The 135,487-nt window shown below is 41.5% G+C and overlaps 10 protein-coding genes and 1 long non-coding RNA gene across 32 annotated transcripts in view; 1 reads left to right on the forward strand and 10 right to left on the reverse strand.

Moving 5' to 3' along the window:
* Nucleotides 1-2,044: 2,044 nt before the first annotated feature.
* LOC138106897 (leukocyte elastase inhibitor-like) lies at nucleotides 2,045-11,023 on the reverse strand. 8 transcript variants are annotated; one of them, XM_069008239.1, is made up of 7 exons: nucleotides 10,742-11,023; nucleotides 9,017-9,192; nucleotides 6,773-6,910; nucleotides 5,846-5,963; nucleotides 5,102-5,244; nucleotides 4,239-4,406; nucleotides 2,045-3,578 (listed from the first exon to the last, which is right to left on the reverse strand). In XM_069008239.1, exons 2-7 carry the CDS (start codon nucleotides 9,182-9,184, stop codon nucleotides 3,177-3,179), a joined length of 1,137 nt encoding a protein of 378 aa, XP_068864340.1. In that variant the 5' UTR covers nucleotides 9,185-9,192; nucleotides 10,742-11,023; the 3' UTR covers nucleotides 2,045-3,176. The 8 variants fall into 8 exon arrangements, with proteins under 8 accessions (XP_068864340.1, XP_068864342.1, XP_068864341.1 ...); XM_069008241.1 differs by lacking the exon at nucleotides 10,742-11,023 and adding an exon at nucleotides 10,530-10,699; XM_069008240.1 differs by lacking the exon at nucleotides 10,742-11,023 and adding an exon at nucleotides 10,302-10,379.
* A 442-nt stretch (nucleotides 11,024-11,465) lies between these two features.
* On the reverse strand, nucleotides 11,466-19,219 carry LOC138106896 (serpin B6-like). 7 transcript variants are annotated; one of them, XM_069008238.1, is made up of 8 exons: nucleotides 19,119-19,219; nucleotides 18,233-18,323; nucleotides 17,646-17,823; nucleotides 16,631-16,768; nucleotides 15,894-16,011; nucleotides 15,515-15,657; nucleotides 13,303-13,470; nucleotides 11,466-12,621 (listed from the first exon to the last, which is right to left on the reverse strand). In XM_069008238.1, the coding sequence occupies exons 3-8, from the start codon at nucleotides 17,811-17,813 to the stop codon at nucleotides 12,217-12,219; spliced, it is 1,140 nt and encodes a 379-aa protein (XP_068864339.1). In that variant the 5' UTR covers nucleotides 17,814-17,823; nucleotides 18,233-18,323; nucleotides 19,119-19,219; the 3' UTR covers nucleotides 11,466-12,216. The 7 variants fall into 7 exon arrangements, with proteins under 7 accessions (XP_068864339.1, XP_068864332.1, XP_068864334.1 ...); XM_069008231.1 differs by having other exon boundaries at nucleotides 18,214-18,323; XM_069008233.1 differs by lacking the exon at nucleotides 19,119-19,219 and adding an exon at nucleotides 19,019-19,083 and having other exon boundaries at nucleotides 18,214-18,323.
* A 229-nt stretch (nucleotides 19,220-19,448) lies between these two features.
* Nucleotides 19,449-62,612, reverse strand: LOC138106898 (serpin B6-like). 5 transcript variants are annotated; one of them, XM_069008251.1, is made up of 8 exons: nucleotides 28,465-28,560; nucleotides 26,148-26,238; nucleotides 25,559-25,736; nucleotides 24,544-24,681; nucleotides 23,813-23,930; nucleotides 23,435-23,577; nucleotides 21,666-21,833; nucleotides 19,449-20,734 (listed from the first exon to the last, which is right to left on the reverse strand). In XM_069008251.1, exons 3-8 carry the CDS (start codon nucleotides 25,724-25,726, stop codon nucleotides 20,330-20,332), a joined length of 1,140 nt encoding a protein of 379 aa, XP_068864352.1. In that variant the 5' UTR covers nucleotides 25,727-25,736; nucleotides 26,148-26,238; nucleotides 28,465-28,560; the 3' UTR covers nucleotides 19,449-20,329. The 5 variants fall into 5 exon arrangements, with proteins under 5 accessions (XP_068864352.1, XP_068864351.1, XP_068864349.1 ...); XM_069008250.1 differs by having other exon boundaries at nucleotides 26,129-26,238; XM_069008248.1 differs by lacking the exons at nucleotides 19,449-20,734; nucleotides 21,666-21,833; nucleotides 23,435-23,577; ... (3 more) ...; nucleotides 26,148-26,238; nucleotides 28,465-28,560 and adding exons at nucleotides 54,985-55,902; nucleotides 56,726-56,881; nucleotides 57,464-57,606; ... (3 more) ...; nucleotides 61,312-61,483; nucleotides 62,573-62,612.
* Nucleotides 29,503-40,856, reverse strand: LOC138106900 (heterochromatin-associated protein MENT-like). Its single transcript, XM_069008256.1, has 8 exons — nucleotides 40,800-40,856; nucleotides 38,782-38,957; nucleotides 37,660-37,746; nucleotides 35,929-36,066; nucleotides 33,864-33,981; nucleotides 32,963-33,105; nucleotides 30,782-30,949; nucleotides 29,503-29,904 (listed from the first exon to the last, which is right to left on the reverse strand). The coding sequence occupies exons 2-8, from the start codon at nucleotides 38,947-38,949 to the stop codon at nucleotides 29,503-29,505; spliced, it is 1,224 nt and encodes a 407-aa protein (XP_068864357.1). The 5' UTR covers nucleotides 38,950-38,957; nucleotides 40,800-40,856.
* On the forward strand, nucleotides 42,162-44,128 carry LOC138106901 (uncharacterized). Its single transcript, XR_011149186.1, has 3 exons — nucleotides 42,162-42,241; nucleotides 43,159-43,232; nucleotides 44,019-44,128. It is a non-coding gene; the product is annotated as an uncharacterized lncRNA (long non-coding RNA).
* LOC138106899 (heterochromatin-associated protein MENT-like) lies at nucleotides 44,894-54,220 on the reverse strand. Of its 2 annotated transcripts, none has more exons than XM_069008255.1 (8): nucleotides 54,108-54,220; nucleotides 51,128-51,304; nucleotides 50,699-50,785; nucleotides 50,147-50,284; nucleotides 49,520-49,637; nucleotides 48,671-48,813; nucleotides 47,406-47,573; nucleotides 44,894-46,366 (listed from the first exon to the last, which is right to left on the reverse strand). In XM_069008255.1, the coding sequence occupies exons 2-8, from the start codon at nucleotides 51,293-51,295 to the stop codon at nucleotides 45,956-45,958; spliced, it is 1,233 nt and encodes a 410-aa protein (XP_068864356.1). In that variant the 5' UTR covers nucleotides 51,296-51,304; nucleotides 54,108-54,220; the 3' UTR covers nucleotides 44,894-45,955. The 2 variants fall into 2 exon arrangements, with proteins under 2 accessions (XP_068864356.1, XP_068864355.1); XM_069008254.1 differs by lacking the exon at nucleotides 54,108-54,220 and adding an exon at nucleotides 52,583-52,763.
* Nucleotides 62,613-72,213: 9,601 nt separating the features above from the next.
* On the reverse strand, nucleotides 72,214-79,279 carry LOC138106902 (ovalbumin-like). Its single transcript, XM_069008257.1, has 8 exons — nucleotides 79,249-79,279; nucleotides 77,630-77,813; nucleotides 76,977-77,027; nucleotides 76,279-76,407; nucleotides 75,505-75,622; nucleotides 74,699-74,841; nucleotides 74,366-74,521; nucleotides 72,214-73,267 (listed from the first exon to the last, which is right to left on the reverse strand). The coding sequence occupies exons 2-8, from the start codon at nucleotides 77,795-77,797 to the stop codon at nucleotides 72,872-72,874; spliced, it is 1,161 nt and encodes a 386-aa protein (XP_068864358.1). The 5' UTR covers nucleotides 77,798-77,813; nucleotides 79,249-79,279; the 3' UTR covers nucleotides 72,214-72,871.
* Nucleotides 79,280-90,094: 10,815 nt separating this feature from the next.
* On the reverse strand, nucleotides 90,095-94,620 carry LOC138106907 (ovalbumin-related protein Y-like). The gene is made up of 7 exons (XM_069008264.1): nucleotides 94,453-94,620; nucleotides 93,772-93,822; nucleotides 93,034-93,162; nucleotides 92,143-92,260; nucleotides 91,764-91,906; nucleotides 91,273-91,428; nucleotides 90,095-90,496 (listed from the first exon to the last, which is right to left on the reverse strand). Exons 1-7 carry the CDS (start codon nucleotides 94,618-94,620, stop codon nucleotides 90,095-90,097), a joined length of 1,167 nt encoding a protein of 388 aa, XP_068864365.1.
* Nucleotides 94,621-104,418: 9,798 nt separating this feature from the next.
* LOC138106908 (ovalbumin-related protein X-like) lies at nucleotides 104,419-110,373 on the reverse strand. Its single transcript, XM_069008265.1, has 7 exons — nucleotides 110,206-110,373; nucleotides 109,656-109,703; nucleotides 107,827-107,955; nucleotides 106,941-107,058; nucleotides 105,998-106,140; nucleotides 105,558-105,713; nucleotides 104,419-104,820 (listed from the first exon to the last, which is right to left on the reverse strand). Exons 1-7 carry the CDS (start codon nucleotides 110,371-110,373, stop codon nucleotides 104,419-104,421), a joined length of 1,164 nt encoding a protein of 387 aa, XP_068864366.1.
* A 6,760-nt stretch (nucleotides 110,374-117,133) lies between these two features.
* On the reverse strand, nucleotides 117,134-120,824 carry LOC138106905 (leukocyte elastase inhibitor A-like). 2 transcript variants are annotated; one of them, XM_069008262.1, is made up of 7 exons: nucleotides 120,657-120,824; nucleotides 120,088-120,150; nucleotides 119,349-119,477; nucleotides 119,022-119,139; nucleotides 118,565-118,707; nucleotides 117,677-117,844; nucleotides 117,134-117,538 (listed from the first exon to the last, which is right to left on the reverse strand). In XM_069008262.1, exons 1-7 carry the CDS (start codon nucleotides 120,822-120,824, stop codon nucleotides 117,134-117,136), a joined length of 1,194 nt encoding a protein of 397 aa, XP_068864363.1. The 2 variants fall into 2 exon arrangements, with proteins under 2 accessions (XP_068864363.1, XP_068864362.1); XM_069008261.1 differs by having other exon boundaries at nucleotides 119,349-119,537.
* Nucleotides 120,825-128,879: 8,055 nt separating this feature from the next.
* Nucleotides 128,880-135,487, reverse strand: part of LOC138106903 (serpin B11-like) — a 12,529-nt gene continuing 5,921 nt past the window's right edge. For 2 of the 3 annotated variants that reach the window (XM_069008259.1, XM_069008258.1), the window contains exons 3-8: nucleotides 134,345-134,458; nucleotides 133,890-134,021; nucleotides 132,899-133,016; nucleotides 132,185-132,327; nucleotides 131,814-131,984; nucleotides 128,880-131,689 (exon numbers count right to left, since the gene is read on the reverse strand). In XM_069008259.1, coding sequence (XP_068864360.1) covers nucleotides 131,285-131,689; nucleotides 131,814-131,984; nucleotides 132,185-132,327; nucleotides 132,899-133,016; nucleotides 133,890-134,021; nucleotides 134,345-134,458 — 1,083 coding nt within the window. In that variant the 3' untranslated portion in view covers nucleotides 128,880-131,284. The remainder of the gene's footprint in view (nucleotides 131,690-131,813; nucleotides 131,985-132,184; nucleotides 132,328-132,898; nucleotides 133,017-133,889; nucleotides 134,022-134,344; nucleotides 134,459-135,487) is intronic. The other variant, XM_069008260.1, reaches the window with a different exon arrangement.

Genomic DNA, 135,487 nt, shown 5'->3' on the forward strand with positions numbered 1-135,487 from the left:
AAAAAATCCAAACCAAAAGTGCGGTTCTCATTCCAATTGTACCTTTTTATCTCAATAGGTGCAAGGCAACGTACTGGTCTTATTTCTGTAATAAACCATAATGAACCATATCAAGACAAACATCCATCTCCAAGACTTGATCAGGTTTATGTACTTCACCAGGATTTTGGTCATATGTAGACACACACCAACATTTAACAGCAGAAGTATAACTAACATGCTCTGAGTTAACTCATCTAAGTTTAGTAAGGTGACATAAAACCCAGAGATAACTGTCTTCCTTATGCCCTCTATGGTATGTACTTCTTAGGATGAGCAATTTCAACTGCATGAATCAGACAAAAAGCAGACAATTGGTGGTGGGTGGTGGTGGTGATTTTTCTGTTTAAATTACCAAAACCAAAGGGCTTTCCTAGGAAGGTAGCAGTACAAAGTCTAGATTACTCATCACAGCACGGTGAGCAAATATTTCTGAGTCTTGTTGTAAAGCCTGGTTCTGCTTCAGAGAGGAGACCAAAATGGAGAAGGAAATCCAGCTACTGCTATCCTCTGTTCCTCCGGAAGAAACTTGCATGCTGTCTACTCAAACCAGCAGCCTGTAGCAAATTGGTTTTGAACAGAGTACTCAAGTACTCAAAGTGCTCAAGAACTTAGCATTTCCCTCCTAGGAAGTTTAACTGCAGTCAGGCTGACTTTTTAATGTTGCATTCCTCAGGGTTAACATAAACCAAAAATTTTGTAAGCAGTAGTTTTTTAATGCGGTGGGCGTGGACTTATGACTGCTACCTAGCTAAGACTAAGGGTAAGCTCCTGATTTTGTGTTGAGACTTTTGATGTGACATACTCTCATCTTATATATCTTTAACACATTAAAATTACATTTTCTACCTTTTTCCTCAGTTAAAGCATCTTGTACTCAAAATTACCCTGCTTTGAACTCAGCAAGGCCTGTGTTCATTCAGTAGTTCTACAAACAAAATCCTTCTCACAAGGTCATTGAAGCAGCATATTATTGTTTAGAAATGTGAATACAGATGACATGCCAGTTTTCTCTGCTGGAGTCAGCCCTCATCAGTCATTTTCTCTGACAAGAGCACAGGAAAAAAATAAGGAGTACTAAGGAAAAATACAACCATGTTATTGGGGACATAAAATATGGCAGGGGAATATTGGCCAGTAAGCTTGCTGGGTTTTTTTTAAATTGTTGGATGTGAAGCTGATTTTATTGAGATTTTTATTGCCAAGACTTTATTTTGTGCACCCTGTCTGTAGAAAACTAAACTTGTCTCAATGTAATGGTTCAGATACCAACACAATAGATACAGAGAGACATCAGTCTCCTCATAAGGCTACGCTGATTTGTACAATTATGCAAGGTTTTATCTTTCTTCTGATTTCCTGGTAATTACTGCTCTAACAGCCTTCAGTCATGTATCTTGCATGCATTGACTGAGTTTGTGCCAATAAAGATAAGGATGTAATTAAAATAGTTTTTGAGCCTTGCTTTGGCAAACCCCATCTGTGGCAGCAGCATCTTTTTTTGCTAAAATGCTGAAGACAAGGTCCAGAAACCCAGAACTAACCCAACATCAAAGTGTTCCAAATTTTTACATGGGTTTTTTGCTAGTACTTTTTGTTTGCAAGGTACTGGGTTTTCAGTGTCGTGTTTTTGAAGGGGTGCATTCACATCTGCAGGCTGCAATACGCTCTCTCTCCTTTGCAAACCTACCAGAGCCTTTGCAACTGGGTATTGCAGACCAAATGCTTGTGCCATTTCATAAATCCGTGACTGCCCCTGTTCCCTGTGGGGGTGAGCAGCTTGGCTCACACTTCCAGGGGAAGCTGCTGGTTCATGCAATCATCTCTTCTATTGAGCAATTTGGTTTTCAGTATTTTCACCTACTCTGAACGACTTCAGACAGCTGGTCGCACCTGCTGCACCAGTGGTTTTCTTTGGATCTGCTCTTCAGACTGTTATTTTGGTACTCTGAAATACTAAACTGCATGCAAAAAATCACTTTTTGGAACAAAAGTTTAAGTAGAAGACTTTTATTTCTTGCTTAAAGACAAGATTAAAATACAGTTTGCAATTATATAAATTATTGTGTCCCACTCTGAGCTGAGGTTGTACACATAAATGTTACAGTACCCAAGATAACAAGCAAATAACCTCCAAAAATAAACACAGAACACAACAGTATGTAATGACACTGGCTCCCAGGAATAAGGCTGTGGTACAGTACCAGAGATTTGAGCATAAAGAGGCAGTAGAAGTCAGCTCAGTAAATGTAGAATCCTTGTAAATAAAGAAGCACATCAGATAGTTCTTGCAGATCACACCCAGTCATCCTCTGGGAAGCTAAAATATCTTTTGGGAATGATATAGGTTCTGGTCAGAATCTAATGTCATACTGACAGTTTCTGAACTTTTGAAAAGGCACCCAAAACCTCTAATCCCTGAAAAATGTTCATGTTTTCAGTAACTAGAATGGCATCAGTCTGTAAGTTTTAAAAATCCTCTTTAAACATCTCACCTGAAGTTCTTACTCATTTTTTCCCTTCTCATTCAAAAGCTGTGTTGCAAGTTTTCTGGCTACTAACTTCAAGGGGTTACTTTTGTTTAAATAGCTTAATCCTTTCTCTATTAATAGATGTCTCTAAACAAATGTTATCTGACCTTCTATTTCATGACAGAACTGGGTAAACTCAGCTGTTCAAGACATGCCTTTTGGTGCCTAGAATGATTTCATTACAGTATTTTTGTAAAGCAAGATTTTAGGAGAGGAATAGTTTTGCAAGAACAACCTAGTATATGCATAAGGAGTGCCTGGATTATTAAGGAGTGACTGGTATTGCAACAGGGAGCTGTCGACACAGAATAACCCATGTGAGGATGCATAAAGGGTGATCCTGTGCTTTAAGAGACATGCATTCCTTCCAAGAAAATTTATTTCTGCTCCAATATTTCTTCTGCCTACAGTCAATATTTTCCTTGTTTAATTAAAAATTATGTCAATCTCAAGAAAAAAATATAAATTACTCCTATAAATTTTGCCAGGGTTGTTTTAATGGGAAAGGCAGAATCTCAGTCAAGTTACTAGGAACCCATGACAGGAGGATTAACTCAATCAGGAACAAAGCTTTCATTACCAATGCTGCAAATGCTAAGTTTTCTTTTATGGGGAAGCATATCTGCCCAAGAAAAGTATGTTTTGTGTTGGGTTGTGGCGAATAAAGAAAAGGAAAGGATGGTCAGCGTTGAAATCCTCTTCTATGACCATGCAGAGCATAGCAATGCCAGCAGTGGCAGCTGCAGCTTCCGTGCCTTCCTCGTTCACTTCCACAAAAGCCTTGTGGACAACTTCAGAGAGGAAGAGGTCACGTGCCCCTGACATTCCTGACAAGTCAGCCTTGCCACTGTCAAATACATCCAGCAAGCCCATAGCAGCTAAATCTGATTTAAGGTCATAGCTTTCTTCCAGCTTAAACTTTGGCAAACGCACGTGAACGTCAGCGGAATACAGATGCTCTGGACGTGTCCATTCCTGGAGCTTCTCTAAGGTAAGCTGCTTTTCCATCTAGAATTAAAAGGACAGAGATCATGACTTATCACCAGTGTAGTATTTCATTTTCAGTAACATTTATGAGGTTTTATTTATAGAACACTATTTTACAATGGTAAAGCAGCTATACAAAAGTGAACTACCCATATCTTTGATAGCTAAATAGAGATCAAAAAAATACTATTAAAATTAAGTGGAGTCAGTGCAGTTTTTACTTTACAAAGTAATGCAAAGTAATAGTTTACAAAGACATTTGCTTCTTGCTGCAGTGTACAGAAGGGAAAAACTTGCACCGACAGCAACCCAGTCTTCTTACTGTTTAATCTACTTGAATGGAGTTACCTAATTAAAAACAAGTAACAAAAATCATAATCAGAGAGCTCAAAGAAGCTGGCCCTTTAATGGAAAACAGTCTCACTACTTCACAGTTAAGAAAATAAAGACTTTCAAAGCTACTGAAAGACGAGACACATGAACACAAGCTAAAAAATCAGAACACAACTTCTCTTCCTGATGCAGTGCATCCATTTTTTCTTTATTGCTGTACTAGTAGAGAGTTGTCTAAAAATACACTTGATAGATCTGGTGCTCTGAGAACATGGGTTCATCAAGGCTTTAATTTTGAAAGGCTGAACTTAAGAACAGTGAACAACTGCATTAGCTTAGATGGGTCACCTTCTGCAGTCCAGTGGAGTCCTCTTCAGTGTCATCAGGTAAGAGGATGACCATACTAAGTTCTCTTCCATCGTAAGGCAGCTCTAAAACACGGATCTTCTCCTCAGGGATGTACCCAAAATTAAATTTTTTTTTCTGATACATCATTTTTACTGTCCTTCTTTCATTCTGGATGGATAAAAGGCACCAAAAGTAACAGTTAAGGAAATACTCATTTGAAGAGCTGATAGGAAACAAGTAAGTTAAAACTGCATTTTTGTAAACACTTTTCCTCCATTATATAACTGCTTTTTCCAGACTTCTGATTCCTTGTTTAATAAGAGTTTCTTCTGAAGAAATAACCTGTTTGTATTATTTGGCTCTCCTTGGGCTTATATAGCACAGTCCTCACAGAAACTGAAAGAGTTTCTTCAAATTGCTTTGCCCAAAAATGAAAATGTTAAGCCAACAAAGATCAACTCTGTTTAGCATAAAGCAGAAGACTGCATACAGTAACTTGTAAATCTAATAACACAAACATAATATAGAACAAGAAGATGGGGCTTAATCAAAAATGTCCTGTCATTTTAATACTGCTTACAGACATCACAGACACAGTTCTTAGCTGATGATCTACTGCAGACAGAAATATCACTAAGTCCTAATCTATAGGTGAGAATTGTCCCTGATACTATTCCAGTAAGTGAGACAACAAATAGCTTGCTGAATGCAGAAAAATACTAAAATCCATAAACAATAATTAAAATATTCATAAATGACTTTGTATTTCTTAATTATTTTATCTGTAAGCAAAGCTTCACATTACTACCCATATTATCTGACCTCTCCATTACATGCATCCTACCAAGACATATCTGTATTACCTTATTTAACCGAAATGGTGCATCAGTGGTGTCAGCTTCTTGAAATTTCTCTGCCCAGTTCGCTTTGAAATAAATAGCATTCACCAGTACCAGCTTGGTCATGCTATCAACTGAGCCTTCAGACAGCAGATCAGGGATTTTGCCTTCAGAGGCAACAGAAAAAAAAGTTATAACAAAATCATGAAGTAAGTTGATGGCATATAAAACATACATAGAGAAATGGATGCCACAGAAATACTAAAATATAAAACTAATCTATACCTGTAATAACATGTATTTCAATACCTGCCTCACTACTTCACCATGCTTTTTAATAGTACACACCACTATAACTGTTGATACACAGTGATTTGTTGGAAATGTAATATTGTTAGTTTAAACTTTCACGTGCGACTCATCTACTCATCATACAAGAACTACAGAACACCCACATTAAGGAATACTGAATTTAGAAATTTATATACAATATGGACCAGGACTGATTTAAACAAATTCTCCAGCTCATCAGCTCCATGTTAAGGCATCTCTCCTGCACTCATGGCCTGAACACAAAAACAAAATGGAAAACTCTCAGGACTCATGGAACTGTTTAAATGTCTTGCCTATGTAATTTCTGGTTCTGTCCATGCATCAAATGAACATCCCAGGGCAGAATTAAGCTGTTGTAAAGACAGAAGAGAATAAAGCCCATTCCTGCTCCCAAGATATGAAACACTGCTGGTTATTAACAAAAAGGTAGTTTACCTTCAGTTTTCTCCTCGACCCACTGGTTAATTTCTTTCCTGGCTTTATCACAAGCCTGAAGGAAATCAACTGTAGCCAAATCAGCTCCATATAATTTCTGTGTATTAGTCAGGAAATCCTAGATTTTGGAATGATAAGAAGAGCTTTCACTGTATGCAGGTAAGAAAACATCTAATTATGAGGTGGATAAAGTGTACGCAGATTGTCACCTGCTCCGAGGTGGGGCTCTAACAGTGTTGCCTGGGCATTTCTAAAGTTAACAGGTTTTTTCCCCACTCTTAGAGTAAGCCTCATAGTGCACCAGCCATGTCTGGAGCTGATGGGATGCTTACTGCAGGTGTTGCAATATTTACCTATCATTCTCCTGAAACAGGCTCAAGCACAGCTAGGATAAAAGAAAACTCTCCAAAATAGCTGAAGGGGGGACAAAAATATCAACTTATGTGCACACAAAGTTATAATTCACTGGTGAAGTGGCATGTTTTTAAAACATATTGAATATGCCCTCCCAAATATATAACGTTTTCCAAAATATTTAAGTGATGTGGTACTACTCCAATGAAAATCCTAAAAAGCTGATTGCAACAGGAACAGAACTGGCTGCAACCTAAAAAGCTGGTTGCAACAGAGTGGGATGTTATGATAGTCACTGTAAGTTAAGAACATAGACAAACAATTCTTCTTTTGAGGCCAAGCACAGCAGAAGTGAACAAGAAAAGAAAAGGGTTTGCTGTGTTACACCCCTTAGCTGAGAAGCACAGATGCCCACAGCTATGGAAATGCACATGGCAAGTATGAAATACTTTTGTCAACTGCCCAGTAATGTTTAGAAATATGCCTGGCAATAGTTCTACTTCATAAATACTCAAGTAGCTGCATTTTCCCCCCAGGTCCCACCACGTGCCATCCTGATGTGCACCACTGTACCGGCAGAAAGCTGTAGGACTTCTCTCCAAAGAGCCGGCTGGCCAGCCGCAAGAGATAGGGAGCATTGCTTCTGTTTATATCCATAGTCAGAGCCTGGAATCTTGAATGAACATCTTCAACTTTGTCAAGATGAAGTGTCTGAAATAAAAGAAATGAACTAGCTGCTGTTAATATTGCCTTAAAAGAACATAGGGTGTCTCTGCAGGGTAGGTCTGATGCAGCAGGGCAGGATCCAGTAGGTAGGCTGAAGAAAGAGAAAGGAAAAGGCTGGAAGCTGCTTAGAGACTTCTGTAACTCTCAAAGAATGAATCAAACTGTCCCTGGGTGCTACGCTGCCCCTGTCAGCCACCTGTATTGTGCTCCTGGTTTGTACACAGTCACAGATGAAGCTCCTGATCACAACCCTTCTTGATCACAACTCTTCGGGGATGTACCCAAAATTTAATTTCTGATACATAATTTTCACTGTCTTTCATTCTGGAGAGATAAAAGGTACCAAAAGTAACAGTCCTGTCTGTATTTCTGTGGGCCTCTCCTCTGTGGGCCACTGGGCCCAAGAACTCATTCCCAGGTGAGGAATCAAAAAGAGATGATGCCATGGAGACTCCTTTGCTTTCTTGGTTCCCCCTTTGGCCCAAGGGAACCTGGGCTTGTATATTTTCAGAATATACAATCTACTAACACAGGTGAGGTATTAAGAAAACTTAGAGCAAGAATCTTCTATAATTTTATGAAAATATAATTCCATAAATACATATATACTCCACAGATACTTTTTTTACATATAAATATATATATATTAAGAAAGTATTAGCTTTAAATCAAATGCATTTCTACAATTTCTCTTTACCAGTACCTGCTTTTCCAGAGGCAAGCTGGCTGGCCAAGGCTTATAGATATGACAGCAGAAGCTGCCAGACCTCATAGACAGGGAAGGCTACACCAAAGAAGGAACATTCACATTCCAACTTAACCCATGCATTTCCCAGTAGGGGAGACTGCTGTGAAGCAGTCATTGGATTCAAAGGAAAGCCTTCCCTTTGTCTCATTGGGTTTTTGCTCAGGCCTTGCTGACCATCTCAGTGCAAGCTGTGCTGTACAGATGAATGGCTGAGCAGGAACATCACAGAGGCAACCTTACAATAGCGTCATGATCCCGGAAACAAATTTCTCTGTGCTTGCAAATAGCTCTCGACAGTTACTAATTGCTGCCTCTTTAATTAGCATTGTGTTCATAAGTGAAGTATTATGGTACAGGAACATGTCCTGCTGAGGGTGACTGTGTTGAAAGACATTTATTTTCCCCCCCAAGTTGATTTTGCATGATTTCTGCTGTCAGTAGGTTTGTCCTAGGTGGGGCTGTCAGTCTGATTACATGAAATATGTTCAAAGTCTGTTTGAACAAGTAGTGGGAAAGTAATTTTATTGAGTAAGCACAGCAACACTCAACAGTATAAAAGAGTTCCTCCTAAAGTCCAGAATACAAAGGTGAAATTGTTCATAGGCAAGCTCACAATGATGACTGCACTGAGCAGACTCATACGCCCTTTTACAGGCGGTAGCCTGGTGAGGGTGCAAAAATAACAGTGACTGAGTCCCTTCCATGACAGAGGTTTCAGGGGAAAATGGCACACTCCTATGTGCACCATTTTTGCAATTTATAAGGAGGCTTTTTTTTTAACTATCCTGCTCAACCTAAGGCTATGATAAGGATAACCATGCAGGCTGAGATACCTGAGTGCCTGGCTGATAGTAAGACATTGATATTCAGGTAGCATCACCATGTATCATCATAATTGTTACACTTAATACCTATAACACCATCGATTGCTACTGTGTTTTTTACAAAACACACAGAGTTACTAACAATGAGCACACCACTGGTGATCTTGTATTATGAAGTAATAGTTTGTCAAAATGTCTCATGAAAACTCACAAAGCCTCGCTGCTGGAAATTATGATCAATTTGAAAGGAGACTGACTAATGCAGTTAGTTTCCTCCTTTAAGAATTAACAAGGGAAATTAAATGAGCAACAAGGGCCATAAAAAATACAGGCAGAGGGCTCTGGAGCAGGGTAGGCAGAGAGTGATTAACTGCAGAGTGTGAGGAAGACTCAGTGTGCATGACAGAAATCTTGTCCTGATCACATAAAAATACCCTCATTTCATCTTTCCTCTTCTAAAACACAACCATTTTAAATGTAAATAAAATATTAAATTAATGACCCTTTTATTTTACTAACCTTCAACACCTGGGCTTCTGTGTTACCTTTGGCCCCTAAAAGGACCATGGCCAGAGCAGCAGAGATACTGACAGGAGAAAAGAAGACATTTCCTGTTGGGTTGGCCTCACTAAACCTTCTGAGCAGATCAAGTGCAAATCTGCTGTTGGCAGTAGGCAGGTTCTCCATGGTTATAGCTGAAAAATAAAACATTTGATAAGGACCTGGGAAACAATCTTCAAACATCTTGTCTAACCTTGTGTGACCCACACAGTAAAGACTGGATTAAACTGGATGCAGCTGCTTACAGAAACAGCAAGACTATCATTATCGGTGCACCTTATTCTTTAAAAAAACAAAATCAGTCACATTGAAAACGCAGGGGATTTTCTCCATGGTAATTGTATATTCCAACCTTCTTTATCATACTAACTTTAAAGACATTATTTTTAAAAAAATTTCCTGCCTGCAGGTCTGAAATTGGAACTATATGTGCTGGTAAGACGGCAAAAGTCCCTCAGCCTCACAGACCCAGGACACATCAGGGTTCTCCTTCCTGCAGCATTCCCTCTGCTCCTCTACCTGCATCCTGCACAGAGGACATTCAAAATATCTGCTCAGGGACACTCAGACGCCTCTCAACAACCTGCCCGTCTTCATGGCACAAACCCCATGTCCCCGAGCTGTGTCAATCCCCACTCTCTGACTTTCAGCAGCAGAGGGTACGGCTGTCCCCGGCCTGCGCTGCCGAGAGCACTGGAGCTGCCTGCCTGCCGCATCCAGGACCATCGGGACACGGGCGGGAGCCCGGGGCTCCGGGACCTGCGGGTGACCCACTGACCGGCGAGGACACAAGCGAAGCGCAGAACAGACAAAGCCTCAGGGCTGACACTGAGCAGCGATGCATTTTGGGGAGATGCTCAAGAGCAGGCCCTTGGAGAAGGGTGAAAGGTGCAAGGGCCGGCTCAGGCACAAAACCCCACCCAAGGGCAGTGGCGGTACCGCAGGATGCTGTGCAACCTTCCTGCTCGCCCAGCTCAGATTCCGGCTACTCTGTGCTTGCTTGCAGCCGGACTCTTGTTTTTTTCTTCTCCGGAGCCAGCTGAGTGGAGGAGTTTACACCAAAATTTGGGTATTTCCTGCACTTTCTACAGCAATTGCAAAATACCGCTATGGGCTCCCTCCGTGCCAGACAGATAAACACCCGGCAGCTTTGCGACGTTCTTATCGAGCTATAGGCTAAAGAAAGCCCACCAACATCCCTAAAAATATCCAAGCCCCAAGGCGTGCTTTCACTTTCGCTTACCTACACGTCACTGCGCAAGCCTTTCACCCAAAGCAGCTGCTGGACAGTGCCCACCCCCGGTGCCCGAGAAGCGCCTCCCACCCCGCACAGACCCCGCCGCTGAGGGGGCGAGGAAGAATTTCCCCTTCTCGTCCCGTTACCGCCCCTTTCCCGTAGGATGTCCCGGGGGCAGGGGCTGGGACAGCCCCGCGGAGCCCCAGCGCAGCCAAGGGCCGCTTGGCCGCCTACCTGCCAGGCAGCGGGGAGCGGAGCGGGATGGGATGGATCGGAAGGAGCCGAGCTGCGCAGTGACACCGCGCTGTCACCCGCGGGGACCCCGCCGGGGCGGGACGGGGGCGGGACGGCAGGTGTTACCTGCGGCCACTCCCGTCCGGGTGTCCCCGGTTTCCCGGCTGAGAGACGAGGGAGCTTAGGGAGTGGAATTAACCAACAACCCCCACCTTCAGCCAGCGGTAAGAGATCCAGGTGTTTTAGACCCCGGGACAAGGACACGCCGGCTGCCTAGGGAGGCTTGTCTCTGCCTTCCGACCCTGTGTCTCTATTTACACTCATCTTTTATAAAGTTATTTCGCTTGGTTTTTCATTCCAAAGAAAGTAACTGCATGGAGAGTTTTCTTTGGTGTATCGCGATCTTTGCTCTCCATCAGCCCTCGGTCTCGCTCCCAGGACGTCCCCACCCATACTACCCATATTGGTTTCAGGTGTATAGCATCAGCCCTTTAACGGGACTGTATGGAATGCGTCCTGGTGACAGACATGTCGGCTCTCACTCCTCTCCCCTGCAAATAATGCTTTTATTTGCTTCCCCTGAGACAGCTGGGTTACTGTGCGCTGAATGAAGGATGTGCCCATCTACCACCTTTTGGGTAATGTCTATCAAGCCTTGATTTGAACCTGTGCAAGATCCAAGAGGAAGCATTGCAGTCCTGCCCAGAAAAAAACCCTATTATCTAGGGACCCCCTTGCTATAAATCCTTTCAGGGCCAACCACTAATGTATGGCAACCCAAGTAAGCACCTTGGGTTTCACTACCCAGAAAAATCTTGTGTTTAGTGATGAATTCCAAACAACCTACATAGAAGCTGGTATTACAAGAAATAATTGGGGGTTTCAGAAACTGGTTAAAAAATGTACTATTTATTGTGGAAAAAAGAAACAGACCACTACAGCAATTAGTTATTTATTATTCAAAAAACAGAAAGGGCAAAAAACATCCCTGTGTTGGGAAAGCTGTTTCAGCTTTGTCTTTGGTATTCTACAGTTAAACTACATTCTTTGTTAAGGGACCAGAACCAGGTGACAGGTAAGGAACTAAGGATCTTCTGTGGTGATGGTTCTCACCCCATAAATACCCTGTAAGGACATAGGCTGCAAAAACATTTTTGCCTAAGTGCTTCTCCAGTTATTAGCCAAAAAAACACAGCTAGGCAGGATGCTCAGCAATACCTGGAACAGGCTGCCAAACACTCCTTTCAGCTCCAGGGAATGTATCAAGGCACTCAATGGATGAGTCTGGAAGGTAAAAGGGGAGGGCAGCTGCAAATGTGCTCCAGCCTTGTCACAAGCAAAAGTAACTTCTTCTCTCCCATGGGCTCTCACTGCCTGACTCTGCCTGCTGCACACCAAAAGTGAAGTCAAGCACAGAGGAAGCACTCAGAGAACAAGGGGGATGGTTCTTGTGTCAGCAAGAACCTGGAGACCTCTGCACCCAGGTGCAGGGGCAGGAGGGGTAGGACATGGCAGGTGCTGTGCTTGTCTAAGCAGCTCTGTCATTCCTGCCAAGCCCAAGATCAAGAGCACAGAAGAGGGTTCAGGCACGGCTGAAAGAGACAATTAGTGCAAAAGGAGTCACCCTGTGCCAGGGAAATGTAAATTTATTGTGTGATGGCACCTATGCTGCCAAGACATCTCCTCCTTAGGGACAGCAAAATCTGCCACAGAACAGAATGCTGGAAGTTTTGTTGTGCCGGATGAAGAAGAGGAAGGGATGATCAGCAGTAAATTCTGGAACAATCATTGCACAGCACAAATTAATGACCAGCCCAGTGGCAGCAGCTGCTTCAGTGCCTTCTTCATTGACTTCAACAAAGGACTTGTGAACCACTTCAGAGAGCACCAGTTCGTTGCCAGATGAGATTCCTGAGAAGTCTGCCTTCCCCAAGTCAAATGCATCAAGCATTCCCATGCTGCTCAGAAGGGGTTTCAGATCATAACTTTCTTCCAGTTTAAATCTCGGTAAAGACACCCTCACCTCTATAGTCTTCATCATTTCAGGACTGATCCAAGCCATCAGCTTCTCACATGTAAGTTCTCTTTCCAGCTGAAGAAAAATTCCAATTTCATTAATTACTTAATTACAAAGAAAATTGAGTCAATATTACAGAGCCAAAGTAGTGATTACTGTGTGTTTGTGCACACAAAACATGACATGCATCTTTTTCTTCCCAGCATTAAGCACGAGGACTGGGGTTTTTTTTAATTTTCATTTTTAATATGGGAATAAAAGGCACAGAAAACCTTAGTAATAGACTCCTTGTCCAGAGTGCCAAAGAGCCCACACTTGTATCCTATCCTCACCACAAAAGAGATCCTGACCTTTCCTGTGAGCATCAATCCAGGCACTGAGCCACACACCACCTGCCAGCTGCTCAGCACAGAAGATCTATAGGATGAGCCACCGGACTTCCAAAGAGCCCACCCAAAATCCCCCTCCCCACAATCCATCATCACCAGACTGTGCCTTCACCACAACCACAGCTGACCTCTGCTCCTGAGCAGCACCAGCTCTTCTTCCAGAGCCTCTGGCTAAGGGAGCAGCACACAGCCTGAGCAGCACTGACACCGAGAGGGGCAGTCGCTTTGGGGACAGGGAGGAGAGGGACATTTCTGCTGGCACCAGGGACACAATCGCTCTGGAACTGAACTGCAGGTCTCTGTGCAATAGCAGACTTTCTTCCCTGGAAGGATTCAGGCTGTCTTTGCACTCAGCTCAACAACTTACTCTTTCCAAGCCTGTGGATCCATCCTGGATTGCATCAGGGAGCAGGATGATCATGCTCAATTCATTACCCACATAAGGGAGCTCAAGGATTTTGGTCTGGAAGTCCCCAATATAGGTCATGTTAAATGTGTCCTTCTTGAACATCATCTGCACAGGTCTGGTTTCATTCTAGAAATACAGAGATGTCAACAGTTAGTGCTGAGCTACTCTGCTGGTCTCACACTACAAAGCAGGCAGCCTGTTACTCCAGGCTTTTTAGGATTTGACCAAAGACAACTGATCACACACCACAGAGTGCAGCCCCACCACTGCCTTTTGTAAATAAATAAAAATCCCTGAGATTTCATTTTTAATTACTAATGTAGAAATGTCTTTGAAGATTCCTTTAAAGCAAATACGTGTCCTTGCCCTTTTGTTCACTTAACAACTAGTGACAAACACTAAACTGAGCTGGTAGTAAGTAGGAGCTATGTTCTTTGCTGTAAATGAATAAGTCACTTCAATGCATGGATCTTCATTTTTAGCCCATGCGGTTCCAAGCGCTACAACAACGACTTAAAATATTTTTAAATGTATCTACTAAAACTACCAAGAAAGTGAGAGTATTGTTTTGAATTCTTAAAATTTATAAGGATACTAAGAAGGGGGGAGAATTTATTCTCATTTGCATTCTCTACTATCTTACTCCATTTCCACATGGAGCATCAGCTACTATTGTTTGCATCATTATTTTCCTTCTTTCAGTTTCACTGCTTTCTCCCTTACCTTCATGAGATTATCACACAAGTAGATTTTTGTTATTGAAGTAATGCTCATTGGAATAATGCCCAGAGAGAATATGGCAGACATTATTTTGCAGCAGCAATGACACATAAAAAGAATCGATATGCAAAAGAAAAGCTACACAGAAAGAGAAAATCATCCAGCGAGTCATAAGAAGTGCAAGAGTCACAGAAATAATTTCACAGGATATTGGAAAGGTTCCTGGGATGTCAAAGTAACTCCTTGTTATAGAACAGGATGTAAATAACTAGCTTAAGACTTTTCAGCTTACACTTCGGATTTCCAATTGTTCATTGAGGACAGAGCATCAGGAACCGAGTCAATCCAGCAGTCTCTGAACTGCTCTTGTAAGAGAGTATGGGGTGACCAGAAACACTCCCTTATTTAAAAAGTGCTAGTGGCACTTTAAAGCAGTCTTGGATTTATTTCACCACTGGGGAGGGACAGTTTCAAGACAGGCATGAGGGCTTCCATTTTCCACAGTGGTTGCTTCAAGCAGCCGAGTTAAGGAAGGCACATTCCCAGTTCTTGTTAATGACACCTGGAGGCCAACCCAGGGCCACAGGGGATCCTGAGGGGCAGCCATGGCCTGCCCATGCCAGTGGCCAAGTCTTCCTCAAGAGCACTGATCTACTTCTAAAACCAAGACTGCAGAGCACAGACATGTTAAAAGGACTTTTCTTTTTCCCCATCTATTTTGGATTGGCTCAGGGGCAGAAATGCAGCAAGAAAGCTCTGACTGAAGAAGACTTCAATTCACAAGCTTTCACACCTGTCGTTGTCCTAGCTTAAAGGTTCTAGTAATGATGTGAAAGTTCAGAGAAACTCAGCAAAGAGGGTGTTCATAGGAAAGGAAGGGGGCATAAGGGATCTCTTACAGCCAACCCAAGCTAACCCTGCTGGGAAGATTCAGTTTCTTCTTAAAGGTGTTCATTTCAGACTGCTTGAGGGGAACAGACTTTGCTTGTTGTTGCAAAATGATTAAAGGATCAGGGGCATGGGTCATTGATAGAATTATGGGATCAATAAAAGAACTGTACAAAGCAAAGGCCTGCAAGCAAAAACCTCCATGAGAAAATCCCTGTGTGAGAAACAGGCCTGAGAAACAAAAAAGGAGTTTTGAAGAGATGCAGCTGTGCAGATAAGATGTGCTTACCAGGAGAAGGGAGGGTGAACTCTGAATTCTTTTAATCATACCATAACTAGTAGAAGCTTGCCAATGTAGTCTAATTATGTAGAAGCAGAAATGCACTTTGATAGGTTTTAAGCCACTTAAGAGTTAACAAGCTGGTATACTATATAAGTGCCTCTGGATTGCTAATAAACTGAGCTTGCTTTTATCAACCATATTGGCTGGTCTGCAATTCCTCCCCCCGCCAGAGTCCACGGACCTTTTCCAACAGCTCGTCAGCATTTCTGCACATCATACCTTATTAATTCGGAATGGCCTTTCTGTGGTTCTCTCTTTGTCAAACTGCTTTTCCCAGTTGCCTTTGAAATAGATGGCATTCACCAGCACAAGCCTGGTCAGGGAATCCACAATCCCCTCTGCCAACAGGTTCTGGATTTTACCTTTATGATACAAAGGAAAAAACCACACTTTTAATAGGTTGAAATGGATCTAATCCAAGATCCAAGACAGCATCTACTCTGCAAGACATATGAAATAGAGAACAGAATTCTGTACCAGACACAGCAACAGCTCTGCCTTTGGGTGCTTTGAATTCACAATCCTATATCCTGAAAGGGGCGTTCACCCAAGAGGTGGCTGCCATTAAACACAACTGGGCACTTGGCAAAGCACTCACCTTCAGTCCTTTCCTCTACCCAGCCATTGATTTGTTTCCTGGAATCCTCCCAAGCATGCATGAAGTCGGTCTGCTCTAGGCCAGCATGGTAGGATTTCTCACTCGACTCTATAAATGACTAACAGGGACATTCACAACAGATTTTCAGCAAGAAGATTTACTCTCATTCAGACACAGATGATTCTTACATTCCCCAAGGAAATCTGCCTCCTTTCTTTCCCCAGCTTCATATTGAGCCTTGTAAGTTCTGGCTAACAAGTTCTTTCTAGGATTTATAACTCTTCTTTGAACCAGGAATTGTTACTAAATCAATTGGCTTTAACACTCTACTACAATCTTCTACTGAAACTTCAATGAAAATAATGTGGCTATTTCTTTCTTGTTTTTCTTTTAGGCTTCAGGAACATGACATAGGATTTTTTAAGTTTCTTTGTAAGACTTTTGCTAAGAGATACATCAGCCATTTGTCCCTGAGCCAATTATATGAATGGAACACAGAACCCTCAAGTGTAGAAATTCATGGATTTTACCCTGCTTTGCCATATTCAGATCACAGGTTATCTAAAAGGAGATTCTCCACCAAGTTCTGACACCAGGCTCTGGCAGAATCTATTGCACTCCTGGCTCTCAGCACAGAAAACTTGGAAGGCAAACCCCAAGGCTGCCTTTCTCCTCTAGAGGAAAGAGGTAGCAAGTACATTATCCTAAGAAAGGCCACAAATTTAATGGCTACTTACTGGAAGGAACTCAAATGTCTTTTCTCCATAGAGCCGGTTTGCAGTTCTCAGGATGTATTTGGTGTTTGGATCATTAATTTCAGAGAGAAGGGATTGATACCCACTGTGAGCATCCTGGGCATTGTTCAGAGAAAGCACCTGCACAAAGACAAACATCCACAGTGCTTGTACAAGTAATGAAGTTGGGAGCAGCAGAGTCAGCAGTCCTCATCTTCCTTCCCTCAAGGAAGCACTAGAGGATCACAGAATGGCTGAGGTGGGAAGGGACCTGTGGGGACAAGCTGGTCCAAAGCCCTGCCCAAGCAGGGACACCTAGAACTGGGAGCCCAGGACTGTGTCCCGATGGATTTTGAGTCTCTCCAATTATGCAAACAGTATAAGTTTTTGAGAAACTTCCATAAATATAAATGGAAACAAACCGGGGCTTATACTCCTCTCCCAGTTTGCAAAGGAAGCAAACATCAGCACCAAAACGACTGATTTTGCACTTAATATTGTCAGTTCCTACATAGAACACAGGCCAAGTCATGTTTCCTACCTGAGCAATTTCTTAAAAAGGAGGTAAACAGGTTGCAGTTACCAGTTTGAAATTTGTACTGTGGGATTTTTTTAGTATTTTTTGAGTGCCCAGCTTCATTTTCAGAACATGTATCATGTGATATTAACCCCAAGCAAGGAAGCAAAAGAAAATACTTTATGCAGCCACTAATTGATCAAACCAATAAATAAATCCCAGGTACCTCCCAAATACACATTAAAGAAGATCTGTCTCAAAAAACACAAAAACCTCCACACAACAAAACCCAGGAACCTCTTCATTTCATAATGAACAAAGCTCACGCTAGAAAACAATGGAGACAGGTTCTGCTTACACACCCACCAGAGGAATGGCTCTGCTCTCTCAGACTACAATGACAATCACAGTTTAGCACAAGGGCACGGCACAGACTGTAAGGCACATCTGTTCCTCATACACTCCCATCAAATGCCATCCAACAACTTTTTTTGGACCTACCTTTGTTATTTGGGCTTCAGTGCTACCTCTTGAACCCAGCAAAACCATGGACAAAGCAGAAGAAATACTCAGTGGCGAAAAGAACACATTCTGCCCACTTTTCTTCTCACACAGCTTTCTTAAGAGCTCCAGAGAAAAAGTGGTGTTTGCTGCACAGAGGCTTTCCATGCTCCCGAGCCTGGGACATAAAACACAGAACAAGAACGGATCAAACTTTTTGGAATACAAAAAGTTGTTTCTCTCTTTTACACTTCCCTGCAGAAACTAGGCAACAAATGTCATGACTGGCTTGGAAAATTATCAGCTCACTGGAGACTGATTTGGTGGCACAAGCACCTGAAATCCCATACTACATATTTGAGTTATTTTACCAGTTTAGAGTCTGCTTCTGGATTTCAATCCCATATTCACACAGTGGGATATCTTTTGAGGTGGTCAGGCACAACAGCATTTTGTTCAAGACTTACTGAAAGAAGTCTCTCTTGACTTCACACAGAAAATAATTTGCTTTTATAGGACAACCTGAGCCAAAGTTAGACAGCAGAATGATAGAATTACCAACTCTTACCTTCTGTAAGTCTACAGACCTTCAGAGGTGCCTGCAGCTTGCTTCTATGTGTGCACACTGGGTTTTAAACCTATCAGCCAGGCTGGCAGATGTCAGCAGAGCTACTTTGGCTATGAAAAGCAAGAATTTCATTGTAACTGCAACATTCTCTGGGAAAAAAAAAAACAAAAACAAAAACAAAAAAACCCCAACCAAAAAAACCAAACCAACAAAAACAACAACAAAAAAAATCAACAAAAAACCCACAAACAAACAAAAACCCCCAAACCTGATACCCTGCAACCTAGCAAAAGAAAAAACCAACAATACCCCAAACTAAAAACCCCAACCAAACAAATATCACTCACATTTGTAATACCATATTTCTTCCCCACATAACTCATATATCCCAACATTACTTATCACTCCAAGTTCATAGCATTATTAAAAAAAAAAAAATTCCTTGCCATCTAACTGGAAATTGGAAGCATTTGTGCTGGCAAGAATGGAGGTTAAAATTCTTCATCCTCACAGACCCTGCACACCCACACATCTGACTCACACAGCAGCTTTCCCCCGCTTCTTAAGGCAGAACTGCCAGATTCGCTGCTTCCTTTCAGATTCAATTACGAAGTTTGCATCAGAATCTCCGTCTTTCCTGCACTGCCCTCCCACAGGAATTGTCTCTGTTAGCTCTCTCCTGAAGACACACAATCGCACGGCAACTTTGCAATGCTCTCTTAGCAAACTCTGTGCTAAAAAACCCCAACAACAACAGCCCCCCGACCCAATCTAAACCACTACCCCAAGGCGCGCCTTGCCTTGCCTTGCCTTGCCTTTCCTTTCCCTTTCCCTTCTCCTTTCCTTTCTCCTTTCCTTTCCGCACCCGTGCAAGCCTTGCTCCCAAACCCCCTCACAGCCCGCACCCTACGCCGCCCGAGAAGCGCTCCGATTTGGCGGAGAGAGAAAGAATTTCTGCATTCCTTCCCGATACCGCCCCGTTCCCGTTGGATGCCCCGCGGGCGGGGCCAGGGGCGGAGGCTGCCCCGCTCCCCTCCCGCCCCGCGCAGCCCCAGCGCAGCCGAGGCCGCTTGGCCGCTTCCCTGCCCGGCCGGCGACAACCGCGGCGGCAGCGCCCGCTGGGGCCGGGCAGCCACGCCGAACCCGCTGGGCTCTGCCGAGAAGCCTTCTCCTCATGCGACACACTGAAAAATACGTGTATAACTTAGGGTAGAAAAAGGAGAAACAGACCCACGCAGCGCTTGCACTTCTTTTATTATTCCAGGAACAGGACCCACAAAACACATCCCTCGTGTAAGGACAGCCCTTGCAGCTGTGTCTTTGGAATTATACAGGTAAGCTATGGTGTCCAAGAAAGTATTAACAGGATAAATATATAACAGTAGCAAAAGAAAAACCAACTCAAGGTTTTGTCATTCAAATATTCCATAGGCACCACGTGCCCTTTTGTTACATTCTTTAATAAAGGACTAGAAGCAGGTGACAGGGAATAAACCCAGGTGTCCTGGGGTGATTAAACAAAGGTACTCAGACCGCAAATACCTCACGGGACATCTGGTACAAAAGCATACTTCCATTCCCATTCTTGCCTAAGTGCTTCTCCAGTTATTAGCCAAAAAAAACACAGCTAGGCAGGATGCTCAGCAATACCTGGAACAGGCTGCCAAACACTCCTTTCAGCTCCAGGGAATGTATCAAGGCACTCAATGGATGAGTCTGGAAGGTAAAAGGGGAGGGCAGCTGCAAATGTGCTCCAGCCTTGTCACAAGCAAAAGTAACTTCTCTCCCATGGGCTCTCACTGCCTGACTCTGCCGGCTGCACACCAAAAGTGAAGTCAAGCACAGAGGAAGCACTCAGAGAACAAGGGGGATGGTTCTTGTGTCAGCAAGAACCTGGAGACCTCTGCACCCAGGTGCAGGGGCAGGAGGGGTAGGACATGGCAGGTGCTGTGCTTGTCTAAGCAGCTCTGTCATTCCTGCCAAGCCCAAGATCAAGAGCACAGAAGAGGGTTCAGGCACGGCTGAAAGAGACAATTAGTGCAAAAGGAGTCACCCTGTGCCAGGGAAATGTAAATTTATTGTGTGATGGCACCTATGCTGCCAAGACATCTCCTCCTTAGGGACAGCAAAATCTGCCACAGAACAGAATGCTGGAAGTTTTGTTGTGCCGGATGAAGAAGAGGAAGGGATGATCAGCAGTAAATTCTGGAACAATCATCGCACAGCGCATCATCATCACTGCAGCTGTCGCAGCAGCTGCTTCAGTGCCTTCTTCATTGACTTCCACAAAGGACTTGTGAACCACTTCAGAGAGCACCAGCTCGTTGCCAGATGAGATTCCTGAGAAGTCTGCCTTCCCCAAGTCAAATGCATCAAGCATTCCCATGCTGCTCAGAAGGGGTTTCAGATCATAACTTTCTTCCAGTTTAAATCTGGGTAAAGACACCCTCACCTCTGTAGAGTCCATCATTTCAGGATTGATCCAATCTGTTAGCTTCTCATATGTAAGTTCTCTTTCCAGCTGAAGAAAAATCCCAAATTTACTTAATTACAATGGGAATTGAGTCAGTCTTACACAAGCAAAAGAAGTGCTTATGGGTTTGCTTACACAGTCCATAAAATGCATCTTTTTTAGCAGGCTTAGTGTGTCTCAAGCCAAAATTGCAAGTTATACTTTTCACTTGAGAATATGGGCCCCACCAAGATCATTACCAAACATTTTTTTGGTAGGTACAATAAGGATCAATCTCCTCCATGTCAGGTCTACTTCTACAGAACATGTTAGATTGTTTGGGGTTTTTTTTAATTTTTACTTATGGTAAAGAAAGGCACAGAGGAACAGCTAACAAGGACCCAAAGAAACAAAACCTAGTTGTTCTATCTCTTTACCAAAGATTCATTCTTCAGGTCAATCAGCAGCATCATGAAAACAGTCTGCTCACAAGGCCCACTGCAGTCAGTGCTAGAAAACTTTAATAAACTCCTTGTCCAGAGTGCCAAAGAGCCCACACTTGTATCCTATCCTCACCACAAAAGAGATCCTGACCTTTCCTGTGAGCATCAATCCAGGCACTGAGCCACACACCACCTGCCAGCTGCTCAGCACAGAAGATCTATAGGATGAGCCACCGGACTTCCAAAGAGCCCACCCAAAATCCCCCTCCCCACAATCCATCATCACCAGACTGTGCCTTCATCACAACCACAGCTGACCTCTGCTCCTGAGCAGCACCAGCTCTTCTTCCAGAGCCTCTGGCTAAGGGAGCAGCACACAGCCTGAGCAGCACTGACACCAAGAGGGGCAGTCGCTTTGGGGACAGGGAGGAGAGGGACATTTCTGCTGGCACCAGGGACACAATCGCTCTGGAACTGAACTGCAGGTCTCTGTGCAATAGCAGACTTTCTTCCCTGGAAGGATTCAGGCTGTCTTTGCACTCAGCTCAACAACTTACTCTTTCCAAGCCTGTGGATCCATCCTGGATTGCATCAGGGAGCAGGATGATCATGCTCAATTCATTACCCACATAAGGGAGCTCAAGGATTTTGGTCTGGAAGTCCCCAATATAGGTCATGTTAAATTTGTCCTTCTTGAACATCATCTGCACAGGTCTGGTTTCATTCTAGAAATACAGAGATGTCAACAGTTAGTGCTGAGCTACTCTGCTGGTCTCACACTACAAAGCAGGCAGCCTGTTACTCCAGGCTTTTTAGGATTTGACCAAAGACAACTGATCACACACCACAGAGTGCAGCCCCACCACTGCCTTTTGTAAATAAATAAAAATCCCTGAGATTTCATTTTTAATTACTAATGTAGAAATGTCTTTGAAGATTCCTTTAAAGCAAATACGTGTCCTTGCCCTTTTGTTCACTTAACAACTAGTGACAAACACTAAACTGAGCTGGTAGTAAGTAGGAGCTATGTTCTTTGCTGTAAATGAATAAGTCACTTCAATGCATGGATTTTCATTTTTAGCCCATGCGGTTCCAAGCGCTACAACAACGACTTAAAATATTTTTAAATGTATCTACTAAAACTACCAAGAAAGTGAGAGTATTGTTTTGAATTCTTAAAATTTATAAGGATACTAAGAAGGGGAGAGAATTTATTCTCATTTGCATTCTCTATCTTACTCCATTTCCACATGGAGCATCAGCTACTATTGTTTGCATCATTATTTTCCTTCTTTCAGTTTCACTGCTTTCTCCCTTACCTTCATGAGATTATCACACAAGTAGATTTTTGTTATTGAAGTAATGCTCATTGGAATAATGCCCAGAGAGAATATGGCAGAAATTATTTTGCAGCAGCAATGACACATAAAAAGAATCGATATGCAAAAGAAAAGCTACACAGAAAGAGAAAATCATCCAGCGAGTCATAAGAAGTGCAAGAGTCACAGAAATAATTTCACAGGATATTGGAAAGGTTCCTGGGATGTCAAAGTAACTCCTTGTTATAGAACAGGATGTAAATAACTAGCTTAAGACTTTTCAGCTTACACTTCGGATTTCCAATTGTTCATTGAGGACAGAGCATCAGGAACCGAGTCAATCCAGCAGTCTCTGAACTGCTCTTGTAAGAGAGTATGGGGTGACCAGAAACACTCCCTTATTTAAAAAGTGCTAGTGGCACTTTAAAGCAGTCTTGGATTTATTTCACCACTGGGGAGGGACAGTTTCAAGACAGGCATGAGGGCTTCCATTTTCCACAGTGGTTGCTTCAAGCAGCCGAGTTAAGGAAGGCACATTCCCAGTTCTTGTTAATGACACCTGGAGGCCAAGCCAGGGCCACAGGGGATCCTGAGGGGCAGCCAAGGCCGGCCCATGCCAGTGGCCAAGTCTTCCTCAAGAGCACTGATCTACTTCTAAAACCAAGACTGCAGAGCACAGACATGTTAAAAGGACTTTTCTTTTTCCCCATCTATTTTGGATTGGCTCAGGGGCAGAAATGCAGCAAGAAAGCTCTGACTGAAGAAGACTTCAATTCACAAGCTTTCACACCTGTCGTTGTCCTAGCTTAAAGGTTCTAGTAATGATGTGAAAGTTCAGAGAAACTCAGCAAAGAGGGTGTTCATAGGAAAGGAAGGGGGCATAAGGGATCTCTTACAGCCAACCCAAGCTAACCCTGCTGGGAAGATTCAGTTTCTTCTTAAAGGTGTTCATTTCAGACTGCTTGAGGGGAACAGACTTTGCTAGTCAGCATTTCTGCACATCATACCTTATTAATTCGGAATGGCCTTTCTGTGGTTCTCTCTTTGTCAAACTGCTTTTCCCAGTTGCCTTTGAAATAGATGGCATTCACCAGCACAAGCCTGGTCAGGGAATCCACAATCCCCTCTGCCAACAGGTTCTGGATTTTACCTTTATGATACAAAGGAAAAACCCACACTTTTAATAGGTTGAAATGGATCTAATTATTATCCAAGACAGCATCTACTCTGCAAGACATACACAATAGAGAAGAGAATTATGTACCAGACTCAGCAACAGCTCTGCCTTTGGGTGCTTTGAATTCACAATCCTATATCCTGAAAGGGGCGTTCACCCAAGAGGTGGCTGCCATTAAACACAACTGGGCACTTGGCAAAGCACTCACCTTCAGTCCTTTCCTCTACCCAGCCATTGATTTGTTTCCTGGAATCCTCCCAAGCATGCATGAAGTCGGTCTGCTCTAGGCCAGCATGGTAGGATTTCTCACTCGACTCTATAAATGACTAACAGGGACATTCACAACAGATTTTCAGCAAGAAGATTTACTCTCATTCAGACACAGATGATTCTTACATTCCCCAAGGAAATCTGCCTCCTTTCTTTCCCCAGCTTCATATTGAGCCTTGTAAGTTCTGGCTAAGTTCTTCTTTGAACTCTTCTTTGAACCAGGAATTGTTACTAAATCAATTGGCTTTAACACTCTACTGCAATCTTCTACTGAAACTTCAATGAAAATAATAATGTGGCTATTTCTTTCTTGTTTTTCTTTTCAGCTTCAGGGACATGACATAGGGTTTTTTAAGTTTCTTTGTAAGACTTTTGCTAAGAGATACATCAGCCATTTGTCCCTGAGCCAATTACATGAATGGAACACAGAACCCTCAAGTGTAGAAATTCATGGATTTTACCCTGCTTTGCCATATTCAGATCACAGGTTATCTAAAAGGAGATTCTCCACCAAGTTCTGACACCAGGCTCTGGCAGAATCTATTGCACTCCTGGCTCTCAGCACAGAAAACTTGGAAGGCAAACCCCAAAGGCTGCCCTCCTCCTCTAGAGGAAGGAGGTAGCAAGTACATTATCCTAAGAAAGGCCACAAATTTAATGGCTACTTACTGGAAGGAACTCAAATGTCTTTTCTCCATAGAGCCGGTTTGCAGTTCTCAGGATGTATTTGGTGTTTGGATCATTAATTTCAGAGAGAAGGGATTGATACCCACTGTGAGCATCCTGGGCATTGTTCAGAGAAAGCACCTGCACAAAGACAAACATCCACAGTGCTTGTACAAGTAATGAAGTTGGGAGCAGCAGAGTCAGCAGTCCTCATCTTCCTTCCCTCAAGGAAGCACTAGAGGATCACAGAATGGCTGAGGTGGGAAGGGACCTGTGGGGACAAGCTGGTCCAAAGCCCTGCCCAAGCAGGGACACCTAGAACTGGGAGCCCAGGACTGTGTCCCGATGGATTTTGAGTCTCTCCAATTATGCAAACAGTATAAGTTTTTGAGAAACTTCCATAAATATAAATGGAAACAAACCGGGGCTTATACTCCTCTCCCAGTTTGCAAAGGAAGCAAACATCAGCACCAAAACGACTGATTTTGCACTTAATATTGTCAGTTCCTACATAGAACACAGGCCAAGTCGTGTTTCCTACCTGAGCAATTTCTTAAAAAGGAGGTAATCAGGTTGCAGTTACCAGTTTGAAATTTGTACTGTGGGATTTTTTTAGTATTTTTTGAGTGCCCAGCTTCATTTTCAGAACATGTATCATGTGATATTAACCCCAAGCAAGGAAGCAAAAGAAAATACTTTATGCAGCCACTAATTGATCAAACCAATAAATAAATCCCAGGTACCTCCCAAATACACATTAAAGAAGATCTGTCTCAAAAAACACAAAAACCTCCACACAACAAAACCCAGGAACCTCTTCATTTCATAATGAACAAAGCTCACGCTAGAAAACAATGGAGACAGGTTCTGCTTACACACCCACCAGAGGAATGGCTCTGCTCTCTCAGACTACAATGACAATCACAGTTTAGCACAAGGGCACGGCACAGACTGTAAGGCACATCTGTTCCTCATACACTCCCATCAAATGCCATCCAACAACTTTTTTTGGACCTACCTTTGTTATTTGGGCTTCAGTGCTACCTCTTGAACCCAGCAAAACCATGGACAAAGCAGAAGAAATACTCAGTGGCGAAAAGAACACATTCTGCCCACTTTTCTTCTCACACAGCTTTCTTAAGAGCTCCAGAGAAAAAGTGGTGTTTGCTGCACAGAGGCTTTCCATGCTCCCGAGCCTGGGACATAAAACACAGAACAAGAACGGATCAAACTTTTTTTGGAATACAAAAAGTTGTTTCTCTCTTTTACACTTCCCTGCAGAAACTAGGCAACAAATGTCATGACTGGCTTGGAAAATTATCAGCTCACTGGAGACTGATTTGGTGGCACAAGCACCTGAAATCCCATACTACATATTTGAGTTATTTTACCAGTTTAGAGTCTGCTTCTGGATTTCAATCCCATATCCACACAGTGGGATATCTTTTGAGGTGGTCAGGCACAACAGCATTTTATTCAGGACTTACTGAAAGAAGTCTCTCTTGACTTCACACGGAAAATAATTTGCTTTTATAGGACAACCTGAGCCAAAGTTAGACAGCAGAATGATAGAATTACCAACTCTTACCTTCTGTAAGTCTACAGACCTTCAGTGGTACCTGCAGCTTGCTTCTATGTGTGCACACTGGGTTTTAAACCTATCAGCCAGGCTGGCAGAAGTCAGCAGAGTTATATGGCCTACAATATAAAAGAAAGAAAGAAAAAAAAAAATATGTCGCCAGCATGACATGTTACTGCAATTTCCTGCTGTATTACAAAGAAAAAAGATCAAAGTTCATTTTAGCTCCGTTTTATTGCCTGCAAAGCAGCAATGCACATAATCATAAGCTCAGTGCCTGTCATACTCTCCATACATCTGCTATAAGTAGTGAATTTGATTCAACAGCACACCTATTAAATGAGGAATACGTACTAGAACACTGAGTTAATCACAGGTAAGTATCATAAGTCATCATAAGATACCTACTGATAGTTTTTACTATCAGTATCAGTTTTATTCTTCCCTTTATTTAGGCAGGGCCTAGTGTTGACATGTTGCTACCAAATACAAAACCAACACCTTATTCATAATACTAATTCATTATCGTAGCCAGAGAGTTGAAAAGAGCAAGTTTCCACATGCATGCTCTTCCACCCAAGAAAATTTCTTGCTAATAGCTTTACTATAAGCAGTAGGCATTTTCTCCTATTTCTCTTCTCCCATAGCTAAAAAAAAATACAAGCAAAAAACAAGCAAGCTTTGATGGAAACAATCCTCCAATTGTGTCTGAATGAGTACTTTATGCACAGCATAAAAAGGAGACACATAGCGTTCACATTGGTTACAATGAAGACCAGAATTTTCCTACTGTCCCAATACCTGCAGATTGCTAGCAATAAGGTTTTTTTGGCCTCTGGGTCAAAACACACAGGATTAGTGACACGAGCAGGCAGTTATTTCCTAGAAAGCGTCTGTACAGTTTCCACAACAGGCAAGAATTTACAGACAAAAGGATGCAACTGACACTATCTGCCTGCCTGAAAATCAGAGGCATTCAACCAAATCAAAAACAATGTTCAACAGCTGGGACACAAGACTAAGAGTTACATCTGCACAGTCAACTATGCTTTCTCTGCAGCTCAGGAGGAGCAACCTAAGTACAGACACCTTTCTCATCAGAGACAATACATAGTTTGGAATCCACAGTTTTGGAGACAATCCACAATGACCACACTTTAAGGAACCAACAACCTCATGATACAAGTACATATTTATTGGTCAATTGCATACTGCTGCAAAGCCCTCAGTGGTCAGAGGGTTTGCTGACAGGAACTCCTTCCTCACTCTGCTCTCCCTATGCTCTGCAAGTCAGCGGTGAGACACTCATACAGAGGTTTTGGCATGCCCACACACTGTGTGTCCCTACCACTCTGAATTGGATGCGTATATTCTCAGCGGTCAACACCTGCGCTTCAGGACAGTCTTTATGGACCAAAAGGCCATGTGCCATATGTAGATCAATCAGCAGACAACCACTACAGGGGTTCCCATGGGGAAACCAGAGCAGGGTGCAGCTCTCCTCCAGCCTGCGGCCCAAGAGATACTTCCCACCAAAACTACAGTGTGGATCAGTGTCAAACTGATCCAAACAAGAACACTTCCCGACGTTGTGTCAGCTGCATCAGAGGAGTCTCAACTCTTTCAAACGCAGCCCCAGAGGGAACTCAGGGCAATGGCCACCAGGCCGTGTCCATCTCCACAAAGAAAGCTCTGTCTGTGGCACGGACACCCCTTTTCCCACCTGCTGAACCAAAGCAGACTTCGTTGAGAGAAAATGCTTCATTTAGGATTTGGAGAGTTGGGAGCGGTATTAGAACACCTGCAGGGCGAGGTCGCAGACAGCTCCTGGTGATGGCCCTTGGCATCGCAGCTGTCCAGGGGGGCAGACCGTGGGACACGGCCCCGCTGCTGCCCGCCTCCTGACCCCTGTGCCTCCGCAGGGATGGGGAGATAGGGAGCAGCCTGACACTGTTCCAGCAAGCTGAGGCACAAGAAGCCAAAGGTTTGGCCCGCCCTGGAGCGAAGAGTTCCTTCTCCGCCCCCGCCGCGGCCTTGGCCCGATGGCAGACGTCCCAGTCGTGCATCCCCGCGGTGCTCCCGGCGCTCCCTAAGAAGCTTTCCCGGCGCACCGCCGCGACTCCAGCTGGCTAGAAGCGGCGGTATTTAGGGAATGTCACGAAAGAGGGAAGAAAAAAAAGAAAACACGAAACACAATAAAAGCAACACCATACAGATCTACTTCTTAAAAAAAAAAAAAAAAAAAAAACCGCAAAACAAGAAAACCCAAAAAAACCACAGGCACAGGCTTCCCGTAGAAAACCTTCAGGACAACGCAGCAACAGCAACGCGGGCGCCGCACTCACCCCGCCGGCCCCCACGCTCCCTGTTCCCGGAAGCGCAGCCAAGCAGAGGGAAAGAACGGGAAGCCGGCCCCCCGGGACCCAGCCAGAGCCTGAGGCGCTTCCCCCTTGCCCGCCGGGAACGGGGAAGTGCCGCCGCCCCTCCCCGTAAAATGGCGGCCCCGCTGCCTCAGTCAGTCCTGGTAGCTGCCGCTCCCCTCCCCTTGCAGCTCCGCCGGCCTCGGCCCGTGTTTTTTTCACCTCTGCCTCCCTCTCGTGGCAGAGTTGTCAGAAAACACCCCCGGTCTGCGAGTGGTTATTAATTACGATTACTTATTTCTGAAGGTAGGATTGCTTTGAGCAAAATTGAGCTGTTGCTGTAGCAAGACACCGTACGGGCTTAACCCTCCTTCGTACTCCTGAGGATCTGGGTGAAGCAAATAGCCCTTAGAGAGATGCATTGTATTGTGTTTTATTGTGTTGTTTTTTATTGTATCTGTAGAGCAATATGAGGGTAATTGGGAGCTGATGAAGACTTGGAACTGGGATGTGGAAGGAAAGCAAGGGGACAGCCACAGGGTGAAGGTTGGGAGAATCTGCCTCCAGTAGTAACTCAAGAGCTTAATCTAGGGCTAAAAAGCAGGAGCTGGGTCTAATTGCTGAAGGCTGGGAGTACGTGCTAGGGCCACATCAGGATAAGCAGCCCTCATCATGAGGGTGAGGAGAAAGACTGAGGCAAAATATATTTGTGCATAGTGCTGTGAGTGGGAGAGACAGAAGCACCGTAGCTTATAGTGATACCCATGATGGCCTGATCTGAATGACAGCCAGGACTGTTCTGTGGATGTGAGGCATCACACTCTCCTCATGGCCCTACCATGGTTGTTCCATCAGGGCAGGAGGGAGGCATTGGAGGAGCTACGCCTCAGGCACCAGGGTGTGTGGTCTGATGAAGAAAGAGTTCAAGTCCCACTCCCTGAGTTGTAGAGAGCTCCAGGTTTGGGGTTTGCCTCTCTGCTAGCAAGCAAGCATCTCCTGCTCTGCAGGGCACGGGCTCACTGACTAAGGCGAGCAAAGTCTGCCAAAGAAGAGGATGGTTTGTGATTTGTTGTGTCTGATGAAGAAGATGAAAGGGTGATCAGCTTTGAAAGTCATTGTTGGGACTTTTGATCTCATCATCAAGACACCTGTGGCAGCTGCTGCCTCAGTACCTTCTTCATTGACCTCCACAAAAGCTTTGTGAATAACTTCTGAGATGAAAAGATCCTTCTTCACTGACATCCCTGTGAAATCAGCCTGACCTGGGTCAAAAGCATTTCGTATTCCCATGCTGCTCAGAGGGGATTTAAGGTCATAATTCTCTTCCAGCTTCAACTTGGGCAGGTACAGATCGACTTCAGCTTTCATCATATTATCTGATTTGGTCCATTCAGACAGTTTCTCATAGGTCAGCTCTCTTTCCACCTGCAATGAGTTGAGGAGGAAAACAGTTGGAATGCAAAGGACAGAGACAAGACATGCACAGACCAGTGTCTCAATGCTCATCAGGAACATGTAAAAAAGGCCCAACTACCTGCAGTGACGAAAGTTGGAACATGCATCATATTTACAGGGCATAATCCTACAAAGTGCTGAGTGATTTATACTGCTATTTATTTTCTTAAAGGTGGAGAGGTGTAGCCCTGAACCCTCAGAGTAGTTTATTATTTTTTCTCTGCTGTGAAGAACATTGCTTTTTTTGTAATGTATGACTTATAACAATAATAATAGGTGCTTGATGTGTGTGTATATGGATGAATTTTCTCTGAGTAGTGGTAAATAAATGGGATGGATGGGAACTGAGATACAAATAAAAATATTTTCTCTGCTCTGTTTAGAATCTGAAACTGATCCTGGCATGGTCATGAGTGGCTGTTGACACCTTCTGGGTCAGGATAGTCAGCACCTAGTTTGAGAAACCTCACCACAAACTATCAGCTGGAAATCCAGACTGCAAATGACATGAACATGAATTAATACAGCCCTCAGGAGAAGATAATTCTAGGGCATGGTGATTGAGATGTGATCCTTGCTTTCCCTATGCTATACTGGCAAAAGGAAAGAGGACACAAAATAGGCTAAGGCAGTCGTGTGGACAAAGGTTTTAGATGTACTATGTTTGCAATGTTATCATGTGCCCTGAATCCTAAGGTGAAAATCATGGTGTAACAGTTTATGAAATTAAGTATGAGCATGTCTGAGCTATTCTACTGTGATTTTGGAGCTTGTTGTTCCCCACTCTTTTCATCTGTTTCTGTTACTGTTTCATAGTGTATGTGATGCAACAGTAGGTCAGCCTTACCAGCTCCAGGCCAGTAGTGTTATCACTGATGTCATCGGGTAGGAGAACGAACATGCTGAGTTCATTTTCCACATATGGCAGCTCAATGATTCTGAATTTCATGGTTGCTTCATGGAATATGAAAAATTTATCTTTCAGAAACATCATCTGTACTGGTTTAATCTTGGTCTGTGAAAAAATGCAGACATTAAAAAATTACCTCATGCATTAAAAGGATGATAAAATTTACTTGCTTCATTGAACTGAAAACAAGTACAAGACTCAGCAGTGTTTGGATACCCAGGACTCTTTCCTTTAGACAGTATCACGTACACCCCCTTTTCAAAGTCTTTGAGATCTTTATAAAAATTAGCATAAACACACAAGCTAAATACCTACTAACTGAATCCCATGTAATCTATTTCTAAATTTAAAATAAAGGAGTTAGCTTTGATAATCAAGTAACTCTCTTTGCAGGCCATGCTATTCACCCTGTGAATTAAACCCTCTCTGGTACCAATGCATTGGGTTTGCATGGTAGTGGAGAAGCTGCAGGGATGAGTTCTGCGAGGAGACATCAGAAGATGCCTTTTTGTCAAGCAGAGCCAATTTCAGCTGGCTCCAAGGCAGACCCACTGCTATCCAAATCTGAGCCAGTCAGTGACACTGGTAGGGCCTCTGTGATTGCATATTTAAGAAAGGGTAAGAACTGCTGCACAAAAGCAGCTGGGAGAGCTAAGGGAGATGATGTGGGAGAAACTGCCCTGAAGACACTTAAATCAGCGAGGAAGGAGGGGGAGAAGGTGCTCCAGGCCCTGGAGCTGGGATTCCCCTGCAGCCCACGGTGAAGACAATGGTGGTGCAAATAGCCACCCTACAGCCCGTGGAGAACCCATGCTGGAACAGGCTCCTGGCAGGGCCTGTAATGCTGTGGAGAGCAGCCCTCTCAGGAACAGGTTTTCTGGCATCACCTATGACCCTGCAGTGGACCCACACTGGGGCAGTTCTTGGAAAACTGAAGACCGTGGGAAGGACCCACATTAGATTTGAAGGACTGTATCCCATGGATAAGATCCCACAGTTGAGCAGGAGAAAAGTGTGAGGAGGAGGGATTGGGAGAGACAATATGATGAGCTGACTACAAGCCCCCCTCCCAGTCCCCCTACACAGCTTTGGGGCACAGGTGGGTGAGTCACAAGTGAAGCTGTGCCTGGGAGGAAGGAAGGGGTGAGGGTAAGACACTTTATATTTGGTTTTATTTCTCACTAACCTACTCTGACTAATTAGCAATAAGTTAAATTATTTTCTTGAAGTTGAGCCTGTTCTGCCCATGATGACAATTGGTAAATGACCTCCCTGTCCTTTTCCTGACCCATGACCTTCTCATCCTGTCCTGTTGAGAAGGGGCAAGTGATAGGGAGTTTTGGTGGGCACCCACCACAACTAACTGCTGTGATGGATCCTAAAACTGCACATGTAGGTTTCGGGTATGCAGTCACGTCAATTACTTCACATTGCCTGGCATACAAAAGGTATTTGCACCCTTAATCTATGTCAAACAAAATGTTTGCTTCCATTGACAAATAATTTTGCTTGCTTTTGACACAGTCCAAAAATATGCATGCAGTCAGCCACTGGGAACTGTCAGTGCATGATTGTTTAAATACTGTTAGCTCAATGAATAGATCATCTGAATAGACCATCCTCACACAGTCAGCTAAAGTGACCAACCCCGTGAAAACTCCCTGTGAGGTTTGATGCAACACCCAGGGTGGGTGTGGGAAGAACAGCTGAATCAGATCCCATGAACTCAGGGTCCCAAGAGCAGGAGAGAGCCCTAGGTGTGTAAACATTGCTCTCAAAAGCAACCTGGTCCCATTTGAAAATGGTACTTAGAGAAATTTCTTCTTGTTCTTAAGCTACTTTACTTAATCTGCTTAGCTTACTTTTTTTTAATCTTAACATTAACTGTTCTCAAGTATTTTGATACTGTGGAGTTATAAATTAAAAATCCCGTTTTCATGAATATGCATGAATAAGACAATGCTGACTTATTCTCACAGTTGCTATGCTCACTGAGTTTGTACCACTTTCTCAGCTCTAACTACTGTTGCAGTGACATATGAAATATAGGTGAAATATTTTCTCCTCAGTAATAGACATATTGCCATAGGACAACAGGCATATAGACAAGGAATTTACCTTGCTTAGTCTGAAGGGCATCTCAGAAGTATTTTTCTCCAGAAATTTCTTTTCCCATTTTCCTTTGAAATAAATGGCATTTACTAAGACCAACACAGTGCGAGAATGGAGAGATCCTGCAGGCAGCAGACTCTGTATTTTCCCTGGAAAATCCGACAAAGAGACTGTTATTCCAGTGTGACTGCATAACTTGACAATTTTGTTTGTTGTCTTTGCCTACCTCTCAAAAATGTTTGCATTTGGGTTTTTTTTTTATTGTACATTTTTATGATGTGCCTATGGTAAAAATGGTTTTTGAAGTATCTCTGTATCCTTTGTCTAGAGAAGTTGTGGATGCTCTGTCCCTGGAAGTGTTCAAGGCCAGGCTGGATGTGAGCAGCCTGGTCTAGTGGAAGGTGTCCCTGTCCATGGCAGGGGAGTTGGAACAAGATGATCTTTAAGGTCCCTTCCAACCTAAACCATTCTATGAATTCAGTGATATTTATTTATTTATTTATTTATTTATTTATTTATTTATTGGAGTTTTGGTAGTAAGTTGTGTTGGAAAGTGGGTAAAGCGGCATAGCTTGCATGTTGTGTGAAGTTGGTTGCAAAGTGCTGAAGAATGCAGAAGTAAAACCCTCACTAATCATTGTGAAGCCACATAGTATTTACCTGTGCTCCCTCTGAACAGCAATGATTCAGAGGAGGCTACAGCATAAAGAATCCAGGGAAGGACCTTGTAAGGAGCAGCAGTTAGGCTGGGGAGAGGCATTCTTCAAACTATTCAGCTGTACTTTGCTCATCACCTCCATCCCCTGAGTTTCACCTTTTATGGATCCTTGGCTACAAGAGCATTAAATGTGGAAATAAAAAATATTTGAAAGTGAGACAAGAAAAAAGCCATCAGAGTGATACTTACTCTCAGTTTGATTTTCTACCCATGAATTGATCTGTGCTCTGACTTGTTCTGCAGCTCTCTTAAAGTTGACAGCTTGTGGTTTTGCATTGTAATAGCTTGTAATGAGCTGTAAGAACTTCTGAAAGACAGGATTTTTAAAAGTGTGCTTATTTAGTTAAACTTGAGTTATAAAAACGTTAGTAATAATCACTTTAACAGATTATACTATCTGATAATACATAATTTAAGAAAATTTGTTTTATATGCAGTAACCTTTATAATAAGGTCTGGTACATTCTATTCTAAATATTAAGTAAGGATTGATCAAACTTCAGTATCAAGGAAACTGATACATCACATTTTTGGTTTTGAAATCAAAAGTGGAAATTCTTAATTTTGAAATATTTATGAAACCTTTGCTTTTTTTTAATATCTCAAAATGACATTTTAACATAATTTAAATAATTTTTTTTCCTGCTTTGTGAAGTAGTGTTCAGTACAAGGTGGAGGAATAGTCTCATATAAAGTTGATCAAAGGCTTTCAGTTTGCTTCAGAGGTGAGGAACCTGCCAAAAATTTGTGAGGACAATAAAAGGAATGTTCTGGTAGAATAAAGAAATGGCAGAAAAGCCAAATTAACGTTTGCATTGCTGTCTGCTGTGAAATCATTCATGGAGATTCCCTGCAGGAAATTCGCTCAATTCTCTGTAAAGTAAATGTGCATGAGATTATGGAGAAAATGAGCAACACATATTCAGAAGGACAAATTGCTAATTACTCAGGAAACCAAACAAACTCCAAAATCAAAGAACAGTAACCTCATTTAAAAGCACCTTCCAAGGACCTGGAAGATGATTAATGCAACATCAGTTTTTAAAGGACTTCAAGGATACAGACAATTACAAACTCATGAGTCGGTGTGGGGCAAATTAATAGAATAGGTGTAGTGAGTGTGTGGGTTAACATGACTTATTGGAGGAGTGTCAACAACATTTTGTAATAGGAAACATGAAATCACTTCTGAAATCTGTTGGAGTTTTCTGAAGGTGTTAGGAAGTATGTGGGTAACAAGGCTGAGCCATTACAGTCTTTTTGGATTACCAAAAGGCATTTTATAGGACTTCTCACCAAAGGCTGAGCATCCATGGGACTACAGAGACAGATCTCATTTGTTTAAAAGACTGGAAACCAAGAGTAGGAGGAAATATGTTCACGATGAAGGGTTATTACTACTGGAGTACCACAGGGGTGTGCTGGGGTCTGTGCTACAGTGTTTTTTCCATAAAACCAGAGTCTAAGTGTTTACATTAAAATATATATGCTAACATCTTTATAGCTGATCCAGTAAAGTATAAGATATAGGAAGTCATTGTTACTGTTTAGGAATGAGGTATTGAAGCTGTAATGGACAGGTGCATGAAAAAAATCTGCCTGCTCATGGCCAAAAACACAAATAAAAATTTAAGAACTATGAAGAAAGGAGTAGGCAACAGAAGAGAAACTTCTGTAATGTCACTGTATGGTGTTCCCACTGCCTGAATTCTCAATGCAGCTGTGGCCTCCCCAGTCTCAAAAATGCTACAGTATAAAAGATACAGACACAGGGAGTGAGGGTGACCAGAGATGTGGGGAAGTGTCCTTTAGAACAGAAACGAACCCACAGCGATGCCAACAGGCAGCAAGCTCAAAAGGCACAGGCACTTCCTGCAGTGTGTACCTCAGCAGGGGAAATCCTGGTGCTGAGAGTTGAAGTAGATTCAAAATACAAGTCTGCAAAGTCCTGAAACAACAGCTCATCAGGGTCTGTTAAGTAGACATGCTGTCTGGTTCAAGAAGTCCCTGAGCTGCAGATCACTTGGTGGCCACGACAGGTTCTGGAGAAGAATCACTGCACCGTTTTCTCATGCGCTTCCCAAACTATTGCCCACTGCTGAAAACAGATGGGCCTCTTGTCTGTCCAAGGCTAGCCCCATATGGCTGTCCTCGTGTTCTCACTCCATCCCCAGTGCTATCATCTGGAATTTTTTTATTGTCTCTATTGATAATCACTCTTAATGTCAACATATTCCCAAGATGTTCAACTCACAGGCAGTAATGGGTAGGTCTTTTCCTCATACAGTCGGTTGGCACTCTTCAGCAAGTAAGTGCTTCTGCGTTTGTTGATGGCAGACAGGAGCTTTTTTAAGCCAGAGTGGATGTTTTCTGCTCCCTCATGCTCAGGATCCTTGGAAAGAGACACCAATTAATATGGCAAGTTTTTTTCTGTTGCGGGCTGTTATGTTTATTTAAATTGTTCATGTTGTTTTAATTAAAAAGTTTCAGGAAATGAAAGTATTTTTTGAGTATGTTGCATGTTTGCAGCACCGTGTATAACTAGATACATGTGTTTCTACCTGTAGGGTAATGATTTATTTCTGCAGTGCTTTGTAGGCATTTGGGAGCATCATCTGACGGTGCTCCAAGGAAGCTGAGTCTCCTCAATTTTGTCATTGTCAGGCCTGATTTTCAGTTTCACAAGACCTTTCAGTTTCCCAAGGATCCATCAATGCAGCCTGGCAGCTTTTAAGAAGGTGTTCTATTCTCACGGACACCGGTGTCAAGGCACAGACTTACCAACTATTCAAATTTTCCCTGTTTCACATGTTTTTTTTCTGTTGCTGTTTGGATTTTGGAGAGAACGTGTTTTGGATGTCAGTGTTGATGGGTTTAGGGAGGATGAGCTTGTTGTTGCCAGCTGTTGCTTTGCTACTGGAGGAATGAGCTGGTCCCTACTAGCTGCCTGGATGCAGTGTCCTCCCCCATGTCATTTACTGTACCCTGCGCATGAGACACTGAGAGTCTCTGCCACTGACTCAGCGTGACTTGTCTGTCATTCCTTGCTAAGATATTTGCTCACTCATGCTGAGACATGGGCTGCCAGGAAGGACCCCTAGGAAAGAATTTGGTAGCCAGAGGACGCAGGATAGCAGAGGCTGAGTTTTTTAATGGGATAGGAACAGAATGGAGAGGTGATAGAGGGAAATATCTGAAGGACAAGATTAGATTCACTTTGCTACAACTTAGGAAGTCAGTGAGTGGCTAAAATGAATGTGAGTGCAATGATTCATCTTGAAGAGTCATCTCACATCATCAAAGGAGAGAATGGTATAATCCTCTTCCCCTTTTTATTTGCAGTTAATCTAATTTAATTCCTTTCAGCTATCTTTTGGGTTCTATGCTGAAAAAAAACATGGCTTGCTTGAGTTAACAAGCTTTTCAGTGCTTAGAAAGTTCATTTGATGAAAAAGATGTGAGAAGTCTCTCTTGCTGGCAAGTCTCTGGGGAGCTGATGAGCAAGGATGAGTCAATATGCATTACCTTAAAGGGGAATTTTGTCTGCCTGATGTGTCCATGCATAAGAAAGGTGGAAGGGACTTTACTGGGAGTCAGGTGTGAATGCAGTAGCTGTTTTTCACTACAGGAAAAAAAAAAAAACAACCCAACCAACCTGAAGGGGATAAGAAATGGAATTGTCCAAAGCATATTAGGACCAATGATTGCTTGGTATTTCCACAGCCCAGCTAAAACCAAGCGAGACAGTATTAGGGCCAGTCAAAATGCTCTTAGTGTCTCAGTTCTGCTTTTGAAAGACTGAATTCACAAGTTTTACAGTAATATTACCTACTTGCTCACTTTTTCTAGATATAGTTCTTACTGAACCGAGACAGTAGATAATAAACTGAAAACAAGCAGATGTTAAAAGCCTAAAGCAGTAGTTGCATTGGACTATCCCATTCTCAGAGATTTTTATCTCACAGTCTTTTGTTGTAATAAATACCATCTTTCTTTTCTTTGGTCTTGCTGGAGAAGGCCTTGTTGTCTCAGATGAACCTTCTTCTCTTGCAGTCTGGTTAAAATGAAGAACCTGTGATGATGATGATAAATGTTCATAAAGACCGCTTGTTTGTTGGAGATTAATATGCCCAAGGGTTGTAAACATGTTAGTTTTTTATGGTAATTCATCAGCCACACCTAATGATAGTCTGTTGAAGTTATTGAGGACAAGATCATACTCTTGATTAACTCTCTGTAACTGTATCATTACTACATAGATTTTAGCCACATTGACTGCTTAATAATAGGTCAATATTGTGACAGGAACAGGTTCCCCAGGGAGGTGGCCCCAGTAGCAAGCCTGACAGAGTTCAAGAGGTGTTTGGGCAACACTCTCAAGCACGTGGTGTGACTCTTGTGGTGTCCTGCACCAGGCCAGGAGCTGGACTCAATGGTCCTCACCTGTACCTTCCAACTCAGTATATTCTATGATTCTATGGTATTTTCAATACTCACATATCTCCATTATTCATGGGAGAATTACCATTTTTTGGACTAACTATGTCACAAAGAAAGATTTGTGCCACTCCTGTGCGGCCAAACACATGTTCAGGAGAGCTTGCTAACTTCTGTATGCAGTATGAGAAAGCAGATATACTGCTGCCAGAGCCAGCTGAGGTGTAGAAGCAGTAATATCTTGCCCAAGAGATTATCTCCAGATTTCCTTTCTCTAGCATATTATAGGTCCATATTAATTTTTTTTTTAATAAAGGTGTCTCCCCCCTACTGTTTGAGCACTATGTTAGGTTAATTATTCAGTTCAGAGGGCAGTTAAAATGAAATGTAGAGTTCCAAGCCAGACCAACAGTAGCCTCTAATGTCAATAACTTCTCGTTGGCAGACCACTTGCAATGCTCTGTGAACTGTAAGCTAAAAGATTGGTGAAGAGCAGAGATCTTGGAAATAAAGTGGAAGTGGCCTGCCATAATGTTGGTACAGAGAAGAGCCCTGCTCCTGCTGTCAGCGTTGCAGATCACTGTCCTCCCATGTTGTTCCTTGCTGTTCTCCATGGGTAGAATTTATGTAGGAACCACCTGTAAAGTGGTGCACTAATTTCAGAGCTTACCTCAGCCATCTGGGTTGCAGTGTCACCTCTTGCACCCAAGTGGACCATGGCAAGAGCGGTTGCAATACTCCAAGGAGAAAAGAAAATGTTTTGGCCTTTGGAAGTTTCATTCAGCTTTTTGTAAAGGTCCAGAGTGAAGCTGTTGGTTGACACTGAGAGAGATTCCATTGGTGCACCTGAGACAAATGAGTGTCAGAGAGAAGTGGTGACTGCCTTTTCATTTCTTTTAAAAAATACAAAGCTGACAGTGGGAAATTGCCTGGCCCTCTCAAATACAGTCTGATGGTACAGAGACCAAGTACAGTCAGCTAGTAGGTTTCTTTTTAAGACCTGCATTATTTTTTCCTTGCTCATCACTTTTGGTGTCCTTGCCGGTTTTATTTGTTCTTCATCAGTTGAGTACAATTTTAGCTAGAAATGTTTTCAGAATTTAGACTGGTTTCAAAAACTTATTTGCTCTTTGCTTAATTTTCACAGAGTTATTCTTTGATTCTGAGAAAGTGAAACAGAATAATTTCTCACTGTGCTGCTTTGGGCTTTTTTCTATTTGTTTAAACTTTCTGTGCTATTGTTTTCTGCTGAAAAAAAAAGCATGCTGAATTCATGTGATTCACTACATATATCCCAAAGTCTACTCAAGAGATACAGAGTTTTACATGTTCTTGGTGTAGGTAAACCCATATTTGGAAGCTGTAGGTGGATTTGCTAATTTCTGTTTTTCAAGAGAATTCTTGTATCTTACATGCAACCCCAAATAGTTCCTCTTTTAACCAACAACAAATTTTCTCTGGTTTCCTGCTGGTTTGTCCTGCACGTTTTCCATCCTTGTTCTGCTTCTTTTCCTAAGTGTGTTTTTACAGGACAAAATCAAAGCAAACAAATAACCACAACCCCAGGATTAAACTGATTTTCCATACATGGATCCAGAACAAAGCTGTGCATCCTATTAGCATTTTTTGGTCCATCTAATAATTTGATAAATACTAGGGCAAACTCAGAAATTTCCATTGTCTTCATCAGCATAAAGACTAATAAAACATTTGGTAAAGTTAGTGTAAGATGGCATCAAGTAAAATTTAAACATTAGATCAACAACAGCAATTGGACGTTTAAATCCATCTTCACCCACAATTTGTGTGGTTAAATCAAAAACTGCTGTCCTCAAAGTGAACTGCTCCCATGAAATGTCAGAGATGCCTGGAGCCTCTGGGGTCCTTAAGTTCTGTTTTCAAAGCTTCTTAGAACTCTGCAACAGCTTTGAAGCATTCCCAGGAGTGCTTCAGAGATAAATATCATGCAGCCTAGCTCATATCTAAGCATTTTTAGGTCCTTCAAATCACATATCTTGCTGCTGTTCCTGGATGCTGATACTCCCAAAGCATATATAGGGAACTGGGCTGAGCTGGATATTTTTAACTGAAGGATTTCAATCTGCCATCTCCTTCTCCTGTTCCCAGGGAATATATGGGGAGCAATCAAGTATCTCTCAGGCTTGAGAGAGAGAACATACATGTGTTTCTGTGAGATTCACTGGTCTACTAACCACTTTGGTCATCTGGCAAGGAAAAAGTCTGGATGCCTGATCCAGTAATTATTTGAAAGTAATAAATTTGAGGCTTGAACTAGTACACCCAATGCTGAGCATCCAAAACACTGTGCTAGGGAATTATGTTGTCAATTCCAGGATCAGTAGAAGGGTATTCTCTCCTACAGCTCATTCTTAGTCCTCTGACCTGGATCAACTGGTAGCCTGGTGATTAAGGCATCCTTCCTACAGATCAGGAAACTTTCTGCCCTCCTAGTCTCCATAGGTTTTTCCCAACCTCGGTTTGCATTTTGTCACTGTGCATTGGCACAGTGTTTTCCTACGGGCTACACTTTGTACTAAAAAATAAGTACTCCCTTCCTTCATATAACTTTTGTGCCATCATTTAACCCCCCAGTTCCAAAGAATTTAAAATTAATTTTTAAGACGTCCAAATAAAAGCTAGTTATTTTGATAGGAATATTTACATTACCTGAAATCCTGAGAGAGAAAAGAATTAAGATCTGTCTTCAGCCAGGATCTGTGGCAGTCTGCAGGGCAGTGAGTACTTTTGGAAATGCAGAAATGTTTGCACCTCCCTTTTCTTATCTACATCCTCTTCTGCTATTAAATGTGCTTGTTCCCTCATTTATTCCTAGTTGTCCTCTCTATCACCTGCTTTCAGAACTTAGAGACCTCCTCAGTTCAAGGTCACTGTTAGTGGGTGTATGTCCTGGAACATGAAGGCCAGTGTTCCTGTTCCCCACAGGTGTCTTCCACAACTGTGGAGTTTGGCCCACAAAAAATTTAGGAATTGCAGAAAATAATTCAACCACACTGTGTTGCCAACAGATATGCTGAAATAATTTTACAGCTTCTTTTTCTCTATACCAACTGGGGAAATTAATAGAAACTGATCTCAAAGCTATGGCTAAAAGGGAATATTGAAATAGACTGTTAATCTCATTCATCCTGTGGTTAAATTCCTGTGAGAGGGGAAGCATCAGAATACTTGTAGACCTCACTTCACATAAAGCCCCTATTTTGTACAAGAATATTTTTGCATTTTTGCTCTTCTGTTTCAGAAAACAGATCACAGAGGAAGTTTAGAAGGTATTTACACAGGCACCTAAGACATGTGATGAAATGAGAGTGAATGCTGGGCTCATTTGAACTGGTGGATGTTGTTTTGAAAGACTTCTGCTCCTAGAAAAGTCAGAGAAGGTGCTTTAGACACCTACAGCTTATTATTCCTCTCTGATGCCTGACAGAGTTTGAATCATCCACCAAAAGCTGCAAACCTGCTTGGAAGCTCTGCTTGTAATGGCTTCTTTTACTGAAACTATCATATAAGAGTAGGGAGCAAAAACAGGAGAATGTGTAAAACTGGATGTCAAAGGTGTAATAAAAAATTTGTGATCATTATCTGTCTTCTCTGCTGCATTTAGGCTTAGTAAGGAATGGCTTCTGCCCACTAATATGACACATGCAGAGTAAACAAATTACCTGCGTGCTGTCAACCTATATGGGAAAAGCGCCGCTATAAAGTGTACAAGTTCATATTTTGAACAAGGATTTTGTTTTAGGGCTCCTATACACTTAAAATCTGACTGGTGCATATACCATACAAGGTTTCAAGAGCGATTTGTGTGCATCTCTTTTTTTCATACCTTTTGGTTTTAAGTGTGTACAGCTTTTGTGGCCTTGAACGTCCATCTTATTTTCTTGCTTCGGAAATGTATTAGGCGCTCTTATATTTACTTATGAGCTTAAGAAATGTTTCTGCTCTGTATCTTAATCTGCTGTTGTTTGTTTTTTAGATAAATTAATAGAAGAAAAACCCCAAGCAGTTAGTGGGACTACCAGCTACAAAGATTGGCCAAAAATACAGGAAAATGAAGAAAGGGTACTCAAACTGTGTAGACATTCTCTGTGGTATGTACCAGCTGCTGCAAGATCCTGTTTGGTAAGAGACACTGGAGTTACAGAAGGGAGCACATTAGCCAAAGAAGTGCTCTTGGTTTTGCTGTGCCAGGTGAAAACAATGAGAGAAAATAGTGAATTGATGCAGACAATGGTAGAAACAAGGTTTCACTGCATCAAAATGCCTGACCTATTGACGTCAAGTGGATTGACCTCTGACAAATGGTCATAAAAAAGTCTTTTGATAAAACCAGTAATTTTCCTCTGGCATACTGATGAAGAAATTTGGTCTTTTTTGAAGCCATCTTTCATCCCCATCTGGTTCAGCAGGGAGGTTGTATCTTTCTTCCTGTTTGATTCCCATATTCTGGTACCTGTGCTCTCTAAATTATCCACTGGAGTAGGCCTTTTGGGAATTTGTTGAAGATCAGTTCTCTTGCAGTTACTCCTAGTAATAAGCAGCAGAATCACTAAAATCAGTGTTAGACTAAGTCCAATTATGGATTTTTACTCTGCGAAAAATCCTATCCAACTATGTTCCCTAGGAAGAAAATGAGACCAAGTATCACATCTGTTGCAATAGAACTCTAAAGGACAGGCCTATAAATGACATGTGAAAAGGGTGTTTCTTGTGCCTATTTCTAATGGCAAAATAAAATCTTTAAAAATATGTATGCATTTGCATTGCAGTTAAAAAGCCATGGGAGTTTATATGTCTTTGTCTTGAATACTAACAGTACACCTACACTGTAAATTTTCTTGGCTTTATTAGTGTGACCCGTGTCTGCCATTTCTGCTTTCATGAAGTCCATCTACCACAGAGGTGCCAGGAATTCTTTTATGAATCGAAGATTTGTACTGGAACACAAAACCCCCATCTTTTATTGTTGGATAAACTGAAAGCATGTTTATATGCTGTGTTTTGACAGGCATGGAATCACTAAGTGACAAGCAGTCCCTGCTCACAATGTGTTTGTGTTGAGGCTTGCTTTATCAGTTTCCAGTAAGTACTTATTTCTTTAGCTTTCAAAGTACTGTGACTTTTCAAAGAGGAGTTCATGGACCTGAAGTTCCAAATTTTGATGATACAGAACAAACCCAAGGCTTCTTGAAAACAGTTATTTGGAAATGCTGTTGTGTAGCACCTATTACTTGGCTAATGCCTTATGGGATGTAGCAAAGAAGGAACCAGGCTCTTCTCAGAGGTTCCCATGAGGCAGTGGGCACAGACTGAAAACATGAAATTCAATCTGAACATAAGAGAGGACAAAGATGGACACTTATGAGGATGGTCAAACACTGGTATGGGTTGCCTGGAGAGTTTGTGTAGCCTCTGTTGGTGGAGGCAGGTATTCAAAATCCAACTGGAAATGGTCCTGAGCAACCAGCACTGGCTTAGCCTATTTGCATAGTGGGTGAGACCAGATGATCTCAAGTGGCCACTTCTACCCTGACAATTCTCTGGTTCTGTAAGGGTTAGCCTGACCTGAGAGCCACATGCTGGTTACCATGAAAATAATGCAGGGAGTCACAAATGAAGCAGCTCCAGTGTTGCTTGCAGTAGATGAGCTCTGCAGAGAGTTACCTTTCCTTCTCTCTCACACTTCTCACTTGTATTCCAAGTCTTACACTGGGTTGTATACCCTTCAAGAAAGGTGAGGCTGGGAGTGGCTTGGTACCCAACCCAGCATGTTTGACCCTTTACACCTCTCGCCAGCTGGCAGTCACTGTGCTGCAGTTCCTCAGAGAGCCTCAGAGGTTCTGTTTTCACTTTTCTTATTTTTCACAGCCTTCATTTACGTGTTCTTCCACATCTAAAGAACAAGCTTCTCAGTAAAGCTGAGTCAATAGCACACATCTGGGCTGCATTGGGGTAGGTCCTGAGGCACTGACAACTAAGCTGTGGCTTACAGGTAAGGGAGAGCACTGATTTTAGAAGCAGTACTTTGTACAGGGAGGAAGATGTGGATATACTTTGTTGAAGGGAGCTGTATTTCCAAACAGAATGCCTTTTGGGGAGATGGAGTGAGTTGCAATTACAGGTGGAATTTTGTTGAGAGTAAATGCTTTTAAAGTACCTCCCTCCAGCATTCAAATCCTGTTGTCTTATGTTATGTTCTCTGACATGTAGTTGGACTACCACAATGGCTGCAAAACTTTATGCTGTTCCTTATGGCCACATGGATAACACAACTGGATAACATAACTCCCAAGCCATCAGGGGGAACTGATGCTGCCAGTACAGCATGGCTTGTTCATTATTGTACATGGGCAAGAGGGATGTGTGGAAGGTTCACTTTTTTCACATTGCTTGTTCACTGTTGAACATGGGCAAAAGGGGTATTTAGAAGGTGCTGGTTTGGGCCATAGCCTCTAGTCAGACTGCTTATTTCTAGTGACAGGTATGTTTAGTAAATGCCTAGGATGGCATGGAGAATAACAGTGTTTGGAGGCCTATTTGAAACCTAGTGAAAATAAGACACCAGTGTATTAAAGTTTCTCTGCTTTGTCAGCTGGGAGACTGTGGTGGTTGATTTGGAATGACAAGAATGGACACTTGCTCCAGCGGTGCAGATTGCAGGATGTTCTAAGAGAACCAAGTAATTTAATGTCTTGAATAACACAAACACAACTTCAAGTTAATTTATTTTATTAAATGCAGCTCATGGTAAAATAATAAGGATAGCGTTAATCAAAATCAAAATTTCCCTGGTGTTTCTGTCAACACCATGAATATTTTTGCTGAGATGCACTCATAAGGTACCAATCAAACATTGGTCAATATTACAGGTGGCAAGGAAGCTTTGCAGATATTAACCAGGAAACAGGTATAATTAAGTAAAATTAAAAAGAGGAAGCAGATTTAAATTCTAACAGGTTTAGATTACATATCAGTAAAAGGTGGTGAGAAGCCATGTTGCTCATCGTTTTCTTAGCATTTTTGATGGTTGGAAATCTCAGGAACCTTAAACTACAGAGTTTAGAAAAATGAGGGAAAAATGCAACATGATTAGAGGTCAGCAATTTAGTATTAAGGGTTGGACAATTTTCCCATACAGCCTTACTTTTTCTGGAAGCTGAAAGAGCAGGAGAAAATGAATGTGATGTGTCTATATACATGTGGTGAGGCAAGGGATGGTAAGGGGCATTCTGAGATTATTCTGGAGTTGTATTAAATTTTGTTAATTTCCAACAGTCACAAATTTGAAATTAAGGTTATGGAATAGCATTGTAGTACAAATGCAGGTTTCCCAGTGGGGAAAAGAGAGCAAAAAGAACATACAGATCTCTAGAAGTTTTTTTCTTTTGGAGGCTCATTTTCCTCTCTGGGAGAGTCAAGAAAATGAACTGTATGTCCCTTGAAGTCAGCATTTGACGTAGAGCTAGATGATGGCCTGTGTGCAGAGAGCTTTATGACTCCACCTTGCTTTTAAACAACAAAGCCAGAAGAGCAGATTTGATAAAAGGGAGCAAAATTCTGCACTTTCCTCTCTGTTTAGGACTGTCTCATTAGGACAATGGAAAAGAGCAGTAGAGGGGTGTTCTTACAATGGCTCAGGATGGTTTCTAGATGCTGCCTTCTTTGAGGAGGTTGGGGCAGAAGGAAAAGAACAATCACTTTCAATAAAAGTGGCTACATGGCTTAAGATTGCGATTTTAACACTGCAGTTCACATTTTTCCATTGAACAGTGAACCTTGGTGGCTGTCTGAGAGAAGGTAATAATTCATTCTAGAGGAGAGCAGACTCTACCAAAAAACAGGATGCTCTTGGACTTGTTGTGTCTGATGAAGAAGTAGAAAGGGTGGTCAACCTTAAATTTCAGAACATGGCTAACAGGTGAACTTGTTAGCTCTATAATGACAGCAGTAGCAGCAGCTGCCTCGGTGCCCTTCTCATCAACTGCAACAAAAGACTTGTGAAGAATTTTGGAGATCATCACTTTATCCTCAACCATTCCACTGAAATTAGCATTGATGCTGAAGGCATTGCGCATTCCCATCCCGATCAGATTACTGCTGAGGTCATATTTCTCTTCCATTTTGAATTTAGGTAGGTACAGATCCACAAGAGTCTCGGTCATCTTCTTGGAATCAGTCCATTCGGACAGCTTCTCATACGTCAGTTCTCTTTCCAGCTATCGTTTAAGAAAGAAAAGGAACTTGGTGTTTGCAGGGGAAAAACAATTAATTAACTATGAATTAATCAATTTTATGGCAATGTAATGAATTAAACATTTTAAATAGCAAATTTTACATTTAGGTGAAAGCATGAAATAGAAACTGGTTTTACTGATGATCAGAGACAGGATGTGCAACAAATATTTGAGTCTTAATGCTGCAAAGTTTTGAACAGCACCCTTTCCAAATTCATTGCAAAAGAGAGATGGGAAGGGCAATCAACAGCTGCCATCCCCCGTGCTAGTTCTTTCCTCTCTTTTACTTCAGTCCTGATGTGAATAAAATTGCTGTGTGGCACATGGTTTGGTCCAGCTCTATAAAAACAGGTGTTAATATTATTGCACATATTTCCTTGACAGCTTTGAAACAAAGTGCTTTCACTGCCACTCTGTGTCCTCGGCGCTACACCACCAGATTTCAGCTCAGATCAAATGGAGGAAAGCATGAATGGTATAGACTCCAAGAATTTAACAGTCTTGGAATTGTAGTAACTACAGTAGCAGATCTCATTATTGTAGCAAATGCAGTCTCACCAAAATCTTAGTTTTTCATAGAGCAGACAAATGGTGGGAGGGAGAGGGGGAAAAAGAGTGGGAACAATATGGAAATAACCTTCCAGGCCATGGAAAAAAGGTGTCATCCCAGGAAGAACCTGTGTCTTCTTGTGGGATGGTGTCTCTCCTAAATGTGCAAGGAAGGGAGATTTAACCCTTACAGATCATGTAAGATTGGGTGTCAGTCAAGGGGCTACTGAAGAGCTGACCATCTGATGATGCACGGTGTTGACTCTCTTCAGTTCCTACCAAACTAAGGGTGCTGAGCATGGAAGGACTTTCTTGGGATTAGATAAGTATTAAAGAAAATTAATTCAGCTAGTGGAGGAGGCCAAACAGCATGACAGCATGTCCTCAGAAAGGGAGATATGATTGTCAGCCTACCCTTTTTTTTTTTAATGACTGAGCAGTAATACAAAATGGTTGTAGCATGCTTTCTTACCTGTTCGAGACCCGTAGTGTTGTCTTTGATGTCATCAGGAAGGAGGATGAACATACTGAGTTCACGTTTCACATATGGCAATTCAATCATTTTGAAATTCATTGTTTCCATGATGAGAACTGGAAATGTTTCTCTCATGTACATCATCTTTACAGGCTTGGTCTTGTTCTGGAAATTATTTATTTATAAGTAAGAAATCATTCCTTGAGTGGAAGGATGATGATGTCTCAGTGCAGTGCAGAGAGAGGACACCTTTATAAGCAGCTTTTAAAACAGTGATTTATCATCCATTTCCCAAAGCTTTTCTTGACTGGACAATATTGCTTATCTTGGTATCTGTCCCAAAGCTTTTGGTGGGGGCTGAACTGAGAGATTTTTCTCTTCTCCCCAAAATATGCCCAAGGAGGAAGGAGAAAGAGCTAGAAATGTCTGCAGGGCTTAGGGCTATGGAGCAGGCATGGGGTACAGCCTTACAACACTGGTAGAAAAAAGGCTGTGGTTTAAGAGGATGCGTGTTGTGCAGTTTATCAGTTGTCTTCTCTGTCTGGTGACAAAAGGTGACCAGCTGATTGCTTGACAAAAGGTAACACTAATGTCAGAGCAAAAGGGCTTCTGATGAGAGGAGTTCCTGGCAAGCAGTCACCTTTGTCAAGAGTATGTAACCTCCCTTAACATTTACATCCCTCCATTCAAGGAAGCAGACCATGTGTGCGTAATAATCAGGAGGCAGAAGGTACACTTTGTGAAAGTTGCACAGAGTTCTTGTCTGTAACTGTGAATTCATTAACATCTCTTCTGCATACGTGCCTTAATACTGCTTGTAGTGTCATGCAGCCATGCACCAGTTCAGGGCACCCTGTTGCAGCTGTATCTGAGCAGGAATGCTGGTGCCCAGCCTGGCTGCACGGTGCAGAGGCCTGGTACCGTACTCACCCGTGACACGCCACGTAGTTCCTGTCCATGAAGCCTGGACTCTCAAAATCATGTTTTTACAATTTAGTCATTTTTAGCACTGTTTTATGAAAAGGTCTTAAAAGACTGTAGTGCTTTTGGAAACAATAGCTGTTATCTGGAGCTCACTAACATTTACCTGAGTACATCCTAATGCTTCAGTGATCTGACTACTGACAGATTTTGCTGTAACCAGCTTTTCACAGAGTCTAGTTACCACAGGGATACCTAAAAGACTTATGAAATGGAAAGGTTTCAGCAATAGCTGTTGTGATCTGGTTGTTTACAGTAAGACCAATACAGGAGGAACTTACCTTACTCAGTCGGAAGGGTTGCAGCTCTGTAGCTTCTGCCTTAAATTCCACTTCCCATTCTGCCTTGAAGTAAATGGCATTTATCAGGATCAGCTTGGTGGAGTTTGTCACATCTCGTGGACCCAGCAAATTCTTGATTTTGCCTTTTGAAACCAGAAGAGTCAGGTTTCATTCCAGCATAGCACAGTGAGGACATTTTGATCAGTTTTTCTCTCAGTTCAGCTTCTTAGTAAAAAGTCCACACCTCAGTGCCTTACTCCCTAAAATGATCCCCTGACATAAATCAGTGCATTTCTTTACAGTCTCCAAAGCTGTTTGCTGACCTGTCCTCCTGGCTAACTGACAGGCATTTGCTCCTTCCTCCAAAAATGCCTCAGCTTCATGGCAAGCAGCTAGAAGCAGAAAGCCTCACTGGCTGGTTACACCAGGTAGAAGGAGGAACATCTCTGCCCAGTGCAGGGTGGTACAACAAGGCAGGCATCCCCACCTGTCCTGGAGCGTGCTGGTGGGCAGAGGTGTCTCTGCCCTCTGTCTGCTCTGCCAGTGCTGCATGGACACAGCACCAGGGCACAGTTGTGCCTGAGGAGCAGCTGCTGCAGAGCACAGCAGAGTCCATGGGAATCTCCCCAGGGAGCTCACTGAGGTCCGGATCAGGTATTTGAAGCTGCTTAAACGTGCGGCTCTTTCTCTGTCCTCCCACCACATCTCTGCTCACTGCCCACATCCACATCAGAAGGCATGACCTGGCTGCTGCGGTAGCACCTGGGGAAGCAAGGGCACCTGCCCAAAGGAAATGGCAGACTGCCTGACTGACTGAGAGCAAAGATGTTGGAACTAAGCCCAGCTTACCCTCAGTTTGTTTTTCAACCCAAGCATTGATTTCCTTTCCGGACTGTTCTGGTGCTGTCTTAAAGTTAACCTTGTGTGGCTCTGCTTTGTAGTAGTTCTTACTGAGCTGTATGTATGTCTGAAAAATAACAAAAAAGTGAACAAAAAAAGTTCTGTCCTAGAGAAATATACTATTTTTCTGTTCCAAAGAGAAGTTGTTCACTCTTATTCTTGGGCCTAGAGGACTGCAGGATTCTGATTGTTACTCTCTGCTGGGCTGTGGGTTAACAATTAAGAAATAACCAAAGAACAGAATTTGCCCATCTTTTGTTCCAAATTTTATCTGGAAAAGCAAGGAAGGCTCTGCACCTGCTATGGATGTCTATTTACAATTTTATGTATTGGGCGTTCCAATACTATAAGTACACTGCATAAAAAGGAATCCCTACAATACAGTCAATGGACAACGTATCCTTAAATTCTGTAAGCATACCAGCTGGTATTTTCCAGTTAAGCTTATCACTGGAGTCCAGAGCTCTGATTTGCAATATTCAAGGTCAGCTTCAGACCTGTTCTATTGATGGCAAGTAATTAAAAAGCTAAGTATTTTTTGCACTTTGTTGTACTCCTCTCTGACATTTGACTTACAGGCACTAATAGGAAGGTTTTTTCCACATAAATGCGGTTGGCACTTCTCAGTGAGTAGGTGCTTCTGGGTTTGTTGATGGCAGAGAGGAGCTTCTTGAAGCCAGAATGGATATCTGCAGCTTGCTTGTTCACAGGATCCTTGGAAAAAGAAACCAAACATTCAGCAATTTCATTTTCGCATGGAACTTTCAAAACGTGCTAAGCAATGTATGTGAGAGAGGGATTTGGGTTTGTCTTTCTTAATTTTTATTTTTCCAAGTTCAGCATCACTGAAATTTGCAGGGCTCTGTTCATGACTGGTTTAACTGACTTGACATATAACAAACCTTCCAGACTATCCCAGTGACTTGTCCTGTCACGCTTCTGAATCTGAGTGAAAGGAACTGGACTTCAACCTGTTCTGAAGTATGGTCGGGGTTTGTACTTTAAAGTAGGTACTTTAAAGGTACTTTAAAGAGGGGTGCAGACAATAAATATTGGACTCCTAAAGTCCTATCTGGACATTTTGATTCTGGAGGTTCTTTATCATGAAGTTTCAGTACTAATGGATACCAATTTTCTTCTCTTTGGTCTCCCCCGAGAAGGCCTGGCCACAGAAGAAGAGGCTTCAGCTCCTGCTCCCTGGGTGAAATGAAGAACCTGCAAGCAGAGTTTCCAAAGGTAAGAAATAGGCATGAAGGACCTTGTGAGACTTAAAGCTGAATGGGGATCAAATGGTTGTCATGTTTCAGTCCTTTTGATAACTCACTATGCTCCCTTCTGCTTAGGTGACTAATAAAAGAGGTGCTGAAGGTGTAGTGATGATAAATCCCATGGAATAACAATGAGTAGCACCATCCCCTCCCAGACCACCAACACAGTGCTCCTGTCTGCATGCTGCAAGGTAGAACTCCCTTCCACAGCTGTTTCTCCCAACAATAGGAAAGTGTTTGTGCAAATCCAAATCATTCTCCCCACGATAATAGTACAAAAACAACCTACCTCTGCCATCTCAGTTGCTGTAGTCCCTTTTGCTCCCAGGTATGTCAGAGCCAGAGCAGCTGATATGCTCCAAGGGGAAAAGAAAATGTTTTTTCCCTTGTTGGTCTCATTCAGCTTGTTGAAAAGATCAACTGTAAACTTGCCAACTGATGTTGAGACCACTTCCATTTTTACAACCTGGAAGGAGGTAAAAGGCAGAATTGTACTATTTGAATATTTAAAATTTTGTACACAGTGCACATTAGTGAGAAATGTTCCATATGCAACACAATCCATTTACAAACACTAAAACTAATAGCATAGTTTTATGTTTATCTTCCACACAGATACTGTTTGCCACCTGTTAGAAATAGCAATGTCTTCTAGGTTTTTTGTCCTCTTTTATACAGCTGCAGTTTTCTTTGTATTTCTTTCTGCCTTTGATTTTCAAAGATGTGCAGACTTGTAACCTCTGTATTTCTTTTTTTTTTTTTGTCCTTAACCAATGATTTCTCAAAGCTATGTTCCCGGGGGAATTCATAGGCATTTTTAGTACATTGGTTCACAACATGCTCGAGTTTCCCACTACTACATTTTGGATCTGTATAGAATTGACAGCTGATACTGTGAAAGGATTTAGGCATAATTTTTAGGCTCATTTGCTTTTTCTGGCCAGCCACCTATTCTGAGTAGTTTCATGATCAGCAAATCTGTTGTTTCCATTTAGACTGATGAAGTTTTATTCAGTGTGTACACCTACCACCTCTTCTGTATGTTCCAGGAATTTTATTTTCCCCAGAAATTGCCAGATGCCTTGGGGTTATGAGTACTCCAGACTTTAAGATGACCAGTAATACCTGTCTCATGTAATTTACCACTAAAGAGACCAGAAATGCTTATATTATTGTTGCTGTTGTTGTTGTTAATTTTTGTATCTGTGGAACGGAGCAACAGAAATTGTGGGGCAATCTCTGTAGTCTGCAGGTATTTATCAAGTGTTTGGTTTTCAAACAACTACATTCTTTCTGGCAGTCACTGCACCCTCAGGACCAAATCTGTACCACTGTACCACAGAGTGATTTTCTTTCCTTGGAGAGCACAACCAAGAGACCAACAGGATGGGAATTTCTGTTTTCAGCTAGTGAATACTCCTCTGAGTCTCTTGCCTGATGATGAGCAGTGCTGTGCCTTCACCTCAAGTACAGAATTCCTTTATCAAAATGAAGATTTTAATTGTAATGCAGTCACTGCCCTAAGAAAACTTTCCTGCCTGTGAATAATTCTGTCCCAAATTAGCAGTTTTCCTTAGGCTCACAGATTTATATTCTCTAATGGTTGACATTTAGAAAAACACAAGGCAAGATTACAGCATTATAACGTTGATATGGTAAAGTAATTTTACCATGCAGTCATTCATGGCACAGATTGCTTTCTAAAAACATCACAAATTTTACTTAAATTAATTTAAATATTTACCTTTAATCCCGTGAGAGAGAAGACTTAGGTCTTGTCCTCAGTCAGGTTCTGTGTTTGTGCATTAAGCAATTTTTAAATTAAGAAACACAGTACTGCTTGCCCCTCCCTTTCCTTTTCATCCACGTGCAGGTTGCTTCCACCTACCCAAAGTTCCTTTCTACAACATCCCCAAAAGGTCTTTCGTAATTTTGGCCTCTGTGTTATCCTGGTCACTTTTCCTGTTTAGACATTCCAAGAGGACAATGGAATTAAAATCAGGTCTGGTTTTGCACCACAATAGCCTACTGACAGGATAGCAAAGCAAGTTGCCCATTCCAAAGATTTTCTGGTGTTGTGGAGATAACTTCTCTGTTGTTTAAAATAAGTGACTACTAAAAGTTATACAATACTTGGTTTTGGCTTCTGGATTTAAGCAGATATTGAGGGTCTGATTCTCGTCTCTTTGACTCCTGGGTTTCAAATGCAGTTACCTCAGCATAAAACACAAAACCTAGTGATTGAATTGGACAGGGGAGTCCAGCTTCAGATTGAAGATCATTAGGAGCACAGACCGAGGCAAAATGATGAAGGAGGGTAAAGGATGGACACCCCACTGGTTGTGTTGGTGAAGAAATCTCATTGCAGCCATGCCTGGGAATCATTTGAGACAAATACTGCAAAACCCTGAGTTACTGCACAGTAAGGAGGAGGGCAAGAACTGAAACAACCTTATTCGAAGGGCCCAAACAAGGACAGAGAGAAAAAGTACAGTGGAGGCAAACATGGCGCTGGAGTTGTCACTCTACAATCCCAGAAGAGAGGCAGTGATGGAAGAAGAAAGTGGTGGCAACAACTGTAAGACCCTGGAGGGCAGGGAAAGGTGAAGGAAGGGAAGGAAACTCTACTGTGTGCTAAACATTTTGCTGCAAGCCTGATTACAGGAACAGAGTGGGTTAAGAATTCTAAAAAATGGCAGAAATCAATGTTGTGCAAGGCAGTGAAGAAATTACAGAAATTAAACAAGTGCTAGTTTCAGTATGGTGAATAAGTCCTCAAGAAATCTGGATAGGAGATAAGTCAACTGAATGGTTAGGTGGTGGGAAAGCCCAAGCCAGGAGACTCCCAAGTCCCAAAGATATATGCTGTGAGCAAGCTAGCTGCCTTTGCTAGTTAAGATGCAAGTATGCCATGCAGGATTAGAATGGGAGATGGCAAGGCAGAGTGGCTTTTGACAAGAGAGAAAAAAATCACACTTATTAGTTGAAAGGGGCATCCAGAAATCAACCTTGTGCTTGGAGCAGGGCCATGAGTAGATGAGGTTAGCCATAGCCCTTCCAGTGATGCAGATTCCACAATCTCTCTGAGCAACCTTCTGCAGTGTACTGCTGCTCAACATGGGAAGGAGTTGTCCTCTAATGTACCACTCACCTTTCACTGTTGTGGCCATTGCCACTCAGTAATGATCTGGCACTGCCAAAAGGACTTCAAGTGGGTCGTCTTTGCAATCATGCTTAAAATAGTGAAGGAGAGAGAAAAGGTGACTCACATTTCCATGGACTTTAAAGGCCTGAGTGAGTTTGTGTGCTTGTTGTCATGGTTTTGTGCCTCCTTGGCCTTTCAGGTGTGGCCTTTCTTTCTTTATTCCCAAGGCATATCAGGAAGTGCTTAAGAGGCTTGTCCATGGGACCATGCAGCTCTTCCATGAGGGGAAGGAGAGCATGGAACTGGACATGAATGCACAGGGATCCAGTGTTATGTTTCAAGACTGAGACAGGCAGAAGGCAATCCTCTTGGGACTCTATAGGGATAGCACTTGCTTCGTGATACTTTTCCTATGTTCCTTCCTGTTTGGAAAGGCAGAGCCAGAAGGGACCCTGGAAGCAGCTGACCACTTGAAAGAAAAGAGAAAGGACTCAGTGACAATCAGCAGTCTCTTCTCTGCCAGGAAAAGGGAGTCCTGCCTTTTCAAGAAGATGTTTTTCTAGTAAGATGCTGTTGTTGTGTGCAAGTCCATTAAGAAACTTGGTCCTTTGCTCTCTGTTGTGAATTCAGTCAGGATCATTCCCTGCAAACATGCATGAGTGATCAGGACACTCTCTTAGGAGAAAGAGCTCTGGCAGGAGTAAGTATGACCTGGGACATTCACATTCGTCTTCCAGAAAGCACTTAGGGCTTTAGTATTACTTATATTAGTATTAGACTTGATTCTCCCATTTGATCTTGCCTCAAACCAGTAAAGTAAGTGGCAAAGTAAAATGAGGGCAAAGCAGTGCAGTGCTAGGCTGGAAACAGTGTAGTATGGGTGAAAGGTTACAAAGGAGAAAGTTCCCTCCAGTTCTATAGTGTTGTTAAATATTTTTCAATTTCTGTGGGACAGAGATTAGAAAGTACTTAGAGAGAAAAAGAAGCACCAATATCAGGAACACAGCGGATTTTGCAGGTTTATTTCATTACCAGCTCTGCCAGGCTGCAAAGTTGGTAAAAAGCTGACAAGAATGTGGGTGAGGTAGCCTTCCTGAGGGGCATCAGCATGAGCTGAAACAATCGAGAGGCAGCAACAAGAGCAAGGAGATTTTCCTGTTTCTTTGCTTCTTAGGTACCAAAACAAGTATATTTAAAGTTACTTGTTTAGATCAGTGCAGTCTGTTCTGAATTGTGGATGATCTGGTTCAGAAAGTGCTGAAAAGACACAGTAATGTTGTTCTTTACCCAGTTGGGTACTTCAGTGTAGTGCTAGCATTTTTGGGTTCTTTGGCTAGGAAAATGAGCCAGAGGCATGAATTTGAGGTTATTTTTAATAAATACTCTCTTCTGACATTGAGAGATTTGGCAACAGTACAGGAAAATTAAGAAGTGCACAGACTATTGAGATGCTCCTTGTGGTGTGTATTTAGTTCATTGTTGTTGTTGCAATAACCTGTTTAGTAATCGAGTTTCTACGGGGAAGAAAACCTTCCCAAGAAGAGGATAGTCTTGGTCTTGTTGTGCCTGATAAAGAAGAGGAAAGGGTGATCTGCCACAAAGATAACAGTAGCACCAAGACTTCGTGATGCCAGTGCTGCTGAACTGGCAGCTGCTGCCTCTGTGCCTTCTTCATTGACTTCCAGGTAACACTTGTGAAAAACTTGTGACAAAACCAGATCACCAGTCTTGGACATTGCTGTGAAATCAGCTTGACCTTCTGTGAAGGCATCTTGTATCCCCATCCTGCTCAAAGTAGATTTGAGGTCATATGTCTCTTCTAACGTGAACCTGGGCAGATAAACTTCCATGTTCATTTTCTCCATTAGTTCTGGATTGGTCCATGCAGACAAGTTTTCAAAGGTCAATTCTCTTTCTAGCTGCAGTTAGTAAAAAGAAAATTAGAAAATTAAAAAATGTTCAAAAACCTGTGCCCCAAGGGCTATTTCTTCTCTTTTCTTAAATACAGAACTTTTCAAGAGCTTGTAAGAGTACAAGAAAAACAGTAATGAAACAGTTTGGAGATCTTTTTGACTAAAGGAGAATGTTTTTCTATTGTATATCAATGCAGTGTTTGAACTGTTCTCAGTAACTGTCAGGGAATATAGCAGAGCTACAATAGTCTGGTTGGTTCTCTGGTCCCAGGGCTGTTTTCCCCACATTTTAGAATTTACTGAAAGGAGCTTTCCCCCCAAACACACACACCTTATAAATGACAATTTCTTAAGAGTTTGTTGTCCAAAGGCAGGATCAGGCGCTTTTTACAGAAGGTGGCAGTGTCCACCTAGGTCTGGACATAACAGAGGCTGCCCAATTTTTGGTGGGGTTTTTTTGGAATGAAATCACATCTGTCCAAATTGGTGCAGACAGTGGATCTCAGCAGTGCTGGTTTTCTGTCCTCATTTTTGTTTGGCTGGAAAAGGAGCAATCTTATGGGGTTTGGGTTACCTGTTTCTGGAACTGATCAACATTAGAAACCACAGACATGCTAGCTTCCAAGACTAAGAAATATATTCTGAGCTCCAAGAGCTTCAAGCTCACAGTAGTAAACCAGATTTGGGATTTGTGTTACCTTGAGCCTGATCATTACCCTCCTTCCTGGACACATGACTGCAGCTTGGTATTTTACCTCACACATGCATAAAGTAAGTAAATAATTACACTCTTACTTTTTCGCATGATCTATGTTCTCGGGTTTTTTACCTTTTGTAAGCCAGCGATGTCACTCGGTAGCAGGATAAACATGCTGAGGTCATTGTTGATGTATGGAAGCTCAAGAACATCAGCCTGAACTGATTCTATGTAGTTTAAGTTAAACTTATCTCTCAGGTACATCATGGGCACTGGTTTAGTTGTATGCTGCAACAAATCAAATCGAATGTTTTACATTTGTACTCTGAACAGTAAAAGGACTGAGTTAAAGTAGCACAGTGCATGTTTATTGTAAATACAGTAAGTCCTCTACAAACTGCCCAATGTGTCTGAGACATCCTTATGGGTAGGACACAGAACACAGGATCTTCAGAGGACCCCTGGTCTTCTGGAAAGGAACTGGGAGCATGGCATGCTGTCTGAGCTGTCTCAGATGACACCAATTATAGGAAACTCTATGCCACTCTGATTTGTTGAATGGTTAAAAGTGAAAATGTAAAAAACTAACCCGTTCAGTTTTGTTCACCTCTTTGTTTTTCCTGCCTTCAGAGAATGGAAGCTTGTTTGAAGTCAGCTTCTGACAACTTACTTGTTGCTCAGGGCCAGGTATGTGTGTGCAGTCTTAGTGCTGAAGGTGTGGTGAAGAAAATACACTGTATGCTTTAAATGAAATAATTGTCATGCCACATGGATTTAAAGGGTGACAGGATTTCTACCACCTGACTCCCCCCCCATCTTTTTCAGGTTTTCCACCTGCAGTGTAGGAAATAGGGCAGTATATTGCCATACCATGTTTATTCTGAAAGGCCTTTGCCTGGTAGCTTCAGCTTCAAACTTTGTTGCCCAGTTTCCTTTGAAGTAGAGTGCATTTATCAAGACTAGCCTCATGAGTGAATCTACAGATCCAGGAGGCAGCAGATTTTGGATTTTACCTAGAGAAAACAGAGAGACATTCACACATCTGTGCAGTTTCACTGTTTCAGTCTAAGTGCTGGCACAGTTTTTGGGGATATAAACCAGGAAAATTTTAAGTGCTGCCACAGCACCCATCTGTCTTGAGATTCCTTGCAAATATGTAGTTACTGGGGTAATCTTGATTTACAAAGAAGAATAAGCCATATTCCTCACACATTGAGATGGAGGACACTAATTTCAGTAAGAGCTTGTCAGTAGATGAGTAATTTAGGAAAAGTCTGATTTACCTTTCTGAGGTGAATTGTTTACCTGCCATAGGTCCCATGGGTACAGAGAAGCTAAAATGGCTTCTTTTTGATTTGGAGAGGAGAGGCTGGAACTTACCTTCAGTCTGTTGTTCCACACTGGAATTGATGTCTCTCCTGATTTCATCTGCTGCTCCCACAAAGTCGACTGACTGTGGCTCTGCACTGTAATATCTCTTGGCTAACAGTAAGTATTCCTGCAGTGCAAGAGAGACACCTGACTTAGGTTTGTTGCCTGCCAATATGAGTACTACTACAGCCAGAGATAAAAATTACGTGGACACAAGCACAGTGTTTTTTCAAAGGAACAAAGTATTTTTTAATGGAAACATTCAATTTAAACATTCTCATCTAACTACATATACAAATCACTATGAGATTAGGTACACATCCAAAAAAACCTAAGATTTTGGTGCCCAAAGTCTAAGGAAAAGTATCATAGAAAGTATTCACATTAAGGATAATAGCATAATTTACAAATGTAGTGAAAATATTTAAAAGTATATGGCTTATGTTGCCATAGGTAGATCATGAAGATTAAATGACACTGCATAATCTGAATAAAAGTCTTACCTTACTGAAAGGCAATGATTTTTCTCCATATAACTGGTTGACACTTTTAAGCAGGTAATTTTTAGTGGGTTGGTTGATTTCAAAGCTGAGTGCTTTAAATCCAGTATGGATATTGTCTGATTTGCCAACTTCTGTCTTGGAGAAAGAGGAAAAAAAAAAAAAAAGAGGACATTTTTCATCTGGTGTGTAAAAATCACAGTTTTTTCCTTCACACAAATCCAAATAAATTATTTCTCTTCAGGTGATCTGTTACCTATATTACAACAGAAGAAGTGCTCTAAACTAGACAGCTATTAAAAGAATAATTTTAAAGTATTAGAATTTGCAGATGCAGCATAGACACTGTGGGCACCTTGGAATGCAAGTGTTAAGAGCCTGAACTATGTAAAATATTTAAGGGTTTGTAAGTGGAGATTGTGAAACTTTGGATATCCAGAAAATGAGAGTCAGAGAGTAATTCTTACACAATGCATGAAGATTTGGCTCTATCACTCCCTTAATTTATGAAAGTCTGAAATGTTACATGGAAGGTTTGCCCCTGAATTTCTTAATCTCTCTCTTAGTATTTTGTGGTTTGGTTTTTTTTTAATGTTTCAGTAATTGCAGTAAATTCTTTATATTGAAGTGACAGGATTAAATGGATGTGGGCTCAGACTCTCCAATGAGCTCAAGGAAGATGCTCTGAATTAGTAAACTAAAAGTCTGTGCCTGTGCTGTATTCACCTCACCGTTATATCAGAATCAGAGGCACAAACAGACCCTTAAATCTTCAGAGTGTTAGAACCCATAGCACTCTGTAATTCTTACAGTTCAGGCAAGAGTTACTCATGAGGAGCAATCCCTCTCCTGTTCATGCAGTGCAAATGAGATATTGACATAAAACCTAAAATAAATCTTCCCAACATGGGATTTGGCTGTAGGATGCAGATCCCTTCATCAAAACTAGCAGCAGTTGGGGTTTTTTGGGCAGACTGCAGGGAAGCAGCTCACCCCCCTAAAGAATAAGGATGATTGAAAAGAGCAGGAAGAAGAGTTTGACATCACCATGTTTGAATTGTCAGTGAGGAAAACTATCAACTCAGAGGAGTTACATTTGCTTTTCTGTATTTTTCTGCTATGTTAGTTTATGTATACATTGGGACAAGACCTGCCAGTATGGCAAAGATTTAGCTCAGGAATGTAATGATTCCCATTTCTCTAAGATTTATTGTGGGCAACTGGTCTACTTTGGGAAATTCCAAGACATAGATTTATATTGTTAACTTCTCGATTGAAACAGAGACTAATTTCTGAAACATATCATTCATAGGTAGCCTGGAAAAGTTAATGTTCTGGTTTTCGTTGTTGTGATGCTGTAATCAAATATATGGAAGAGCAACTCTTTTCTTGGGATTAGGTTTCTGAGGTAAGAACTGTGCTAGCTTTTGTATAGTAATAGTTTGAGAAAGAAATCTGTCCTCAGAGCTAAAGGAAAAAGATCAAGAGATTGATTGAGCATCAAATGTTAAATTTTGCAAATCTGAGGTTAGATTGTGCAATTCTGTGTAAAAGGGAGAAGCACGTAATAAGTGTTGCATTAGGTGAAGGTATCACAGGATGCTGCACCAATTAATTGTGTTCACGAAATCTGAGAAAGACAAACATAAGCAAATGTAAATGTGGAAGGAAAACACAAGCAGGAGAAGATGTGACCATGCCCATGGCTTGATCACCAGCTTGGGTGACATACCTTCTGGAAACATGCACGTCGATTTGATAGACTCTCTTCTGTTCTGGAGTAGACATGCATTCTTATGGTTGTGGTGACATTTTTGGCTCCTTCAGCTTTGTTAAAGTGAAGTACCTGTAGTGGGAAAAGAAATAATAAATGCAACAATAAAAAATTTGTTGTTTCAGTGACATTTTTCAGTGATGTCATAGGGACTGGTAATGAGGAGAGTCTGGCTCAGATTTTGTTCTTGTGTCCAGTCCTTACTGAATATGGAATCTTTGGTTAGGTCCTGATGCCCATGTGTACAAAATGGCTTGTGCAAACTAAACTGAGCGCTGCAGGCCAAAACTCTTATGTACGTGGCTTTCATTGAGGAATCTATCTGCTTTAAGTTATGCTCTGGGATGACCAGTTAATACCTGGAAAGAGCCAATCACCTCTGGATGGAGTCTACCAAAGCAGAAGTCTAAATGGAGCTCTGCTGTGTGTCAGAAAGCCTGAAAAATTGTGCAGGCAGTTCCATGGCTTAAATCCCTTTCTCTGGGCTTGTTCGCCTTACCCAGGCAACAGAGGGTGCAACCAACCTTGGAACAGTTTTCAGAAGAGCTGTGCCCTTGGTTTTGTTTTGTTTTCCCTTCATCCTTACAGAAGATCACTCCTTTTCTACCCTACTGGGTCTCTTTTGTCCTGTAAATCAGGAGTTAGGTCACTGCCTTAGCATGTGGGACAACTTCTGCCTTAGCAGATGCAAACTCACAAACCTCCCCTCCTACAACAGGAGCTAGGTACCTTCATTAGGTGTTTGGTAACCATGCCTTGGGCCTGTTCTCATTGTCCCCTGTCGACACCACGAGCTTTGAACAAGTGTGACATGACAATTTCAGTCAGTAATTTTGTCTGTAAAATATATACCCCAAAGAAAGGGTTGTAGTCTCAATGTGGTTTTTCTCTAATCTTGTAGATGTGGATTGATGTTTAGCAATGTGTAAAATTTAAAATAACTTTAGGGGAGAGTCCTCAAAACTCTATACATAATATGGCTTTCCTCTGTTCCATCACAGCAATTTTCTGGCATGGAGGACATTAGTCCAAGAGACTCTTTCAGACAGCTACTTTTTGAAGCCCAGACTCACCTTTGACATCTGATCTGCAGTGTTACCTTTGGCTCCCAAATAAACAGTAGCCAGGGCAGATGAAATACTCCAAGGAGAGAACAATATATTCTTGTCACCATCTTCCTGACATTTCTGTTTAAAAAAGTCGAGAGCAAAACTTGTGTTTGCTTGATTCAATGCATCCATTGTCCTGAAGTGGCACAGAAAGGGAGAAAAGATGCTATTAATGAAACAATAACTATGATTGCTATTTGTTTAGAAGTTCCTCTCCACTGTTTGAACTTTTTTGTGATTTAAAGACTTTCTAAAATTCCCTATATGAAGAATGAGGAGCATTAACTATTATAAAGTCAAATAAAGTTTAGCATGTCCTGTTTCACTGATGGCACTAGCTATCACTTTTAGGGATGAACCAGCCTCTAGCTGTGTTTCATATTTGTTCACCAGGAAATTTTTTGCACTGTCCTTTACAGCATCTTGGAGTGACAGTTGATAGCATTACTCAGCAAAGCCTGCTCTAGAGACTATTGAGAAACTGTCTCTTATGAAAAATGTTATGCTTCAATTTGTTCAAGAACCTTTTGATGCTCATCTCTGTAGTCAACCAATACTCTGGTAACAATAGCAGTCAAACTATTCCTTTAAGTCAAGACAAAACACTCCTTCCTATACTTGAGCAAGCACTGCCCCAACTATTGTATGCTAAGCATCCTGAATTACCTTTCTGATTTTTAAAAATGTCCTGAAACCCTGTCTTACAGCACCAGCCCAGATCCTAGCTTCCCAGTTCTTCTGCAATACAAGCTTTCTATATTCAGCAAAGGCTGCTATTTGTCATTTGCCTTGCAGGTTTAGCTGAGGGTTCTAGTCAGGGACTAAGAGCTATTTTGGTTGCTATAGGATGGCCTTAGAATAAAAGATAGTTTTTGACCCTAGTAACTTGCAAACTAGGAGCTAAACTGATAATTCTAAGGACTAAGGAGTACAAGAACAAATTAGCTGACTTAAGAAACACAGTGGTTCTTAGTCTGCTATGATATATATGCTAGTCAGTGAGCTCTAGAAATTACAGAACTCTGAACAATAAGTTGCTCTTCCTGTATGTTTTTAAGACCTTCATCTTCTAGACCATGCCTGTGCAATCTTAGTTAATTACTTTCCCAAGCATTAGTTGTTTCCTGTTCAAATACCTGCTTCCTTTTTTCCTATGCATTTGTCAACAAAGCAACAACAGCCAAGAACAAGTGAAATAAATAGTGTCTAGAAATCATTACAGTACCTTATTTTGTGCAGGGAGAAACACTGCTGCTCTGGGTGTCTCCAAGGTTTCTGCAGCTCACATGAAGGGTAGGATGAATTTATAGTGTGCCTGGCCGGTTCTACAAAGGTTCTTATGACTCATGACTCTGCAATGTAATATGCCCTGTAGGCCACATCCCTGTGGAAGAACTGAATCACCTCAGAGTAGGATGTGAAATGATGGTAAGAATGATACCATACAAGAGCTTTACAGAACTGACTGCTTAAGTATTTCTGTAAACACTTTTGTGGCAACAGGCTAGTAACAACTTGAACCCCCACTACTTTGAACAATCTTTCTTTTGTGGTTTGAAGAGTTTAAAAAAAGGCAGTTGCTGACCTACTTCTTTTATGGTTTTTCTAACAGAATTTATCTCTTAGGAACAGACAGAAAAAAAAGAAAGTGACTTCTTGTGTGTGAGTTTTTCTATTGCTCGCTTCCTTCCGAGAAAGAATTTGTCATTCCTGGTGGGTTTCTGTTTTAGAAAAATGGGTTTTGTTAATCTTGAAGGATTCTAAGACTGTACAGCCAGGGAAGCTCTGTAACTGTGAGATGGGAAGGTTCAGAGACAGGCACCAGAACCTTGCTTGTATTAGCAGTAGGCAACATCACTTGAACTTTGTGTAGGCCTTAGATTAGATTTCATTCTATTTCCCCACCCAGTCTGGAAGCTGTTTGACCCATGTAGCACATCAGAGATCTATTCTTTATTTTCCATTCCAGAAATGAATATTCTGTCAAATCCTCTTTTTCTTCTTTCCTGGACTACTAAAATACATCTTTCCCTGGTTTTCCTTGCAATCATGCTGCCCCTGCTTCTGTAGCCCTTCCTGTAGCTGTCCATCCCCATTCTGACCCCTAACTGAAACACCCTGTAAAATCCTGCCTTGCCCTTTATTTAATTTTTTCTCTCTACGCTGTTGATACCTCTGCCCTGAAAACCTGAATAGGAATTTGATACCTCCCCAACACTGAGCAGAACTCACTCACAAGATCTGTTTCCTCAGCATAAACTCCATATGGAGAGCTTTCTTCTCACATGCTGTCTGTGAGCATACATTTAACATGGACTTATGTTGCAGGGCAGAGGTTTTCATGAAGGATCTCATAATGAGGAATGAACCATGGAAATGCCTGCAAAATTTGGTGCGGGGCGTAGGAGGGTACAGCTGCAAAGGATCCCTTGACAGTAGTGAAACTTCTATATCAATGTAACTTGGGAATTGAAAGCTTTGCTGAAGTTGCTTTCCTACCTGTGAGGAGCCACATTACTTTAATTGGATGGTGTTTTCCTGCCTCTCAGGTATTTTGAAATGGTAGCTATGCAAAAGGGGCATGTTTCAGTGTGAGTTGTAATTAGATGTATATATTATGTTTTCCAGAGAGCAGCATAGTTTAGGAGAGATATTCACCGCAGAACTAATTGCTCCGATTGCACCTAGGAAAGCTGTAATCTGTTTACATTGGCCTTAAATGGTTTCCAAAGCATAAATGATTTGAGTAATCCTTGTAAATTTAGCCCTGTTGTTGAAGAGTGATAGATACCCTGAAAAGACTTCATCCCTTAGAGCTATTGCTGTGGCTTTTCTGGTTATAAAGCGGGGGTGAACTTAATTTGCTAACTAGTGCTACTGCTTGCTGCCTTACAAGAAGTGACTGGGGTGTTCTGTTTACACAGAAATTCTGGGTTAGGCTGAATGAGAGGTTTGTGCTTTTGCACAAGGTTTCACAGCTACCTTTTTAGCACACTGAGTAACTAAAATTATACTCATCTCAGAAGACAAAATATGCTTTATCAATGTGATGGATTGATGATATTTTCTAATATCCCTTTAAATTAGCATCACTGGAGGACACAACTCATTGGATGTTGCTACTGCTGACTCAGTAGCAGTGGTACTCTCACTCCCACTCCTTACTAAGTCAACACAGTAGCACACTAGAAGACTTACATTTGTGTTAATAGTGCTCTTCCTGTGGCAAGTAAACCTGTGGTCCCTTTCACTGCAGTCATTAATGTTTCCATTTGGTTAGGACAAATATTGGCAGGATACCAGTGCCCTGGCCAGATCTCAGCTATATAAAGGCATTTTGTGTTCCTCCAGTTTCAGTGTAACTTTGCACACGTCATTTTGACTTTCCTACACAGTGCGTTGCTCTGTTCATTAGTGCCTGGGTTCAGGAGTAGGTGATATGTTTGATGTCTGAACAGAACATTATAAAGTGCCCTATGAAAGTTCTTAAGGGTCTTGAAAAAAAGACTTGCTGTCACAGAAAAATGGTAGCTTCTGCTCTGACACAGTATTTTTAGGATACAATTTTCCATGGCTGGTTTTCATGCTCATCGGTAGCTTATTTTAGCTATCCGCTCTGTATAGCTCTTGGAAATCTTATTTAATTCAGAACTAACTAGTTCTATATTTCAGGTAGATCAGAAGAAAATGTGGTGTTTGAAGGAAAGCTCTTCAGTTTCCCTGACATCCTCAAGTATTTTTTACAAGTGAAAGCACTGTTTATTTACTTGGCAGGGAAGAATTTCTGATTCAGCCAGCAGGGCACTCTATTCAAGTTTTTGACTCAGCCAGAGCAGGCCAGTAGATTTTAAACATGAAAGGATTTTAAATGTCCCCAAAGTTTTAAAAGGATTTTAGGATATACAAGGAGCAAGGGGAGGAGAAGGGTTTTGAAATCTGAGAATATTTTAATCCCTTTGTAGGTGTGATTTTTTTTTTTTTAATCTCTAAGTGATTTAAATTTAAAAACTGTAAGGAGGACAGGGGCATAGAAAATGAGAAAATAGTAAGAGTGATAAGTGCTCTATTCTGCATTGGTGTGGCTTCACCTTGAATACTGTATGCGGTTTGGGAACTACAATATAAAAAAGACATTGAGCTATTGGAGAGTGTCCAAAGGAGGGCCATGAGGGTGGTGAGGGGACTGGAGGCAAAGCCGTATGAGAAGCGACTGAGGTCACTTGGTCTGCTCAGCCTGAAGAGGAGACTGAGGGGAGACCTCATTGTGATCTTCAACATCCTCACAAGGGGAAGTGGAGGTGCAAGAACTGATCTCTTCACTCTCATGACCAGTGACAGGACTTGAGGAAACAGCATGGAGCTGACTCAAGGGAGATTTAGGCTGGATATCAGGAAAAGGTTCTTCACCCAGAGGGTGGTTGGGCACTGGAACAGGATCCCTAGGGAAGTGGTTACAGCACCAAGCCTGTCTGAGTTCAAAGAGCATTTGAACAACACTCTCAGGGCATATGATGTGACTCTTGGGGTGTCCTGTTCAGGGCCAGGAGTTGTACTCAATGATCCTGATGGGTCTGTTCTACCTCAGCATAGTCTATGATTCTATGACTAGAAACATAACATTTTCTATGCTAAGGAGGGCTCTTTCCTGGGTGATGCCTCTGTCATAGTGTAATTGAGAGTATGGCAGTAATTTTTCTTAACATTGTCAACTGAAAAACCTATATGCATCACCTGGACTGAGTATAACAAATATTGGGTTGTGCTGTAAAGGAATTTTATGTATGATGATAAGTTTGAATCAACCGGAAATCTCAAATAGTTTTTAAGTTTAAGAGATATTCATTCTTTGAGTATCTTTCTTGCCTTTAAAGCTTTGGTTGATAATACACGTGTCTGTATTTTGAAACTGAGTAGATAGAGATCTGTTGTGCACCTCCTACAAGTAAATTTGCAAGCCTTCCCTTGCCAAGCAATCCTTGCTGACATACTCTAACACTATGTAAAACCTTATGAGTTTCCAAAGGGTGTGGTGAGGTTCCTATATAAATATTATTGAGGCATTTTTTTCCACACCTGCAGAAGCAAAGGTGTGGTAAAATTTGACAGTCCCAGCAGAATTCCTCATACTTACTTCTACATGCTTTAGCTTAGGCACTGTAATTAATAAAGGTAGTGTTTGTCCTGAGAAATTCTGCTCTGGTAAGAAGCTCAACACTTCTGAGAAAGGATTGATCTCCATATCTGAAAAGGGACAGTTTATCTGTGAATGAATATGCATACTGTTTCCACATGTCCAAGGGTGCAGTTTTCCTTTGAATGACTCAGATGGGGAGCATTTTAAAAGTATTGTAGATCACAGATGACATCAAAAATATGAAGAGTGGCCTGAATTTCTCAGTCATGATACACAGTGCTGCATTATGAGTAATGACGTGTGTGTGGCTTGTACGCACTTCGGCTGAAACTTGTCATTTTTCCAAAGAAATCTCTCAAAGGGTGGAACTGTATGTCAGCTGCACAGCTACTGAATCACAAAGCTGATCCCTTCTTCCTCTTCCAGTCCCACATTATGGGACGAAGAATGTGAATATCAAGTCAATGTATCTTCAAAACACATTTCTAAACAAGAGCCCATCCGAAACAGGAGCCTTGTGCTGATGTGCCAGAGCTGGGTATATGAGAAAGACTGTCTTTTAAGAAAGCCATTTAAACATTTGCTCTATTTTTCATTCAGCTTGATTGTAAATATTCTTGCTTGGTGGAATGACCAGGAGTTTCCCAAGAAACCAAGGCAGTTGGTAATTTCAGGAGTTTCAGCAGGAGAATTTCCCCAATACTCACTTAAGGATGTGTACAGGAAATCTTAGCTATTCACTGATCTGCTTGGCACTTGCTGCCTCTTCATAGTTGCATGCTTCTTAGGCTAACCTTGGAACTGATCTGAACTACCTGATTAAGTGCACATACAGAAACAGTAATGCTTTGTCCTGGAAGAGGGTAACCCCAAAAATGAGGGCTTGGAATGGAATTTCCCCTTTGTACTGACAAGGACCTTGACTGAGCTGGCGTGTCATGAGCATCACTTGAACATGACTTATCAATGACTTTGCCATTGCATCTTTCCATCTCTCACATTCCCTGCCTGTAGCACAAAGGATCTCAGTCTCTTGAGACCTGACATCCTCTTGCATGGTTCAAGTTAGTAAGTTTTTCATAGCCAAGTAGAAATTAATGACTTGGTACATGACAAGTAAGACAAGATCATCTCATATCCATTTCTGCTCTCAGGTAAAACAAGATGGAAAGTTTTCATTTTGTTCCTCAAACTTTTGTGAGAGCTGCAAAAGTGTGAACTTGCAGGGTATTGCACTGAGGACGTTCTTTTAAACTATCCTGATGATCATCTGCTCTTTACGAAACCATTTTCAAACTCTTTTGATTCAGTTGTAAGCAGATCTTAATAGCTCCATTATCTTTTTGACCGATATTCGTGGCTTTTAGCTCTTTGAAAGCCAAAAGCATAACTATCTCTGTGTAGTTTAAAACTAGTGCAGTAGTCCCTTCCAGCTGCTTCAGACTTTTCTTTCTTCTTGGTCTATCTCCCTTCCTTTTCTAGACCTTCGGCTTTATCTTCCTTAATAACCTTTATCCTTTTTATTACACCTTGCTCCTGTGGTTGCTAATTTCTTTACTGGGAACATAGACAGACCGACACACAGGTCAAGGCTGATTTGAATTCAGTGGAACAGAGGCAACATCAGGCTAAGGAAAGTTACCAGAGGACATCTAAGGAAAGGCAGAGGAACTGCTCTCTGTTTGTGGCTGGAGGAATGGGCTCTCCCCCCACCTCCTGCAGATGCAGCTGAGCTGCATCTTGGCCTCTCTAGCTGACACAGCATAATTTCATAGCAGATGGTCCCTCCAGGCAGTAGGAGGGGTAAACTGTCCTCCCACTTTCTTCCTTGCCCTGACATTTCTCCTTCCTCTTAGAATCATGTCTTGACTCCAGCCCTGCCTTTTTCCCTCCCTGTCCACAGGACTAGAGATTGCTAAAGGGCAAGGAGGAAAAAGGAGGGCATGGTGAGGGTGGGGATAGTCAGCACCTTGGGAAAAGATAGTTAATGAACTATATCAAAGGGAGATGAGACAGAATGAAAAAGAGGGAAGAGGAAAAGAGGAACTGCTCCTGCACACAGATCTGTGAAGTTCAATGGCTCCCCCTCTGCCCCCTTTAATCTGTAATTCCCTTCCTTACAAAAACATCTGGCACCTCACTATTCTCCCACTCCACATTGGCTTCTTATCAGAGCCACTAAACTGGAATTTTACCTCTGTGACTAAGAAGTCAGCCTTCCTTGTAAGAATATGCTCTCCTCCAGGAACCTGTTCCTGTTCTCTAAAGGTGCCACTAATAGAAATTCTTTGTTTCCATGATGTGGGATGCTATTGCTAGCATTTAGAAAAAGTAAGTGATAAATGAATTAAAGAAATAAGAGCACAAAACTAGTTTGGAATATTTTTTTTTCCTAGGAGTAGCATGCAATTTGAGAGTGTTTGTTCCTTTCACAAGACAGCTGGACTATATGGTATTAAACTCTTTTTCTTGTGATATTTAATACTGTAACAGTGAGGGAAGATAGGCCAGGTGCAAACAATATCCCAATAATATTCCCATATAATAAAATGTACATAAGGTATAAATTATGCTTCTGGACTAAAAATGTGTAGCATGAAGCTATTATCTCCCTTTTGTTCCTTAGCATTTTTAACCATCCTAGGAATTTGCTGTTCATGTGGCGACCAAACACTCCTTGGGATTTTCAGAGGAATTCTGTATTGGCTCCAAGAGGTTTAAAAGTAAGGGAAAACAGTGAGAGCTTTGTGGACTGGGCATGGGAGAATCAAAATGAAGGAACTGGTGGGGCTCATTCTCATGTGTGACCAACTCTCATTTGGTGAGAGAAAGCTGAGCTGGCTAGATAGTCTACACTGCTTCTACATTAGTAATATTTGTATTGATATTTAAAATTAAATTAGTCCTAACACTGTGGATTCTCCAAATTTAAAGATATGCAACATTTGGCTGGGAAGGGCCCTGATGTGTTTTTGAAGTTAAGACCAGGTGGCTGTCAGCTGCCCGTTCCAACACAAGTTGCTCTCTAACTCTGTGAACTTCAGAAGACTTCAGTTATTTGCAAATAATGGACTGTTCAACCCAGCAATATTACTTGCATTTTTATGTATTAGAACAATTAGTACTGGAATAAACAGTAATTCTGTCATCTCTGTGGAATTACTTTCCTGTTGTAAGACCACAAGAAAACAAGCAAGTGTGGTCTTGTATTGGCACAACTCAGTAATCCTTTGCATTAATTTTATCTCTTTGCATGCTTGAAATTATAAATGTATGTGGGGTGTGGTGGTAGAGCAATAAAAGCCTCTAATGACAGATCCTAAATCTGTGAGTGTCAGCCTTCTTCCATACTTGTGCTGAAGGACATTCTGTGGATAAACAAAAGCATAATGCACCTGTAATTCATGAGGCAGCAAAAAGCTGAAGTCTCTAAGACATGGTGCTATTTTGCTTCTTTGAGGATGGAGAGAAGAAGCTGTAGCCTCATGTCTTGGCACAAAGGAGAGGACTTGTTCCATGCTGAGTGGTGGAGGTCTGATATCTGGCACATAGCTTGGGGCTAGATCCAGGCTTCTTCCTTTAGGTGCCTGTACTTTGGGTGCCTGTTATTACAGAAGCTACAGTACCTCAGGTGTGGAAGGCTGTTGAAATTTTTAGCATTCAAACAAATGTTTCTCTATCTGGAATCTGAGGACTCCAGCGTCCATTCCTTAATGGGGGTATGATTTGCCAAATTCCAAAATGGTTTCTGAAAACAGGACTGCGAATACATGGGGCTTTTTTTCTTTTAAGGAAGTGACTACTGAGGACAAGAATATGACTGCTCACTGCTGTGCTGGCAGCTGAAGTCAACAGAAATCAGGAGGTAGCACTGAAAATACCTGTCTATGTACAGAAGCAGATGTACTTCTTCATGTCTTCTGTTTGTGAAGAAGTATGTTTTAATTGATAAAAAATAAACAGCCTGGAAATAATACAGAAATAATGCAGAAGAGTAGAACAAATCTGCTGAAATTTAAGTGTCCTTAAGCATTTAGGTGCCCTATTTCCATGACCAGATCAATAGAAACTCTAGGACAATGCTAAACACGTTGTTAGCTCTCTTGCAATAAATTTCCCCAGTTGTTATCTCTTGATCAGCAATCAACTAAGATAAAGGAAAGTGAAGGAACATATTTAAACTATTTATACACCCGTGAAGGTGGTGTCATGTTATCTTTGTTCTTTTGCAAGACCATGTTTGCCACCAGCAAGTTGTGTCCCCTAGGTCCTGCCAAAGTATGTGTTATTTTGGAGGATGGAGCAGAAGTCAGAACAGGTAGAACAAGCAAATATTGTGTGGTGGAACTGAAAAGCATTCCACCACAGTCCTCCCAGCACAGGTGCTATGTTGTACCTACTGCAATCTGGAAAGAGCATAGCCTTCTTGCAGCAACTGCACTCCCCAAAATCTTTCTGTTTCACTTTCCTGGTACTTCTTTGTGACAGTTCCTCACAGTTCTGTTTCCTTTCTCTCTTCAGTGACAAAGAGATGAATAACTAAATCCAGAGAAAAACTGTAACTCGCCGTAGACATCCCATCTCCTAGCATGATTATTCTCTTTAGCTTCTGAGTAAAAGCCCATACAGCTTTGTAAGCACACCACAAGGATAAGTAAAAACCACCTTCCCATTTCCCTTTCCCCTGTGTTCTCTGAGGCAGTGCTGTATCTCAGTGACGTAGATTCTGCACATATCCAGCTGCTTTCCACACTGCTTATCAACTCCTGTTTCAGAGAAACTGGATGAATCATGGTTTGTGCAGGAATTGTTGTATCTGACTAGTTTGAGTGGCATGCATAAGAGAGTAAGGGTCATGCTGGTCCCTTCCTGGCAGAAAATTGGTCTCAATATTGCATCTTAACCCAGAATTAAGACAGACTCTCATTTCTCACTTCTCTGAAATCATTGCACCAACTCAGATAGAAGAATCACAGAAACATAGACTATTTCAAGTTGGAAGGGACCCATAAGGATCACTGAGTCCAACTCCCTGCTCCTCACAGAACTATCTATAAATAAACCATATGCCTAAGAGCATTGTCCAGATACTCCATGAACTCTGACAGACATGGCACAATGACCACATCCCTGGGAAAGCCTGTTCCAGCGACCAACCCTCTGGATGAAGAAACTTATCCTAATGTGATCGTTCCTCACAGCTAAAACAGCTTCTTGCCATTTCCTCATGCTCTTGCTGATCGCTAGACAGAGAACAGCACCTCGCCCTCCACTGCCCCACTGAAGAAGTTGTAGGCTGTGATGAGGTCACCCCTCAACCTTCTCTTCTCCAAGATGAGCAAGCCAAGTGACCTGAGACACTCCTTGTAAGTTTTGCCCTTGAGAGCTTTCACCATTTTGGTCACCCTCCTCTGTATCCACTCCAGCAGTGTGATGTTCTTTTATTGTAGAGCCCAAAGCTGCCCCCAGCACTTGAGGTGAGGCCGCCCCAGTGCAGAGCAGAGCGGGACAATCCCCTCCCTTGCCTGGCTGGTGACGCTGTGCCTGATGCCCCCCAGGACACAGTTGGCCCCCCTGGCTGCCAGGGCACTGCTGACTCATGTCCAGCTTGCCATCTGCCCAAAGCCCCAGATTTGTACATATAACCAGGATTACCCTGTCCCAGGTGCACTTAAAATACTTCAAATGAAATGCATTTGCTTAAATAAGTTTTTATTATGATTAAAGGAGCAAAAGTGTACATCCACAAGACCCATTTAGGCAGGGATATATGGAGAAAATTTGAATAGCAACCTGCCATGTTTGGTCATGATGATTGCGCCACAAAGACTTAAGAAGAAATATGAATTATAAAATTCCTAAAATGCATCTTTAGAAAGTGAGGAAGAGCCTTGCAGTATCAGGAGTAGAAAGAAAAATCAATTGCTTTGTCAGAGTAGGTATGGTTGGTGGTAGAGTTTAATCTAGGAAATTTTGAGTGACTTATTCCAGAGGAGTCACCATAAAATTTGTCCATAGGGAAACCTGGCTTTGTTAGAAGACTGCATTTTTTTTTCCAAAAAAAGGTGTTGTGTTTTTTCAGTGTGATGATTCAGCACTATTGTTGTTAAATTGCACCAGGAGCATCTCTGTTAATGCCCATGCTTACTTTAAGTCAGAATTTCAATCCCTGAACATCCATGACTAAATAATAATACTCTGCAGAAAGGAAAGGCAAAGGCTGTTTTCATGGCATAATTTCTCTGCCTTAACCTATTTTTTTGTTTTAAATAAAGCCTTCTGGTTTTAGAAAATATGGATGAAAGAGAGTTTGTGTTTCTTTTTACACTTGATACTGCAGCACTTTAGGTCTTGCTGTGAGGGACAGAAACTCTTTCAGCTTTCCTCTCTTTAAGGGGAAAAGCATCTGCCAAAGAACAAGATGCTGTCACTTGGGTTGTGCTTGATCAAGAAGAGGAAAGGGTGGTCAGCCCTAATCTCTTCAGAGACACTTGTGCCATCTGCCCCAGCTTCTGATGAGCCTACCACCTTACTGCCTGCTTCATAGATTTCCACAGATGCCTCATGGAATGCTGCAGACACCTTCAGGCTCTCTGCTGAAGAGATGCCAGAGAGATTGGCTGATGAGCTGAACAGGTCAGTGATACGCAAGGATTTTAAGACAGATGTAAGGTTATATCTTTCCTCAATCTTCATGCGGGGGAGATAAACTCTAATCCTCCTCTCTTCCATCTTACTAGAACTGATCCACTCCTTGAGATTTTCAAAGGTGATTGCGGTCTCAAGCTGCAAGGAAACAAACAAATTAGATCTTTGGGATTAGAGCACAACTTCTTTTGTAGCAATGCAGTACCATTTGTGGTTTTTTTTCTCTTAAACTGACTGTTCTTGCCATGGTGTATTTTCTGGATATATACAGATTAATGTGTCTAGAAGAGGAAATCTTCTCTGTCCTGCTTCCTATTTCTTTAATAGGCGGACTGCCAATTAATAGTCTTAATTAGATGGCTACTCAGCAAATTTCACCAAAGGTCTTGCCTATTTGTCTTCTTTTCTTTAGAAATATATTCCAAAATCATTCTGTGCTTATGAATTGTAAGCTCTATCTACATTTAAGACCTCCAAGTAAGGAAGTGTTAATGGTAACCAATTACTAATACCTGAAGTATCTAGAGGCATTTGAACACAGCTAAATTTCTTCAGTAATAAATGAGCTGTCAGTTACTACTGAAGAAATTTAGCTGTATTCAAATGACTCTTTGTTTTTATAATTTAGGTTCTTTGCCTTAGTGTGCAATCATTTCAGTGAATGCTGATTTATAACATAACTGTTCCTATTCAAACTGCATTCCGGCCAATGACAATATCCCATGCCCGTATTCTGTCCATATCAATAATAATATGTCATGTAAGTTTTACTTTCTGAAATTGCTTTAACCATTCCAGTACCCCTCATATTCAATTTTTCGACAGTTTAATTTTTGAAGGTATGAAGGAAGCATGTTGAAGGCTGTCAAACTATTCAATAATTACAAATACTTGAGCCAATATGAACTTCTCAGGAAGCTCCTCAGGATGCAGGAATTGAGATATAAAAGCTGTGGAGGTCAAGCTGCTGGAGTAACAGCTTCTTATCTGAGAAGAATCTGTTCTGCAGTGACAAAAATTTTACCCACTAAAGCAGTTGCTTAGCAATCCATCCTCAGCACAAACTTTTGCAGGACCACTGAGACAGCTGTGTGCCTCTATGCAAAAATCCCATGTTGCCAATATTCAGATCTGTGCTGGTGATGTGCTTTAAGATAACTTTGTTGTGAAGAGCTTTTCAGCACCTAAATTTCACCATGTTTGTAGTTTTCTGAAACGCAGCTGCCAGGGCCATACCTGCTCCAGCCCAGAGATCTCATCAGGCAACAGCACCCACAGGCTCAGCCGCCCACTGGCATATGGAAGCTCCAGGATCCTACATTTCTCAGAAGGGATCTCTGCCACTTTAAATGTACCAATCTGAGACATCATCTGCACAGGTTTGCTTTCTTTCTGCAAAACCGAAGAAAATAATACAGTTTTCACAAAGATTATTCCTAGAGTGTAGAAATGCCTACTTACGGTTAAAGCTGATAATTGCTCTTTTTCAGGAAGATTGTACAACAACTTGTCTACTCCCTTCATAAATTCTAGAAGGTGACACCTTTAAAGTGTTGTACGCCCACATACCTCAGTAATTCTGAAAGGAATTGTCTGGGTGTCTTCTTCCTTAAATGCTTTCTCCCACAATCCTTTGAAGTAAATGGCACTGACCAGGACCATGTCAGTTTGTGAACTCACGGAGCTTGGTTGAAGGATATTTTTGATTGTCCCTTCAAGAATGCATAGGAAGAAAGAACATGTATAATGTATCTGTGTATAACACATCTTACTTGGCAATTACAACGTTAAATGGAGGGTGTAGGGAAGGAGGGTGTAGCAGGGACATTATTCTGGTTTTGTAGCTGTTATCTTGTAGTTCCAAGGTTGATTTTCTTACTGCTGTTGACAATGGCTGTAGTTTCTCTCCCTATAAAGAATTATAGTGAGAGATAAAAGAGCCAGAGATTTACTTGTTCCAAAATGAGTGTATTTTGTGACAACAGGAAGAACCATTGGAACCTTTTATCCCAGGATGGTCTCCCAACCAAACATTTAATACTTTTTGCTTCAAACAAAAGTTGAAACATTGGTGTCAAACAATTTGTCAATGTGTACAAAGCATATCTTAGTACTGTCCCTTTTATCAGGAGTGGAAGTATTACATTTCTACAAAGCTTCTACAGACAGACAGAGTCCTCTAACAGGAGTGTGTCTGAGGAAAAAAAAAAAATTGTTATATGCTAGTTCTATATCTAGAAACTTATCTATTATCCAGGAGAGGAGCAGAGGGAAAGGTTTTGGTTTTTCAGCACCTGACTTAAGTGTTCTCATATGTTGTTCAAACATGGTGGCAGAAGGGAAAATACCTATGCTGATAGTTGGCTTCCTCTTACCGTTTGTCTGACTTTCAACCCAGGAATTTATGAGCTCTCTGGATTTTTCTGCAGCTGTTTGAAAGCTGATAGATTCCAAACCTCCTTTATACAGTTCCTTCACACATTGTATGTATTCCTGCAAAAAAAGAGCATGCCATTTTCAGATCAGAATGTCAAAGCATTTTGCAGATGCAAAAGGCAAGAATGAGATTAACAGATATGAGCAATATGCTTATTAAGGCTAATCAGTAAACCATAAGCTAGTTTATAAGCATCTTAAGGTTTGACATGCATAGTTTCAAGCAATTTTTAACATTTTAGTCAATGTTTTCCCGAACTGAGTTTGATCCAAAACCAACATTCACTTCAGTTAAGTATGGGGTTTTTTTCATTTTGCCCAATTTTAAAATTTTAATTTTGCGATGGTATTTTCCTTTAATTTCAAATTAAATGTTCCTTTCAATGGAAAACCTTGCAATATTTTTGAGAACCTGAAGTTATTTTTCAGGTTTGTTTTGCAAGTTGAGAAAAGAGTTGGAGTTAATCTCTTGCCAAAAAAATTACCTTTATTAATTATACCTTGACCTGATTGGATCTTTATTGTACTTTGCACAAACATCTTTTTGGCTAGTCACATTTTCTCTCAAGACTCCCAAGGTTTAGGGCTGTGATAGAGAGAATCATTCCATGTGGAAGAAAATTTCTTTAGCAGAACCTAGACTTTTTACAGTGCTTTTTTCATTACAGAAAATTACAGCTTTGGCATTCAGATCACATCTTAGAGCAACTTACCGGCAGGATTGGGTATTTCTCTTCAGCATAAAGTCTACGGGCGATGCTGATTGAATAATTGTCACTTGGTTTGGTGATTTGGGTGAAGATGTCCTTAAATGAAGTGTGGATGCTCACGGATGTGCCGCACTGATTGATACGAATACAAAAAAAAAAGATGGATGATTTATCCTGGTTTTAATAATGAGGAGGTATTACATCCTATATGAAAAGAGTAGAGTAGTTCAGATGCTTCTTCTTATAAAACTGTTCATCCTATGCTGACGTAGTAATTTTGTAATATATACAATTAGGTGATGGTTTTCTACTGTAATTTCCTCATACCTTTCGGGGGGGGGGCTTTTAATTACCTGCCATGGTAATCTAGCTCCAGCAGATCACGTAGGCTTTCCTTTGTTCCCAACCAGTCCTGTTTAACCAGTAGCACCCAGCTACTTTGCCTAATCATACAAATATCTACCATTTCCCCCTATTGGCCCAATATTATGGTGATGGGTTTCATTTTATGCTTGCTCTGAATCCTCTTTTACCTTCCTCCTCTGTCCACTCTTATCAATGAAGTGTTTCCCCAAATGCTGGATGAGGAGCACTAGCTGCACATTGGAGGAGGGTTGGAACTGCTAAGAGACTACTTTATCTGATAGTTTTTGCTCCCAGGAGAAACTGACATAGAGAGGGAGATGAAATTATTTCTGTACCTGAGATTCAGTGCTCTCTCCAAATCCCGGGATTTTATCAAAGTGGATAGCCTGTAATTAAGAATAACAGTAGTTGAAATAACTGGTATGACAACAGAAAGGTTATGCAACTGAGATTAACACATAATGTTTGAAGCAAACTTATTAACTAACAGAGAAGCTGGATGACTCAAAAAGTACAATCTATCTGTACCATCTCTGAATAGCCATGCCTACTGTTGCCTGCTTAGATGATCCTTTTTTCTATTGAATATCTAGGATTCAGCTCCACTGTGTGCTACCAATAATACCAACTTTCTTATAGGCAACAAGCCAGCCACTCTCTTTCAAGATAGTGAGAACTGTAGGAAACACATGAAACACTTTGCAGTTGGGGAATAAGTTTTGGCTCCTTCCCTAGAGATTTTGTCTCCTTTCCTTATATAAACAAAGGATCACTCAAATGTGCTTTTGTCTTTGAGAATTCTACTGCTAACAATGCTAAAATTTAAATCCAGTTTCAAGATTTCAGGCTGATGCATTTGTTTAACACTATGGGAGTTTGAGGTGGCCACAGCTTTTGTGTCACCATGTGTGTCACCACACATTTTTTAGCCTCCGAGCAACATTATCCTGAGCAGCAGGAGGGTTTAAATCCTTAAATGTAGTCTCACCTTTTCTATCTGAGCCTTGGTGTTATCTTTGGCACCTATGTAGACCATGGACAGGGTTGAAATGATGAGCAGAGGGGAGTAGCAGACATTCTCCTGGACACTCTGGCTTCTCAGCTCCCTAAATATGTCACAACAAACTTCCGTGCTCACTGGACCGATGGAGCCCATTGTGCAACAGCAGTGCCTGGAGCAAAGAGCAGAAATACATTAACAGTGTAATGGTGGGAATACTATGCACACACAGCACACACAGCACACACACTTTAATAGGAGTTTTCAGGCAATAAAATATAAACAAGTAGTTTGGAAATCATTCTATGTTAACATGTCCATTGCTATGTCACTTCTCTTGCATGTTAGAAACTCTGTTTTCAAAAATCTGTTTCCTTCTGCATTTCTATACATTTACCTTTTTTGTAACTGTTCCTCAGAGGTCTGAAATCTGTGTGTGATTTCTGTTTACCTTTTCAAAGCAGTCAAACAACAATTGTCTGTACTTATTTTCACTCACTGAGAGCTAGAATTCCTTAGTACTTCGTAGTAGCTTGATGAAAACAAGTAAATATTATCTCTTTGGTATACTTGCAAAGCTGGAAATTTAAGTGCAAATTATACTTGCACTTGCTCTAGGTTTGAACAGATATAGGTAAAAGCAGAGGCTGGCTATTTTTATTTTTTGAAAGTAAGTAGATGTAGTAAAGTATCTATTTGTTGCACAGTACTTACTGTCAGTAGATCTTCAAAGACCCATAGCTTTACACTTGTTTTAGTAATGGAAGCATGTATAGGCAATACAATTCATCTAAGGTCACCTAGTCTAGGAGCAAGACTGATGCACAAAATTCATGTTTCACTGTAATTGTGCTTTCAGATATAGCTTGCTTTGTTTAATTATGCTTTATTTTCTCAGATTATAACCTGAGTGATAAATTAAATTTTTGTTTTTCAAAATCCAGCCCCTTAGGTAGGAGCTAAATGCTGGGCTCTCAAGTTTCTCTTTGTAGTGTTAAGCTCTACCAAAGTGTTTTGTGACTGGCCTCTTCGATATACACATACAGACATACACTTACTTCTCTCACTTTCCTTTCTGTACATGTTCCCTTTATAAGTTGTTTAGAAACTGTACATCTGTCCACCCATGCACCTTTCCATGTTGTCTTGTGTTCACCAACTGTATTTTTCAGGAATGCAACTCTTAGAGAAATTTCACACTATAAAAAACTTAGCAAATTCACTTAATGCTACAGTTCTGCTCTCGATGCACTCTTTTGAACCAGAGGTCAAGCAAGAAAACTTATTACTTGTCTGTCAAAATCAATCTTAAAATATACTGAATGGGAGGATAAGATGCTCTGAAATAAAATCATGTTTTGAGCACAAAATAATATTTTAACCACAAAGAATAACTTAAAAATCTCCCCAAAGCCACAAATATTCAGATTTTCCACATAATAAAATAGTGTAGAATGCATATACACAGGTAATACTTGTAGAGAATATCCTGTAAATATTCTGTCCTGAAAAATATCAAACAAAACAATAATTTATCTCTTTTTAAGTTTAGTCAGAAACAAGAAATAATAGAGTGAAAAGGTAAATTTTCCTAGAGAAATGCTTACCTTCAAGCCTCAGCACCAAAGACAATACAGCTTTCCAGCTGTATGTGGGTATACTGGCTGAGCCCTGGGGAATTTATACAGTCTGAGTTGTGACCCACCCATTGTTGTCCTTCAGAAGTTTGACTTTTGACACCATAAAAATAAATTAATGGTATTAGGTCATTTTTTTGCTTCAATGGGTTCGTGTTCGATGAAAGGGAGAACAAATATTAGTTTTTTATTCTGTATTACAGTGTTTTTCACCAGTACATCAGGGCCATTGGGCTGGAGAAAAGGCCAGGAAATAATGCCTCATTTGCAAGTAGATAGGGGGATGGCAGTAAAAAAATGTGAAAACCTTAGTGATGTCACACATAATTAGCAGTTATTAGTCAATATGTCAGTAATTAGTCAGTTTATTATTATGGTTGTAGTAATAGACCAGAACTCTCTTTCAGATGATCCTTTTTGAATGTACAAAATGCAGCCATGCTAGACAGAATAGAAGGGAGAACAGGACCTAGCCTTTTATTCTACTAACAAAATTGGGGAAGTAAAAAAGGGTGCATGTGACAAAAACAATTGAGATGAAAGTCAAAAAAGAAACATTTTCTTTGTATGAGTGTGGTTTTATAGCAAAGTGTTTTATTCTCAGGGGTTAACAGCAGACCATAATTAGACAAAGTAAAAAAACAGTCAGTTCCAAATGTATTTGTGTATGCACTTGCATTGTATCTCTCAGATCTTCCATCAGTAACTCAATGGCCTGACAGATGATGGAGGAACGGTGAAATCCAGCTAGAGGAGTGTTCATGGTCTGTGGGACAATCATAATATACAATAGCAAATATATTTCAGTTATAAAAGCATTTCACTTACAAAAGCTATTGTTCTGTATTGAAACAATAGAATGGACAAACAGTTACAAAACCATTCTGACCTCTGCAAAGCACTGTGTGATTTCTAAAACAGGGGGGGGAAATGGGGGAAGAGAGGAGGGAGATCCCAAAATCTGTATGACATAATTCTTCAGAATATATGGGACATAACTGTGATCTCTGATAAGAAGAGTAGGCTCCTGTACTGCTGCCAAAAGTTTAGGCAGTCCAGTGTTCTTTGCCTCAGTCTGCTTCCTCTTGTGAAAATAAATGCACCATATAAATCTACATTCCCCTTGATGAATTGTTCCCTGTCAGTGTGTAGCTCAGGACATGAGGTGGTAACACAGACATCAGGACAGGCAGAAGTGCTTTCTAGTGCTAGGCAGCCAGAAGAAAACCTGAGATATTAAATAGTGGGAGGTGTGCCTCGACCTCAAGTCACAGGGTATGTATCACACGTTGCTTTCCTTTTAAGCTTTGTGCCCACAAAATAATGATTATCAGTCATCCTTCTAAGCTGATGATGAAAAAGATGAAGAGAACGTGCCAAAGTGGGCATATGGCAGCGATGCTGAGCTAGGAGGAGCTGTGGACTCCCTCAAGGGTCTTAAAAAGAGATGTGGATAGACTGGAGAGCTCAGCAGTCACCATATGTATTTAATTTAACAAAAGTAATTGCGAGATTCTCCATCTGTGATGGGCTGATCCTCATTGCAAGTGCAGATTGGAGGATAAGAGGTTAAGAACAGCCCTCCATAGAGAGAGCTGCAGGTTTGGGTAGATGGCAAGTTGAATATGAGTCAACAGTGTGTCCTGGTAGCCAAAAGGGCCAACCACATACCGGGGTGCATCAGGCACAGCATCACCAGATAGTTGAGGGAGGTGATTGACCCTGCCAAAGGTGGGGGGGATCTTTAATGTCCCTTGAAACCCAAACCATTCTATGATTCTATGATTTTCCCACTCTGCTCTGCACTGATGTGGCCTCACCTCGAGTGCTGGGGGCAGTTTTGGGCATGTCAGTGTAAGAAGGACATCACACTATAAGAGTGTGGTGACAAAGATGGTGAAAGGCCTCAAGGAAAAAACTTACAAGGATCGTCTGAGGTGATTTGGCTTGTTCAGCTTGGAGAAGAGAAGGCTGAGGGGTGATCTCATCTCAGCCTACAACTTCCTCGATGGGGGCAGTGGAGGGGGAGGTGTTGATCTCCTCTCTCTGATGACCTGTGATGGGACCCGAGGAAATGGAATGAAGCTGCATCAAGGGAAAATGTTCTTCATCAGGGGGTGGTCAGTCACACCCTGAAACAGGCTCCTCAGGGAAGTGGTCACAGCACCCAGCATGTCAGAGTTCAGTGAGTGTCTGGACAATGTTTCTAGTCATATGATTTATTTATAGGAAGTACTGCAAGGAGCAGAGAGCTGAACTCAATGTCCTTATAGTTTCCTTCCAATGTGACATACTCTGATTCTTCAAACCTGTGTGTCTTCACCAAATAAGCTGTTTTCTCACATTGTTTATAGTGCATCTCAGATTTATGCCACTATTTTCACTCTTTATCCCTTTTTTGTTCAGGACCACTTTGTGTTCATCAGGGTTTAGTTCTACCACACTGGTCTTCCACTGCTGCATGTAAGAGCTGGTCAGTGTATTTAACTCAGTGAAATCTGCTTTTCAAATGTCCTTCAAGACTCTCTGCTATACAACTGTTATTCCCATTCCCTTAGTCTGGTCTGTCATACATGAATTACAGAAGTGTCCAGATCTGTATCACAAGTCCAGCTCATGACATATGGCCTGTATTTTAGGACCTACAAACAGATTCAGGAAGAAGCTGCACTTTTATCAGTAATCATTTTTTTCACATCATCACACTGAAAGAATAGAATAAAAATTACCCCAGTGGTTTTTTATACCTGGTGAATTTGACATCTGGTTCCAGACCTGCAGAACAGCGTTGTATGCATTTAATGCAGAGCTTTGTTCCATGAGTTACACAAAAATCATGGTTTCCCTCCAAGAATTGCAATTTCAGATTCAGAACACACCCACAATAAGCAAATGTGTGGAGGATAATAAGCTCTGCTGTGATAATGTATGATAAAGGCAAGCCGTGCTCTTTCTGAGGGGTCTGGTGTGGTTTTCTGTGCTCAGACCAGGAGTTAATGCAAAACCAGTTTTAAGCAACAGAATAGACCCAGGAGCAAATGAAAAACTGCATCAGAGCAGACCATCAGCATAGCATCAACACTAAAAGGTCTTGTACAGTCTGCTTGACATGGGGTCTAGAGAGAGTAAGCAAACCTTCCTGTACTTGGAAGACTACTTGGGACAGCTGGCAATGAATTGTCCTGTCCAGCACAGCTGTGCAAAGCAGTACGAACAGTTCAGTCACACATCCTTATTTGACAATGCTTGTCCCAAGAAAGAGGGCAGCTACACCTCTGCTGCCCTTTCCTCTTCCAGGCATTTCATTGTGGTGCTGTCCCTAAACAAACAGACTTGTTCCCTGCTGTTGGAATCGCTGTCAAAAGGGGATGCAGTCACTCATGCTGAGTGGGAGCTACCTACAGGTTTCTCCCTTCTGATTGCACACAAAGGTCATCCTGCAGCCCAAGGCGATGTGCATGACAGCACAGGATGGGGAGCCAACCTACACACTCGGCACGTTCAGGCCTGTGCCTTCTCCTGTCAGGTGCTATGTGGGTCGCTAACACCCTGGTGTACAATTGTATTTGACTTCAAATCCCTGCAGAAGGCTTCCAAGCAAAGCCTCCTGGGAACATTTTGAGACATGCAAAGGAATAAAAAATGATGGGGAAAGCCATCACAGATTTACCAAGGACAAATCTCTCCTAACCAACATCATTGGCCTCTCGGATGGGCAGCTTGTTCTATAAACAAAGGGAGTGCAGAGGATATTGTGCACCTTACTTCAGTAGAGCCTTCAGGATGATCTCCTTGTAGTCACATTGGAGAGCTATAGGCTGAATAAGCAGGCAATATTTTGGGTGGAAAGTTGGGTGTACTGCCAGAAGCAGCAGGAACAGGGCTGCTCCATGAGGACAGTGAGCTGAGCCAAGAGTCAGCCCCCAGGGAGGGCAGTGCCCTCACTGTTAGATGCCACAGCACAATATCTGAGCACAGGGAAATGGAACCAAATGTCACAGTGTCCATCCAAAGCCATGGACACAGCTGTGAGAAGAACCAGGGCCATGGTGCATCTACAGAGCCTAGGGTTAGGGAGCAATGAGAGTTTGCTCCCTGTGGAATGGGAGGCTCACTGAGCAGGTCCCAGCAAGCACCTGAGCAAGAGAAAAGGACAGACCCTGAAAGGGTGACAGGTCCAACCGAGCCTTCAGAACATGAGGCAATATAGTGACAGGGCATGTCCAAAACCAAGCTTGGAAGTCTCTCCACAAGTGAGGGCTGCAATCAGATCCAGTGACTACCAGGCAGGTCAATGGTGACAGAGTAGGCTCAAGTTCAAGCCAGGAAATCAGTGCACAAGTTGGTCTCAAGAAGTCTCATGGCCAGGCAGGAACAGAAGAACAGCCCCTGATGTGGTGCCACTGGGGCAGGGGCTGATGGCCCCTTGGGGGTTGATATGAGGTCCTGGGCTTTGGGCAGGTGGGACAGGTCCCATGGAAGATCAGGGCCACTGAGGGCTTCTAGTGCCTTCAGGGCTCAGACCAGCAGCCTCCCCTCTGAGGATGGTGTGCTCTTGCTCCTTAGGGAGACCTGCACTCGGCAAGGACTCACTTTAGAGGGACGCACTGGCTGAGGGCTGTTAGTGAGCTGTTTCAGGGGACATAGAGGCAGGGACAGTGGATAGGAAATGGACACAGCACAAGAGGTAGGCAACTGAGTGAGGTGGTCAGGCCACCCCAACAGGCCCCAGAGGCTGTCAGGAGAAAGCCAGGAAGGATGGTCTGGCTGGGTGGAAGGGGGTTCACTCGGAGCCTGGCTCTGGGTAATGAGTGAGTGCCTTGTGGAGATCAGGAAGGTTTGTGAGGACAAGGCCCTGTGTGACTGGAGACCCAGGCTCCTCAGTGCTTGGCAGAGGGCTCAGGGAGGACTGAGCGCATGGTCAGGGAGTGGCAAGGGCCTGCTTTTCCCAAGGAGGAACAAACCAGGAGTCAAGGGGGATGCCACAGCTGGCAGTGCAGGAGCCTCACCAGCCGGAGCTCAGCAGCTGAGCAGAGCAGGCCCAGAGATCACGGGCACTCCAGATCATAAGGCAACGTCATGGCTACAAGGCGGGTGCAAAGAAAACATCGACCACAAAGCCAATTCACACAGGAGAGGTAGGTCTGGGTCCAGTGATCACAGGGCAGGGCCAAGGTCACTCTAGGAGTCCTTGGCCAGGAATGGGCACAGCTGTGTTTGAACTGCAGACTCACACACCCCTGATGTAATACAGAGGGGAACTGAAAGTCCAGCACATAGCTTAGAGCTCCTGGGGTCACAGGTGTGGGAGAGGCTCCAGGTATGGCTGAGCAGGACTATTAAAAATTCATAAGTGCACTCAGAGCTCTGTCATACACTTATGAGCAAAAGAGATGGGCCTGGAGTTGAGACTTGGGTCTGAGGTCTGTCAGGAAGGAGAACTGGAGACAGGAACTTAACAGTGTACTTCAGTGCTATGTCTAGGCTGAAACAGGCTTCTGTTGTGGGCAACAGCCTTGACTTGGGGAGTTTCACCTAATTTCTTGCTGATTAACATAAAATTTTTGTTGTTGATTTGAGTATTGACAAAACCAATGTAACAAGCTATGCTTACTAGTTTCAGCTTCCTTGTTACACTCAGTGCTCCCCAGTCCCTCTGATTGAAGCAGGAGATAATGGAAGAGGTTGGGGTTGGTGTATGACTGTGTATATCTGGCAGTTGTTGCTGCTCACTTTTATCCTGTTCTTTAGTCTTCTTCAGGGGCTGTAGTTCCACAGGGATGTCCTTGCTTTAGCGTAAGTGACCAGCAGGCTGCAGTCCCTCTGGCGTGTCACTGCCCCAGCCTGAGCTGCCTGTGGCTGCAGTGCCCCAGAGATGAGTCCCAAGAGTGTGCCTTCAGCTGTGCTCGTAGTAACATCCCCTTCTTAATAATATCCCCATGTCTTCTCTCTTTTGTTTCTCCAAACACATCTGTCCCATTTCTCAGTCCACTCTTCCTTAATTACACTCAAGCAGAGGTGCTGTATGCTCCGACTGGAGATTTGGCATAAAATGAGTTTTTGTCATTCATTACAGGGTCTGCTGCAACTGGCCAAGGACAGTTCATGTCCTCCTCTCTCAAATGGTGCCAGTGCCCAATACAGGCTCCAGACCCATTTGCAGAGGGTGTTGGGGAAATCTGCCAAAGCTGGTTGTGCTCTCAGGGTCCTAACACTGGCTGTTGTCAGTCCTGGAACTCATATAGCTGGTAGTATTTTCTGTATATTTATTTCCTCTCAATGGATTTCTCTTCCCTGGTTTTGTTCAGTCTCCCTATAAAATCATGTAAAATTTTATCATCTCCAGCATTCTTTGATCATGAGTTCCATCATTCAGCTCTTTGTTGTCAGCTACATCTTGTCAGCTACCTCTATGTGTTGATGTTCTTTTAACTGCTTTCTACTAACCTCTTTTAATACCATTAAGTTCCTGTGTTAGAAGATATACCAAATAGCCAACCTCTGTCGTTGCCTCTGTAATACTCAGGACTTCAGAAACTTTTGCTCTGGAGAACGTTCATCCCTACCCTACAGTTTGGACTACATAGGCTCAGGCACATCTGAAGCCACTGCCAAGCCTTGAATTAGAGCACTGTTTGTGTCAAATCTGTCCTCCATGGGGGTCTACATCCTCCTCATTCAAGAGAAGAATTTAAACTGAGTCTCTTGATTGTGAGTCTCTTGTCCTTGCTAGGTTGCATGCCTGTGCCTGGCCATGAACCTCACTGAGATGGACCCTGTAATTCCCCATTCCAAGTGTTCATTTTGGACACTAGAAATTATTAGAAAAAACTTACTAGAAAGGAAATTATTAAACTGTATTTTATTGGAAATGACATGAGAGGGGAAAAGGAGATAGCATAGACAAATTCATGTCCCTTCCAGTGGTCAGATCCCCAAGCGGTGCAGCATTGGATGGATCTTTATTCAGGGAGCAGCACACTGTGCATATCCCATGCATGCAGAGGTTCACTGGTGTTGTGATCTTTACACTTTTATAGGTAGGTTCTGTTTATCATTTCTACTGATGAATGAAAGTACACTTATACAGAAAAATGCTGCTTCACTTCAAGATAAAGACAAGGATACGCCGGTAGCATCATCTGTGAGGTTTTCCATTATGATTAGCAGGTGAAGTTTAGCCCACAGCCACATGATATGTTCAGCACTGTATAGTGCTGCACTTCTGCCTGGACACCGAGAAGTATGTGCAGCATAACTTAGCACAAAACTGCACACACTGATCAGCCTGATCCGATCCCTTTTTATGTGGTCACTAACTCCTCGATGTACAATAACGTTCTGGTCAGGAATGCTACAGACCCTGATTTATGGATTTAACCTGTAGGCTTGATATTTGACCTGCCTCATCACCACAGGCTTGTTTGGGAATCACTGGACTGTAGCAGTAGTATAGGGAACTGCAGCATTTAATATCTTATGGGGGAAGCCCCTGCCTTTCTGATTTTTTTGTCACCTCCTGGCCTGGATCCTCTTTCCTTGCCAAGCAGCCCCACCCTTGCTGCTCTTTGACAATCCCCTCTCTGCTGTCCCTTTTCCATATTGCTAAATCTTAGCTCACTAGCCACAAGAAACAGAAAGCCCTGCTCTGTGTCAAAGCCTTTCTAGCAGACATGTAGCTTTCAGTTTGATTCAGCATGCTGTGCTTTCTCAAATACCATTTGGGAACCCAGGACAGCTTTGCCATGGAGTCCAGGAGGTTCTCTGTACTTCCTCTAGTGACTGTGGTTACAGCATAATGCCTGCTAAATCTTGTGCCTTCAGCCGTGGATTTGGTTTGCTTACGAGGAGGTAAGCCTCTCTCACAAGTCATATATGCAGAGGGATGTGGAATGGTCTCAGAAAATTATATTCCCCAAAGGGCAGGGAAGATAAGTCTTCTCCAACCCTTTCCCAAATGACATGAGAAAGAAAGGCACACTTAGTTCACGCAGCATTTCAAATGCTGTCCTGTGCATGTATCTGTTTTTGCTCCACAGACCCCTGGCAGTACAGTAAATCCAGAACAACATGGCACATCGAGAAAATGGAGTATAGCAAACGGACAGATGGCAGTTTATTGACATACCAACTTCAGTGATGCTGCCAGGGAATAAAAAGAACTATAGGACAATACCTAGACTTTGTGGGAGCTTTGTGGGATCTGGGATTCATATTAAACTCTTGCTGGACTTCAGAGCTGGGAAACAGCAGGCAGTGTTTGCTCTCCACAAAGCTGCTCTTCCTTCATCCTTTTGTAACACCCTCCATGCTGCTCTTTCCAGAATCGCTTCCCATGGGAGCTGCAGCAGCCACACAAACCCTGGCAGTGCCTTTGCAGCAGGTCCTGCTGGCCCAGACCAGCAATGCACAAGCACAGTACTGGGCTCAGCCATTGATACAGGGATCTTTTTCAGCCTTGCTGAATCTGCACTTTTACCTCTCATTTTAGCCTCTTTGGAGGATGTTTTCTCTCTCATAAACCAAATAGCTCTATCCCTACTCCATTGCTTGACTGAGGTATTTTTTCATCCAGGACAGAGACATCTTAAAATGCCTCTAATCTTTCACCAAATAATATTTCTGTCTTTTTCTTCAAAAATTACTGGGTTCCAGGCACGGTGCCATTGGTCTACATTTTCAATATATTGATCATAATCATCTTCTTACCCAAAATTAAGAACAAAATTGAAATTTACATTAAGCTCCCAAACCTAGTTTTCAACAGATATCTGTCTGTCAGAAGACTTGAGACATAATTTTGTATCCCTAGTGACACCTAACGGCCCCATGTAAAATGAGCCAAATAGTTCTGTTTCACAGTGAGGATGCTCGATGGGCCTCTCTCATGTGTAGTTTTAGGAAACCAAATACCATTTCATTCACTTTTATTTCATTACCATTGATTTTCTAAATTTCTTTTCTTTAAAATAATCATCAAACAAAGGAACAATTAAACAAGAGAACAGCTATTTTTATATTCATGTTATATCATATAATAAATAATAATTTTATTTTCATTGTACCTAGAAAGTGCAAAGTGACAGATATGCTTGTTTCACTTTAATAACAGATTTATAATTGTTTATAGACTTTCACCTTCTGCCTCTTAGAACAGTATTTTATCAATCCTGCCTTTTTCTTTTTTGTTTTAGTTGTAGCAAAACTCTGTTTACTGTTTTAGACTATAAGGGAAGCAGAACATGATATGCACAGTAAACCTTGAAATTGTATATATATATATAAATACTTTTTTGCTTGAATACTTGTGTTAACCATACCTGATCCCTTGTAACTCTCTTGGGAAGACCAGTATTTGCAGTTCTCCCATAGGCCTCATAGCAGCCAAGAAAATGTATTTCCCTGTAGTCAGCATCATCATTTCAAGTAATATTTAATACTTGCTTTGAAAATGTTTGAGACAGCTCCAAATAATGCCAAGTATCTCCCTTTTTTAAACACTTTTTAAGTACTGTGATGTACAGTTCTGCACACATATGCCAGTAGAAGGAAGACTGCTTAAGTCAGTGAATCACACTGATAGATCTTTCCATTGGATAAACTGCAACCTGAAGAACCTACCCACTAAAGACTGTGAAATAGCAAATAATATCTCTAGGGGATTATGTTATCAAAAGGAAGTAACAAAGATCTCCTAGCACGTTTCTTGTGGGTATTAGACAGCTGAAGCCGTCCACCTTTTAAGAAAAAGACTTTTCTCACATTCTTGGAGTTGTATCTCTTAGGCATCACCTCAATATATTTACTGAGGGCAATAAGAGGAAATCTTTTAAAACTGTTTGGAAATACAATATCATATTTTAAAAAACTGAGTTATTTGGTATGTCATATGGAGATAAGGTAAAAATAGGAGCTGTAGGGCTTACCTTGCTTAAACTCAGAATTTTAGAAAAAAAAAAACCTAAGTTCTTTAATGACTTCATATATGGGTACGTTCTGGTTTTGAAAATAGGATCTAAATCCTAGTCTAAACCCCTTCTGTCAATAATCATGACCCATTATATCATGTATTTTGATTGTGTGGTGCAGTAACCCAGAACAGGTAGAGACATGTTTAGTTTGCAATGCTTTTATTAGAATAAATAGAAGGACTGACAATTGACATTCACAAAATCAGTGACATGTCATGGGAATGAAGATGGGAAATTGTATCAGTCAGGAAGGTGTTGTGTTTGGAGATGATGATTTAAGAAAAAATGGTAAACTTTCTGTATGCCCCCTCAGAACAAGAGACCTTAGCCTTACAGTATGTGCAGCACAAAGAAGCACAAATGCATTACTCAAAGAAGAATGATTTGCTGAAATTAAGAATTTCATCTTCAAGTTGTCCAGGCATCAATTCAAGGATGGTTGCACAACAAGTTCAACAAACGAGCAGGATTATTCTGCAAGCTGTGTTTATTTCAGAGAACTCCTATAGAAAAACCAGACTCTCAATATCAGTGTCAGAATTTCTGACAAAAATCAAAACCCTGGTCCTGAATCTTAAGTTATTCAATCACAATGGAAGATACTTCTAAGCTGCTTCTTGAAATTCTCATTTATTCCTGGATATAAATCCTGAGTACAACTTGTGTAAGCAGAAATATCTGCACCCAAAGATCTGAAAAGTCACATACTTCTTCAGGAATATCTCCCTAGATATTTAAGGCTTTCTACTTAGAGACAGTGAAGAGATAGGATTATACTACAATACTAGAGTAAAGGGGGTCTGTTTCTGAGGGGAACATAAGCATTATTTCCAGCCCTTTTCTCTTTACGGAGAACAATATCTACCAAAGAAGAGGATCATGTCACTTGGATTGTGTTTGATCAAGAAAAGGAATGGGTGGTCAGCCCTAAACTCCTCAAACTCAGAGGAATGTTGGATGTCTCCAGTCACAACCTCTGAGCCACCTGCCTCAGTGCCCTCTTCAGTGACTTCCAGGTATGCCTCATGGATGGCCTCAGATATCCTCAGGCTCTCTGCTGAAGAGATGCCAGAGAGATTGGCCGAGGGGCTGAACAGGTCGGTCATACCCAAAGACGTTAAGACAGATGTGAGGTTATATTTCTCTTCAATCTTCATGCGTGGGAGATACACTTTCACTCTCTTCTTTTCCATCACCTTGGAACTGGTCCACTCCATGAGTCTTTCGTAACTGATTTTGTTCTCAAGCTGCAAAGAGAGGTAGGGAACGAAATGTCTGAGACAAAACTTCTATGGCTTTAAAAGCTGTGTTTACCACCCGTTACAGGTGTTTTCCATTTACTTTGTGTCCATAATAGAACTGATACATATTCTTAAATGCATTGTTTATCCTGTATGCTTCCTACTGACTTCAGACCGTTACCTTGACTGTCTTGAGGAAGTTCCTCAAACCTTTTTCTTCTGGAAATTTCTTCATCAGATCAAATATTTTTTTGTAAAAATACAGTTTTGAAAACATCAAAAAATATGGGCCCTAGAACTTTTTCTCTTGGAAGATATTTTATTGATCCCTATCCTCAACTTTATTCCTTTCTAATGTTACTTTTCTCATTTTCCTTTTAGTCAGGTCTTGGAATGCTTTCTTCATCACTTTCCTTTTTTATTTCCCCTAGGATAATTTTTTTTTTCTTTAGTAAACATTTGAAATCGCTCAGAGTGGTAAAAATCTTGCTACCTTGTTTGTTTCTAATACCTGATGGATACTGGTGCATATAGCCATCCTCTTCTGCAGGGCTGCAGCAGCCCTACTCTGCTTTACCTTCATCTTATAAAACTGAGTTCAGGACTCTCCTAAGAGGCTCTGCCTGAGCACCTGGAAGCACCTGGGCAGATTTTGTGCTCCTCTGCCTGCCCAGCACAGCCATGGTGTGGGCAGCTGGGATGGCAATGGTCAGCAAAAGGTCTGACAGCAGCCAAGCTCCACTGAAGTCATAAATCTTCTGCTTGCCCTGCCAGGGCCATACCTGCTCCAGGCCAGAGATGTCATCAGGCAGCAGCACCAACAGGCTCAGCTCTCCACTGGCATATGGAAGCTCCAGGATCTTAATTTTCTCTTCAGCCACTCTTGCCACTTTGAAGGTGCCGTTCTGACACATCACTTGCACAGGTCTGCTCTCTTGCTGCAAAATCAGAAATGTGAGATGATGTGATGTGGGAGCAATTCTTTCCTTTGGTCAGACAAATGTACAAGGCCTGTGAAAGGACAGGACTCAATCTTCAATCACGCTGCCTTTGGAGAAGAGCTGTGTCTCTGTTTTCCTCTCTTGCCTACTTGTGTGCCCTGGAAGCCTGGTCAGACACAGATCTTGTGAACACTACTTGGCTTTAGGCCCAGGCACTGACAATGAGGGACTCACCTAATCACCCAACCTGTGACATGTATTTGTAACACCCAGACTGCTGCCTGTGTGACCCAACAGCTGCCCTGGCCAGAAGTGTGTCTGTGCCCTCCTACCTCTGTCACATTGAAAGGCTCTTCCCGAGTGTGTTCTTCTTTAAATGCAGTTTTCCATATCCCTTTGAAGTAAATGGCATTCACAAAGACCAGTGCAGTATCTGGACCAACAGAGTCTGACACAAGGAAGTCTTGGATCCGTCCTTTAAGAAAGAGACAGGGCAGAGAGGGGTAAGATACAGCTCCTCTGGTGTGCACAAATATCTGTAATGTGGGGGTGAGGGTGGGGGTTCCTGCTTTGTGGAGTTTTGTTTTCATAGCCACAAGCAACCTGCTCTTGCTTGATCCACCTTTTCTAGAGATTATGAGGAGAGGGAGATAAGGATATAGTTTATGGTAGGTGAGGGAAAATACCTGCCACCCATTTTTTAGTCCTTACCATTTGTCTCTCTTTCCACCCAGGAATTAATGAGCTGTCTTTCTTCCTCTGCAGCTGTTTTGAAGTCAACTTCTTCCAGCTCTGCTTTGTAGAATTTCTTTGCACACTTTATGTATTCCTATAAGAAGAAGGGTTACGGTTGTCAGACTGATGAGAACTTGGAATTATATGGATGTGTAACACAAGATTATGAAATAAAGCAGAATGGTTTAAAGAACAGCGACGTCCTGGGTTTGAACATGTCAGACACTGAAGATGTCAGTCACAGCTATCTTCCCATAACTGAATCTTAAAGCTGTACAAGAAAGACTGTTTCATATATATAGGTCTGGCACTTTTTGATGACACAGGGTTCTAAGTTAAAATTTTGATATATTTTCTTTGTTTTACTAGAACAGTTTCAGTTTAACACGTTTCTAAGGACAGACAATGTTTGTCTCCTTCTCTTCGTGTCCTCTCTTTATTTTGAATACTGTGTTCTCACATTCTTAGATTTCAAAAGCAAAGCTTCCTTTCACTGGGAAGATTTCATATTTGGCTTTGAAAAAATCCAAATTTGACAATTGTGGTCTTCATTGTTTAAAGTAATAAAATGTATTAAATTTCCCTTAAAAGTTACATTTTTCATTAAAAGCCATTTTTCTAGTAAATTAACAGCAATCTTGATTACTCCCCGTGACTTGTAACATAGGCATATTTTATGCCATTATACCTTTTGCCTTCACTTAACAGCCACAGAAAGGTCCAAACTCATTCTGTACCAGTTCTCCTCATGGCCCACAACCACCTCTTCACCAACAGAGTGGGCTACTGTTGGTGGTGCATCTCCAGGGCAGAATCATAGGGGATTCACAGGAAATCTCATGGAAGTCAGTTCACAATATAACTCACCTGAAGAATAGGGTATGTTTTGTCAATATAGAGCCTGTCAGCAATCCTGAGTGAGTAAGTAGCATTTTGCCTCCTGATGTCTGAGAGAAGATCCTTGAATGATTTGTGGATGTACTCAGCAGTGCCACACTGAGGCGATGACATGGAAAAAGAAGACAGATTGCATAAGGAAATAAGATCCCAAAGTATTGTTCCTTTCAGGTAAGAGTGATGCTACAGGGCAGTCTTCCTCCACACACTGTCACCTTTGGGACAGCTGGTGCTGTGGTGGTGCATTGAACTGGCACGTTCATCCTTGTCAAGACAAGCCCCCTGAAATGTGCTTTTTATAAGACACAGTTGTGTTCCTGTCACTGAGACTTCTGGACTCTTCTCTGCTCAGCATCTCCCTGCCCAGCTGAAAATCAAACTGCTGTACCCTGGCTCAGGGTGCTGAGCCCTGCTCACAGTCCATCCCCCAGCAGCACTTGCCTGGAAAGGCACCCTGGTGCCCAAAGCATTCTCCCCATGCCATTACTTATTCTGCTGAAAAAAAAAAAAAGCAACCTGCTGTTTTCCTGTTTGTTAAAAAACAGGTGAATTACACCCTCCTTCCCTCTCTCCACAGATCCTCTCGGTTTGAAGTCATTACCATAGTTTTTGTCAGGGTCTGAAACTGCCAGAAGGAGAGGCAGAACAGTTCTACTTTTGCTCTGAGGAGAAAATAAGACAGAAAGGAAGATTAAATTATTTCTCTACCTGGGAGTCAGTAATGTCTCCATCTCCTGTAACATTATCAAAGTGAAGAACCTGCAAGAGACAATACCAGTGGTAGAAATGAGAAGCATGACCAAAAATAATGTGAATTCAAGATTTACATACATTGCTTGAGATAAAACTGTTGGCTCAGGAAAAAAAATTATGCTAACTGAGGAAATAGATACAGGTGAGCTTGCAACTGGTCTATGCCCTGTGGGATCTGCTTGGAAACTCTAAATACCACACTTTGCTTAGATGACTTTTTCTAGTGAATGTCTAGAAATTGATTTACATTTTATGTATTAGTAAAAATACTCTGTCTTCCTGTGTTTCTGGGATTTGTCATCTTTATATATTAAAAAAAGAAAAGCTGCTTACATTATTTGGAACCTGTCAGAATTGAAAAATCATAAAATAAAATTGCCTGACTGGTAATCTATTTTGCTATGGTCCCTGAGATTTTTTTTTTATGTTTAAGTCAACTGCCTGTTATATTGAAAAGATACATATTTTTTATTATTATTTTCTATATATAACTCTGGATTCAGTTCTCCATTTTGTGACTTTGGCTTAGTTCTTGTGCATTAAAACAGGTGAGAACCTCATCAGTGGATAATATTTTTCAGGGATTTTACAAGTAGCAGAGATAGAGGTCACTTTACACCCACGTAAATAACTTACCTTCTCCATCTGGGATTGAGTCTTACCCCTTGCTCCCATATACACCAGGGCCAGGGTTGAAAGCATGCTCAGGGAGGAAAAGAGCACATTGTCATTGCTGCGGTGAAATTTCACCTCTTTAAATACATCAAAACAAAATTCTGCATTTGCTGCACTGATGGAGCCCATCGTGAAATCCCTGGTGTCTGAAGGAAAAAGAAAGAGTCTGACTTACTGTGATGAAATAGGTGAATTGTAATGCAAAAAAGTCAGTGCACATGGACCCTAAACTTAGTGCACAGAGTATTTTCAGCAAACAGAATCCAGTGGTGTGGATTTAAAAGGCGGACATGCTTTTGGATTCATGAGCAATCAAAGTGCTGGACATCTGCCATCTGTGCTTAGGCTGGTGAAAGAAAACACATGCTATAAAATACAGTACTTCAAAGTCTAATGAAACAGTATAGTGTTTATACCACTGATAATTTAAGGTCTTGAGGATCTTCAAGCAATTTGTTTCCCTCTGCAGCTGTTTGGGAACAAAATCCAGGGTACTCTGTCATATGTATCAAAGTACCTATGGAATCGACATATTAATGTGACAATCATCTCTTAATGTGGGATAATTTGAACAACAATGCATCTAACTGTTCCCCTGATAGAATGGATGCTCATTCTCTCTCTAAATTGAACTGCTTATATAGGTAATATGAGGTAGATTTTTTATTATTAACCTATTCTGCTTACTACTATACTTTAGGCTTTAAGCTCCATTTATGTTCTTGGTGAAGAAACAGATTCATGAAGCAAATGCTTGGGAGTTTTTTTGTTGTTGTTTATTTTTGAAGACGTAACTATTAAAGATAACACAGAGCTGTAGAATGATGAAGTCATTTGAACATTCTGCACTCCTTGATTTCATTCAGAGAATATCTTACATAACCCCTGGAATTTAAACAAATTCAATTTTGTCTTTCAATACTAAATGAAAAATTAAAGCGATAGAGGAAGAAGGAAGAAAGTCTGTTGTAACTTATCACCAGCTGTTTAGTGTGGAAGAGTTAGTAAACAAAACTATAGTTCATAAAGACAAATACTTTGACTTTATGCATGGCAGACTGTGAAATAGTAAAATAATACAGAAGACACATGCAAAGGTATGATGCCTGAAGTGGCCACCTAAAAACAGAGACTAGACAAGAATAAGGGAATAAAGGTAGGTATTTATTTGAAGGACCTTCAAAGGTACACCCTGGAGAGTCCAGAGGCTACTGCCAAGATGGACCCTGAGTCACGAGTTCGTCACACTTTTATAGGTTTGGTTCATTTGCATATCAGGGTTAATTCTCCAGTTAAAACTTCAGTTAATGATGTAGCTACCTGAAGTTTGTCCTCCTCTTCAGATGTTAGTTTACACATTTTGGGCCTAGGATAATCTGGGTGTCCTTGGAGAGCAAACCTAGAGTGGCTTGTTATGTCTAACTAGCGTGAGAGAACAGCAGCTAACAGGCCACAAGAAACTTCAGAGTTACACACTAGGCAGTACAGGATTTGAAAAATATAAAACGTTAAAACATAAGGCATCATTCCCCCCCTTAGAGACTTGACAAGGCCTCTACCTTGTAGAGGTAAGGTTTCTGTAGAAGGGTTCCTTTGATAATTAGTTTCTTCAACTGATATTGAAGGCCACAAACATGAGGTTACATCAATACAATTTCAAGTAATGTAAAAGATAATTGTTTTTTACCTTGCAGATTAGAACTTAAATCATAATTGAAATAAATTCTTACCTTATCAGATTCACCTGGGAAGGTATAGGACAGCTTCTCAGCTGTACTTGGGGCAGACTTGACGAACCCCTTGAAATATATCTTGTGTTATTTTGTGACACGCCCCGTGCTGCTTGTCCTGTGTTTACCCAATAAAGTGATGGATGGAGCCCAATGTCAGACATGCACTTTTACTTGGAAAGAGTCCATTCTTTGAAACAAAAAAAAAAAGCCTGAATGAAAGGTTTTTAACCTAAAATTTCCTAAAAGGAAGATTTATTCATCACAGCACATGAAACCTTGCAGAAAAGACAAGAGCACATTGAAATGACTGAAGCAAAAATAATGATAAAATCTATTCATTGGAACTTGAATAGTAAGTACCATTTGGTTATGACAGCAAATATTGTAACATAACTTGTGAAAACGAAATTTTGAAAAATGGTGAGGAATTCAGTGTTGCAGAATATCTGTAAGGAATTTTGTGCTATTTTCCTTAATGCTCTTCTGTCTTGAGTAGTGACAGGCCAGGTCCATCTCAGAGCCATCATTCTGTGAACTCACAAATTTTGGTGAGATCAGCATATGCTGGACTGTATTTATTGCAACTTTTCTCCCATTGTTGGCTGGACTACCAGTAGTCCCATTGTCTTTCTTCCCACCAGAATCCATAGCTCTTCCTAAGAAATGGAGAAAATTTGCTACCAAGGAACGTATGAAAGAGCGTATCCTTTCAATCTTTGTTGCCAAATTTAATAAAATTGAAGTCAATTTTTCTGCAAGAAATTCTATGTATTTGCCTGGTATCCTTTGCTGCTTTGTAAGAGACCTCAGACACAGTGTTTCACAAAGCAGTTTTTCATTCCAGAGTAATCTACAGAGCAATCTATGTCTTTCAGACATAGTCACAGTCTGTGCAGTACATCAGTGGAACAAAACCCTCAGTGAGCATATTTTGAGAATACAAATTAATTTCAAAAGTAATTTCAGAGCATCTATATAGAGAAGAATTACAGAGCTAAATAAAAATGTGTTGGGGGAAGAGAGGTTGAGAAAATAAAAAAGACCATTTTTAATTCAGGCATCAGGATATTTAGATCCCAGTCAGATGCTACCAGGAAAGGATTTGAAGTTGCCACTTTAATTTTGAAGTGTAGTTTAAGGTGTGCTGTTCTTTTCCACAGGTCACAGCACCACATGCTAGGTTCAAAATGTGCCTTTTGTACATACAGAGACCATTCTTACAAGACCATTCTTACCATTCTTACATTCTTCCACAGGCAACTTCATGGCACATCAGCTGAACAAACCAGCTGAAGAAACATTCATGGTCTGCAAGACCGTCATAATATACAATAGCAAGCAGAAACCAGTTGCATAATTCATTTGAAATAAAAGAATGGACAGACAATAAAAGAAACTGCTTTGACCTCTTAAATGCCATATAATTTAAAAACAGAAATCCAAAGTCAATACACAAAACAGCTCTGAAATTGTCTAGAACAAATTATGCCTCAGGAGAGTAGGGGTGGACTTTTTAACCCTTTTAGTTGCCTGTGCAAGAGGAAAGCCTCTGAATCATCCCTATTTTTCTCCCTAATACAGTCCTTCACAGTCCCATTCAGCTGAAGTTGCTCATGCAATAGGAACTGTGAAGAGCTCGGTCTGGACTGGGGCACTTAAATCACACTGGTACTTCACATGGCACAGTGTGTGGTCCAGGCCAGTCTGACACAACTTTTATTATGCTGGAACAGTGCTTTTGAGGAAAGATCTTGAGACTTTGACCTGCTTGGGTGGCTCATCACTGCAGAGAGAATCACTGCAAAGAGAATGAGCTATTCTCTCACAGGAGCAGTGTGTAAACTGGTCACCACTGTTGTGAATCCCATTTAGCTGAGAAGGGTCCCACCTTGCTGGAGGACAACAGGTCAAATGGGTGCGTGTGCCGGTGTATGGTGAACCTTTAACCACACAGCTGGAGTGCTCCCTAAACTGCAATCTGCTCCTGCAGCTGCTGCTCCTTCTGCCTTTCCATCTGAAGACTGCCTTGTTTCTGTTCAAACAGGCTTCTACACTCATGGCCATGGTCCATTGCAGTGTACTTGACAGTTCTGAAGGCAAAAGAGAAGCCAGTATGTTTTACCCTGCCACTTGTCACATTCAAATGTGCCTTGAATCTTTTCCCTTGACAACCAAACTGTCTGGTGGTGTGCTTCAACTCACCATATGTGAGCCACCTTAGCACTTGTGCACCATCTACCTGAATCACATTTCTATCATCATAGACAGCCTGTAAATTGGTAGCTACAAAGATGTCCCATGAGTTGGTACAGTTGTTTTGTCACAGCCAACTCACAGCATTAATATTGTTAGTAAAATACTTCTGAGTTGAATATATTCATTAATGAAAGAAATGTTTTGGTTTTACAGGAGAGAAGAGGCAGTCCACTGCTCAAGAAGCATGTCAATGCACAACCCAGGTTACCCGTTTTGTTAGCATTTTTATTTTTTTATTGGTCAAATGAATGATTAATGTAAAGCAAGTTGCAGAAGCAACGAAATCATTCCACAAGTAAAAATCTTGATTATGATCAGTTATCGGCACAGAATTGTAAGAATATAAGAGGTGGTGCCTAGACAACTGGGTCACTTTAGACCTGTCATGGAGTCTAGTGAGGTTAAGCAAACCTTCCTGCAGTTGAAATGCTTCCTTGGATAAAAAATAATGGAATGCCCTGTCCAGCACAGCTGTGTAATGCAGCACAAACACAAAAGGATGTGTTTATCCACATACCCTCGTTTGACAATGCTTGTCCCAAGAAAGAGGTCAGCTAAGGTTCTGCTGCCCTTTCCTCTGCCAGGCATTTCATTGTGATGCTGTCCCTAAACCAACAGACTCTTGGACACTTGAACCTTTACAAAAGGATGTGAAGTCCAGGTCAGCTCACAGACCAAAGCTTCTCATCCAATCACAACATCCCATGCAGAGCTCAAGATTTTGTTCGCATCCATGCTGCTGTTCTTTTGTCAGTGGGAAGGAGCATGTTGATTGTTTCATGTTTGTCTTGCTCAGAGTGAGTGCCAGTGATTGTTCAGTTAGCTGCCATTGCAGACCTTGGTGCTGTAGCTATCAATGATGGTTCCTCTCTCAGCTGTCCTGTAGGACCATGTTCTTCCCCCCGTCTGAAGAAAATTTAGTGGTCTTGTGCAAGCTCCTTCAGACAGGAGCTCTTAGCCCACCTGATGTCTTTCATTGGCAGCCCCATGCCATCCTGAAGTGTTGGGCATCTTTGCTTGCAGTGCTGCCTTGGTCACTCACAGGCTGTGACAGGGCTGTGCATACCTCAGTGTTGGCAGAGTAAATTTCTCCAGTGAAGGCATCTTCAGAAGGATCCTGTGAGGGATTTGATCACAAGTGGATCACCCTTACTGCATCTGCTTAGCAGTGCACACAACAACCAGGGTCTGCAGCTATACAGGTTCTGGACCAGCACACACAGCTGTCGCTTTATCAGTCACCACAGCTCATGTGAAGTCCCTTATTCATCCCTCAAGTCCATGGAATCAGCCAGCAGCCAGGGTGAGGCTGTGGATGGCCTTACTCACTGGCTCCTAAGGGGGCAGCAGGGTAACCGGTTCCTTCCACCCAGCATACACACAGGGCAGGACGGGTGGCCACTGGCACTGGCACAACACTTAACTGGCTGTGCTGCGTGGGAGCTTGGTTACCAGCATCCCTCCCCACAGAGAAGCCTGCTTGTGGCAGCCTGTGACTAACATTGCCCATGTCACCATGCCTGTTATTTTACCTCCCATCACTCACTGGAAGTCTGCCCAGCATGTCCTTTATCTCAGCACATGATCCTGGGAAAAATAGCATTTTTCTTTTGCACAAAATAGGATCAATAGGATAAATCTCTTGGTTTGTTTCAACACAGACATCCTTCCACAAAACCTTCCTCTCCTCTGAATAGTAGCTTACTGAGATTCTTGACATTATTCCTGACATGTCTCCTGCAGGGAAAGACTGCTGCAGAAAAGGAGAAATGTCACTGCACAAGGGTCCATGCCATCATGTTGGCTTTGCAAAAAAGAACTGGGAGTCCTGGCAGACACCGAGTTGACCGTGAGTCAGCAATGTGTCCTTGTAGCAAAGAAAGTCAAGAGCACAAGGGGATGCCGTAGAAAAGCATTGCCAGCCGGTAAAGGGAGGTTTTCCTGCCTCTCTGCTGAACACTGGTAGGACCACAGGTGGAGTGCTGTCTAGCTCTGGGCTTCCCAGTACTAAAGAGATGCGGATGTACGGGAGCAGGGCCAGAGAAGAACCACAAAGAGGATGAAGGGATTAAGGTATCTGTCATGAGAGGAGAAGCTCAGACATGGCACTTGTTACTGTGGAGAGGAGAAAGTGCAGGGGGATCTTATCCATGTGCATAACCTTCTTTATGGGAGGGTAAAAAGAAGATGGAGCTAGACTTTCTCCTGCGAACAGGCGAGAGGGAAGGGACACAACCTGAAATAGAAGAAATTACATTTAAACATAAGAAAATACATTTTCTTATGGATAGGGAGGTAAATCCAGGTTGCCTAAAAAGGCTGTGGAGTCTCCATCCTTGAAAATACTCAAAACACAGAAGGATATAGTCCCAAGCAATCTTCTGTAGCTGCTGTGCATTGATTCAAAGGGGTAGCTTGGAATAGAAAATCAGCAGAGGTTGCTTCCAATCTCAGCTGTTCTGTGCTTGTATGTTATATCCAGAGGAAGGTCTCAAGGGAGATGGAGAGAGCAGGGTTATTGCACATTAATGTGCAAAGAAAGCACTGTGGTGTGGATGAGGCACTTGGAATGGGAGTGTATGGCACATTTCACAGGAGGCTACTGTTTCCATGCTGTATGAAGAGAAACGTTGCCGCACAGTGGCAGACCCTTGGATTATCTCTTTGTGCTTTCTGGAGGGGTGAAATTTGTACCACGAGATGCAGAAGTTTTCAGATTTTGTCTTGTTACCTGCTAAGCCTTATTTCTGGTACTGCTCAGCAGTCTGTAAGAGAAAAAGGGTTTCAGTTCTTCAGAAAACCCATTGGAAGACTGTGACAAAAATGCCAGTAGCAACAAGGAGGTTTTCAAGGCTTATTTATTTTTTCCTTTTTTCATGCAAAAATTGTGGAGCATTTCAATATTATTAAAAGCAAGTATTAAAGCAAGTTACAGGTTTCATAGAGTATTTCTGAATTTTCATTTTTTCCTGCCTCCTGTCTTTTCTTTTGGGAAAGGGGAAGCTTTGTACTTGCCTCTGAGTCTCATGGCCCCTTTGCTTTTTTCCCATTCCTTCATTTTGACCATTGCTGTTGTTCAGGAAATGACACTGCTCACCAAGGCATATCTTTGTACTTTAAGCACTTTCCAGTTTAATAATTATAGGAAGGAAAGTTTGCAAATATAACCATTTTGAAGTCTTCTTATTGTTTAAGTGTACAGGCTTTTAAATTTAACAGAATGGATCAACTGCCTCTGGCTACAAGAGATGCAGAAAGTGATTAAACTGCTTATGGCAAGCCTTGAGATGTTGAAATTTTGCATCTCTTGGAACAGTTTAGACCACTGCTTTAATTCCTAAAGAAAAAGAATTAGAGAGTACTTGGTGAAATAGCTGTCTTTACCACTGAAAAACAAATGCATCTGTGTCACAAACATCCTGATGATATTCAAATAATGTGGATGTCAGACAAGTAACACCAGCCTCTTTCCTCTACAGATCTGCTTTTATCATGCCACACTATATATTAATATGGAAATAGAATCATAGAATCATGGAATGTCCTGAGTTGGAAGGGATCCAACAGGATCATTGGAGTCCAACTTCTGGTCCTGCACATGACAGCCCCGAATCACACCATGTACCCGAAATCATTGTCCAAACACTTCTTGAACTCTGTCAGGCTGGTGCTATGACCACTTCCCTGGAAAGCCTGTTCCAGTGCCCAAACACGCTCTCTGTGAAGAACCTTTGCCTAGCATCTAGCCTAAGCCTACCCTGATACAAATTCCTGATATTCCCTCAGGTCCTGTTACTAGCCACCAGAGAGGAGATGAGTTCCTGGTCCTTTGCTTCCCCATGTGAGGAAGCCGTAGACTGCAATGAGATCTCCCCTCAATCTCTTCTTCTCCAGGCTGAACAAACCAAGATCTCAGCTGCTCCTTGTATTTCTTCCCTTTAGCATCCTCACAGCCCTCCTCTGGATGCTCCCCAATAGGCTATTGTCTTTTTTATATTGTGGGACCCAAAACTGCCCCCAGCACTCGAGGAGAGGCCACCCCAGTGCAGAGCAGAGTGGGACAATCCCCTCCCTTGCCTGGCTGGCGATGCTGTGCCTGATGCCCCTCAGGACACGGCTGCCCCTCCTGGCTGCCACGGCACTGCTGATTCATGTTCAGCTTGTCATCAACCAGGACCTCCAGGTCCCTTCCTGTGGGGCTTCTCTGTAGTGTCTTGTTCCCCAGTTTATACATATATCCAGGGTTTCCCTGTCCCTTATAATTGGAATAGCTGATATTAACAACAGAACTCTCAAAACTCAGTGGGGAAATGCTTGGCCTAAGAGTTGTCCATCTACTTATTCTTTCTTAAGCCCTTGGAGCCATATGATTTTTCAGATGATTTCATCATCTTAAATGGCAGAGTTGCTGGAATAATTTTTGCTTGAAATATTTATCTGACTAATCGTCAGTTCATCTTTAATGCCCACTGGAACTGTATTGAAAAAAAATGTAAGAACAAGTTAATATTCCATTGGGCTATTTCTTGGTAATCTGTACTACAGAGAGGAATCAAACTCTAGATATGTGCATTCATTTATTTCATAAATGTGTAGGAAACTTCATATCTACATACTTTATTCATTCTAAAAACAGGAGGATTTGGTACTAAATCCCATTTTGCTCACAACAGTTACCAATGTAATAATATTTTTAAGCATTTCTCATCCAGAAAATTAGGAAAATTCACATAATTTCATGACAAGCATTTGTAACTTTCTTTTATTATTTTAAGAAAAAAATCAATTATATGCATCAAAATAAGTAATATGTGATTAGAATGAAAACAGGTCATAATATTGTGCCAAAGATCCATATTTGGAGATGCTAGTGGACACAGAGGAAAAAAAGAGAATATTAGGATTCTCATGTATTTCTTGAAAACAGGAGATGTATTCTTGACTATCATGGGAATAGAGAAGCCCAGCTACATTCATGGAATAATAATGTATTTGAGTTTTTAACATCTGAGAGCTTTCCAGGAACAAATTGAAATTTACTTGCTAAGCAAGATCAACAGTGACAGGAATTATTTTAAAAGTTGTGTTTCTTCACAAAACTCACATGGAGATCAAATTCTTTAACACCATTTACAGGCTTTTTCACAGAAATCAAAATGCTCTCAAATTTAGACTTCCAATGTTTTAAACAAGAATTCAGACAACTCTTTTGCCTGGCAGTTCTGAGTCTTGGATCATCTGGATCATCCAGATATCCGTGTTTCAGGTTTTGAATCTATACTCTGGGACAAGGCACAACTGCACCTAGACAAAGTTAGATGTCCTTGCACATTCTGCAGTAGAAGGGAAACTCTCCATGACTTTGGAAAGAAATCCAGTAAGGTGAGAGGACAGCTCTGGTGATAGTGGATATGTGCACCATTTCTCAAAAGTTAATTTAAAAAAATAAATTTATGTGGGCACCCTGCATAGCAGAATCTTGTCCACAAGCATCTCCTCCAGACTGGGGATCTCAAAGCCGGTGTTTCAGGAGCAACATGGGTTTGTCAGCAGGATAGAACCAGGGAGTGGGTTGAGCATAACCCATGGCTTTCCATGTAATGGAATACCAAAGACTTGGAGGCATGTCTGCAACTAGTTCTTCAAGTGAAACCCATTCATTTGACCCCTTCCTGGCTTGTGAGTGCCTCTATTCTCTGTGGGCTCAGTCTTTGCTGAGCTCAATCAACACTGAACCAGTCTGAGAAGGGAAAGGAGCAAACACACTGCTTTTTCCTCACCTCCAGGTGTGTCTTTGCTATGGAAGCTTCAGGAAAGGTCATGACTTAGAGTAGCACTTCCACTTGGAGAAAATAGTGAGGAGATGAGATTATACTACAATACTAAAGGGGGTCTGTTTCTTAGGGGTAGGCAAGCATTATTTCCAGCCCTTTCCGCTTTAGGGATAACAATATCTACCAAAGAAGAGGATCATGTTGCTTGGATTGTGTTTGATCAAGAAAAGGAATGGGTGGTCAGCCCTAAACTCTTCAAACTCAGAAGAGTGTTGGATGTCTTCTGTGTCATCTGCTGACCCAGCCTCCTCAGTGCCCTCTTCAGTGACTTCCAGGTATGCCTCATGGATGGCCTCAGATATCCTGAGGCTCTCTGCTGAAGAGATGCCAGAGAGATTGGCCGAGGGGCTGAACAGGTCGGTCATACCCAAGGACGTTAAGACAGATGTGAGGTTATATTTTTCCCCAATCTTCATGCGTGGGAGATACACTTTCACTCTCTTCTTTTCCATCACCTTGGAACTGGTCCACTCTGTAAGTTTTTCAAAGCTGATTTTGTTCTCAAGCTGCAAAGAGAAGCAGGGAATTAAATGCCTGGGATGCAAATCCAACTTCTTCATACCATTCATTTCTATCAAGGCTATGATAAAAGTAAAACCCCCACCAGAATGGTTCCTGAAGCGCTTCCTATTGGCATCCTTCTTGCAGTTTATTAATTGCCTCTCTAGTACTGCCTGTCACTGTCCTTTTATTCAGTTCTTTACCAACTTGATACATCCCCTTTTGTCCAACTAATCTTGTGTCTCATGAGGTACAACCCAACAGTTTCACAGCCTAGTAAATTAGTCAGCTTGCAAAAGAGATTGCAAAAAAAGGACATGAAAATTTACCTACAGTTTATAGTAACTAACAAATGCAAACTCTTCTACATATTTAAAAACTCTATAATTTAAAAAAATTGCTGAAATAAGAGTAATTGTTCATATAATGTAGACTGCATTAACTTTTCACTTACTTGAGTACAGATAGATAGTTTTGTAACACTGCCCATATACCCATCCTCTTCTGCAGGGCTGCAGCAGCCCTACTCTGCTTTACCTTCATCTTATAAAACTGAGTTCAGGACTCTCCTAAGAGGCTCTGCCTGAGCACCTGGAAGCACCTGGGCAGATTTTGTGCTCCTCTGCCTGCCCAGCACAGCCATGGTGTGGGCAGCTGGGATGGCAATGGTCAGGAAAAGGTCTGACAGCAGCCAAGCTCCACTGAAGTCATAAATCTTCTGCTTGCCCTGCCAGGGCCATACCTGCTCCAGGCCAGAGATGTCATCAGGCAGCAGCACCAACAGGCTCAGCTCTCCACTGGCATATGGAAGCTCCAGGATCTTAATTTTCTCTTCAGCCACTCTTGCCACTTTGAAGGTGCCGTTCTGACACATCACTTGCACGGGTCTGCTCTCTTGCTGCAAAATCAGAAATGTGAGATGATGTGATGTGGGAGCAATTCTTTCCTTTGGTCAGACAAATGTACAAGGCCTGTGAAAGGACAGGACTCAATCTTCAATCACGCTGCCTTTGGAGAAGAGGTGTGACTCCATTTTTGTCTCATCTGCTGGTGTGCTCTGTCAGACACAGCTTTTGTAACTCTGACAGCGAGGGACCCCGGTAAATCACCTAGCCGATGACAACAGAATTGTAAATACCACAAATACACAGCTGGCCAGAAAGTGTGTCTGTGCCCTCCTACCTCTGTCACATTGAAGTGCACTTCTCGAGTGTCTTCCTCCATAAATGCAGTTTTCCATATCCCTTTGAAGTAAATGGCATTCACAAGGACCAGCGCAGTGTGGAGATTAACAGAGCTTGGTTCAAGGAAATCCTGGATCTGTCCTGTAAGAGAGAAGCAGGACACAGAGTGGTAAGTTTCATAGCAGTAATCTTGTATTTTAGAAGTCAATCAGTATACTGCTCCTTCACTTGATTTTTCCTTCTCCAAAAGTCTGCACATGGAATTAAGGTTCATGAGGATGATTTAATAATACATGGAAAGACTGGCATCTGGCCAGACATTTCTGCAAGAGGACAGGTAGGTTCAAGAGTTTTATAGATCCCCAGGAATATTTCTAAGCAGTGCTTGGAAAACAAAAAGATTTATACAGATAAGAAGGAAAGGGAGAGGGAAGCACCAACACAGATTTTCTCTTTCTCACTGTGTTTCTTTCTCACAATTCACTCTAGGTTCCCCCCCACACACACACCTCAACACAATAAATACACACAAGATTCTGAAACATTTATTTCCCACCATCAGCTTAGAGTGCATTACTTTCTCCCCTGGAAGTCCACTTCTTATCCTCCAGCACATCCTTGTAAATTATGCCAATATTCTAGAGAAGCTGGGACTAACCTTGCACGAGTTAAGCTCTCCAGACACAAAAAGTGTGCATATAAAGTGTGCATATTAAGTGTGCATATTAAGTGTGCATATTGTGGCACCTCTGCCCTTGCCAGATGGATTTAAAGCACTCTGTCACTGCCACACAGGTGCAATAGAGTTATACCTTTCCACAGAGAATATCCACTAATGGGGACAGGAGGACGAAATTTCTCCACTAATCTTTAGTCTTCTCAGAGATTGCTAAAATACAGTTGTCAGAGGGAAGTATATTTCATAGTCTTGTCTGACTTACCATTTGTCTGATTTTTCACCCAGGAATTAATGCGCTGTCTGGCTTGATTAGATGCTGTTTTGAAGTTGACCATTTCTAGACCAGATTTGTACAGTTTCTTCACACATTTTAAGTAGATCTGTAAAGACACCAATTGTAGCCACCAAACTATTAATTTTTTAAAAACAGTATGAAAGTGAAATAAAATATGGCTAATATGATTTTTATAGTGATGTCATGGTTAAGGCATTCTCATTGCTTATTTCCTGAATGAATTTGCAAAAACTGAGCCAGAAAAATTATTGTGTTTTATGACAATTTCAGAACTGACATCTTTACTACGTGACCAGCTAAGAGCATATGTTACAGAAGTTTAAGTATTTTCAGGAAGAAAGCCTGATCCAAACCCACTGTTTTCAGGTTCATTTCAGACTGTCTTATTATCTTTAAGTCCACTTCCTTTTTTTAAAGCATTTTTCCTTATTTTTAAAGATAAGCAGTTCCTTTGATTAGAATATTTGTATCTTTTGTTTTGGAAATGTGAAAGAAAGATTTTGACACTTTCAAAATTTGTTTTTGGGGTGAGTTTTCAAGCAAAGAAAATGCCAAAGTCAAATTATTTTCTGGAAAAAAAACAAACAACCAACTAAAATGAAATGCATTGGGGGAGCAAGTGGGGAATGTGGAATTACATTACTAATAATTTTGCTTATTACTCCATTCATTTTTTAATAGGGCCATATTTTTGCCTCAAATTGCTTTCCATTTAGACTGTTGCCAGGGCCATGGCAAAGGCAAAAGCCATGTAAATCCACACCAGTAGGGACCATTGGATTAACTGATCACCTGCTCTGGCCAGTCCTCCTGGATGACAGAATTATACAGGGTTTAGCAAAAGATCACTTACCGGTAGGATTTGACTCGTCTTTTCAGCATAAAGTCTGTTGGCAATGTGGAGTGAATAATTGGCTTTGGGTGCAGTAATATCAGAGAGGATTTCTTTAAACAGTAGGTGGATATTCACAGATTTGCCACACTGAGTTGTTGATAAGGAGACAGAAAAGCACAGCTCTTAGGTTATTTTATAAGAGGATTTTTTATCAGGTACAAATAACATGGGAAAACACACAGTGTTTGAACATTTGCAAATGAACATGTAATACAGTCTGAGAGTTCCGTGGGAGGGATGTTCAGCATAAGCAACTAATGATGTAGAATTCATTCACAGGCTATGATGCCACTCATTCTAGTGGCAACAAGCAAAAAACTTCACTGATGAATCTGAAATCACGTAGCTCAGGAATGAGGTGGAAAAAAGAAAAATGCAGGTGTTAATTAGTGCAACTGGTGACTTGTCATAGGTACACAGCCTCTAATTCCCAGCTGCTGCTTGCATCTCCATGGCAGTTTTTTGCAGAAGCTGCAGATGGAAGAAGAGAGCTAGATGGCAAGGGAGTCAGGAAGTGTCTTGAAACACAGTGAAAAAATGGATCACCTGTCTCAAGTCCCAAGAATGGTATTCCAGGTGACACAAGCTAAAAGCACATAAGAAAATTGCACAATGATAAACAGTAGCTGGGACTTTATTTTTTGAGAATAATTGTGTTGAACTGCTCCTTTCTAAATGCTTAATGAGTCCTTAAATGCTCTAGCTTTAGATATTACCTTTATCAAAAAAAAAGTCTCATCTTTTTTAAGTCCCTCCTTGTGTTTTGGATCCCAAGTGAATGGGGACAGACCAGGCTCCAGGGCTTTTGTTATCTTTAGAGAGGCAGCAGATGGGCAAAAGCATACAGGTGGTATCCCAGTACCTTGGGACCCCTCATGGTTCTCTTGGGGTAGAGGTGGGAATTGGAGCCTGGAAAAGTCCCTGTAGCTTTGTAAGAGTGTGGTAACTTTCCGTCCTTTGAGGATTCTGGGCTCTTTTCTACTGAAGCATCTTCCTGTCCCACTTTGGGGTCTCAGCTGCAAGTCTGCCTACTGTACCCTGGCTTCAGGTACTGAGACCCTTTCAAGTACCCCACCAGCATTTGCAGGTGTGGAGTTCCGTAGATACAAAAATGCTGCTAGCGAGGATTTTCTTGCTATTTTCTAAGTCCGTGAGAGACTTTTCTCTCTCACGGAAGAGGTGGCAGGGAATGTAAACAACCAAACACCTGCAACCTTGAAAAGTCTTCATTATAGTACAATAGAAAAATATTTTGACAATGGATGTTTTAGGATTTTAGTCAATCACCCCTAAGGGGTGCCTGATCCTTGTCCAATTAGACTATGAAGAAAAAAAGTCTATAAAAGAGTTTGTAAAATAATTAAAAAAATCAATCTTGCTGCACAATTCCTGCCTGCTGGATCTTCTCTCCTCCTCCTCCCTATAGCTGGGGGACACGGTGATATACCCTAGGGCCTAGGCCTGTGGTAATAGAGTTCATTTACATAAAAGTGTATCCTGGTGCCCAAAGCATCCTGTCACTTACAGTATGTGCAGCCTGCTTTTTCTGGTGGTGTTTTGGGGTTTTTGTTTGTTTTTGTTGTTGGTTTTTTGCTTGGCATTTGTTTTGTTGCTGTTTTTCTTTGGGATTTGGTAGTTTGTTGTACTTTTTTTTAACTTACATCTCTTAAATTAAGAGAATTAGCAAAGGTTTGGGAAGGTGTTGAACCTACTAGAAGCACAATTAAAACAGTCTATTCTCAGGAAAAAATGTGATAGAGAAATCAATGTACCTTAGATTTCTGTACCTTGGTCTGCATACTTCCAAGTCCTGCAATTTTGTCAAAGTGAAGAACCTGCAATTGAAAGTAGAAATTGGGTATGTGAAGTCCACTGACAGTCACTGATGTTTGTGCTAAAACTGTAGGTTTTCACTAACCAAGTCTGATTAGCACATAGATGAACTGAGAAATTTCATGTGAGCTTTAAACCAGGTGCCACACTGAAAATTTGTGACGGTGATCTTCAGCTTAAATCCCTTCTTTACCAGTTAATGGCATTCAATCTATAAATCTGCTACAGCCTTACTGCATTGTATTTATAACTCTGACTTTTGTTTTCTGAACATTTCATCTTTCGTATGTTTCAGGTTGTCCTTTCCACCTGGAAGGAATCAGGTCTGTGAGATAATATCAGCTGAAGCAAGAGACCTGCCTTAACCATTCTCCAAAACTGCTCTTTCTTAATGAAAACCAAAGGCTGTTCTTGCCCTTCATGGGGAAATGTGGTAAGGGAAAAGTATGGGATCAAATGAAAAGAAGGGATCAAAGAGAGTTTGTACCCCTTTATGTAGCTTACCTTCTCCATCTGATACTCAGTGTTATTTCTTGCTCCCAGATAGACCATGGCCAAGGCTGCAATCATGCTCAGGGGGCAATAAAAGATGTTGTCATTGGGATGGTGAAATTTCACCTCTTTGAATACATCAAAACAAAATTCTGCATTTGCTGCACTGATGGAACCCATTGTGAAATCAGTGTTACCTAGAGCAAAGAGAAATATGACTTTATGGTCATGATATGAAGTGCTTGTTTTGAAAAGTACTGCCAATAGCCCAGAAACTGCCGGTTCATTGCTGGTTTTGTGATGCTGAACCAGTGAATGAGGTGAAGCCTACAAATTCTGTGATCATTAGAAATATTGCAACTCCTGACCTATCTGAACATGTGTTTGCTTTCTTTTGGTGAGATACTATCTCATTGGCAAGATAGTACCTTGTACTTGCCTTTTAGGAAATAGAAAGTTTCATCCACCCTTCGATATGATAAATAGAACATTGAATGGATGAGTTTCCCTGTGGCCATCCAGAGGGCTCTGAATGGTGTTTGAGACAACGCAAACTTAATATTTCATTTCTTCTCTGGCTGCTCTTGAACTTTAAATCAAATGTAGTCAACTCACTATACTCTTTATATAATTCTTACTGTTGCTTAGTACAACCAGCCACAAATCTGGAGGTTACTTTCTTCTAATTTATAGGAATAATAGGAGTAAGTTGCTCTGTAAACCCAGCCAGTTGCTTAGATGCTGACATATAAATTAAGGGGGGTTCTGTCTTGTAGTCCTGTTTCAGATATTTAATCTCTGTTGATGGTTTTTAGCACAAGCATGCATATATTTACATATATATATATGTATGCACACACATATATAAATATATATAGAATATATGGGTTTTGGGAGGGAGTGAGATTGAGAAAAGAGAAATGCCTTTATTCCCAGTGATTAAAATTATAAAAGGATACTTTTAATGTGACAACAGATTTTCAGTGAAAAAGAACTCTTTCTACTCAATGCTGTGGTGCACAAGCCACATATTTTGCACACTTAAAAGTATTTGACAGTCAAACAGTGTAAGATAAGGCAAGGCAAAATTACTGTATATGCTGTCTTTTTACATACCTGTCTTATATTTACCTTAAAGTTCTTAAACATAATATCACTTTTTTGTACATCTTAAAGAATACAAATTAGAAATGACATTTTCTTGGAGAAATACTTACCCCACAGACTTCAAAGAGGCACGTAATAATCCAGCTGAACCTAAACAGCTCCCTGAGCTGTTGGTGATATATACTGCACAATTTGAGACACTCCCACTGTTGCCTTCAAGAAGTCATCTTTTCACTCACTGCCTTTTGTCACAACCTCTTGATTCATTGCACTTTGAAACATTGAGCAGAGCAGTTTCAAGCTGGTACTCTGCCTTCAGCAAGCCAACCTTTATTTACTGAAATAAAACTGGATTTAAAAAAGAATTATTTAAGCTTTTGCTGTAACTTTCTCTTCTCCTCAGATGTGAGGCACTGTCAGGGCTGAAATCAGTCTAACACAGTACTCCCACAAATCATGAAGGGAAAGGTGGATGCTGGGCTAACTGCTGGAAGTCTGGTAGATATGCAATGACCCACTGCAGCATCTGTGTAGTGGGACAGAGGGAAGTTCCTCAGGAACAGTGGCCATCTGACCTTGCCAAAATAATATAATTCCAAGCAAAGCCAGCTGCAGGATGGTCATTCTGTTGAGAGGGGCTTGAAATGGATTTTTCTTCCATGTTAGAACCCAAAACTTTCTGTTTATTTTTCAAGACTGAAGTAGCACTGAAAGGTGCTTTGGTCTGACAAAATGCAGAATTATGTTCCTGGAGTCCAGAGACTGGTGTGGTGTATAGCTTGTACAGTCACATCTATTTCTTTGCCTAGATCAGACTACAGTATGTTACCTGAGGTCAAACTATGAGGGTCTGCAGCATAGGTATGCAGGAGGAGGGGAGAAGGGCTCTGAGGAGAGAGCACATTTTGCTAAAACCTCATTTTGATGAAAACATTCAGAACAACAGCGTTGATATGACTAAGAGGCCTTAAGATGGGCATGGAAGAGATTTGAGGAACAGTCAGGAATTACATATTTCCTGGGCTGTAAGCCTGACCCCAGAGTATTCAGGTATTCAGAAATTTGTGTAAACCAGACAGTGGGATTTAAAGGATGACGGAGAGCCAGCTTTTAATTTTCATTCTGTGCAGGTCATGGCAACAAGGCCCATGGTACTTGCACAGGCCATTCTCATAGATCTTCCATACCTTGTAACTATGGCAGGTGAATAAGCTACAGAATCTGTCTGCAGGAACATTCATGGTCTGTTAGACAATCATAATGCACAATATAAAATATAATTCAATTGAATAATAGACTTGATGAACAGTAAAAAAACAAATCTGGCATCTGTAAAGGCGATGGGGATAAGAGAAATACAAATTTGTACATATTAAGTCACAGAGCATACAACAGTAGGTGCACCCTCTGTGAAAGGGAATGGGAGCTACTTTATCCTTAACAGTGCTGTTTGTTTTGCTGAAATGCAGGGATGTGTGTGCAGAGCCTGATAATTGGGGTGGCTTTTAGTTTCCCAATTCAGAATGAGGATGTTGTAGCAGCAATAAGGATGGGAAAAGCTGACGATAAGAAGGAGCTTTCCTCTTACCTTGTTCAATGCTCCTTATTCTGTGACCTGGGCTGCTGTAGCTTTTACTTTATCCATACTTATCAAACCATTACTGCCTGAGGGCACAGGTTTTGTGTGCAAAGAGCTGTCATGTGTCTTTTCTTATTTTCCCATTTCCACATATTCACATTAGAGTTCCAGTTATTGCTCAGCAGCTGCTCAAGCACATCTTTGGGGCTTCCATGAAGAATTTTCCTGGGTACCCACATTCCTTTGCAGGCTATGGTTCAATTTGTTTGTGCGGACCTCTGTGGAGATTGTCCAGGAAGGACCCAACCAACACTGTGAAAATGTCCATCTCTTTGCATAATGTCCAAGATTTTCTCAAAAAACATTTTGTTACACCAACTCTTCTGGGAGGGGGCATGTAGGTCTTTCTGGTTTGCTGTCCCATGTAATATATTTGCCTTCTTTGTACACTCTACATTTCATATGTCTACCTATGGAACACGCTCACCACAACAGTCTCTACGCACAGGTATAGTGGTTGAACATCAAAAAACTGCTCAGTTACTGAATTATGTAATCTACCCTAACATGAAAAACTACTTTGCCAAGACAGGCAAGATGGTTTAAAACATCCAAAGTAGAGAAGCTCATGGAAGAAAGTCTGGTTCTGCCAGTAATCATGGCTGGGGCAGTACAACTTCTCCAGAAAACAGTCTGTAACTGCAAAACCTTGGGTTAATTTTGGGCGTTTTTAATACATCGACTGCTAGTGCAGAAGTGGTTGAATCAGCCCAGGAGTAGATGCAAATTTTGATCATCATTGGCTATCTGTATGCAGTCACCAACAAACAACTGCTCTTTTGTAACTTTGCCTGGCAAAAACAGATGCTTCTGAAATTCAAAAGCTACAAGTGTAGTACTGCAAATAAAGCAAGACAAACGAGTTAAAATCTGTTTCATATCCATGTTTGTCCCAAAAAAGGGCTGAGCAAGGACTCTGCTTCCCTTTGTGCCTAAACCAATACGTGGTGTTTGCCCCTCTTCCCTGATGTTGGCATAAAAAAGAGACACCAAGGAGCTGGGAAAACAGCTCTTTCCAGTATTTCTCTGTTCTTATTTTCACATTTAATTTCTTCTGGTGGCTCAGGCACTACTGGGCAGTGTTTGAGAGTAATGTTTCCTTGTGCTTTGGGTGGCCTGTCCATCTGCATCACACAGACTGTGCATTTACTGCACCCGAGTGTCTTTCTTACTGGTGTCATAAGGAACCAGGACTTCCTACTATAAAACCTTCTAGCAGTTAGATTTTGAGGGAAATAAACACTAGTCTTATTCATATGGGGGTGGGGGTCAAGTGTGACTCAAAGCTGCCCTCTTTGGCTTTTTCAGTGACAATCCAAAAATCTCCCTTTGCTCTTCTTGTTTATCCATTGCAAAGCTTTTGAAGATATAATAAAAATTATGTTATACATAGGTACTAAGAAACTGTTTAAAGAAAAGCACAATTTCAGAGAAAACTCGGGAGAACTGCAACCATCAGAGAGAATAGAGTTCAGTGGAAATGTGAATATGTAAATCAAGAGTCACTCAGTAATCAGACTGTGAAAGACACAGATCTTTCTAGTGTGGGACAAATGTGTGTACCTTTCCATGGTTCATCATGCAAATAGTATTTGATATCTTTTGCTTTGCTTTTTGCCAGTCTACACATTTGTAGGCTGTCATGTGTGCTGGCGTGGTTCAACACTTGGCATCGAGCCTGTCCCTGGGGAGGAGGCAGGGAAAGGCCCTTCAGGGATATATCTGCTCCAGACAGCATTTGGAGTTTCCAACTTTTCTCTGCTCTGCAAGCTCTATCATTTGGCATTGCACTTTTACAAGCTACAGCTTCCCACAGAAGAAGCATTTGCTGCTAGAGTAGGGGGCTTAGCTTCTATTTCTAAGTAAACATCTCTGATTTCGTGGGAGCACTGCCCTCCCCACTAGGAGCTGCTACCACTACAATAGCAGCAGGGGACTACTTTCCAGCTTCTGGTGTTTTTCCACCACATTTTTTAGATGTCTTGTAGATTAAAATGGCAATAAGAAAAAATGATGTCATAAGGAGAAGATAGATTTTTTTATTATAATTTACACTATATTTTGTTGCTGGTTCTGAATTATCTAGATATCCCTAGAGCAAGTTTTTTTAATAAAAATTGTAATACAAAATCACAATTGAAATACAGAGTTCCTGCTGTGAGACTCGTGCTTTTGGGGATAATATCTTAAAGCATTTGCCTTTATCACATTAATTTTTTCTTTTACATTTTATCTGAAAATATATAGGCCTGATTGTGCAAGCTAATAAATTCTAATCCAGTTCATACTCTTTTTTAATTTTAACCTAAGTAATTTATAGTGAAGACAAACCAGATCTACATAAAATTCCAATGGCAGTTGTTGAAAAACATGTATAGTTGGTTTTTGCATACTTCGTTTATCAGAGCTAACAGCCTGTGTTTTGTGTTCTCTTACCAGCTAATTGATATGAAAACTGTGTCTCTACAGGTAATTTTACTATTTCAGGCTGTACTTCATACTGCAATTGCAGCCATATGAGGTATCTCCACAGACTATAATGGGCCTGCTTTATTTAGCAATTCAATTTGGGTTGAGTACTGTAATTTACTGTAATTTTTCCTGCCTATCTCAGCATTTGGAAGAGCCCTCTGAATCATCAGTTCTACAATGGCACCAGTATGCTCACAGTGTTTACCTTCTCCCCGTCAGTGAGTAACAGGAAAAGGAGAAGTGAGTCATCAAAGAGTGGAATATTTTTCCTATAAAAGCAAGTATTCTTCACGAACCTGTGGATTTCAGACATTGCCTGCTGCCAAACTGGGCAGGCTGCTCCCTTCTTGTGACCCTGTGCTATTCCTTCCTACCACCTACTGCACAACAACCAGGAGGTGGTTTAGGGAACTAGATCATCAGCAAGCAAATTAGCTTTACCAGAAATTTTCCTCTTGGTTTGTGTCCCAGAGAACTGCTCATCCCCACGTCAGGCAACTAATAGTGGTCACGTAACAGAGGGAACAGACTCAGGGTTTACGTACCCTAATGTTGAATTGTCCAATGCCTAAACTCAGCATGATGAATATTTAAAAGTGGAAGGTAGACTTCAGTGTCATCTACATTTTTGAAAAGGATTATCACTATTTGTACTTGCTATATTAGACTATTCCTCTGTCCACTTAATTCTGCAGATTACTACATTTAATATTTAGCTTGCAATGGGTTTATCATGATAAATAATAATAATAATAATAATAATAATAATAATAATAAATAAAACAAACACAGGTTACCCATATAAATACCATTCCCATCGATTTTTAAATGTTTTTATGTTAATAATGAATAAAACAGCTGGGACAAGAAACTCACACTACCTGAGGGAAAAACAGAGCTGGCTTTTAGAGTGAGAATGGCTGATGTGGGAATTATGTGTATCATTCCCAGTCATCACACAGCAGGCCTTGTCAGAAAATTGTCCCATTACTCTGAAACCCTGTCTTTGTTATGGGGAAGTTTATAAAGAAGTTGGAGAATTTTCTTACACATATAGGGTTTTTCACAGGAAAAAAAATAAGCAATGGGTCTTCCTTTCTTCAGAACAAGCAAAATTACACCAAAAAATATTCTGTCTTATCTGCTCTCTGAGAACAAACCCTGACAGCTCCAGCTTGAAATACTGCCTCCAATCAATATTTAATAGGAGGCCTGGAGGAATACTTTGGTACTCCCCTATAAAGTGGTATTTTCTTTGAGACCTTAGCTAGGTAAGGCTAAAAGAGACCAAGTGCCTGAGGTTATGCTTTTAGTGCGGATCCCTATCCTCCTGTCTACTTCATGTGAGAGAATGTATCACTTATCTTTAGGGCACTAAAGTCATGGGTTTATTGGATCCATACTGCATTAGGAAAGACTCAAAGTAAAATTTTCTTTGCAGATGTCTCTAGAGGACTACAGCTTTTTGGCAAATACCACATACTGTATTTTAAGGTAGATGTCATTTTTGTAAGGCCTCCTAAAAGTAAAACATGCCTAAGGTTCACAGGGTTTATGGTTTTATATTTAATTTGGGTCTTCTCAGAAAGTCTTTTTATTTACAGCAAACCAGACTTCGGGATAAAATTTAGAGAAATGTCTTTTGTTTTCTCTTTTGTCCTTACTGCTTGCCAGTTGGGATGTAAGTGGGGAGAAAGATCTAATTTCCAATATAACCTCCACTTAAGGAGAGGAATATCTTCCAAAGAAGAGAATGGTGTTGGTTTGGTTGTGTCTGATGAAGAACAGGAATGGATGGTCAGCTTTGAACTCGTAAGCTACTGGGCAACACAGAGGCATTGCAAGAAGCCCCATGGCACAACCTGCTTCGGTGCCCTCTTCATTGACTTCCACGATTGTCTTCTGGATGGCCTTGGACACAACCAAGCCATCTTTCATAGAGATTCCTGACAGATCAGCTTTTCCCCAGTCAAAAACATTCATTACTCCCATCTCCTTGAGAGTGTTGTTGAGAACATAACTTTCCTCCATCTTGAACTGGGGCAGGTGCACCTTCACTCTCAGCGGTTGCATCGTAGCCGAGCTGGTCCATTCTGCAAGTTTTTCATAGGTGAGGGCACATTCAAGCTGTAAGGGGGTATTGATAGTAATGATTGGCACCATAGTGAATGCAAGGAAAGGCAGTCCAGTTTTTCCCACTTGTCTTCTGACCACACTGGAGCAGTGCTCTCTATGTACATTACTAGATAGAAAACAAAGTGTTACCTGTTCTAGGCGAGTAAAGTCCTCACAGTCATCTTCAGGAAGAAGAATGAACATGCTTAGTTCATTATTGAAGTATTGGAGCTCTATGACTTTCATTTTCAGTTCCTCTATGATGGCCATGTTAAAATACCCTTCTTGAAACATCATCTGCACTGTCTTTCTCTCATTCTGAAATACATGAAACATATTAATCGGAAAATACAGAAATTATAACCCTGGTTTTAATTGGTTTCAGTATTGAGGTTAAAATTCAGTTCAAAAGCATTATTTAAACTGGTCACGGGTTGAATGTACTTGTAGCATTGATGTGTTCCTCTCAGCTGTAGTCCCAATGAAGTTATCCGTTTTAGAAGCATAAAAACTACATTTCCCTTTCTAATGGTGCCAAATTACTTTACTCACAACTTCATCATTACACCCTTCTTTTTTTTGGCGTGTCAGATGAGGAAACTGATACATCTGATGCAACCATAAATTAAATTTGTCATGAATAATGCATACATTCCCCTGAGATAATTTGCCTTTAGTATATTTTTTCCCGAAAGCACGTACTGTTCTGTTCGTAAATAGTAGCGGAGAAACAGAATCCTCAGTTTCAATCTCGAGAGCAGACTATTTTTGAAACAGCACACTTAGCTGCAAAATCCCCAACAAAGTTAGTGCATGTACTCAGTGGATTTGGTCCAACAAGGATCTCAGCTGCACAAGAACAACTTCTGATATGAATTGGTAAGAACATTTACATATTTGGTTAGGAAAATGGACAGAAATACAGACCACTGTTTTGTCTTGGGATAACAGAAAGGAGAAAAGCCCTCATCTGTTGGTACAGGAGACAGACATATGACCTCCATCTCCCAGCTGCTTCAGTTCCTGCTCATACTGTACCTTGTTCAGGTGGAAATATGTTTCCTTTGTGTCTTCTTTCTTAAATTCTACTGCCCACTTTCCTTTAAAATATATAGCATTGACCAGGACAAGTACAGTAGAGGGATCAATAAAACCAGCAGCAAATAGGTCTTTGATTTTACCTTTAAAAATAATGAATTAAGAAGAATTATTACTTCGTTCTGGCAATCAGCTGACTTTGACTATTAATAGTAATTTCTTTAAAATTGAAAAGTGGTATAATTCTGTCAGACAAATGACAAGAAATTTAGGTACAGCCTTGAAAACAAGGAACTCAAAGTATTTTTGTTCCTCTTACTACATTTATTTCCTGTTGAGAAAAATAAAATATTGCAGGTGTTTAATACATAAAAATCTTGCTATCTTTGGAAAAAAAGTGGAGAGTGATAGTCCTAAGTGGTTCAACTGCAAGCCAACCTGCACATTTTTTCTTTACCTTTTGTCTCATTTTCAACCCAGAAGTTAATTTTGTCTCTGACCTCTTCTTCAGTGTATTTAAAATTTACTGGTTCCAGTTCTGCTCGATAGAATTTCTTTGTGGAATCCAAGTATTGCTGGAAAGTACAAATTGCAGAAGTTTATTGCAATGCAGTGAGTTCATAAGATAGATGATTTCATGGCTTCAGGATAATTCCATGTAGTAGACCAGCAAGAAAGAAATTGAGTGAAAAAGTCATATGTCCCTTCATGTTTTATGACAGAAGACATTCTGCTGAGCTCCCCACTCCTAGGAGTTGTTACAAGGGACACCACAGTCACTTACCTGGAAGAATGGATAAGTAATTTCTCCAAAGAGCCTGTTGGCAATGGTGAGACAACAGCCTGGTCCGGGTTCACTGACTTCAGCCAACAGAGCCTGGAACTGGGAATGGACTCCTTCATCTTCTTCACACTTCAAACAGGAAAACAGATGTTTCGTGGTAGGCTTGAGCTTTCCTATGCAAAGTTGGACCTGAGGGTGAATTGCAGCCTCTCTCTGCATGAGAAACCCTACTCCACCCAGCTGATAGAGGCATTGGAATAAATGCACCAGGACACCACCACCTATCCCCCCTGTGCCAGATGTACAGAATGACAAAACAGTTCCCCTTCAGGCCCACACCAGTTCACCTCCAAACCACATTGTATCCTACAGTGATGTCTCTGTGCACTCTAAGCAAAGGGCTGCTGGTCTAGAGACTGGGAGAAGCAAGCTCCAAGGTGCCTTTAGCATGCTCTGTAGTCAAACTTTTGCAGGTGGCAATTGAAGAACTTATCACATTTTAGATTGGCACTGCTGTTTTGGTTAGAAACCTGTAATGAGAAGGCTAAGCTGTTGAAATGTGTGATCTCACAAGGCCCTTTAAATAACTAATAAAGGACCAGTAATAAGTAGGTCTGCAAATCTAGATGGAGAGGCTTATCAGCCCTGCTGTGCCTTCAGATTAAGTGATTGCCTTCAAGGAAAAAGGCTGACAAACTGGCTCCTGTTGCTTCAGCTCAGAGCTGCAATTGTGTCTTACCTCCTCAGAAGGGTATCTGTTTTCCTGTCTCGTACTGCTCAAAACTTCTCTGAAATGAAAGACCTGCAATGTAAATGTTGGGTGAATGCAGCTGAGTGGCGGTACTCCAATGCTAAAGCAGTGTTGCAAGCCTGTCCCAAAACACAGCTAGACACAGTCCCTGGGGAAAGGCCCCTTTGTTCTTTACCATAAGATCCTTGCAAGTGAAAAAGTAGTTTTAGTAGATGGTGAGTGCATGAAATCTTTCAAATGTTCTACATGAGAAAGGAGGCTTTGGGTGTCCAGAGAAGGCAGAAAACCACATTAACGGGAAGGAACTCTTCTGAGCCCTGGAGAGTGAAGGGATACCTCCAAAACACTTTCTTTAGCACTGGTGTATTCATTGAACCGTCAATTCAATAATAATGCTTAATCTGAAGAAGTTTGGTATTAGGAACAGCATAATGTATTTTTAAAGGAAAATTTGTGTGCATCAATCCTCTGGATGTTAGGAATTGTATCAGATGGCAAAACCAGCCTCTTGGCTCATATCTTGCCACTGTTCCCTTTTCAGAGCAGAGAAGACCTACCTTCTCAATCTGTTCCAGTGTGCTGCCCCTGGCTCCAAGGACAACCATTCCAAAGGCAGCTGACAAACTTAGCGGGGAGAAGAAGATGTTTTCATTTCTTTTTCTTTTGCTCAGCTCTCTGAAAAAGTCAAGACAGAACCTGGCATTGGCAGCACTGAGAGAGCACATCGTGGCACTGTAGTCACCTGAAACACGGGAAAAAATAATTTAGGCATCTCATCCTTACACCTGCTATGTTTAGATGCCCTGGTAAGTTTTTTGCAATGGCTTGGCTGTATTATTCTGTATTTCATGGAAATTCCCTTTTCATTACATTTGGGATTTCACTGAAAACCAGCACCCTGAATAGCAGAAGAAACACATTTGCAGAAATGGTATTCTGAGTTGAGCTGCTTCTCCAGCTCACTCAAAAGCTATGGCTTTGCCACTCAGCCCTAACTTTGTCCTAACCACACTGCCAGCTCAGTTTATATCCTGATCGTTTTGCCTTGAGTCGTCCAGGCATAGCATTTAATAATTGCACCCTTGATCATATCTTACTCTTTGTCTCTCTAAAAACTTTGTATTAGTCAGCTGTACCTCACATACTGTGTCCTTCTAAAACTGGTTGCTTAACAAATATTCGATAGAAAATGGAGCTACAGACAGGCTCATTTAGTGAGATTTTCAACTAAGACACATTGTGCAGTAGTAGAAAATTTCAGTCATATTTTTTTATTTCATCTGCAGCTGAAACTCTTTTTTCCAGGCACCCTTCAGTTACAATCACAATAATTACAAGGAGATCATCTTGAGTGTTCTGCAAAACTCTTCATATATTAGACCTAGAACAGAGTTCCTTTCCTGTGACAGACTTTTCCCAGTGTCTTCATCCAGTTAAGTGTTGTAGAAGCATCTGATTATAAGAAAGTCAGTTCAGTATTTTAGAAGTTGCACTATTCTAAGTCACTTTTGATTTGATTCTAACTGCATCTGAATAATTTCCTCCACACATGTAGTAAACATATTTCCCCAATATACAAGAAGAATTAAATTATCCATATAAACATTTGAAAGATGGAGCATTTTAGAAAGATTATGCTCTTATAAATTACCAATCTGGGTCATACAGAAGAAGTGGCAAATGGTTTTAATCTTTAGACACACACTTGGAAAGTTTAGAAGTTCCATTGTGCGAGTTAAGCACAGATTCATCACACAGCCCATATATTTTAATGTATGCAACTTGGAAATATTCTCACTTTCTCAAAATATGTCACATGCCATATAGATGTGCCAAGCATGCATGTATATTACTAATGGACATATCAATCCTTAGACATTTCCTAGTTCTGTCATTTAGAATTAAAGATCATGGAGATATTTACCTTCTCCTCGGGACTGACGGTGTCAACTTGACAGTCGAACTTGTTGATGGGGCCTCTGGAGCAATGGGATATAAAACCATTGCCACTCCCAGTGGCAGCATAAATTTCACTCATGATGAATCATATTCCTGTCTGTTGCAACCAGTTAGCATAATTAGGAGACCTGTTGTGGAATCTTGAATTTTTCCATATCCCTAGGAGTTCAGAAAGTAGTCACAATTTTAAATGCATACTAAGATGTAAAAAAATTCTAAGTAGTTATAAAAAAAGAAAGCAAACTCCTAGAAACAAAGGTGATTTCAGAGGGCGTTTTACCTGTAAAAAGTAATTTTTTTCAAATTTTGATGTGTTTTGACATCAGAAGTGGCGCCAATGAATGCAACATATAGTTTTTGTAGTAGAAACAATTATACTACTAAAACCAGCCCACTGATTTAGTTCTGGGCTAAACTATATCCTAAGTTTAGTCCAGGACTTCTCATTACTCCTCATTTTTGTCTGCGTCTCTGAGGAAGTCTGATCATTGTCTTATGTTGCTTCAGCAAGGCATAGGCAGCAGGGACAGAGCAACCTACTTATAAGAAGTAGTGTATTTCTGGTGTTATTTTCTGAAAAACAATCTTTCTTCACATTTAGGTTGATATAGTGTGTGGGTGGGCAAGTATTTGCATGAGTATATGCAAGCACTAACACTTATAACACTGGTTTGTAACAAGTAGTTTTCACTGCTAACATTTATTTACATATCAACCCAGCCAGATACTAGGCTTATCTGGTATTTAGGAAGCTCTGAAGGCAGTTTCCTATCAGTCATAAGGTACTCATGGGTTTAATTCTCTTTCGGTTTGAATTTTCTCAGAGCTTTTCCTTGGGAGGAAATAGAAATTAAAAACACAGTGTTCATTCAAGCCCTGAGAACAAGAGAGTCAGACCTGCACAGATTTTGCCTGAAGGAACGAAAGCCATGGAGTCTGGTTTAGCTTGCTTAACACTGGGGCAAGAAAATTTCCCAAAGAAGCATCTGGCTTGCTTTCCTGGCTTCTGGCTGGACTCCACACAGTCATTTAAAAATCCACCTGCTGAGCCTGTTCCTCAGTGCTAAGGAAATTTCCCTGTCTGACCATCCAGGAGCCACTCTGGCAGTCACACCTGCGCCACCCAAGCTGGATGGAGGCCACTTCGCAGCTGCATCCCCCATACTCACACAGTCACACCAGGTTTCCTTACCATCACAGAGCCTCAGACATCTCAATCCTTAAAATAATTGAATCATGGTGCAATAACAAAATACCAGCTCAAGCTGGTGCCTCCAAGGAGGGATCCCAAACAAAGGAAACTCTGCACTTTTATACCCTCCCAGTCTAAGTGCGGAGAAGTCCAAGGTCCTTGGCTCCTGCCGTGTCTTCGAGGCCAGGCCACAGGTGCCTGTGCCCTTTGTTCTGCACTGGATGGGCACTTCATGGTCCCTTGCCTGGGGCTCCTGCCCAGACCTCAGCCTGCAGCTGCACCCCAAGCTACCTGCACTGAATGGATGCCCCAAAACTCACCTTGTCACCAAAAGGGAACTGCAGAGAAGAACTGGGCAGATGCTGTTCCCTTTCTTGTGGTGATGGGCTGTTCTCTGCATTCTGACTTTGGGCACTAGGCATAGCACACTTGGAGGAAAAATGTTGTGAAATATAAGAGGGGTAAAATATACAGGTAGGAGCTGCAAGATGTAACAGTTTTAAGTCAGGGTAGCATCCAGGTGTCTCCCAGAACAGAAAGGAAATTATTTTCAAGCAGCAAGACACAACCAAGTATTTGGTTGGATACTGGCAATTTTTAATCCAAATTAATATTGTGAATGGAAAATTGCAATCCTGAAGCATGATAAATAATGCCCTTTGGGCACAAGGGTATGTGCTAAAGCCACAAGCACCCTTAAAATACATTCTTTTGTGTAGGAATCTTTTAAGGCAAAGTTCAAGTTATCTAATATGCTCTCAGAGTGAAACACTACACTCTTAGCCACTGCTTAGTTTTCTGACACTTTTGAGCTCTTGTCTTAACTGTCACAGGTGAACAGGTTTCTCCAGGTTTCTTCATCATTGTTTTTTATTCCTCTGGTTTTGTAGGCACTTCATTTCTTAATTCATTTTGAGTTAATCCGAAGATTAACTGTGGCCCCATTGTTCCATTTGGTGGAGATTTGCTTCACATGAATCATTTTCTGTCAGTGGTCAAATTACAGATAATGGAGCTGGACAGGCATTCATTCCCAGAAAGGAACATTCTCTGCTGTTCTTCTAGTCCCCTGCTTTCCTATTCTCTTCTAGGTTAGTTTAGTGTAGGTTAGAGCATGGCTTAGTCAGAGAGTTTTTTAATGGGAATGTCTGAGAAACCCAGGAGTTTTTTTTCAAGTAGATTGAAGGATCTTCTGAATTGTAGGTTTTGAGGAGACTCACTGTGCAAGTGCTTGCTGGGAAAGGCAAAGCTACATATCATCCTGCTGAACAGAGGGCTGGACTAAGACTTGCACTGGATTTTCCAGATCTCTGACTCCCTTCATGCTCTTTAAATAATGCAGAGGTTCATTGCAGGTCAGAGGAAAATGAAGAGGATTGAAGATGGTCGCAGTAGTCTCAGAATCAGGAGACTCTCTTTATTCCTTTCCATGGATAAGCCTCCTAACAGGAAAGGATAAATAGCAGGAGGACTTTTTCTAAAGGTTACAGAGTAGTAGTTGCTGAGATGCGTTGTGTGGAAAGGAAGATGGAGATGGAAAAGCACTGCAAGTACAAAGGAAGCGACAGATTTTGTTTCAGGTAGTTAGACTCCTCTGTCAAGAATGCAGATTTCAAAGACAGCCCTTTTAGCTGGTGGTCAGATGCTTGTCATAGTAAAGTTGCTTTCAGGCACAGAGGAATGGATTGCAGACTGACCTGCTTTCTACACCTAAAATTCCACACATTTAGATAAGACTGTAAGTAGCACTACATCCTTAGGGATAAGTTTTGTCCAGCACTCTTTACCTGTTTGCAGTTATTTGGGCTGAAATTCTCAAATCTTTCCTTCATTTCCTGGCAACATTTTTTTAATGTTTCTGATGGTCTTGGAGCCAGGACCAAGGGAATGAAGACTTCTCTATATGATCTTTAAACCACAAAGAGCTCTGATGACATGGATGAGATAAGCACAGGAAGGCCAAAGCAAGGAACAAAGATCCAGCTGCTGATGTCAATCAGCAGAACACGACCTCACAGCGAGAAGCAATGACTCACTCTGTACCAGAACAGACCACCAGGGTATCCCTTGTGATTGTTCTTTGCTTCAAGAGAATGCAGGAAACTTGGATGTCTACAGTTCTCCCTTGGCTTTTTTCTCACTGTTTTCAGCCATACTCTTCCCTTGCTGTTGGTGTCTGCAGGACGTAGCAGGGAAGCAGATCCTTGTCGAGGAACCAGAGGCTGATCTCAAGTTTAACAGCAAAGGCTTTTCTTGTCCCTTTCATCTTACAAAATGCACGTTCTGCTACCACCCTGCTCAGGTGGTAATTACAGAGTACCTGATTTGTCTGAGGTTGCCTGTGAGTAAAGGTATCATTAGAAAAGTAGAGTTGCTGAATAACAAGAACAAAACGAGGACTCCTTTGATTTTCACTGGCCAGGAGGGCCCCCCTCCCTGTTTGTCAGACAACTGCTACAACAAATAATGAGTCTTATACAGTACATCAGAGCAATTAGGGTGATAAAGTATCTGTGGTAATCCACAGAAACTATAGCATGACAGAAAAATATTCTTGAATTTGAGAAAGTTGGAGAGATTTCAGACGTTACTGATGGTCTCAGCTCATCTGGGAAGCACCACATGAACAGAGTCTGATATTCATTCTGTGATCTTCAGGTTGTATGAGTCAGGAACCTATCGAAAACCAAGTAACACTGGATTTACTGGCAACAAGGTGCAGGAATTGATGAGTGTGAACTGTGCAGAGACCTGGGGTACCTCATGCTGGCCATTCAACTCACCAGGGAAAAGGGGAGCCCAGAACTGTTGTTTTTCCACTTGAACTTCTTTGTGCACCAGAAGCATTTCCATGATTACAGTAAACCCCATTTACACTCCAGGGAAATTTAGACATGACACAAAATAACATGAAAATATTCTTCATCTTTGGTTCACTTATCAGCATCCAAAAACAGCTCTAGCAATACAGCCAGTTCTGCCTGTTGTACCTTCTCTGCTCACACCCTTTCTCACTTGTTCATGAGCTTTGACTAACAGGAAATTACATTTGTAGGCAGGGATGTCTGCATGTGTCTTCTTAACGGACTTCCATAGTGTCAGGTGTTATGACTACACAGATAAATATTTCTGCATGGTGACCCTGTTTTATAATGCTGATTCAGGCTTTGTGAGTGATCTCATTTATAGTATTTCTGGATATAATTTCTTTGTGGCAATTTAAATCATTTTATAAGCCAGATTTCTTTACCTTAAGAGCAAGTGCATTTTTTAAAGCTGTGTGATACAGAATGTCCATACGTATTCCTCTCCTGGTTCTGCCTCAGTGCATGACTTTTCTTGTCAGTCATCGTTGTGGGATGCAGTAGAAAATAGGAAATTTCCTTTGCATTTTAAGAATGAGGCTGTTTCTCTATATTGCTTAGCCAGTGAAAAAGATAATAGATATTTTCATGCAATGGAGCTGTTGTTGTTAACTTTGGTTGGAAATGACAGAACTGTGGCTGGAAGGAGCTTTGAGATTCCTGGTGCATCTGCTGCCCTAAGGTAGGATGAGAGATCTAGATTACAGCTGATAGGTGTTTGTTGAACCTGTTTTTGAAGCTTCTAGACAAAGAGTTTCCAAACCTCTGTTCCATTTCTGTTCTTCCTTATTCCTGAAGTTTTAACTCAACTTTGTCCTAAGTTGTCCTGACTGTAAATTAAAACTGTTACATCCAGTTATCTTTAAACTTGGTATGTGCTGATGGCCAAGTTGTTCAAGTACTTATTAGTCAGTTTATCCTTTGTACAAGATGTAGCATTTGGGAGTGTATCCCTGGTCATAAAATGTAATTATTGTAGATGTACTCATAGCCAGGACCTTAACACTGTGCTAATCACACTACCCAAAACCTGTGGGTATTGTTAGCTACTGAGCTACTTTAACAAATTATGGACTTGGAAACTTGAAATACCCTTCAGGGCTGCTCAGCCCTGTAGCACATTGTGTAATTTTCACCACTCTGAGGAGAAAGGTACTGCTTTTGGCCATCAGTCTGGATGTTAAAAATAATTGCTCTTCCTCGTTCCTGCGACAGCCCTTGTGGCATGATTTCCATAGCTAGTCAAATTGTGCAGTGGCTCAGTAGTCCTATATGTTATTTGCATAAATGTTAGTGTGGATATTCTTGCCAGTCCTTACAGCTAGTGAAATCAGATGTATCATAGGTCCAGAAATGGAGCATAAGTATTTGCCAATATTGTGCACATATTGTTAGTGACCAAGTTCTGAAAACAGATTTGAAAATATCCTTCCTAAGCAGCCAAGCACTGTGAGGAACTGGCAGGTGGATAACTTGAAAATGCAGGGTCAAATTTTCAGCCAATGTAAACTGATTCAGCTCCAGATGAGGTGAGAAAAGAGAATTTGTTCCCATGGAAAAAGATTCTTCTTCAGGCCACAGAATAATATTGGTGTGTAAATGGTATGTTTTCCACATACTGCCATGGAATTTGTACAATAAATCATTTCATCATTCTGCAATTCAAATTCCTACATTCCTGGGGTAACCAAGGACTACTGAACTGTCCTGAAAATAAGTTCTCTACATCTCTTCACATTTCTGCTTTCCCTCAGTTCCACTGATTTTTACCATTGATAAAGATTTTGCTCTCATATTATCCTGGATAAAATTTGACAGCCTTTCTTTTCTGGCCTGGCTGTAACCCAGACACATCACCTTGTGAATCCCAGATACTTGTATCCCAGCTGGTTGTAAACCTTTGTGTATAATCTAATGGGGAACCTGTGACCAGTGTCACTTACCAACAACCTTCATAAAGCAAGATACTTTTACTATACAGAATAAGATATTTAAGAAAACTTGACTTTAACACATTCTGCTTCCAAGAACCACTATTTCAGGCAGAATGTGTAAAGTCGTCCCTGCTATTGTGTTCTGGATGCAAACAAGAATGTCTTGACAGAACATGATGTCCAATAGCTTCATTATTTGGCCTGGGACACCCGAGTGAAATCCATACACAGAAGTGCCTCACGTTGCTCCAGACAAAGGCAGGTATCTGACTGCAACATGCTGATGAAGGGACATTTAAGGGTGTGTGGGAAATCATGACACAACACTTCCCTTGTAGCTCTCTGTGTGCCAGTGGAACAGAGTCCCCATGGTACAGAAGCACACACAGACAGTGCTGATGCAGGGGGAAAGTCCCATTTGGCCCTTTCCCTAAACCTCCTTCTTGTACAAAGTAAACATTACCAGTAAGCCATGGGAGGTAAACAGGATCTGGAACACCATCAAATGCCTGTGGGGTGACTTCAAAGCACTGACCCTGCCTGCAAGCCTTCTCATTTGAGAGTGGGGAAAGTGTTCCTTCATTCGCAGAGCTGCAGTTTACTGTATATTTAAGATGTGGTTAATTTTTTCCTCCTGTATTTGTAAACCAGAAACAGGATGTACCCATAAACATATTCTCCCTTTGTCTGCTTTTGTGCTACACAGAGAAACAAAACTCTGTGTGCTCATTTCTAAATTGAGACTTCAAGACAGCCCTTTTTTCTTCCTGCTCAGCTGGAGAACTGGGACTGAATTCTGTTCTCAAACATGAGTGTAAATCTATCATAACTCCACCAATACCTGTTGACTGACAATTTAATAGCTTATAAACAAATGTTGTATAATTGCAGAAAATTGTATAGGCAGAAGAGACCAGAATTAGACCATATTTGCTTTTGCAGTACAGTTCAGCAACGGCCAAAATATATCAACACTGTTTTATCCAGAAATCCCAAAAGACCATTGTGCAAGCTGCTGTGAGCACAGTCAGCTCCATCCCAGTCACACTCAGTGCACCCCAGTGCAGACACAAGACAATTACATTAATATATTCTGAAAATAATATGGTACTTCAGAGGGATTTCAACCATTATGGAATTCTGGATCAGGAAATACTTTCCCCTCAATGGTCTCCCCTGTATTCTTTAGTAAAATAATTTCCCACTCGTCAGGCAGAGGGTCATAGAACTGGCAGGGTGAGAAATTATATACTTAGAACAATCTTCCTCCAAGGCCAAACACCTTGTGGTCTCCAAGGAGCATGGTTTTTCAGGCACATGTCAAACATCAGAGCACTGGAGAAGAATTTTTCTTAGAAAGTTTCACAGTCATACTAAAAAATCTCTACCTTTTGCACTCATTATTATTTTCAGAATGACAGGTCAGAGAAAGGAAGGCGAAAGACATTCAAGTTCCTGGTGGTGGCAAATTACACCTCGCTGTGCTTTTAGTTCACAGATGAAATACAACAGGCAAGAGACAAGACGTGGCAGATGTTCAAAAGCATTGAGTGCCTGAGGCAACTTTCAAATCAAGGTTCAAAAAAGCCATACCAATTAAATGCTTTGAATACTTTTATTGCTGCCACACTTTACTACTTACAAAGAGAGGGCCTGGAAAGAGTACCTGAGGAGAAGAGTGTGGGACAAACCTCTATGTATCTCCACACCCAACATCTGTATGGAGACTCACTCAGGACATGAGCATGACCTGTGTTCGTGGTAGCCAAGATCCTTACCCCCATGGTGGTGTTTAGGCACTGGAGATGGGGTTACTGGGGACATGTGGGGGGAAAGCAGTGGGGTTCAGCACTGAGCTGTCTCTGGCTTGGGACCTGGTGGCTGGTCCTGCAACACCTCCTGGAGAGTGGCCCCACCATCAGCCTTGTCATGTGGCTGAAGAGGGGAGGCATCATGCTGGACTTCTGATTTATACAGAGCATCATCCAACTGTTTAAACAACCCCACTGCAATGGGAGTTTTCATGGCTAAGAATGAAATAAGAATGAAATAAGCTCCATTAAGGGTATTCACTTGTTTGGGAAGAGCTCTAAACAGGAAAGGCCCATTATAATTTTTCCAGTTGTCTTGCCAAAGCAACTTGGTGTTTTCTCTTGGGGTCAAGAATATGGATATCAGGAAATGTCCATGGCACTTGATAGCAACGTGTTATTCATGTCTTACTCCTCTCTACCACAGTATTGTGCTCTCTTTGGGCAGAAGGAAGCAGAACCTGCTCTACCCTTAGGGGAAATATCGGCAAAAGAAGAGAATGTTCTTGCTTTGATTGTGTTTGATCAACAAGAGGAACAGGTGGTCAGCTCTGAACTTGTAAGGAATGTGGAGGTAAAACACTCTTTTGGTCAACCCTATAGCAGCAGCTGCATCAGTTCCTTCTTCATTAACCTTCACAAAGAAGACTCTTCCTGTCTGCTCCAGCTAGCTCCACACTCACTTTCATCTTCTCAATTTTTTTTCTAAATGCTGTACTCTGTGTAAACACGGTCATGTAGTCAACATCCTGGGTTTTTTGCAAGAACTGCTACATGGTTTAGAAGCACTGACCAACCTTCAGACACTGTTTTTCCCCATATAAAAGGCAGCCTACCTTACTATATAAATAATTAACCATCTTTAGGAATACACAGTTTCATATCCTGTTCCTGCAGACACCATGAAACAAAATTCTCTTTGGAGTTATTTGAGAACTTAGGACGGACTTAGGAGAGGTCATCCAAAGGGGTGATGGAGTCTCCACCTTTGGAATTATACAAAAGGCATCTAGACTTGGTCTTGGGCAACCAGCTGTAGATGGCCCTGCTCGTGCAGGGGAGGTGGACCAGCTGATCTCCAGAGGTTCCATCCCACCTCAACCCTCTTGTCAGCATCATTATTACACGGGAATGCATATGGATGCAGGAGTACAGGAGCATATGTGCACATCAAGAAAAAAAAATGTTATTCATATCCAGTGAGCTTAAGGTAAAATTTACTCCTTTTCTGGATTCAGATCAATATTTACCATTCAAGGAGCCTAGTGGCAGAGCATCTGATTCATAGGTTCTAAACAAAACTGGCTGCAGTTCATTTTTAAGCACAAACTAGCTGTCAGAGGATTAAGAAAGCATTTGGGAGAAAAATACAATTTCTGCTTTTCATCCAGGTGTTCCACACAGTGTTAGAAAATAGCCCTGATTTTAAGGTGAGCAGAGTTTGCCAAAGAAAACAATAGTATTGGTAGGATTGTGTCTAATAAAGAATAAGAAAGGGTGATCAGCCATGAACACCCCTGTGAGAGGCAGAGACCTGCTCACAATGGAAGCTCCCGTGCCAGCTGCCGCCACCGTGCCTTCCTCGTTGACTTCCACATATGCCTTATGGACAACGTTTGACAGCACCAGAGATTTTGCAAATGTCATTGCAGAAAGGTCAACTTTTGGTTCAGTGAAGATGTCGGTCATGCCCATCTCTTGTAAAACCTCGTTGAGGTTAAAGGTGCCTTCCAGCTTGAATCGGGGGAGGTAAACCTCCACTGTTGTCTCAAACATGTTCTCTGAAGAGGCCCACAGTATTAAATTTTCATAGGAAATTGTGCTTTCAATCTATAAGATGGGGGGGAAAAGGAGATTAAAATAGGTGGGAAGCTTTAGAAAAATTTAGATCTTTACCCAGTGTTAATTCAGACAACTGACTTCCAGGCCTAGTCTGTGACATGTACTGCCTTACCTGCTCCAGTCCACTGACAGATCCATCAGCCACATCTCCTGGCAGCAGGATGATCATGCTCAGTGACTTCTGAGCATAAGGGAGTTCAAGGATCTGAGCACCCACCTCCTCAATGTAGCCCAGTTTAAATTTGCCTTTCTGATACATCATCTGCACAGGTTTCTTTCTGTTCTATTGAAAAGAAAATTACACAGTCTGTTAGGCAATACAGCTCTTACCAACACCGCTACCCAGCAGGGGAGGCAAGTTCAGTTCCCAACACACCCATCTGTTACTCACAGGGCAGCTCAGCCCTGGACATTGTCAAGCTTTCTGAAATTCTCACAGAATCTAAGGTGAATAATGTTAAGATTTACAGAATGCAGATGTACCTGATTCAGTTTAAAATCTCTCTGAACTGTTTTTTCTTCCTCAAACTTGTGTTCCCAGGATGCTTTGAAGTAGAGTACATTCACGAGCACCAGCAATGTGTGTCCATCAATCACACCAGGGGCAAAGAGTTCCTTGATTTTGCCTAAAGGGAATTTTGGAACACAGAAGTATTTGTTAGTTGTCATTAAGACTCTGGACTGAGATTTAATTACTGGTCTGTGAACTTAGTTTTGGAAAAACTTAAAAACACATATTTAGCTTAAAAACACAGTTCTTGGTTTATTCAAAGAACAAAAACAGTATAGGTAAACAAATAAAAGATTCCTCTGCCCTGTTACCAGCCAGGGAGGATGGGGGAGCTGGGGGTCACTGAGCTATACCCTGGTGTTCTGAATCTGCATTTATGGCTGTTTGCAGGAGCAGTTTGTCTGGTCAAGCCTTATAGATACTACTGCAACTATCAGGCCAGGCATAAGGGTGAGAATACAAAAGTATTTGACAGCAAACGCATCTTTAACTCAGAAATAATTTAGCTGGTAACTTACCCTAATAATATTTCAAGAGAGGATGGGAAGACAAATGACCTTTAAACAGCGTAAGAGTGAACACAGAGAAACGTGAACAGGTCTCTGCTTTTCCTACTCTGGAATTTCATTTGTTGAACCCATGTGGGAAGGCAGTGATAGAATGGCTATGGTTTTGCTTTGTTTTACCTTGTGTCTCACTTTCAACCCAAGCATTCATTTTTCTTCTGGCAGCTTCAACAGCACCATGGAAGTCCACTGTTTGCAGCATTGCTCCATACAGTTCCTTGGTACACGTTAGAAATTGCTGTAAAGCAAAATAAAGATTATTAATTAGTCAAATCTATTAAGCATTTATTGCCTTTTGAAGGAAATCAATGGTTCAGTAGTATTTTAGAAACGGGGAGGGACCTGTTGAATCCATAAGGCAAAATTTCATTTTGGAACTGTCAAGCGTCTGAAGTTTATTCAGAGATTCTTTGAAGAAGAGATAATTATTCTATTGCATAGGTAAAAAAAGTAAATAAGTAAAAAGAAAACCAGAAGAAAGAGTCTTCTCATGGAGAACTGCATAACTGAGGTGCAGATAAAAAATTAAAGAAACAGAAAAATATGCAAGTTGTTTGATGCTTAAGTATCCAAATAATTGACAGAAATAATTGACAGAAAAGCAAAGACGTGACTAGCAAGTTAGCCATTCCAAGTAGTCTCAAGGCCACTCAGTCACTCGGTAGGAAAGGAGCGAGAAGTTCAGCACAGCAGCCCTGTGCATGAACCTGTACAACACCCCAGGAGATAACCCCTCTCCAAGCTTACTGCTGCCCCAGCTGTCCCACTTGCAAGGCCTGAAGTAGGCAGTTTTCAGACAGCTTGAATAGGCCATTTTTGGCTGTAGGTTCTCCTCTGGCTGAGGCACATGCCAAAAGTGAACAGGTCCCTGCCTTATTTTTGCTCTACAGCCATTGATAAACATAGGGTGGGTTGTTGTTTTTTTTTTTTAAATAAAATAAAATAACTGAAAGTTGAGAATTTTGTCTCTTTCCCACCAGCCCCAAGAACTCAGATCCAAGAAGTACATCGGGTGCTCCAAAATACACACAAGGGGGCAACAGTGAGGCTCACAGTTACGGGGAAGCTTGAGGTCATGGCCACAGCAGTTAGTAGAACGCAGGTGACTTACCTGCTGGAGTTCAAATCCTTGTTGTATAAAGAGATTGTTGGCCAAGGTTAAAATGTATTTCTCACCAAGGTTTCGTAGTTGTAAAAGCAGCACCTGGAACGCTTTATGGTTAAGGTCTCCCTCCTTGTTACACTGGGAGTAGCACAAGAACAACAATTAAAATGATTCCTCTGTATAGCTTTGGTTGCTAATTTGCATGTTAATTAGATACCACTATAAGGCTAATTCCTGCTGCACTGATTTTTAAATCCAGCTAGTCCAAGCTTTCTAGCCTGATCCTCCTTCAGATGAGATCACTGAAGGCTTTGATACAGACTTACTGGCCCTTAATAAAATAACACCTTGTGTACGGCATTTCCTAGAAGATTAGGCAGACTCTGAGCATGTGATCTTGACTCCCTCCAGTGGCAAACCCCAGTGCTTCACCTGCACTAACCCACCACGCAAGAACACACCTCTGAGAAGGAAGGCTGATCCTCCAGGCTTCCTTCTGGCTCCATTTCTGGAGCTGCACTCTCGTGATCATACCCAAGGCTCATTCTTCCTGCAGCTTTCCTGACATGGAGCACCTGCAGTTGAAGATAACGAGTTACAGCAATTGTAACTGGGATAAAACCATATTCCTTGTTTAAAAGCTTTGCTGCGCTGTATTGGGTACGTGTGTAGATTCACGAAAGACATTTTCTCAGTTTCACCCATCAACTAAAATGACAGACTTGAACTTGTTCATATATTCATGTTCAGACTCACATTTCTATATTAACAAACCAAGAAGAACTTGCACTTAATCCCTCAAAATGTTACCCTTCACTACCTCAAAATATTTGATATTTTATATTTGATTTGTGTTTTCATTGCTACAGTTACCTTAAATTTCAAAACAAAAAAGTTGCCCCAAGCAAAGAGATAAAAATAAATTTTCTTTGAAAACATCAAAACTGGCTTCTTGCAACCATTCTTAACATTTGCATCAACTTAGGAAACAGATCAAAACCACTGTGCTCTTAATGGAAGCCAGTCCTTGTTTCTAATGCACAAATATCTCAATGAAAAATTTTCAGCAGCGTCTCCATTATAATAGTGTTGAATCATACATAGATTTACTCTCTTTTTATAGAGGATACTGATATTGGGCAATTCCCATTACTTTCATAAAATAAGCAGGAGTCCCTGTCTAAAGGATTGATGTGGCATAGTTATGGTAGCCAGGGAGCTGCAGAGGTATTTTCTGTGCAAAGAGAACAGACTCTCAGAGAGTGTCTGGGTGGGCACCTGGCAGCCACAACAAAGGTCAACCCACCACACCCTGGTGAGAGCCTCTCCCTTAGAATTGCTGGTCTTTTACCATTCATGGGCTCATGTAAGAAAGGAGAAGAAAGGTTGTAGAAAGCAGAACTTGCACTGCAGGGAATAAAGGCACAGTGTCTGGTCGTCACCTCCTCCTTGCCCACCTGGGTCTCTGTGGGGTGAGACATTTTGACTCTTGAATGTCATAAGGGACAAGTGAGCTAATGCTTCCAGCCACCCAGGTGCAACCTCTTCAGGTGTCTGCAGCTCTCCCCACTGCCCACCCAGACTCCCACCTTCGGGATTCTTAT

This window comes from Aphelocoma coerulescens, chromosome 2 (assembly GCF_041296385.1).
Source record: "Aphelocoma coerulescens isolate FSJ_1873_10779 chromosome 2, UR_Acoe_1.0, whole genome shotgun sequence".
NCBI lineage: Eukaryota > Metazoa > Chordata > Aves > Passeriformes > Corvidae > Aphelocoma > Aphelocoma coerulescens.

What these genes read in the sequence shown, in the direction of transcription:
- LOC138106908 (XM_069008265.1), bottom strand. Translation starts at nt 110,373, where the DNA reads ATGGGTTCCATCAGTGCAGCAAATGCAGAATTTTGTTTTGATGTATTC. An exon ending in AGACGAGTCAAATCCTACCG is followed by an intron (nt 107,059 to 107,826) that starts GTAAGTGATCTT and finishes GTGTCTTTACAG; the next exon opens with ATCTACTTAAAATGTGTGAA. An exon ending in ACATCTCTGGCCTGGAGCAG is followed by an intron (nt 104,821 to 105,557) that starts GTATGGCCCTGG and finishes TTCTCTTTGCAG; the next exon opens with CTTGAGAACAAAATCAGCTT.
- LOC138106896 (XM_069008238.1), bottom strand. Translation starts at nt 17,813, where the DNA reads ATGGAAAGCCTCTGTGCAGCAAACACCACTTTTTCTCTGGAGCTCTTA. An exon ending in AGACATTTGAGTTCCTTCCA is followed by an intron (nt 16,012 to 16,630) that starts GTAAGTAGCCAT and finishes TGTCCCTGTTAG; the next exon opens with TCATTTATAGAGTCGAGTGA. An exon ending in GGCCATTCCGAATTAATAAG is followed by an intron (nt 13,471 to 15,514) that starts GTATGATGTGCA and finishes CTGTATTTCTAG; the next exon opens with AATGAAACCAGACCTGTGCA.
- LOC138106905 (XM_069008261.1), bottom strand. Translation starts at nt 120,824, where the DNA reads ATGTGCTCTCTCAGTGCTGCCAATGCCAGGTTCTGTCTTGACTTTTTC. An exon ending in TTACTTATCCATTCTTCCAG is followed by an intron (nt 119,140 to 119,348) that starts GTAAGTGACTGT and finishes TGTACTTTCCAG; the next exon opens with CAATACTTGGATTCCACAAA. An exon ending in ACTTTACTCGCCTAGAACAG is followed by an intron (nt 117,539 to 117,676) that starts GTAACACTTTGT and finishes ACCCCCTTACAG; the next exon opens with CTTGAATGTGCCCTCACCTA.
- LOC138106899 (XM_069008255.1), bottom strand. Translation starts at nt 51,295, where the DNA reads ATGGAAGTGGTCTCAACATCAGTTGGCAAGTTTACAGTTGATCTTTTC. An exon ending in GGTTGAAAAACAAACTGAGG is followed by an intron (nt 48,814 to 49,519) that starts GTAAGCTGGGCT and finishes TGGTTTCAAAAG; the next exon opens with GCAAAATCAAGAATTTGCTG. An exon ending in AACCCTTCCGACTGAGTAAG is followed by an intron (nt 47,574 to 48,670) that starts GTAAGTTCCTCC and finishes AATAATTTCCAG; the next exon opens with AACAAGACCAAGCCTGTAAA.
- LOC138106902 (XM_069008257.1), bottom strand. Translation starts at nt 77,797, where the DNA reads ATGGGCTCCATCGGTCCAGTGAGCACGGAAGTTTGTTGTGACATATTT. An exon ending in AGAAATACCCAATCCTGCCG is followed by an intron (nt 75,623 to 76,278) that starts GTAAGTTGCTCT and finishes CTTTTTTTGCAG; the next exon opens with GAATACATACAATGTGTGAA. An exon ending in TTCCTTTCAGAATTACTGAG is followed by an intron (nt 74,522 to 74,698) that starts GTATGTGGGCGT and finishes TCGGTTTTGCAG; the next exon opens with AAAGAAAGCAAACCTGTGCA.
- LOC138106898 (XM_069008248.1), bottom strand. Translation starts at nt 61,479, where the DNA reads ATGGATGCATTGAATCAAGCAAACACAAGTTTTGCTCTCGACTTTTTT. An exon ending in CTGCAGATCAGATGTCAAAG is followed by an intron (nt 60,311 to 61,311) that starts GTGAGTCTGGGC and finishes TTCCCACTACAG; the next exon opens with GTACTTCACTTTAACAAAGC. An exon ending in GACGTGCATGTTTCCAGAAG is followed by an intron (nt 58,603 to 60,196) that starts GTATGTCACCCA and finishes TCTTTCTCCAAG; the next exon opens with ACAGAAGTTGGCAAATCAGA.
- LOC138106907 (XM_069008264.1), bottom strand. Translation starts at nt 94,620, where the DNA reads ATGGGCTCCATCAGTGCAGCAAATGCAGAATTTTGTTTTGATGTATTT. An exon ending in CTCAATCCCAGATGGAGAAG is followed by an intron (nt 93,823 to 94,452) that starts GTAAGTTATTTA and finishes TGTCTCTTGCAG; the next exon opens with GTTCTTCACTTTGATAATGT. An exon ending in GAGACATTACTGACTCCCAG is followed by an intron (nt 93,163 to 93,771) that starts GTAGAGAAATAA and finishes TCATCGCCTCAG; the next exon opens with TGTGGCACTGCTGAGTACAT.
- LOC138106900 (XM_069008256.1), bottom strand. Translation starts at nt 38,949, where the DNA reads ATGGAATCTCTCTCAGTGTCAACCAACAGCTTCACTCTGGACCTTTAC. An exon ending in CTGCAACCCAGATGGCTGAG is followed by an intron (nt 37,747 to 38,781) that starts GTAAGCTCTGAA and finishes TCATCATCACAG; the next exon opens with GTTCTTCATTTTAACCAGAC. An exon ending in GACCAAAGAAAAGAAAGATG is followed by an intron (nt 36,067 to 37,659) that starts GTATTTATTACA and finishes TCTCTTTCCAAG; the next exon opens with GATCCTGAGCATGAGGGAGC.
- LOC138106897 (XM_069008247.1), bottom strand. Translation starts at nt 9,902, where the DNA reads ATGCATCGCTGCTCAGTGTCAGCCCTGAGGCTTTGTCTGTTCTGCGCT. An exon ending in GCTTGTGTCCTCGCCGGTCA is followed by an intron (nt 9,193 to 9,832) that starts GTGGGTCACCCG and finishes TTTATTTTTCAG; the next exon opens with CTATAACCATGGAGAACCTG. An exon ending in AGTCCTACAGCTTTCTGCCG is followed by an intron (nt 5,964 to 6,772) that starts GTACAGTGGTGC and finishes TCCAAAATCTAG; the next exon opens with GATTTCCTGACTAATACACA.